At 41.6% G+C, this 144,179-nt stretch overlaps 2 protein-coding genes and 1 long non-coding RNA gene across 10 annotated transcripts in view; 1 reads left to right on the top strand and 2 right to left on the bottom strand.

Moving 5' to 3' along the window:
* Positions 1 to 2,308: 2,308 nt before the first annotated feature.
* Positions 2,309 to 68,273, bottom strand: LOC140728368 (inositol polyphosphate 1-phosphatase-like). Of its 6 annotated transcripts, none has more exons than XM_073046983.1 (6): positions 68,033 to 68,273; positions 49,984 to 50,220; positions 38,526 to 38,586; positions 32,689 to 32,889; positions 10,352 to 10,526; positions 2,309 to 3,210 (listed from the first exon to the last, which is right to left on the bottom strand). In XM_073046983.1, exons 2-6 carry the CDS (start codon positions 50,185 to 50,187, stop codon positions 2,664 to 2,666), a joined length of 1,188 nt encoding a protein of 395 aa, XP_072903084.1. In that variant the 5' UTR covers positions 50,188 to 50,220; positions 68,033 to 68,273; the 3' UTR covers positions 2,309 to 2,663. The 6 variants fall into 6 exon arrangements, with proteins under 6 accessions (XP_072903084.1, XP_072903088.1, XP_072903085.1 ...); XM_073046987.1 differs by lacking the exon at positions 68,033 to 68,273 and adding an exon at positions 67,193 to 67,373; XM_073046984.1 differs by lacking the exon at positions 68,033 to 68,273 and adding an exon at positions 67,122 to 67,373.
* A 12,904-nt stretch (positions 68,274 to 81,177) lies between these two features.
* Positions 81,178 to 144,179, top strand: part of hibch (3-hydroxyisobutyryl-CoA hydrolase) — a 125,037-nt gene continuing 62,035 nt past the window's right edge. Inside the window, exons 1-7 of one of the 2 annotated variants that reach the window (XM_073046990.1) lie at positions 81,178 to 81,316; positions 84,376 to 84,418; positions 91,375 to 91,416; positions 94,685 to 94,822; positions 100,804 to 100,888; positions 101,619 to 101,699; positions 104,663 to 104,715. In XM_073046990.1, the coding sequence (XP_072903091.1) occupies positions 81,285 to 81,316; positions 84,376 to 84,418; positions 91,375 to 91,416; positions 94,685 to 94,822; positions 100,804 to 100,888; positions 101,619 to 101,699; positions 104,663 to 104,715 (474 nt within the window). In that variant the 5' untranslated portion in view covers positions 81,178 to 81,284. The remainder of the gene's footprint in view (positions 81,317 to 84,375; positions 84,419 to 91,374; positions 91,417 to 94,684; positions 94,823 to 100,803; positions 100,889 to 101,618; positions 101,700 to 104,662; positions 104,716 to 144,179) is intronic. The other variant, XM_073046991.1, reaches the window with a different exon arrangement.
* The window catches only part of LOC140728372 (uncharacterized), a 106,154-nt gene continuing 96,000 nt past the window's right edge, over positions 134,026 to 144,179 (bottom strand). For both annotated transcript variants that reach the window (XR_012099057.1, XR_012099058.1), the window contains exon 4: positions 134,026 to 137,767. This is a non-coding gene — a long non-coding RNA (uncharacterized lncRNA). The remainder of the gene's footprint in view (positions 137,768 to 144,179) is intronic.

A 144,179-nucleotide genomic window follows, 5' to 3' on the forward strand; every position in this document is an offset into this window, starting at 1 on the left:
CAAACTGATGGCATGAATATTGATTTCTCTTTCTGGTATGTTCTCTCCTTAATTTCCTTTTCCATTCATCCATCTCCACTCATTTCCTCCTGGGACTTATCCCTGCAAGCAGTCAAAGTACTACACCTGCCCATTCACAACCTCCCTCATCTACATTCAGGGCCCCAAACAGTCCTTCTAGGTAAGACCATAATTCACCTGCAAAGCTGCTGGGGTTGGCTATTGTGTCTAGTGATCCTGATGTGGTTTCCTCTACATTGGTGAGACCCGTTATAAACTGCAGGACTGCTTCGTCAAGCACCTCCGCGCCATCTGCCAAAAGCGGAACTTGCCAGTGGCCAAACATTTTAATTCCAATTTCCATTCCTCTTCCGACATGTTGGTCTGTGACCTCCTCTTCTGCCACAATAAGGCCACCATCAGGGTGGATGAGCAACACTTTATGTTTCATCTAGGTTGACTCCAACCTGATCACATGAATATTGATTTCTCCATGCAATAACATTTTTCCCTCCCTGTCTTCTCTTCTTTTATTCCCCTCTCTGGCTTTTTACCTTTCTCACATCCCTATCACCTCCTCCTAATGCTCTTCTTCCTTCTCTTTCCCCTACGGTCCATTCTCCTGTCCTATCAGGTTACATTCTCTCCGGCCCTCTACCTTTCCTACCCACTTGGCTTCACCTATGATCTTCTAGATATCCTCCTTCCCCTCCCACTTTTTTAATATTCTCGCATCTTTCCCCTTCTTTTCCAGTCTTGCAAAAGGGACTCAGCCTGAAACAGCGACTGGTTGTTCATTTCTATGGATGCTGCCTGACCTGCTGAGTTCCTCCAGCATCTTGTGTGTGCTGCTGCGGATTTCCCGCATCTGCAGAATTTCTCGTGTTTATAATTATTCACCTTGCAACTTTGCAGATGTGTGCAGTGAGATTAGTGCTGCTGACAAGCATTAACCATTATCACAAGGAAACAGCAGAGTTCATGTCGTGTCTGCACTGCAGTCAGGGCAGGCATGTTATTTTTGTGTTGCAGTCTCGTGCTTGTCTTCAGAGCTATCGCCTGTAGAATTAATAGCTGACTTGTACTCCATGAATATGAACTTACAGTCACATGTAGAAGCAAAAATTGTTCAAGGGTCAATCATAACAAAGAAGAAATATTTTAATACTTTTTATTTCATACTGAATCCCTTTGAAGACAGTTGATAGTCTGATCAGTAAATAGAAAAAAAAATTCCTCTTGTGGAGGAGTTAGTAGAATCTTTTTATTTGATTTAATTGCAAGCATTCATCCTTATTTGCTACTCTTTTAGTGGAGAACATGGTGGAATAGCGAATAGTTTCCAGATGTCCTCATGAGATGGAGTCTGAACTCTGAATTCAAGCTGGATTTATAGATATGACTAGATACCAGTGGACCCTCTCAACATATCAATTTTGTCAATGCATGGAAACTTCTTAACTGCAAAGAACTAAACCACCATATTGTCTGGTATAAAGATGGTCACATTGTGATCTACCTTTGAGTCAGCATGTAAATCCTTTCACAGCATCACACTATTGTTCATGGGAAGTTTGGAAATAGCAATTTGAAATTTGCACCTGAGATCATATCTTGAGTCTATAGGGTTGTCCTAGTTATCCTGCATCATCTGGATATGAGTATTGCAAATCAAAAACGTGGGAGTTAAAAGGTCCTTAGTTTCAGCTTAGGGGACATGTATGTTGCGATTCGAAATAATGCTTCCAAGTTCAATCCCTGATGTGTGCTCTGTTTCCTAATCTTTTCCATTTAGTTATGGGGCACTGCAATTAGTTAGTACTTCAGATTCATGTGGAATTAAACAAAAGAAGTTGGCATTCCCTTTGTGGGACCAGTATTTGAAATTGCACAGCAGGGGTCTTGCAACAAGGTGGATCTTGTTTGCCAAAATACCTCAACAGTTCAAACGTAATTCTTCATCTATCATCTAATAGATAAATAATGTAAGATTCCATTTAACTACAAGTATTATTATTTTATGATTGAGTTCATCAATTAAATAGTTGTATGTTTCTAATCTGAGCCAGAATCTCCACATAGCACAAAGCTTACATTAAGAGTTATAGTTTTTAATGCATGTCCCAAGGTGTCCTAGATTGGACTCAGAATGAATCTGAGATGGACAGCTTCTAATAGACATTGGGGCATTTTAAACTGAGATACTTAGTTGTGACTTTTAAATTCATTTTAAAATCTGAACTTCTAGCTACAGTTTTTGTGTAACTCAACATGAGCACCCTGACCTGACCATTAACTGAAAATCAAATTGTGAACAGTGCAAGTTTATTATAAAAACAGTGAATTGATGCAAGGTTCTCTATATTGCCAAGTTTCTGGCTTGGAATTCTTGTCATCAAAAATATATTCACTTAAACACCTGAAATACAGCTTTTATAGTGTTAAGGGATACATCAGCTTGGAATTTTGTTTCCATCCTGCCACATTTTACTTGTGTTTAAACAAACATTAAGAGCCTGGCTGTGACGTGATACTTTGGTTTTGTTTTATTGCTGAGTCATGTGAAGTCCAAACTTGGAACACAAGCCATGGATTGAGTACATATTAACAACTTAGGTATGCTTTCTTCAAATGGAATGCCAGTTACAAGGTGGCCACCGAGATCAGGGGCGCACACTCGAAATGATGTTCATAATGGTGTCCAAATGCTTGCGACATCTATAAGCTACCAAGCCTCCCTTATTGGCCCATCTGTCTGACCCTGTAGCCCCATCCACTGGCGTGTTATACACCAGCTCAGGAAGTTCATCTAGATTGCCATCTTTTCTTCTTTTCAAGTATTCTCGAAAGTCTACCATGCCTCCTCCCAGGGACTTCAGTATAGCATGCGGTGCACAGCAGTCCCATTTGAAAGTGGTATCCTCCGACAAAAGGTAGACACTGACAAAACCTTGCACAGCACAGAGGCTCTTGTAGCCAGCACCTGCAGCGTAGTACAGCCGTAGCTTCGATAATGCTGACTTAATGCTCTGGCTTTCACTTGTGCTAATGACAGCCGACAGATCATTGTCTCTGTCTGGCATCTTCTCCTTCTGCCTTGGGACTTCACCCTGATCGTCACCTGCTTGAGAAGCTGTGTTCACACCGACTTGTAGTGAACATATATTGATGCCTTGATATGAAAGGCCCCAGAAATACTGTCCACTCCACCTAGGAAGAAATAACAACATCAAATGGAATTTAAAAATTTTGATTTAGTTAAACAGGAAAAACATACATCAGAAAGGAAGGCCAAGTTTTCATTTTCTTGGCAACACACGCAAAATGCTGGGGGAGCTCAGCAGGTCAGGTAGCATCTATGGAAAACAGTACAGTCGGTGTTTCAGGCTGAAACCGAGTATTGACCTCTTCATCCTGTCTGAGGAGCATTGCATCGATAGTAACCTGTCGCTGAAACTGCTTCTCTGTCTCTGGATGGTGCTATGTAGAGGATGTTCAGAGTTATCCATAATTGACCGTAGCCTACACAGCGCCCTTCGCTCAGCTACCGATGTTAAACTCTCCAATACTTTGCCCACGACAGAGCCCGCCTTCCTTACCAGCTTATTAAGACGTGAGGCGTCCCTCTTCTTAATGCTTCCTCCCCAACACGCCACCACAAAGAAGAGGGCGCTCTCCACAACTGACCTATAGAACATCTTCAACATCTCACTACAGACATTGAATGACGCCAACCTTCTTAGGAAGTACAGTCGACTCTGTGCCTTCCTGCACAAGGCATCTGTGTTGGCAGTCCAGTCTAGCTTCTCGTCTAACTGTACTCCCAGATACTTGTAGGTCTTAACCTGCTCCACACATTCTCCATTAATGATCACTGGCTCCATATGAGGCCTAGATCTCCTAAAGTCCACCACCAACTCCTTGGTCTTGGTGATATTGAGACGCAGGTAGTTTGAGTTGCACCATATCACAAAGTCCTGTATCAGTTTCCTATACTCCTCCTCCTGTCCATTCCTGACACACCCCACTATGGCCATGTCATCAGCGAACTTCTGCACATGGCAGGACTCCGAGTTATATTGGAAGTCTGATGTGTACAGGGTGAACAGGACCGGAGAGAGTACGGTTCCCTGTGGCGCCCCTGTGCTGCTGACCACCGTGTCAGACCTACAGTCTCCCAACCGCACATACTGAGGTCTATCTGTCAAGTAGTCCACTATCCAATCCACCATGTGAGAGTCTACTCTCATCTCCGTTAGTTTGTGCCTTAAGATCTTGGGCTGGATGGTGTTAAAGGCACTGGAGAAGTCAAGGAATGTAATCCTCACAGCACAACTGACCCCCTCTAGGTGAGAGAGTGATTTGTGCAGCAAATACGTGATAGCATCCTCCACTCCCACCTTCTCCTTATACGCAAACTGAAGAGGATCCTGGGCGTGCCTGGTTTGTGGCCTCAGATTCTGTATTATCAGCCGCTCCATGGTCTTCATCACGTGCGACGTCAAGGCAACAGGTCTGAAGTCATTCAACTCCTTTGGTTGTGGTTTCTTCGGTACCACCAGAGGGAGGCAATGGGCCGACAAGGAGATAGGGTGAGAGGGAGAAAAGGGGATGGGGAATGGAAAAGTGTGTGGGGGGTGCACGACCAGAAGTTTGGGAGATCGATGTTCATGCCATCAGGTTGGAGGCTACTCAGACGGAATATAAGGTGTTGTTCCTCCAGCCTGAATGTGGCCTCATCACGACAGTGGAGGAGGCCATGGACTGACATATCAGAATGGGAATGAGAAGTGGAATTAAAATGGGTGGCCACTGGGACATCCCGCTTCTTCTGGCAGACGGAGTGTAGGTGCTCTGCGAAACGGTCTCCCAATCTATGCCAGGTCTCACCGATATACAGAAGGCCACACTGGGAGCACTGGACACAGTAAATGACCCCAATATTCTCACAGGTGAAGTGTGGCCTCACCTGGAAGGACTGTTTGGGGCCCTGAATGGTGGTGAGGGAGGAAGTGTAAGGGGCTGGTGTAGCACTTGTCCACTTGCAAGGAGAAGTGCCAGGAGGGACTCTCTTTGACTTTCATTTTCTTGAGCCTGTTCCATAAGAACATTGAAAATGAGAGCAGGATTAGGCCATATGAGCCTTTAAAATTCTCTACCATTCGGTAAGATCACAGCTGATTTCATCATTCGTCTCACCTCTTCTTTCCAGCCTGTTTCCCTGGATCCTTTATTTTTCTGCAGTTCAAAAAGGGAATAACTTCTGCCCAACAATTCACCACAGCTGATCGGTAGTTTAAATCTATTTGCCCTCCTTGATCCCCTACCCCTTACTAACATTGCCTAACAACAAAAGTAAACAAAATTGACCAAAAACAACAGTTTGTTTTGAAATTATTAATGTTCTTCACATTTATTTTTTCAACACCATGAGTGTATTTAGATGCATTTTGCAAATGATTTCTAGTCTGTTAAGAACATTAACCTTTCTGTGGCAAAAGAGACCAGGCATCCATTATTTCCACTGTAACAATATACAGCATTGATTTTACACCATATACTGACGCTGCTTGCATAAATACATCAATTCATAGTATTTGACAAGCATAAAAAGGTACTTAGCATTTTTCTTTGGGTGATATTTCCCATTAATAAATTTACTAAAAAACAATTTGCATATAACTTGTAACAAAATGGCTCTCTTTGCTTTTCTTCCATGGTCCACTCTCCTCTCCAATCAGACTCTTTCTGCTTCGGCATTACCTCTTCCAGCTATCACCTCCCAGCTTCTCACTTCATCCCCGTCCCCCACCCCCCCACCTTCCCCCTCACCAGTTTTCACCTATCTCTTGCCAACGTAGTTCTTCCCCTTCTTATTCTGAGTTCTTCCCCCTTCCTCTCCCCTCCTGATAAAGGGTCTCGGCCCGAAACATCTAATGTTTATTCCTCTCCATAGATGCTGCCTGATATGCTGAGTTTTTCCAGCATTTTGTGTCTCTTACTTGCAGATATGCTGTACTTTTGGATGACATCCCAATTTGTTTCACAGAGACATATTCAGAAAGAAAAGCAAAATCTGGAAGAATACCCAAAATATTGGTTCAACAATTAGGTTTTAAAGGTATTAAAGGGGGAGAAATGGTTTGGATGAGAAATTTCACAACATGAGATCCATCCAGATGAAGGCCCTGTCTCTCCAAGTAGTCATAATGAGTGAAGATGAGTGGAGTGGCATATTATCTATGATGAAGTGTGGTTCACTTTGATAGTATCCTTTCTCAATCTCTCTTTTATGTTTTTGTCCGTAGATGTATTATATAAAAGATATTAAAAACAATAGACATTCAGTGGCCAATACCTCCTGCTACTGAGTGTGTGTTCATGGTCTTCTCTTGTTGTCGACCATCCACTTCAAGATTAGATTTATATGCATTCAGGGATGCTCTTCTGCACATCACTACTGTAACATGAGGTTATTTGAGTTACCGTCTCCTTCCCGTCAGCTTGAACCAGTCTGGCCATTCTCCTGATGACTGTTGTTAACAAGCCATTTCCACCCACAGAACTACTCCTCACTGGATTGTTTAACTTTTGTTGTTTTATACCATTCTCTGTAAATCTACAGACTGTTGTGCATGAAAATCCCAAGAGATCAGCAGTTTCTGAGATACCCAACCAACAACCATTCCTTGGTCAAAGTCACTTAGATCATATTTCTCTCCATTCTGATGTTCGATCCGAACAACAACTGAACCCCTTGACTATATCTGTATGCTTTCATGCATTGAGTTACTGCCACATGACTGGTTGATTAGATATTTGCACTAACGAGCAGGTGTATAGATATACCTAATGAAGTGTCCACTGAGTGTATTTGCATGTTGTTTAAAATCCACCATGTGTTGTAATTGTTCCAAATGCATTGGGATGATCCCAGTTGATCATGCCATCAAATAGATGAGTAGGGAGGAAGGACGAATTTGAGCATCTTTATGTGGGTACTATGATTATGTTTTGGCAATAAAAAACAGGTTTCAGTAAGCACATTGCTTCTTCAAAATACAGCAGTCATTTCAATGACTGTTGTTCTTTTTTGTAAGGATTTAATGTTTGCTGGTAAACATGTTTAAACATGTTTAAACATTTAATGTTTAATGGAATAAAACAGCTCCTTATAACAGCAATGGAATTGAAAGTAGCAATGGTAAATTCAAATTACAAACATTTTTTCAAGAACAGGGATTTTTTAAAAAAAATGCAAAGTTGTATTTAGGATTTTGTAGTATGGTCTACACACTTAAAAACAGGTTTGCAGTACATTTATTTCAACTTGTCCTGGAGTTTTGTTAGCAAGAGATCATCTAACATACATTGGCTTTATCTTGAGTGGTAGACGTACAGATGCTCACTAATTCTCCTGGCAATGATGAATTCTCACCCTGCCTCCCTCCAGAGATACTTTTGGAATCCAGTGATAGGCAGAGTATCTAAGGAAAGGACTGATGTCTTCCCTCATGTTATAACTGGCGTGATGATTATACAGTGACATTACCAGAGCGCAGTACTCCCTCGAGTGAGGTTAGATGTAGTGATAGAGTCTAATGTCCACCTTTCTAAAAATGAGAAGGAAATGTATCTTGTCCTGCCTTCCCTGTGTCAGTGTCATTGTTGGTGCTGGCAGTTATTATGAATGCTCAGTTCTCATTTAAAGACTAAACAGTAGATAAACTCTAATGATATTACAAGAGCACCATCTACTGTCCTTACGACAGGCTAGCATTGTGTATTTGGACTTATTCTTTTATTTTCAATGTTTAGGTATTAATACATTTCACAGAGTTCTTAACCTTTCTTGCAAGACTTTCACTCTTGCCATAGCGTTCTTTGATTCTATTTTCAATGGAGGTGTTGTCTGAACCAGCAGAGGGTAAGGCCAAGGGAGGCAAAGATTCTCCAATGAGTATTGCGGGAAAGGGAAGGAAAGATGCACTAAAGGGTTGGAGGATAGTCAGGCAACAAAGGTGAGCCAACTAGACTAATAAATTTCACCTTCTTGTAGTGTTGGAAATAACATATTGGAACCAAAATAGGTCATATGGCACATTGAGAAATAAGAGTGAGGTGGACAACAGAAAGGAGCTCCAGAAGGTACAAATCCTCTGCCACCATCCCTGGCAGTGTGTTTCATGCACCAAAGAATATACAAATCTTGCTCTCATGTAACTAGTATGAGGTACTATAGCATATACCAGACATGTGAATGACTTGAGCCTTGAACACTGAGGAAGATGAAGCCTACAACTTTGAGGGATGAGATAACATTGATTAACAGGCTTTGCCCATCTTGGCTCCAGCCAAAGAATCTGAGATGATCATATTCTTCAAGGTCTGTGATTTCAAGTTTTCATGTGTTAGTGATTGACATTAACTGCACTGCCCCACACCCTGATGATTTCCTCAGACCTCATCTTTCAAGCATCACTTGATCATCTGCCCAGGTCTTCCCAGTCTCTCCTTAACCCACCTTGCCAGTGTAAACAATCTAATCAAACAACTAGCCCACATATCCTCAACCACTCTCCATATCTTTCCCATCTCACCAATCATTTCCACAGCTGACACCCCCCCCACCCCATGCCTTTCCACTCATCACCCACAAACAGATTGTCTCCTCCACCCTGGTGATCCCACCATATTTCTGCCACAATCCACCCCTCCCATTCCACACGCTCCCTCTCAATCATTCCTTTTCCACTCGCATCCTCTGCTGATCAACATTTGCATGCAACCTCCAGTTTCCACAAGGGTGGATAACTGCAGTAGAAAAGCTTTTTGACTATGTCTGCCAAAGGCCTTGCAAATGGTAGAGTATTGGGATGAGTGGTTTTTATAATGAACTGGTTTAGGCTCCTTCTGCAACGCCAGTATAGTATGTACATAGCACTTCCTCAACCAATTGATTTTGATTACCTTCCAGGGATGATATTCATTTTAACTTTGGGAAGAGAAACATAATAACAATTGAGACAGTAAACCTTGATCTAACAGGAAGGAGAAAGATTGGTTGAGCACAATGAAACATAGCAATATGGAAGTTATTAAGTAATGGCCCTTCATTTAGTCTGCTCTGCCATTCAATACAATTATGACTTATTTACCCTTTCAATTCCATTTTCCTGCTCTCCCTTGTTGGCTTTTGTGTCCAGAAAATTGTCAATATCCTTCTTAAATATTTTCAGTGACTTGACTGCCACTCCCTCTCTAAGGGAGAATTCCAGGGGTTCATCAGCTTTGAGGGAAGAAATTTCTCCCCAACTCAGACCTACCTAGGTGCATCAGGTTAATGCACCTTCAGACTTCAATGGAGTAATGCTAATTCAACTGTTTCCATAAGGGATTATCGTAATTTGATCTGCCACCTTCTGCGTCTGCTCAAACCTACAGATCCCTTACCACCCTCCTGTTATCGTCAATGGTATGAAATGGCTGGCTAATCACTTCCCTGTTGGGAACTAAGTTGAAATTACTCTAATATCTCAAATCAACTTAGTGAGAAATTGAGAAAACCACAGACAATCTTTCTTCCTCTCATCTGTTCATAATCAGTTTGCTGTAAGTTTGAACCCACATATATATGTCATAATTGTTGAAAAATCTGTGGAAACAGTGCTGAGGATCAGCCGTGATATGTCAGTGCAATGCATTACAAAGCAGAACTCATGGAGTCATACACACAGAAATAGATCCTTCAGCCCACTTGGTTTATGTTGAACAAGAAAAGCCCAGCAGGCTCTCAGTGTTTGGCCCACAACTTTGTAAATTTTTACTATCCATCTGCATGTCAACTGCTTTTTAAAAGCTATTGTTGCACCTGCCTCAGCCATTTCATCTGGCAGCTCATTTCACATACATACCACCCTCAAAAGAAGTTGACCTTCAAGCTCCTATTAAATCTTTCCCCTCTTACTCTAAACCTACGCCTTCTAGTTCTTGACTCTCCAGCCTTGAGGAAAAAATTGAGCACATTCACCCTGTTTACCTCCCTCATAATTTTATGCACCTTGAGACAATCACCTCTCAACCTCCAAAGAATAAAGTCCTAACTTGTCCAAACGCACTCATAAATCAGTCCCTCACATCCTGGCAACAGAACTATAAACCTTTTCTGCACTGTTTCTAAGTTTAATAACACAATTTTTTTATAGCAAGGTGACTAAACTGTACACAATATTCCAAGTGTGGCCTTACCCGCATCTTATACAACAACACAATGACTTCCAAACTTTTATACTCATGCTCTGACTGATGAAGGCCAGCTTGTCAAAAGCCTTCTTCACCACTGACTGCTTACCTGAGACTGTCTGGGTCACGGGTTACAAACGGCTGGTTGATGACACCCATTATTGGCAGCCCAGAACTTCGGTTGTACACTCCAATTAGAATAGTTACACACTGAAGGCCTTTGGAGTATATTCCATCTTTTGACTTCTCGTCAGCATATCCTTTTATGTACTGAAATGTTGAGTCTGAAGAGACAAGAACATTTTTGCAAACAAAAAAATTGATTTATCTTCACACACCTCAAAGAACTGCTGAAGCCTAAAATCGGAATTAAAAATAGAAACTGCTAGAGATACACAGCGGATCAGGCTTACAAAGAGAAACACAATTTTTGAAAGACGGTTGGACTAGTTACATGGATAAGAAACATTTAGAGGGATCTGAACCAGAAGCTATCAAATGGGATTAGCTTGGATGAGCATCTTAAGGGCTTGCTTCCATGCTGTATTACTTTATGCCAATAATATTTTTGGCTGAGCAACTTCATCAGAACCTTCATATTGGAAGGTAAGACTGACATTGACAGCTGCCCTCCTGGGCATGTCCTAATGTCTTATTAGTGGCAAAACATAAAGAAATTTATTTTGATCTTAACTTCCACATTAGGTAATCCAGTCCCATTTTATCAGAGAAATTCCCTTTGTTCCACTCATTCCCATTCCCAACCTTCACCCCAAACTAATCTGTTTCTTTCTGGTTGCTTTGCAGGGTTCTGGACCAAAAGTTTTAGTTGTTTCTCTCTCCACAGATGCAACCTGATCTGCTGAGCATTTCCAGCATTTTCTGTTTTAATGAGTAAAGAGTGGCTTGTTGTATCAGGATATTGTCAGAGGTATAATTTAACAACCAATGAATAGTTCTTAAAATTTGCTCATGGAATTTTTCTTTGGGTACGATAACAAAGGCAGATCATACTTGGAGAAGCTGGTTCATAAAGGTGATTTTTTTTGGGACAATAAGACAGCAGCCAGGGCTGAAAAAATAAGGATGGTGGAGGTCAGAAGTTTGTTGACTCATACCTTTAAATGTGTTGTCTACCACAGTCTCACGGAGAAACAAGTCAGAAATAAATGGCTAAATTTATGCATATTGTATTTGATTCATATGATCAATCTGCTGTAGCCTTCAGGGAGTGTGCTGTATCCTTTGGATTTTATTGAGAATATTTATACCAATTAAAGATTTATCTCTACTCAGTGGTCATTGCTATATCAGACGAAGACATATTAGCTTTATTGCCACATGTACATCGAAACATCAAAACATGCAGTGAAATGTGTCATTTAACTTCCGAGGATGTTCTTGGGGCAGCCTGAATGTGTCACAATGCTTCTGGCGCCAATATAGCATTACATTGTATATGCAGAGTTTTTATATATCTGTATAGGTCGCTGGCATTGAATTCTCCTCCCCACAGCATGACAATTCTCTCATGCTGTGAGTAAGTTCATTGACCACTCTGATAAATAGATGCAAAATTTCCTACTAGGGATGACATTCAAATGTTTAAAAAGCCTGGAAGTAGTCTATCCATTAACCACTTGCACTGCAATTTTGTTTAAGTCATTTTTTATTATAAATTATGCTCTCCTAAATATGAAGCTCATAGAAACATATAAATTTATAGGGTCAATATTAATGAATGTAATCAGTATGTGCACTCCACACGGAGGACTCAGTGGTGCAAATCTACACCTGGGTTTGAACAAACTACAGTCCAGAAAATATATCTCAATTTGCATCTGATGACATTCATGGTGCCTTTCAGTTACAATATTTAACAACTGTGAGACATACCAATAAAATACCCTTGCAAATAAATCTGAACATCAAAGAACTGCAGATTTTGGAAGAACCTGATGTGAAACATTAACTCTGTTTTGCTTTCCGCAGATGCTGTGAGCCTGCCGAGCATTTTTAGCTTCTTCTGTTTTTATTTTAAATAAATCCGACACACTGAGGGTGGAGGAAGCCATTACCAATGTTTTTACAGTCATTACATGAAATAGGATTACGTGATTATTACAGCCATTGTACCCATTGAGTCCAATAGAGCAATCTCATTCATATTCTACATGGAGGTCAGTGACCAGCGGTGTTCCGTAGGGATCTGTTCTGGGACCCCTCCTCTTTGTGGTTTTTATAAATTACCTGGATGAAGAAGTGGGGGGGGGCGGGGTTGCTGATGACACAAAGGTTGGGGGTGTTGTGGATAGTCTAGCAGGTTGTCAGAGGTTACAGAGGGACATCGATAGGATGCAGATCTGGGCTGAGAAGTGGCAGATGGACTTCAACCCTGATAAGTGTGAAGTGGTTCATTTTGGTAGGTCAAATTTGAAGACAGAATATATTATTAATGGTAAGACTCTTGGCAGTGTGGAGGATCTGAGAGATCTTGGTGTCTGTGTCCATAGGACACTCAAAGCTGCTGCACGGGGTGACAGTGTTATTAAGAGGGCGAATGGTGTGTTGGTATTCATCAGCTGTGGGATTGAGTTCGAGAGCTGTGAGGTAACGTTACAACTATGCAAGACTTTAGTCAGACCCCACTTGGAGTACTGTGTTCTATTCTTGTCACTCACTACAGGAAGGATGTGGATACTATAGAGAGAGTGCAGAGGAGATTTTCAAGGATGTTGACTGGATTGGAGAGCGTGTCTTATGAGAATAGATTGAGTGAATTTAGCCTTTTCTCCTTGGAACAATGGAGGATGAGAGGTGACCTGATAGAGGTGTATAAGATGATGAGAGGCATTGATCATGTGCATAGCCAGAAGCTTTTTCTCCCAGGGCTGAAATGGCTAACACAAGGGAACATAGTTTTAAAGTGTTTGGAAACAAGTACCGAGGGGATGTCAGGTGTAAGTTTTTCACTCAGAGACTGGTGGGTGCATGGAATATGCTGCCAGAAGCAGTGGTAGAAGCAGATTTAATAGGGTCTTTTAAGAACCTCTTAGATAGGTCTAGAAAAATAGAGGGCTTTACGCTAGGGAAATTCTAGGCAGTTTCTAGAGTAGGTTACATGGTCAGCACAACATTGTGGGCTGAAGGGTCTGTAATGTGCTGTAGATTTCTGTGTTCTATATGCTCATCATTCTCTGATTTTTTTCTCCCAGTCTCATTATTTTTGTTTTTTTAATCTTTAACTGCCCCTTGAAAGTAAAACTAATCATTATCTAGGGCACCAGGAGTCCACTAAGGGCATCACCAGGATGTGCCAGAAGAAACTTTGCTTCTTTTGTTTCTTTTAATTTGCACAATGTATCATTTAACAGAGTTCTATAAAATAGATTCACTACACCCGTTAAATTTTATATTTTCAAAAACTTCATTGATCATGGCTTCTTGCATTCAATACCTTGTTCTCAGACAAGGCCAATGCCAACCATCACTCACCACCAGGAATTCCTAATCCTTTTTTAAGATCCTATTCTTTCTTCAAAGTTCAAAGTAAATTTATTATCAGATTACATGTACACTGTATGTCATATATACAACCCTGAAAATCATTTTCTTGCGGGCATACTCAGCAAATCCAACAATCTTAATAGAATCATCGAAAGACCGCAACAGGTTGGACAAACAACCTGTGAAAAAGATAACAAACAGTGTGAATACAAGAGAGAAATTAATTAATAGGCAAATAAATAATAAATAAATATCTCTGCACCTTCTCAGCAACATGAAACATGTTTTCCAATTTTCTCTAGACCTAATTACAAGTTATTGACCTGAAACATTAATTTGATTTCTCTCTTCACAGAGTTGTACTGCTGAGTATTTCCAGCATTTTTCATTTCAGAGTTCTGACTAAGCTTAGTAATCTGTACAAAGTGTTATGGCATTCTGAAATTATATTTCCTTGGGAATCAATAAAACTACTCAGAGAAGTAATTACAGAATTCTTGGCACTTTCCAAAGCAGGACATACAAATCACATTTATTTACAAAACTATGCTGTCATTCTGAATTGTCATAACTCTGTCGCTATGGAATGCTTTGGAATGTCCCAAGAATTTTCTCATTATTACTCTGAGTTAATATTTTGGACCTGATATTACACCCAGAATCCCATAATGCACCTTAATAAGCTATCCCTATCCATTTAGGTAACTGATAGTCTGAGCACATTCCAGGGATGAGTACCTAGACACGTGTTACAAGCCGTAGGACTGAAATGTGTCTAAAGTCATATGCTTTTTTGCTGGTGGGGGAGGGGGATCATTGCTTTGCTGCTGCTTATGTGAAGGAGAAAGGAGCTGGGGGGCAGCTTTGGGTTTCTAACATTTAACTGTCATTTGTTCTTTGGGAAGCTCCTCTGTTTTTGTGTATGTTTGCTAAGAAAAAGAATTTCAGGATGCATATCGAATACATTTCTCTGACATTAAATGAACCTTTCTATTGAAGTCCAGCGCTCTTTGTCCCAGAGACTAAGTTCCTTCCACCGAGTCACAGACACAAAGGACAGTAAAAGATGCAAGCTTGCTAGTAGAAAATTATTATTGTGACCTAGCATGGTCTCCTTATGCTAGGCCCTGTGTCCATTTGCTACATACCTTCAAGGGAGGTTCCATCGGAAAAGAGAACAGTGCCTTTTGTAAAAACTGATTGTATAATGTATAATTTCAAGATATTGAAAGCCCTGTATTGGCAATGAAGAGATTTCAGACTTCGACATTTATATGGAATGTTCTTGTAAAGGGGATTGTCCACTGTACTCGAGATTAGAGTCAGAGCTTTTACCAAGTCTCTGCAGTTTCAAAAGATGTGTGGGACTGAGGTGATTGAGTTAGATGTGCATAGCAGCACCATTAGTCAGAGGATCAGTTTCTTTTCAGTCTTCTGTCAATAATCTGTTGATGTCTGAAATTTCTCTAGTCAGGCACAGGTGGGGGTATAAGGCAATTTCTAGTGTGCTGGAATGGAACAGCTGAGGTGACATATTCAGGAACAGTGGATTAAAATTCCTCACTCACAAGTCATTTCAGCAAGTGAGGTGTCCATAGTATTTAAATACGCTTCCTGGACATAGCAGCAAGGTCTTCAGCGCAGCTCATTTCCACTACAGTTGTTAAATAATTTCTCTGTGCTGAGTGACAGTATCAAGCCTATATGTTATTATTTTGTAACTAAATAATTTGGATTTGGTCCATATTGACCAGAACCAAAATCTAATCTGCATTCCAGAATTCTGACCTGTTTTTGTCAGCATCATGGAGAAGGGAGAAGGAAATACATCATGGGATTCTTTATAACATTCTAATTACTTGTTTTTGGCAATTTTAGACTTTGTCAGTCCTATCAAATATTGCAGAGATATTAACTAAGATACAACTAAGATCTGAGGGTAGGACTTGACAGAACATGACAAATTAGATTCTGGCACTTTTATAACGTGAAGTTTTACTGTCATCTGGAGTTCAATATCCATCATCGGACCACCGTGCTTACATCAAAATTATGAAGTTTATTCAAGTGAGGCCTGGAATTTCACAGCTCGACAAAAAAGTTTGCAAATTCTCTGCTTACCTTAAAAAAGGTCAGTAACAAGATTATCATCAACATCCCAATGTGAATTGCAGCTCATTTCTGTTGAGTCTGAGCACAACTACATAACTACATATCGATTAAATAAAAGCATGCACATGGGAGAAGGCTTTAACTGATGTATTCACATGAGAGAGAGAGAGGGAGAATGGCACCTCTGGACTTGTGTGGACTGGCATCAGGTTTGGCAGGTGACTTGTCTGAGACAACATTCTCAGTTTCCAGTGTCACGCTGCTGTCAGTGACGTCATCACTGAGAGGTGATTTCCCTACCTTGTTTGGATCCAGTCAACTCAAGTGTGTTCTTTGGTTGAGCATCCAGTGTCTGGTCCACATGATGTCCCCATGTCTGATCTCCAACACCGACTGTGTACGTCAGTGGTCCAATACTCATGGCTATCCTACCGGGTGTCCACTTGTTTTCTCAGTAATCACGCACTAGGACTTCCTATCCAAGCTCGAAGCTCCTTGCTGCTTCACTTGGCAATTCTGTACTTCTCTCTGGAGCTCTGGTTTCAGAAGGTCTATGCAAAGTCTCAAATTCCTGCTCATGAACTGCATTGCATGTGTTTGATTTGTTGTCGCATGAGCAGAGTTCCAAAATGCAAAAGGGAAGTTGTCCACCTTGTGCTGTAGAGAAATATCCTCCTTGTCCATCACTTTAAAGGACTATTTGAAGGTTTGGATAAACCTTTCAGCTAACTAACAGAGGGCAGTGCTTAGGACGATGGCACCTAATGGCAACTCCTTTGCTTGCATCTTCGGAAACAGCTCTATTTCTATCTTTAATATCTCCTTTTTTCCCTTTCAAGTTTCTTTTGAAGACCCTGACTTGGAGTTACATGCTGACTTTGGCTCTTTGTGGGAATGGAACTCGCTCTTGGGGTGTCATGACTGGCTGCTTTTCGATTTACCAAGGATGTGGCCTGAAGACTAGCGTGCCTTCAGGGAGCCGGATTTTCATGGCTCTGGAGGTGGGTGGATTCAAGGTCGATCCTGCCACCTGGAGTGTCATGGGAGTACACGGAAGATTGAAAGCAGTGAGCTGGCTGCTAGTTGTGTGCCCAGAGACCCGAGTTCTTTGGGCACAGAGCTCAGAAAAAGCGACAGAACAGATTTTAACATCATATATTGGCAAGTTGTTTGCTATGTCTCCCCCCTTGCTGTGAATGGGGACACCTCTTTTTCCCTTATTAGGGAGAGAGAGAGCCTGTGCTACATCAAATTACCGGGTGAACAAGTAGTCTTTTGGGTACTGCAAGTCTGTGTCTTTATTGATGTTTTGCTGCATGTTTGAGAGCTCAGTGGAGAATGCAGATGCTTTTTTGCTGGTGGGGGAGGGGGGCCATTGCTTTGCTGTTGTTTATGCATGGGAGGGAGGAACTGGGGAACTTTGGGGTTCTGACATTTAACTGTCATTCATTCTTTAGGGCACTCCTCTGTTTTCATGGATGCTTGCAAAGAAAAAGAATTTCAGGATGTATATTGTATACATTTCTCTGACATTAAATGTACCTATTGAAACCTATTGACTTTAAGGGTGCATTTTGAACTTTGTGGCATCCTGAACAGCTTTTGGCCAAGTTTTCAATCTCCTCATCTATTACCAGCCAACACACTGTACCCAGGTGTCCTTCATGAAGATTTTCTAACACTCTGGTGTGCAGGTTAGAGGAAACCACAACACGAAATTGACACATTAGCATTTTTTGACAGACCAACAGTGGGTCTTGTCTTGGTGAGAACTCTGGAAACATAGGGTTACCATGAGCTGGCCATCCTTGTATGGTGATTTCATAGACTTTTGACAATGTTGGATCATTCCTTGTTTAAAAGTTTAGTTAAAGTCTGTCCCGAGCCTTATAGGCTCATCAGGTCGGGGCTTATTCCGGTTTCCGTGGTGTGAAGCAACTGAGAGTACAAGACTCCCCCCCAGATAGGACACCAGTCTATCGCGAGGTTAACTCCCAGCATTTTGCCGGTACCCATTTTCAGCTGGGTGGACTGGAGCAGTGTGTGGTTAAGTGCCTTGCTCAAGGACACTACACGCTGCCTTGGCTGGGGCTCGAACTCATGACCTTCAGCAACTGGTCCACCAATGCGGTGTGCAATACTTCTGCTGGGTTGCAGTATGAAGACTTTTCTTCTTCAGTTACCAGTAGTGGAAGATGTGACAAGCCATTAGTGTTGCTGTGTTGTTTGGTATCCTTGAACTCTTAAGTTATATGAGTGGGATCCAAGGAATAGCGTCCAATGTTGTAACCAGGTAGCAGGTATCACTGGGATTCCCTTCCTGGGATTGAAAATGGACACAAGGGGCTGGTGATCTGTCAGTAGAGTAACTATTTGCAGTGGAACTTCTTTATTCCCCATACTAAACTAAGGGCCTCTCGGTCGATCTGTACATAGTTGCATTCCACGCTCTTCAGTGATCTTGAAGCAAATGCAATTGGGTGTTCAGATCCATATCTCATATTGTGTGACAAAACAGCTCCAATCCCATAAGGGGACACATCACTTGTTGATTTGATGGGCAGGGATGGGTCTAATGGGTGAGCAGTTCATTGGATATTATTAGTCTCTTTATTTCCTTGAATGTTCTTTCACATCTTTCTGACCATTCCTACTTTGCTCTTGTCTGTACTAGTGCAATCAGTGGATGCAGCACTGTAGCAATGTTTGGGAGAAACTGGTAGTAGTAGTTTACAAGGCCCAAGTATAAACTGAGTTGTGGCACATTTTCTGGTTTGGAAAATCTTCCATCTTTTCTTGTGACATCTGTAAGCCAGGCTTGTCAATGACGTGTCCACAATATGAGATTTCAATCTCGAAAAACTCATAATTCTCTCTCTTTGCGTGCAGACCATACTCATTCAGTCTGGGAAGCACTTCTCTCCATTGAGGACATTTATAGCAGCAGGTGCAGAAAGAAGATCAAGGGGGACTCCAGTCACCCCAATCATAAACTGGTTCAGCTGCTTCCACCTGGCAAGTGGCACCACAGCATTAAAGCCAGGACCAATAGGCTCTGGGACAGCTTCTCTCTACAAGCCGTTAGATTTATAAATTCACCTGTCTGTACATTGCAACGGAGTCATAATGCAAAGATTTTTACTCCCTCATGTAGTGGGATGGATGTAAGATTTAAATAAATTCTAATTCTTTAACAAGATTCTGGAAGTGTTCTTCATCATTCTTACCAGTCATGATGATGTCATCAACGTTGTGTTCCTGAGATATCTTGGAGCAGTTGGTCCATTCCTCTTTGCCAAATTGCTGAGCTGATGTGACGCCAAAGACGAGACGATTATCCTGGAACAGTCCCTTGTGAGTGTTGATTGTGAGGAATCCTGCCTTCCCTTTCTTGATCATCTGGACAATGGGCATGGCCCAATCAGTCCACTCAACCTTGGAGAAAATTCCAGTTGCTTCCAAGCTCTGCAGTTTAGCATTCACATTAGAACATAGTGTGTAAGGCACTGGATGTGCTTTATGGAATCTTGGTGTTGCTGTTTCATCCAGTTCAATTCAGGCCTTCATGCCCTTGAGTTTACTAATCTTCTTCTCAAACACCTTCTCATCAGCATTAAGCAGCTGTGCCAGTCTCTGGTTAGTGCTGCCATTTGGGCTGCTGTTGCCTGTTGATGTCACACTGAGAGCTTTGATTGAGTGCCAGTCTAGTTGGATTTTTCTCAACCATTCACATCCAAAAAGTGTTGGTCCTCGAGTTTTCAATACATAAAGCTCTAACTGTTGTTTTTAAACAGCAAACATGAGGAAATCTGCAGATGCTGTAAGTTCAAACAACACACACAAAATGCCAGTGGACCAGAGCAGGCCAGGTAGCATCTATAAGGAGAAGCACAGTCGACGTTTCGGGCCGAGACCCTTCATCAGGACTAACCGAAAGGAAAGAGAGTAAGAGATTTGAAAGTTTTCAAATTTGAAATTTGAGATTTGAAAGATTTCAAATCTCTTACTACCTTTCCTTTCAGTTAGTCCTGACTAAGGGTCTCAGCCTGAAACGTCGACTGTGCTTCTCCTTATAGATGCTGCCTGGCCTGCTGTGTTCCACCGGCATTTTGTGTGTGTTGTTCTAACTCTTGTGTTTGGCCTCCATATGTCACCTTCACTTTCCATTTGCCTTTGGAGGACACTTTTTCACTTGTGTAAGTCTTCTCTCTTTTAATCTTTTTATTAGTATTAAAAATATTATGAACAAAATACAATTAAAATATTAATAATGGATTACAAACATATAAACTCCCATTACACATGAAGGAATACATAAACAATGAATACAGTATAAGTAAGCTTTCCCAAACATAAACCATATAGTGTATATATGAACAAGGTAAGTCTAGATATTCCATAATATATAATATAAAAAAAGAGAAAAAAAATAAATCTATATATGAAAGTTAACTAATCTACTAATCTAATATCTAAGAAAAAAAAACAAAAAAGGAAGAAAAAACTAAAAAAAAACTAAAAGAAAAAAGAGAAGAAAAAAAAAGGGCTGTTCATAGTATCTCACAAGCATACATAAACATCAATGTCGTCAACTCCGATCCTCTCAACATACATACGATTAAAGCTGAAAAAACCAATAAGCCTGGCACAGGGCCATTACATCATATGAAAATATTGAATAAATGGTCTCCATATCTTTTCAAATTTAATAGAAGTATCAAATACAGCACTTCTAATTTTTTCTAAATTTAGACATAACATAGTTTGAGAAAGCCAATGAAATACCGTGGGAGGATTAATTTCCTTCCAATTCAGCAAAATAGATCTTCTAGCCATCAAAGTGAGAAAAGCAATCATTCGACAGGTGGAAGGAGATAAGTGAAGTGAGCCCATCATCGGTAAACCAAAAATTGCGGTAATAGGATGGGGTTGTAAATCAATGTTCAGTACCGCCGAAATAATATCAAAAATATCTTTCCAATATTTTTCCAAAATCGGACATGACCAAAACATATGAGTTAAAGACACGATTTCTGATTGACATCTGTCACAAATAGGGTTTATATGAGAATAAAAATGAGCTAATTTATCCTTGGACATATGGGCCCTATGCACAACCTTAAATTGTATTAATGAATGTTTGGCACATATAGATGATGTATTAACTAATTGAAGAATTCTATCCCAATTCTCAATAGGAATAATACAATTAAGCTCTCTTTCCCAATCATTTTTGGTCTTATCAAAGGGCACTGAACGTATCTTCATAATTATATTATAAAGTTTTGATATAAGCCCTTTTTGAAAAGGGTTTAATTCAAACAAACTCTCCAAAATATCTGAAGACACAATATTTGGGAATGAAGGAAGTACCGTACTTAAAAAATGCCTAACCTGTAAGTATCTAAAAAAATGAAATCTAGGCAAATTATATTTATTTGCTAATTGCTCAAAAGACATAAAACAGTTGTCCAAAAATAAGTCAGAAAATCTTAATAATCCCTTAGTTTTCCAAGCCAAAAAAGCTTGATCTATAATTGAGGGGTGGAAAAAATAATTAGATACAATAGGACTATTTAACACGAATTGAGTCAACCCGAAAAATTTCCGAAATTGAAACCATATACGTAAGGTATATTTAACTATCAGGTTGTCGATTCGATTCGGCAATTTAGAAAGAGCAAAAGGGAGAGATGTCCCTAAAATAGAACCCAGAGCATAAGCAGATACTGATTTAGTTTCCAAACTCACCCAATGGGGGCCAAAAGGACCATCCCATTCTTTCAACCAACATATCAAATATCTAATATTAACTGCCCAATAGTAAAATCTGAAATTGGGTAATGCCAACCCACCATCCTTCCTTGTCTTCTGTAAGTATATTTTACCTAACCTGGGATTTTTATTCTGCCATATATATGAGGAAATTTTTGAATCAACATTAGTAAAAAAGGATTTCGGAATAAAAATTGGTACCGCTTTTAAAAATATATAAAAATTTAGGTAAAATGACCATCTTAATAGCATTAATCCTACCTATCAGAGACAAAGATAATGGTGACCACTTAGTAAACAAGCCTTTAATCTGATCAATTAAGGGTAGAAAATTAAACCTAAATAATTCTTTATGGTTTTTTGTAATTTTAATCCCTAAGTAAGTAAAAGAGTCTTTAACTAATTTAAACGGTAAAATACCATAGTTTGGGACCTGTCTATTCAAAGGAAACAATTCACTCTTATTAAGATTTAACTTATACCCAGAAAACTCACTAAATTGAGCCAACAATGATAAGACTGCTGGAATAGATTTCTCAGGGTTAGAGATGAATAATAATAAATCATCTGCGTATAAAGATACCTTATGAATATCTGTTCCACGATTAATACCCAAAATATCCTGTGATTCTCTGATGGCAATTGCCAAAGGTTCTAAAGCGATGTTAAATAGTAATGGACTAAGAGGACAACCTTGTCTAGTGCCCCGAAATAAACGAAAAAATGGAGATCTTTGATTATTAGTAAACACCGAGTGTGTAAGTCTTTAACGGTCTTCTCTAATGGTATCTTAGAAAACAATCTGTTGTAGTCAGCCTGTAGAAATATCCAGCTCCATTTTCAGTTTTATACCAGACTCATCTATTGTCATCCAGACGATTTTGTGATCTGCTTCAATTATACTATGCAGTTCTAGGCATGACAGTTCACCTATGTCTGACTCTGTGTTGTCTGATTCTGTTGTACATTCAGTCACTCTGTGCCTTTGCTTAGTTTTGTGTTTGAGACTTTTCACTGGGTTGTGCTTTTTTGTCTGCCTTGCACACTCTCTCTGTGTGACCTTGTCTCTGACACTTTCTGCAGGCTTTCTCTTTGAACCAACAGTCATTTGCATCATGGGAAATTTGCCACAGTGATGACATTTTTGGATTTTTGCAGCATTCAAGGACATTTTGTGCTTATCATATTCTAACTTCTTTTCTGTAGTTCTGCTGCATCCTTTGCTGTGGTCTCTAACGATGTTGCAATGGGTCAATGCCTGTTGTAAGGTTAAGCCTCTTTCAGCTAATAGCCGCTTTTGAGTGCTTTGACTGTGCATGCCACATACAAGCCTGTCCTTTAATGCATCAGAAAGTCCATCTCTAAAGTCACAGTACTGGTAAAGTTTGCAGTTCTGCAATGTATTCAGAGATGTTTTCATCTTTTGACTGGTTCCTTTTGTAAAATCTAAAGCTATTATTAGCAGTTTAGGGCTCAAGTGATTTTGTAAAATTGTAACAATTTCTTTGAATCTCTTGCTTGCTGGCTTTGCTGGGGTTACTAGGTTGCATAAGAGACTCTATGTTCTTGGGTCCATTAAGCTAAGAAGTGCAGGAGCTTTCTTTTGCTCCTCCACATCGCTCTCGTTACAATACAGTTCAACCCTCTTGATGTACAACTTCCAGCCTTAATTAGCACAAATTCGTCAGCTTTCCCGACTGAAGCCATCACTACGTTATTTTCACTTTGAATTCAGCGCGACTTTCACTGTTACTATGCACTGTACTCACACATTTGTTAGTGTCTGTGATGGCCTTCTACTTCTGTTTAACTCTCGCTGTTTTGTCCCGTAATTGTGCCATAACTGTTGGTGCAGCTCACGATATTTTCTGACATTCGGGTTCGTACTTGTTGCCAATTTGTTGTGTCCGTGCACAACTACGTATCAATTAAATAAAAGCACACATGTGGGAGATGCTTTAATTGGTGTATTCATGTTGCGGCGAGAGAGAGAGAGAGCAAAGCACATGCATAGACAACAGTGCATGTGTGGACAACAGATCAATACATAGGGCTAAGGAGGTGGGTCAAAAAGAAATAGATCCATACGTTACAATTTCCCAGATAAATCAAAGTAAAAAGGCCACTGTGAATAACTGTAGACTGGCTCTCACACAGCAGTCTGTATTTTTCTTCTGCTCCCCCCCCCCCCCCACCACCACCCCACTTCCTCCAGGTAAAATGCGGGGTGATTCCTCTGGAGACCATGCTGTCAGTTTAAATTATACCTATTTTATTGATATATTCTTGATGTAAAAGCATTAGATCCTAATGTAAAATAAGATTTTAGCATTTGCCATGCTTGCCTTCATAGGTTGAGGCATGGAATATAAGAGTTGGGATGTTGTGTTGCAGATATGGAAAGCATTTGTACGACCACATCAAGTATTGTGCACATTTCTGGGTGACACACTGCAGAATGGATGTGGTAGCAATTGAGAATGCACAAAATAAATCTGCCTGGATGTTGCTTGGAATGGAGGGCTGTGCTAATTAGGAGACTCGGAAGGCCTGGGATTATTCTCACTTGAGTGTAGATGGCTGAGGGGCGGCCTTAAGAGTGAACATCACAAAAAGCCTGTCCCGGTCTAACTATGTAAACACCATGGTCAAGAAAGTTCACCAATGCCTCTACTTCCTCAGGAAATTAAAGAAATTTGTCATGTTCCCCCTGACCCTTTCAAATCCTCACAGAAACATCCCTATCTGCTTGGTATGGTAACTGCTCTTCCCATGCTTACAGGAAATTGCTGAAAGTTGTGAACACGGCTCAGCACATTACAGCAACCAACTTCCCCGCAATGAACTCTATACTTCTCACTGTCTCTGTAATGCAATCAATATAATCAAAGATCCTACCCATTCTGGACATTTTCTCTTCTCCCCTCTTTCATCGGACAAAGTATACGAAAACCTGAAAGCATGTACCATCAGGTTTAAGGATAACTTTTACACCACTTTTATAAGACTATCGAATGGTTCCCTAGGATGATTACATGCACGCTTGACCATTGCATTGACGTTACAGGGACTTGAGGACCTGATTTATAGGGAAAGGTTGAATAGGTTAGGTCTTTATTCCCTAGATAATAGAAGATTGAGGGTGAGATTTGATAGCGGTAGGGGTAGAGATAGGGTAAATGCAAGCAGACTTTTTCCACTGAGGTCATGGGTTTAAGAGTGAAAAGTGAAATGTTTAAGAAAAACATGAAGGGGAACTTCTTCACTCAGAGGCTGGTGTGAGTGCAGAACAAGCTGCCAGTGTAAGAGGTGGATGTGTGTTCGATTTCAACACTTAGGAGAAATTTGGATAGATACATGATGGGAGCAGTACAAGAGTTTTATGGTCTGGGTGCAGGTTGATGGAATTAGGCAGATTAATGGTTCAGCATAGACCAAATGGGCCAAAAGGCAAATTTTTGTGCAGAGGTGTTCCATGACTCAATGACTCTGACTCAAAATCAACCTAGTTATGATCTTGTGACTTTATTATGTAGTGTTATTGTTTTATCTATGCCATCTCAACACATTGTGTAATGATTTGATCTGCATGAACAGTGTGCAAGGCAAGCTTTTCACTGTATCTTGGTATATGTGACAATAATGAAACAATAGTTAAAATAATAATAATAATTTTTTTATTATTATAAAATTATGATGGGTATAGATAGCATAAATGGTCAGAGTCTTTTTCCCAGGGCAGGGCAATCTCGACCAAGAAAGCATGGATGAGCAAAGAGGGGAGAAATTTAAGAGATGAGAAGGGTAAGTTTTTCACGAATAGAGTGGTCGTTATCCGGAATGAGCTGTAGGAGGAGAGGGTGGAGACAGCTGTGAAATTTCAATTGTAATTGCAAGATTTTAAAGACATTTAGATAGATACATGGATCGAAAAGGTGTGGCGGGATACAGCCCGAACTGTCAGCAAGTGGGATGATTGTAGATAAACACTATGGTAGGTGTGGACAAGGTGGGATGACAAGCCCACCCCGTGCTGTAATGCCCTCTGTGCTACAACTTCAATGCTGATTTTCATTGTCTGAATGGAAGGTGGAGGTGTAATGCTTTGCACATGACTGTTTCTTATCATTTCTCAATGAAAGATGCAATTTGCCGTTATTGCTTCATCATTATTACGAAACAGCTAATAGTTAAAAAAGATTAAATTGTCTCTATATATTCTGGATGTTTTCAGCATTTTAACTACTTTCTAACAGTTGTTAAAGTATACCAGTATAATTTAACAGTGTATTGTTCTTGTATAATAAGTTACATTTATATAGCACTTTAACAACAAAATATATTGTGGCATTGCACAGGAATACTGTCAAACAAAATGTGATTCTGAGTACTATGAGGAGATATTAGAGTTAAATTAAGATTTAACAGTCCTGGATTGTGATGATGATTTTAAATGTTTTGAACTTTGCTGCCAAGAAATTACAATATCTAAACAGAGTACAGACAGTGAAAGCTGTTCCTGCCATATACATAAATCTACAGTACATAACACATATACTTGGGTTCTAAATTTGAACTGTGTCTTTCTGAAGCATATTGTACCTTCTATTTTCAATGCAACATTCTAGGACAATGGAGCAGCTGTGCCTTCTGCTGATTATTGATGACACAGTCACGCAATCTACACTAAAGCTATCACAGTTTAAATCATGTGAGGGGACCAGGTTTCAGCTCCTCCCTCGTACTGACTAAAAAACAGAGGAAAAGAACTAAAAATTTGCATTAAATTTAGAAACGTACATAAAACTTGAATTCTTGAGCTTAACATATATCATTTTTTCCCCAGGATGTTACAAATAACTTCAAAAAATGTGGTATAATGGATGACGTACCACTTTAAAATGTGTATTTATAGGTGCTTACAGAGAAATATATCACCAACTAAAATAAGAACTTTGAAATTTTAAACAACAGAATTACCAAAATTGCCTAATTGCTTACATGATCAAAGTTCAAGTCATTTAAATTTATGTGAGTAGATTTTTTGATAAATTCATAGCCAGATGTCATAGTAAAACTGATCTTATTTTGAAGGAAGTGCTGGGTTAGCTGGTTTAGACGGTATTGACATTCACAGAAAGCTCACAGGAAGAGGTTTTCACATGCTGTTTTTTTAAAACATAGTACCTTGGCCTGAGATAAAATAGAATGAAAACTTATCATAACAGTAGTCAAACAATATTTGCTTGTGATGTATGCTTTACCTCAGTGCTGTTTCTGTGGCCTCAGGTTAAACATGATGGTGTTTCAATAAGTTGATAAAAATCTCAAGCTTTCAAAATATTAAGTAAATTCTAATACTTATCAAAGTATGAGTTTTTCATTAATTTATCAGTGCTTGCATAATACATAATAATGCCACAGAATATCCACAGGAATTACACAGGAACATTGTCTAACAAATCCTGACTCTGAAGTTCCATGAGCAGACATTAGAGAAGATGACCAAGTAAATGGTTAAAACTATTCAATTCCCAGCTTCTAAAGAGACCAAAATTATAGTTACACAGTCACTCCAGAGGCATATAGGGCTGGAGAGATGCAGAGGCAGGGAGAGCATGTAGAGGACTGCATACCAGTCAGTCTCAGTGTCCCTTAACTGGAAACCATTGAGGAAGCAGAAAATCTGCTCCACACTAACATCCAGGTCTGAGACCTTCAAGTCTGATGATCCTAAGCTATACAGGAAATTTAGGTACAATCTTCAAAAAACCATCAAGAATGCCAAGACCCAATGGCAGACCAAGCCACCAACTGTGGCAAGCTTTGTGTTCCATAACACACTACTAAATGAAAGTAGGCAGTATTGCTGGCAGCAACGCATCCTTCTGCAATGAACTCAATGTATTCTATGCACATTTTGAACAGAAATATCAGTGAAATGTCACCAGTTACCCCAACAGCCTATGATGCATCTATACCCATAGTCACTATCACATGCATCAGATCAGCCTTCCAGGGAGTAAGCTCATGGAAAGCAAATGGCCCTGATTGAGTCTGGAGCTGTGTCCTCAGATCATGCATCTACCAGCTGATGCGGTATTCCTTACTCCAATGTGAGATTCCCAACTTCTTTAACAAAACGACTATCATTCCAGTGCCAAAAAAAAAGGTAACAGCAACATCATGTCTCAACTCCTATTGTCTGCGCCCTGACAGATGAGGACCAACATACCAGACATCATCTTCACTGCCACACGGTTTTAGTGAACTATGTATTTGTACTCTGAGTTCCCTCTGCTACACAACACTCCTTAATAGCTCAATCATTCCAGGTGAGGTGACACTTCACCTGTGAGTGTGTTGGAGTCACACAGTGTTCGGTGCTCTCGGTGTGGCCTCCTGTATATCGGTGAAACCCAGTGTAGATTGGGAGACTGTTTCACCAAGCACCTATGCCAGAAGATGCAGGATAATAGACAATAGACAATAAGTGCAGGAGTAGGCCATTCGGCCCTTTGAGCCTGCACCGCCATTCACTGTGATCATGGATGATCATCCACAATCAGTACCCCGTTCCTGCTTTCTCCCCATATCCTTTGACTCCGCTATCTTTAAGAGCTCTATCTAACTCTTTCTTGAAAGCATCCAGAGAATTGGCCTCCACTACCTTCTGCGGCGGAGCATTCCATAGATCCACAACTCCATGGGTGAAAAAGTTTTTCCTGAACTCCATTCTAAATGGCCTACCCCTTATTCTTAAACTGTGGCCTCTGGTTCTGGACTCCCCCAACATCGGAGACATGTTTCCTGCCTCTAGCATGCCCAAACCCTTAATAATCTTATAGGTTTCAATCAGATCCCCTCTCATCCTTCTAAATTCCAGTGTATACAAGCCCACTCGCTCCAATCTTTCAACATATGACAGTCATGCCATCCCGGGAATTAACCTTGTGAACCTACGCTACACTCCCTCAATAGCAAGAATTTCCTTCCTCAAATTTGGAGACCAAAACTGAACACAGTACTCCAGGTGTGGTCTCACCAGGGCCCTGTACAACTGCAGAAGGACCTCTTTGCTCCTATACTCAACTCCCCTTGTTATGAAGGCCAACATGCCATTACCTTTCTTCACTGCCTGCTGTACTTTCAGTGACTGATGTACAAGAACACCTAGATCTTGTAGTACTTCCCCTTTTCCTAACTTGACACCATTCAGATGGTAATGGTGGGATCTCCCACTGGCTACCCATTTTAATTCCATTTCCTATTCTATTCCCATTCCAATATGTCAGTCCATAGTTTCCTCTACTGTCGCAATGAGGCCACACTCATAATGGAGGAACAACACCTTATAATCCGTCTGGGTAGCCTCCACCTGATTTCTCGAACTTATGGTAATGTCTCCCCACCCCCTCTACTTCACCATTCCCCATCCCCTTTAACCCTCTCTAACCTTATCTCCTTGCCTGCCCATTGCCTCCCTCTGGTGCTCCTCTCCATTTTATTTCTTCCATGGCCTTCTGTTCCCTCCTATTGGACTCCCCCTTCTTCAGCCCTTTCAACAACCAGCTTCCCAGCTCTTTACTTCATCCCTCCCCCTCCTGGTTTCACCTATCACCTTGTGTTTCTCTCTCCTCCCCTGCATCTTTTAAATCTACTCACCTTTTATTCTCCAGTCCCGCTGAAGTGTCTTGGCCCGAAATATCGACTGCACTTTTCCCCATTGATGCTGCCTGGCCTGCTGAGCACAACTTATGGTAGTGTGTGTGGCTTGGGTTTCTGCAGATTTTCTCTTGTTTGATCATTCACTGTAAATGTTTTACCCTGGTTTAACTTCCAAAAATGCTACACTTCACACTTAACCAAATTGAAAGCTATTTATCAATTTTTGACCTACTATCTAGCTTGTCAAGCTCTCCCCTGTAATATTTGATAACCTTCTTTGCTATCTGCAATACCATCTATATTAATATCAGCCGCAAACTTACTGACCATGCCTTGTACGCTCACGTCCTAACTGTTTACATAAGTAATGAACCACAAAGATCCCAGCACTGACTCCTGTGGCACACCACTAGTGACAGGCCTCCAGTCCAAAAGCAACCTCTGCCTCCTACCATACCTTGCCCATATCCTAACACAACCCATGTTACTCCTGGACTTCTGATATCACACTTTTAAAAGCCCTTCATTTGTCAGTCATTCCCTCACCAACAAGCAGTCATACCCAGCTGATCTCGGCAAAATCCTGCCTGATGCCCCCATAAATAGCCCTGCCTCTGTATAGAACCTTAATCTGTAGACCTGTCCTAACTTTCTCTGTAATTATTTCTCTTTCAATATTTTTATTAATATTATATAAATTGCATGGATATAAATACAAAGTTCATAAGGATACAAGTAATACGAATTACATTACATTTAAATCACAGTAAGATGATCACGGTATCCCATATTCCTAATCAATCATGTAGAAAAAAGATCAAATTATGAAATTAAATGAAGCAGAATGATTGTATTTTATTTTAAAAATCTACCCCCACTACCAAATGAGCTGGTTGGTGAAAAAGAGAAAAAAATAATATAATATTATAATAATGCCATATAATATTATATTAATAATGGCTCAGATCCATACTTTAATAACAGTTCAAAGATTATGAAAATAACTCAGAAAGGGTCCCCATAGCATTAGAAAATCATGTCTAGAATCAGAAATTTAAAAATTAATTATTTAATTATTTTAAATATTTGTCCCTTGCATTTTATTTGACTACCTGCACTATATTTTCTCAGTAATTGTAACTCTCTATTCTTCCATTATTTTCCTTTTTACTACCCTGATGTACTAGTGTATGGAATGATCTGTAAGGATGGCATACAAACAAAAGCTATTTGCTCTATTTTAGTGATAAACCAAAGCAAATACCATGGAGCAATTATAAAATTGTGATGATATTTTTAATATCAAGGTTTTTTGTTCAACTGGGAGCCAAATTGGATCAAATGTAACAGACCCACAGTATTTGCTTTGAGCCTGGATGCATCCAGAGATGTTTGGATGACCTCAAGGTTATGGAAAGAAGAGGGAGGTCAGCCAGAACATCATTGGAAGTGTGAGACATGAAAGCAACAAGGCATGGGCCTGAGTTTCAGTCACTTTTAAAATTTGGCAGGAGGTTGGAAATTTGCAGTGTGTGTGGAAATTTGACACAGGTTGTGACCAGTTTTGCTGGATTCAGAATTTTCCCTTGTGAGGAGAAAAAACACAAGGGAAGTGCATTGTAATTAACAACATATTAATGAAATCAAAGAACCACACAACTCTGGGACATGAGCTAGAGATTAGAGTGTACAACCCAATATTTCAGCACTAAGTCTGTTATGAGAAGGAAATATATATATATATATCTGCCTCTGCCAAAGTACACACCTCATAGTCTTATGGTCTTAAAGGAGAGGGATAATAAATCAGCCATGATGGAATAGTGGAACAGACTCAATGGACCAGGTGGCTGAACTCTGTACATACTGTATGTCTTATGGTCTTATTGCCTCATATAGACATGTAAATAAAGTGGCTGACACCAAGAATGGCTTGGACAAGGCCAGCTAATCTGGTCACCCACCCCTTCCTCTGTGGCTTGACAGCTGCTACCCCAGTCACAATCGCTTGTCCTTCAATTGATCCAAAATGGCTTATAAGTTTACTGTTAAGAAAAGCAACAACTCCACCAATGACTCTGCTTTGTACAAGCCACAAGCCAAACCAATAGGTGAACTTGTCATATTAAAAACTCAAACAGTAGCCACATCACGCTGCTGCTCCACTATATTAATGGAAGGGCAAGTTGAATTTAAACAACTCCTTAGATGTTGAAGAATATCTAATGTTGTTTCAGAGAGAAGTAAACAGAAATAAATGCTGAAATAAAAAAAATAAGGTGGATGGACTAAATGATTACTTGGAAGATACATGATTTCTTTAAAAGGTCCAGTGGAAGGACAAATTTCAGTAAGATGATTTCCAAATCAAGCTTGGTGTAAATACAAGTTCTACCAAACTGCTAATGTTTGACATTTACTTGTGGCGTAGGTTCCTGTTGTGGTTACAGAGGCGTGGATGCTGTTATTAAAGAGTTCTTTTTTTGTAAGTTGTCCAAATTAAAACTAACTTCATCAACTGCATCAATTGATGTGCATTAATAATTTTTCAGTAAGTAACCTAGACTTAACTTTTCAGAACATTTGAATGTAATTATTATGCCCTTCTTTTTAGTGATCTAATGGTTCAGCGTGTGCATTTCTTACTTTCACCTTTGCAAACTTTTAAGTTTTTTTGGACTTTAGCTTTTGTAACTTACAAATGAACTTAGAAATACATTCTATTTGGCATTTTGGCACACCATTGCAAAAGTAACCAGATTTCAAAGGCATATCATTGACTGTAAAGCACTCTAAGGTAGAAGAAAGACATCAAATAAACTCAAGGCACGTGTTCTTTGTGGAGAGCCTCTGTTATGATTCCATCTTGAGATATAGTTACTTTAAGGTTTAAAGTTGAACTCACAATTTTAGTGAAGCAGCATGACTGTTAGATCTTCGAAACTGTAAATCTGAGTAAATTATTCTTCATATAATTTGGATTCTTGACCGATTAGTGAGTACAGTCGAAAGTAGACTCATAGAATATTGAACCCAGAAGGATTCAAAACATATAGGGATCAGGCATATTCTTACAGAATGTCACAATAGGCTCTGGGGCATTGACCCGCTTTTTATTTATATTCTTTCATTCTTTTTGTACACAGAGCAAACTTGTTCAGGATAGGGAGTAAAAAGATAGTTAGTTAGGTTATGTTTATTTTGGTTCTGAGTGTTATGCATAAATTTAACAATTTCATTGGTTGGTCCCTTGGCCAACTGGAGTTCAGTTTTATGTGCCCTGATAACAATGCAATCATACATTGATTCAAATTGTTAAAAGAAAACAAAATCTATATTAATTTACCAAAGGCACTTCTATTTTAGTGCTATTTGCCGACGTACCTATAGGATCTACCCAAAGGGCCATGGTATCCTGGGGGATTTCTGCTGCCAACTTTTCCAGTGCTGGATCTTCAATGGAGACATCGTGATGTATAATTGAAGCCAGTAGTTCAGCTGCTGCTATGTTACCATTTAGCACTTTGCTCAGCAACTCTGCTGTATCTTCCTCTGTTGCACACACTCCAACTTTAATCTTTTCTCCTAAAGAGGGGAAAAAAACTGCCACAGTTGGTAATTGGTACAGCGAGGATCTTCAGCTAATTATCTTTCCCTTCTATTTTTAGTTCAACTTGTGCTAATTGATGCTATATATAGGTGGGAACAGCACCAAGGCAAAGAACCTTTCATCAAATCCCTGTAACAGAAGACAAATTAAAAGTTGCATAGGCCATCATTTACTTGGGAGACAGGCACCGAGTCTATAGAAGTGAGGCAAAACGGCATCAACTTTATGGATTCTATACTGATTACAGAGGAGCAGCTGGTTGCTGTCTTGCACTAAATTAGGGTGGATAAATCCCCAGGATCTGACCAGCGCAAGTGGGGCGTGCAAGCATGACTTCAATGCTTAAGAAAAGTTTGGATAGATACATGGATGGTAGGGGTTTGGAAGGCTATGGTTCCAGTGCAGGTCGATTGGAGTAGGCAACTTAAATGGTTCAGCACAGACTGAAGGACCTGTTTCTATGCTGTATTTTTCAAAGATTCTATGACTCTCTGACTATTAATTGAGGGTGGATGGGAGAAATAATGAGTTTATTGACTGGGAATCTAGTTAAATAAAAAGGAACAGTACACTGGAGCTTAACAGCAGACAGGAAGCAAGTTAATGGCTTTTGCTTAATTTAGTAGTTGCAACTGAGCAGCAAGTCAACATGGCAGTGAAGATCTTGGGAGGATGGAGTGTCTCTAATGTGAACTGGTAAACATATGTTCTTTTGGCTGAACACTCTTCTGCCAAAGCTGGAGAAACTTAAAATGCATATTTATGGCACTGACATTTATATCATATGTGTAACATCAGATTTAACAAAAACAAAAAAAAACATATATTGGAAATATAAAACAAGTAGGAACTGATGGAGATACTAGATGAGAGTGCACAGGCTGGGGGGGGGGGTGGTGGCGCAGTTTATGTTCCGATGAAATGTCACTGACTTGAAATGTGAACTTTGTTTCCCTCTCCACAGATGCTGCCTAACCTGCTGAGTATTTTCCGAGTTTTCTACTTTTATTTCAGATCTGATAGTACAAGCAAGACATTGGATTCAAGCACCAAAGAATGACTTGGGCGTGACTAGCAGTGCGACAAAGTATGAACGTTGGGACTTATTTAGATGGATGGAAAAGAACATCTCAACCTTTGCAATGCATGTAAATCCAACTCTGCCAAAATCCATGAAGTGTAATAATTTGCCTGGTTTATGAGGAAAGGTATGTTTTCTGAGGAAAGATTGAGCAAACTAGGTCTTTTCTCTCTGGAGCAAATGTGGACAAGGAGTGACTTGACAGGTATAAGATGATAAGGGGCATCAATAGAGTGGACAGCCAGTGCCTTTTTCCCCAAAGGTTAAAAGTTCAAACCTCATAGTATATTTATTATCAAAGTATGTACTGTATACCATACCTTGAGATTCGTCCTCTTGCAGGCAGCAATAGAACACACATAGTAGAACCCACTAAAAAAAACTCAAAGACCGTCAAGCACCCAATGTCCAAAAAAAAGAACAAATTGAGCAATCAATAAGAAAGTAAAGAAATGCTGCACAGAACATGAGCTGCAGAGTCCCTGAAAGTGAATGCACAGCCATGGAGCCAGTTCACCACAGCAGACAGTCCAAGAACCCATTGGCTACAGGCCACAGCCATGGAGCCAGTTCACCACAGCAGACAGTCCAAGAACCCATTGGCTACAGGCCACAGCCATGGAGCCAGTTCAGTGCTGAGCCAGTCCAAGGACCCATTGGCTGTAAGCCACATCCATGAAGCCAATTCAACACTGGAGCGGATCCAAGAACCCACTGGCTGCAGGCCACAGCCATGGAGCCAGTTCAATACTGGAGCAGGTCCAAGAACTCATTGGCTGCAGGCCACAGCCATGATGCCAGTTCAATACTGGAGTGGGTCCAAAAAACCAATGGCTGCAGGCCACAGCCACAGAGCCAGTTCAACACTGGAGCAGGTAAAGGCTCTTGGAGTAGTGAGCTGAACACCAGTTTGTCCTTCGCGCTCGGCCTTGATCTTTGTAATCTGGCTTGGAGCTAACATCAGCTAAACATTGATTCCTTTTCCATTCTTGGCCCTGGGCCCTGCTACCTCGACTTGGCCCAAAGTTTTAATCTGGCCCCAAGTCCGCTCCAGCAATGGCCACTGCAGTCACGCCTGCATTCTTGAGAGTCCAGTTTGTTGAATCCTTCAGGACACCGCAAAAAAACGAGGTTCTACAGATGGTTCAAATGTGCTACTTCCAAGGGAAATTGGCTGTGGATTGCCATGACCGTAGTCCAGAAAAGAGTAAAATTGGTAGAATAGTTAGTGGTTTGTTTGCTGCCACAAAATGGCGCTGTGTCTCGACAGCACCATCTTGCCATTGTTCCCAGGGTGGAAGTGGCCATTACAGGAGGGCATGTTTCAAGGTGATTGGAGAAACGTATGGGGGGTGGGGGGGATGTCAGAAGTAGGTGAGTCTACACAGAGTGAATGGACTGCATTGCCAGAGCTAGTGGTTGAGGCAGATACAGTACATTAGGGGCATTTAAGAAAATGGATGAAAGAAAAGTGGAAGGCGGGATTAGATTGACCTTAGAAGAGTTCAAAACCAGCATAACATTGTGGGCCGAATGCCCGACACTGGGCTGTATGGTTCTGTGTATTTCTTACATGCCTCTTGTGGGACTTTTCTGTGTGTAAACTGCCTGCTAAACTGACGTCTGTTAAACAGCTGTGCACTTTAAGAACAATAAGCAGTTTAGTGCTTTTGAGTCCACAAAAAGAATAATATGAAAACGTGTTTTCATAACTTTGTTTTCCTAAATCAGATCATCCTTGTTTTGCAACAGAGTTAATAATACATCGAAGTATTGACGAAATTGTGACACATATATTATCCTAAAATTAAAACACAATCCAAAAGCAATATAGCTGTCAAAAGATCTTTTAAATAACTAAAAAAGCATACACAAAGAAAAGCAGATACATATAAAAAGTTCAATGCTTCAGCAATTCTTACCTCACAATTTGCCTATATTCTAATAAAAAGAAAACCACAACAGCAGTCTATTGAAAAAATACTTACCAGCAGTACTTCATAATGAAAATATTGGTGAAAGGCATTAAAGACGGAGACTTCCAGATTGACAGTCTAAAAGAGGTCCAAGGGCCACTCATGACCAAGGATGTTTTAAAATCAATGATAGATCCTTACCACTATGTGTCCAATGTAAGACTCATGCAGATGTATTGTTCTGCAGTTGACAGTGAACCAGCTGTAGGCTAGGCCCAGACAAGATTCACCAACTGTGTCCAATTGAATGGAGAGAAATGGCTCCAAGGAGGCTGATAAGTTTCAAGTAATTTGCAGAATTTTGAATAAATTTTAGGAACATAATTCGGAATAAATCATGACTTTCATAACATTTAATTTCAAATATGAGATCTTTCCCGTCATTTCCTGCTGATTATGTCCAGTTATAAAATGTGGCTTTTACTGATGGATGCATAATGTTTGTCATATGTAGCATCGGTAGTGAGACTACAGCATATCAAGGATTGTACTATATGACCATCTTACAACCTCTTTGTCTTAAAACAAAGTTTAAAGTAGAATTCACAGAAACTTGCCATTTTAAACTTTTGTTCCATATAACACCTGAATTGATACTTTGCATGACTCGTCAGACCCCACTTGGAGTACTGTGCTCATTCTGGTCGCCTCACTACAGGAAGGATGTGGAAACCATAGAAAGAGTGCAGAGGAAAAACATAGAAAACCTACAGCATAATACAGGCCCTTCGGCCCACAATGCTATGCCGAACATGTACTCACTTTAGAAGTTACCTAGGGTTACCCATAGGCCTCTATTTTTCTAATCTCCATGTACCTATCCAAGAGTCTCTTAAAAGACCCTATTGTATCCATCTCCACCACCGTCACTGGCAGCCCATTTCACACACTCATCACTCTCTGCGTAAAAAACATCCCTGACATCTCCTCTGTACCTACTTCCGAGCACCTTTAAACTGGGCCCTCTTGTGTTAGCTGGAAAAAGCCTCTGACTATCCACACGATCAATGCCTCTCATCATTTTATACACCTCTGTCAGGTCACCTCTCATCCTCTGTCGCTCCAAGGAGAAAAGGCCAAGTTCACTCAACCTATTCTCATAAGGCATGCTCCCCAATCCAGGCAACATCCTTGTAAGTCTCCTCTGCACCCTTTCTATAGCTTCCACATTCTTCCTGTAGTGAGGCGACCAGAACTGAACACAATACTTCAAGTGGGGTCTGACCAGGGTCCTATATAACTGTAACTTTACTTCTCGGCTTTTGAACTCAATCCCACGGTTGATGACAGCCAATACACCATATGCCTTCTTAACTACAGTCAACCTGTGCAGCAGCTTTGTGTGTCCTATGGACTCGGACCCCAAGATCCCTCTGATCCTCCACACTGCCAAGAGTCTTAATATTTATACTATATTCTGCCATCATATTTGACCTTCCAAAGTGAACCACCTCACACTTATCTGGGTTGAACTCCATCTAATTAATATGAGGAAATTCATTCTTCAGCTCTGTAAACTTAATAAAGTGTTTATTATAGTCATCAATATGTTCTGTACATACAATGATACACGAAACAATCAATAACAAAGAACATTCATCACCTTGGATAACCATCACCACTGTAAGTCTAGATCCATGAATAAGGACAAGGTCACACATTTCACAACCATCCCTTGTTTGCATAGATAATTATTGGGATTAATCGAAAATGTTACAAGAAAGTTCTGGATCTTATAGTTGCAGTAAAGAAGTGTATCGTGTTGAATAATTTTGGGAAGACATTTTAAGTTAGGATATATTGATCACATTAATTGCTGTAAGTGTTATTTATTCCAAAATTTGTAAGCATTTACATTGGACTACAAGTCAATCTTAAGTAGGTAACTATGCTATAAATTACTGGGGTTGACCAGAAAGCTGATGTGTCTTTAATGAAACAGGCCTTCCAGCCCATCAAGTCTACTGACCACCAGTCACCCATTTACACTGGTCCTACATTAATTCCGTATTTTATTCTCTCTACATTCTTGTCAACTCCCCCAAACTTTTTACACTGACTAACACATGAGGGGCAGTATACAGTGGCCAATTAACCTTCCAATCTGCACATCTTTGGGCAGTGGGAGGAAACTGGAACATACTGAGGAAAGTTGTACAGTCCCAGGGAGAACATCCAAACTCTGTAAAGACAGAACCGTAAGTTAGGATTGAACCCGGATCTCTGTCACTATGAGGTAACAGCTCCTCTAGCTGCCTCTTCTGTTATAAGGCATCCCTCAGTCACCATGAAAGAATATACATCAACAGGGGACGGTGAGATCTTTTTAAAAAGATTTTTAAGGATTCTTCTTTGCAGTTTTAAATGGTAAGAAGTCTAAAACTCTTGATGAATAAGCATTAGGGTCATATTAATCAAACTGTGCACAAACAAATTCATCAAGATAGCACATGCACCATACCTAGATATTGTTATTGAACTGCAAAGTGCTCACAGTAGCAAGATGTTGCTAATTGGTTCGTTGGAAAGGATTTTGAATGAAGTTTTTACTTACCCAAGCTGTTAGTGAATTCATTTGATTCTTCACCAAATATGTGATCTTCCAGTCCTGGAAACTGAATATTGAAATATCAAGTGTTATACTCTGGTTCTATGCACATTGATTTATTAATTTCTACTAGAGAAAAAATATATCAAATATATAAATACTGTTCTTGATATAAACATATTGGGATATATCCTCTACAAGCACCAGTGCCCCACAAGGCTGTGTACTCAGCCCCCTGCTGTACTCACTGTACACCCATGATTGTGTAGCCAAGTTTCCAGCAAACTCAATATATAAGTTTGCTGATGACACCAAAATTGTAGGCCGTATCTTGGGTAATGATGAGTCTGAGTACAGAGAGGAAGTTAAGAACCTGGTGGCATGATGCAACCTATCCCTCAATGTCAGCAAGACGAAGGAATTGGTTGTTGACTTCAGAAGGAGTAGCGGACCGCACAACCCCATCTACATTGGTGGTGCGCAGGTGGAACAGGTCAAAAGCTTTCAGTTCCTCAGGGTGAATATCACAAATGACCTGACTTGGTCTAACCAAGCAGAGTCCACTGCCAAGAAGGCCCACCAGCTCCTTTACTTCCTGAGAAAGCTGAAGAAATTTGGCCTGTCCCCTAAAACCCTCACTAATTTTTATAGATGCACCATAGAAAGCATTCTTCTAGGGTGCATCACAACCTGGTATGGAAGTTGTCCTGTCCAAGACCGGAAGAAGCTGCAGAAGATTGTGAACATAGCCCAGCACATCACACAAACCAATCTTCCATCCTTGGACTCACTTTACACCGCATGCTGTCGGAGCAGTGCTGCCAGGGTAATCAAGGACACGACCCACCCAGCCAACACACTTTTTGTCCCTCTTCCCTCCGGGTGAAGGTTCAGGAGCTCGAAGACTCGTACGGCCAGATTTGGGAACAGCTTCTTTCCAACTGTGATAAGACTGCTGAACGGATCCTGACCTGGATCTGGGCCGTACCTTCCAAATATCCAGACCTGACTTGCACTACCTTACTTTCCCTTTCCTATTTTCTAATTATGATTGATAATTTAAATTTTTATAATATTTACTTCAATTTGTACTTCAGGGAGTGCGAAGCGCAGAATCAAATATCGCTGTGATGATTGTACGCTCTAGTATCAATTGTTTGGTGACAATAAAAAAGTAAACCGTTTTTCATCACATTTTTGACATCATAGTTGAAAGTGTCAAGAACATGCAAAAAGGAGAATATGGTCACCAGCACCATCTTGCTGTCCCTAAGCTTAAACATAGGGGAAGGAGGATGCGTGCCTTCAATGTGGTCAATACTTCCCAATAAGGCTTGCCGAACTGCAAGAGGTGGGTGCTCTTGGGTGAGAGTGGTTCCACGCCACGGACAGGCTTAGGCTGATCAGTCTGGCAGAAAACACAGCTAAGGTCTCTGCTCTGCATTATGCAGAAGGGCCACAAAATAGTTTGTGTCATTCAGCACAACAAAAATGAGTCTGGCAGAGAGAAGTGCCAGAGAACATTTAATTCATGTTTATTTGTTAGCTCTGCTATGGTACTTTCCCTGGTGATCAGATTGATAAATGCAGTTCTTCACTTTCTATTAGTAGATTTGTAAAAGGATAGGACACACAGATTCTGCCACAAAACGTGTATCTGTTGCTGAACAAACATCAGGCATTTTAAAGTTGATCTTGCCTGGAATTCCCCAAGCCTTTTTTCTGATAGTCGTTAATCAACTGGTTGATGACGACCTGTGTAATCTAATGCGCACAGAAGACCTTTATGTAGGATTTTCACATCAAATCCGTGAACAAATGAGTCCAGTTTTTAGGCACTATTCTTGGCTTTCATAACATGTCTCAGAAATATATATATATATATCTCTCAGAATATTTTGCCACTAAATATGACAGAAAATCAGTTCTTGTGCTTGTGAGGAATAACAAATCACAAAATGACCAATTTCATGGGCTGTGTGTTGGACTCAAAGGTCATCAGACATATATTGAATGTCTATATTGAGCTTGGACTCTTTTCAGGCATTCTGAACATCTCACAGAACAGATAATACCTTGACCTGAAATGCTATCTCTGTATTTCTCTCCAGAGATGCTGTCTTAGTATTTCCAGCACATCCTGTTTTATTTTGGATTTCCGGCCTTAGTAATACGGAGAAGGGCATTAAGCCATCTGTGTAGCTGACGAGGATACCAACTCCCATTTAAAAACCTCTTAACGAAACCTGTCTACTATAAGCACCATACAAGTCCCAATGGGACTAATGCATTCTGATTAGCAGCTGTTGTTAGAAACAGGTTCTTATAGACAATAGACAATAGACAGTAGGTGCAGGAGTAGGCCATTCGGCCTTTCTAGCCAGCACCGCCATTCACTGTGATCATGGCTGATCATACACAATCAGTACCCCGTTCCTGACCTCTCCCCATATCCCTTGACCCCGCTATCTATAAGAGCTCTATCTAACTCTCTCTTGAATGCATCTAGAGACTTGGCCTCCACTGCCTTCTGGGGCAGAGCATTCCACATATCCATCACTCTCTGGGTGAAAAAGTATTTCCGCATCTCTGTTCTAAATGGCCTACCCCTTAATCTTAAACTTTGGCCTCTAGTTCTGGACTCACCCATCAGCGGGAACATGCTTCCTGCCTCCATTGTGTCCAATCCCTTAATAATCTTATATGTTTCAATCAGATCCCCTCTCATCCTTCTAAATTCCAGTGTATACAAGCCCAGTCACTCCAATCTTTCAACATATGACAGTCCCGCCATTCCGGGAATTAACCTTGTGAACCTACACTGCACTCCCTCAATAGCAAGAATATCCTTCCTCAAATTTGGAGACCAAAACTGCACACAATACTCCAGGTGGGGTCTCACCAGGGCCCTGTACAGCTGCAGAAGGACCTCTTTACTCCTATACTCAATTCCTCTTGTTATAAAGGTCAGCATGCCATTAGCTTTCTTCACTGCCTGCTGTACCTGCATGCTTGCTTTCATTGACTGATGTACAAGAACACCTAGATCTCGTTATATACATTTTTTCATTTATTTAGAGACACAGCAGGCCCTTTCAGTCCAATGAGCCTGTGCTGCCCGATTACACGCATGTGACCAATTAACCTACAAAGCCATATGTCTTTGGAATGTGGGAGGAGATCAGAGCACCAGGAGGACAACCAGGCAGTCATGAGGAGTGGTGTGGGATCACTCTCACCCAAGAATACACACCTCTTGCAGTTGGGCAAGCATTGTTGGGAGGTGTTGGCCACACACATTGAAGGCATGTGTCCTACTTCCCAGATGATTAAGCTCGGGGACAGCAGGATGGTGCCGGTGATGTCTTGCAGACAGCTCACGAAGCCACCAGATCCTCTAGTAGATATCCTCCTTCTGAACAGCAATCACTGCAGTTTCCAGCCTGCAATTTTATATTTTATGGTGCACGTTTGAGTTGACTAAATGACCTGGTGCTTTTGCAGTCTCCTGGTGAATTCAGCGAACTAGACTCTCGAGAGTGCAGTTACAGCTGGGCAGCCATCACCGGGTGTGGACACTGTGTCGAGGCCTGATACCGGAGAATGAACCCATGGTTGGCTCTCCATTACTCCATGCCAATTAAAGGGTCGAGCAAGATTAAAATCTTCTAGGACAAGAGCGGCAAATGAACGTGTTCAGTGACGTCTGCCTGTGTTTGATCAGTCTTCCTCTCTTCTTGCTGCTGATCTCAGCCGGGAGGTGAGGAGTCTCGGGTCCTGGGCCACGACGTTCAGGAGCAGTTTTTGGCCTGTGGCCATCGGGCACCCGGACAGGCTGATGCACCATCAATAACTCACGCCGAGACTTAGGAAGTGAGATATCGGCTTTTATTGACTGAAGAACAACACTACATCCTGGGGAAAATGAGGGAGAGCAGCAGGCCACAGTCGCCTTTATACAGGGGTCTGTGGGAGGAGCCACAGGGGCAGTCAGCAAGGTCTTGGGAGGAGCCACAGGAGCAGTCAGACAGGTATATCTAGTTCACCACACAGGCATCACTTGCCTGAGCGCTGAACACGCTCCACAGTTGTGGACTCACTTTCAGGGACTCTGCGGTTCACATTCCATGTGATTTTGTTCACTTTGTTTTTACTATTTACACGATTTGACCTCTTTGGATATGGGTGCTTTTAAGTAAATTTTATTGTGTTTCTTCATTTTGTGAGTGCCTGCAAAAAGATGAATCTCAATGTTGTATAGGATATACATACGTTTTTAATAAATTTGAACATTGAACTTTGATTCCACCGCCATTTTCCTGCTGTTGCTCCATCATTCTTTGTTTCATAGTGGCGAAGGTGTGACAATTGTGATGTCTGCTATTAGAGTCTGTGTATATATGCTTTTAAGAATCAGGCTGGGAACAAAGAATTCAGGTCACCCAGCTACCACTGCGTAGACACAAAAAAAACTGATGCTGACCTTAAGTGCAGAAGTATGTTCTTCCTATATGCTAACCCACTCAAGAAAACACACCTCTTGCAGTTGGACAAGCATTGCTGGGAGGTGTTGGCCACACACATTGAAGGCATGTCCCCTACTTCCCCGATGATTAAGCTCGGGGACAGCAGGATCTTCTCAGCTGACCTCACTATCCGCTGCAGGGTCTTGCGATCCGAGATGGTGCAATTTCCAAACCAGGCAGTGATGCAGCTGCTCAGGATGCTCTCAATACAACCCCTGTAGAATGTGATGAGGATGGGGGGGTGGGACACCAAGAAATTTTGTGCTCTTAACGATCTCTACTGAGGAACTGTTGATTTTCAGCAGAGAATAGTCACTTGGTGCCCTCTGAGATGCTGCCTCCGATCCGGACTGACTGAGGTCTCCCAGTCAGGAAGTCTAGGATCCAGTTGCAGAGGGAGGTGTTCAGGCCCAGTAGGCTCAGCTTTCCAATCAGTTTCTGAGGAATGATTGTGTTGAATGCTGAACTGAAGTCTATGAACAGCATTCAAACATACGTGTCTTTTTTGACCAGATGGGTTAGGGCTGGTTGGAGGGTAATGGTAATGGCATCCTCTGTTGAACGGTTGGGACGGTACACGAACTGCAGGGGGTCCAGTGGGGGGGGGGGGGGGGGGAGCAGCAGGGTCTGATGTGCCTCATGACGAGCCTCTTGAAACACTTCATGATAATGGATGTGAGTGCAACGGGATGGTAGTCATTTAGGCAGGACACTGAAGATTTCTTTGGCACGGGGGACGATGGTGACGGCCTTGAAGCACGTTGGAACGATGGCGCTGCTCAGGGAGATGTTGAAGGTGTCAGTGAGAACATCTGCTAGCTGATCTGCACATCCTCTGAGCACTCTACCAGGATTATTGTCCAGTCCAGCAGCCTTCCGTGGGTTGACCCTGCACAGAGTTCTCCTCACATCAGCCACGGTGAGACACAGCACCTGGTCATTGGGAGGAGGGGTGGATTTCCTCACCACCACGTCATTTTCCACCTCAAAATGAGCGTAGAAGTTGTTCAGCGCATCAGGGAGGGAGGCATCACCCGCACAGTAAGGTGATGTTGTCCTGTAGTTGGTGATGTCCTAGATGTCCTTCTACATGCGCCGCGTGTTGACGCTGTCCTGGAAGTGGCTGTGGATTCGCTGGGCATGTGCACGCTTTGCCTCTTTGATGGCCCGGGACAGTTTGGCCCTCGCTGTTGTTAGGGCTGCCTTGTTGCCTGCTCTGAAGGCACAGTCATGGGTCCTCAGCAGCGCAGACACCTCTGCGGTCATCCATGGCTTCTGGTTAACATGTGTAGTGATGGTTTTGGACATAGTAACATCATTGTTACCACAGATGGCGAAGTTTGGGTGATTGTAAGGAAAGAGTTAAAAGGGGTTTCCCCTTGGTATATACTACAATAAAATAGAAGTCTGAAAGAAAAATTGGTGTCAGCTTGGAATGTGGTAATGACCTGCATTCCTTCTTATTGACCAATACCTTGTTTATATTTTGAACGTACATCGTTAAGATTAGATACCAGTGAAGAACTTGTACTAGTGTCTCTAGTTTTGAGTTTCTGTGTATACCTAGGCTGAAGGTTGTGAGAGATAAAAATTGGACTTAAAGGGTATAAAAAGGGGCAATTTCTTCATGCGAGAGGCTAATCTTCTCAGGTGGGCTCACGACAACTGCTGGTGCTATGAGCTGGAGATAGGGACAAAGATGTTGGGAGGGTGAGAGAGGAGAGAAAGCATCTTGAAAGTTTGTTGGATCTGTGGCTCCCTTCTGGCGCTGTGCTAATTAAGTGGATGACAAGCATTATCTTGTTTTCCATACTACTACTTCAGCAATCGTTTTTTTTTGTCTTTCCTTCTCTATTGTATGGCGTAAATGACTCTAATAAGGTGATTTCTCGTGGCCTTCAACACGTGTGTAGTTCCTTCTTTTTGCGAATACCTTGCTCTGCTGAATCAGAAAATAACACTGAATGAATTTTGAAACATTTTCATTACAGCGATGTTAGGTACAGCTGCCTATCATATCCACATGTGACAAACCAAGATTGGGACTGCTGGATCAGGACGTTGTCGCCATTTCCTCTCATTGAGGGTGCAGATCAGGCAAAGTCACTAAATGTCAGTTGTGACCAGGTTCCTCTGAATTGCTCCATCTCTCATCTGACAAACTCTACAAGACTACCATGTCTGGACTTTCGTTAGGGAATTTGATTAAAATGACTTCCCTTAACCTCATATCCTCTCAGAAGCAGAATTCACTGTTGTCGTAACCAGGACCAACTAGGAACAATCAATCCACCCCACCACACTCTATAAAAGAGTACCTTCCTGATGCAGTAGGTGTATCACTATTGTACATCCTGTTGCCTTCATCACAATCATAGAAATGGAAGGTCAGTTCCAATTCTTTCTATCTCATGAGCTTCAGATCCTTTCTAGTGATTGTGATTTGCCAGTATTGCACAGCTTAGCTGCATCCTATGCCCTCAATGCTTTATAATTAAATCAGTAAAATTCAGCAGATAACACAAACATCCACAAACTTTAATTAAAAAAGACAAAGAACAGAAACATGACCCAACAAGTTTTATATTTCTCTTCCAATTCTACTAATGGAACCAGATTTAATGGATGAGGAAAAAAATTTCAAGTACAGCAACATCCTGAAGAATAGCAAGTACTTTGAGTATCCCATTCCTGTCGTCCAAAAGGGCATGAAAAAGGATTGATCCCAAAGTCCTGCAGGTAATCTTTAAAGCTTAGAGGGACCAAGTGAAAGTATTTCAAAACTTTGTGGGACTTAATATCCTGCAGTAATTGAGAAATACACACACACACACACACACACACACACACACACACACACACACACACACACACACACACACACACACACACACACACACACACACACACACACACACACACACTGATAATTAGGTCATCGGTTAATTGGGCAGCCGCTTATTTGGGACAACTCCTAAAGAACAAAAACTAATTGAGAAAATAGGTGGGATTCCCTTCGTTTATTTGGGACACTATGCCACTTAATTGGGGCAGGAGACTCTTGCACTTGCATCGCCTTTAGACACTACACCATGCTAAGAGCAAACATTAGTTGCATGTGCTTGTGTTCAAAAAGCAGCGATTTTTGTCAAGGATAGCTGGTGAGAAATAAGCAGTAAGACGATTCAGAACCATTTTGCTCACTGCAGTTTCAAGCATTCAGGCTTGGAGATGCCAGAAATGGTTGGGAGTGAAAGTGAAACGATTTTCATAAAACCATCTGACAATGGAGCAGAACTAGGCCATCTGGCCCATTGAGTCCTCTCTGCCATTCAATCATGGCTGATCATTTTGTCTATCTCCTCCTCAACCTCAACCCCAGTTCCCGGCCTTCTCCCTGTAACTTTCGATGCCATGTTCAATCAAGAACCTATCTGTCTCTGCCTTAAGTACACCCAACGGCCTGGCCTCCACAGCTGCCTGTGGTAACAAGTTCCACAAATTCATCACTCTTTGGCTGAAGAAATTTCTCCACATCTCTGTTTTGAAAGGGTGCCCCTCTATCCTGAGGCTATGCCCTGTTGTCCTAGACTCTCCCACCATGGGAAACATCTTTTTCACATCTACTCTGTCTAGGCCTTTCAATATTCGAAAGGTTTCAATGAGATGCCCCCTCATCCTGAATTCCAGTGAGTACAGAACCAAAGCCATCAAATTATTCCTCATATGATAACCCTTTCATTCCTGGAATCATCCTTGTGAACCTCCTCTGGCCCTTCTCCAATGCCAGCATATCTTTTCTAAGATGAGGAGCCCAAAACTGTTCACAATACTCAAGGTGAGGCCAAACCAGTGCCTTATAAAGCCTCAGCATCACATCCTTGCTCTTGTATTCTAGACCTCTTAAAAATGAATGCTAACATTGCATTTGCCTTCCTCACCACCAACTACCTGCAAGTTAACATTCAGGGTGTTTCGCACTAGAACTCCCAAGTCCCTCTGCATCTCAAATTCCTGGATTTTCTCCCCATTTACAAAATAGTCTGCACATTTATTTCTACTAACAAAGTGCATAAACAATGCATTTTCCAACACTGTATTTCATTTGCCACTTTCTTGCCCATTCTCCTAATTGGTCTAAGTCCTTGTGCATCCTACCTATTTCCTCAACACTACCTGCCCCTCCACCAATCTTCGTATCATCTGCAAACTTGGCAACAAAGCCATCTATTTCATCATCTAAATCATTTATATACAGCATAAAAAGAAGTGGTCCCAACACCGACCCTTGCAGAACACTACTTGTCACTGGAAGCCAACCAGAAAAGGATCCTTTTATTCCCACTCGCTGCCTCCAACCAATCAGCCAATGCTCTAACTATGTTAGTAACTTTCCTATAATACCGTGGGCTCTTAACATGGTAAGCAGCCTCATGTGTGGCACCTTGTCAAAGGCCTTCTGAAAGTCCAAATATACAACATTCACTGCATCCCCTTTATCTATCCTACATGTAATCTCTTCAAGGAGTTCCAACAGGTTCATCAGGCAGGATTTTCTCTAAAGGAAGCCATGCTGACTTTATTCTATCTTGTCCTGTGTCACAAAGCACTCCATCACCTCGCCCTTAACAGTTGACTTGAACATCTTCCCAACCACTGAGGTCAGGCTAACTGGTCTATAATTTCCTTTCTGCTGCCTTCCTCCTTTCTCAAAGAGTGGAGTGACATTTGCAATTTTCCAGTCCTCTGGCACCATGCCAGAGTCCAATGATTTTATAAGATCATTTCTAATGCCGTCACAATCTCTAACGCTACCACTTGCAGAACCCTAAGGTGCAGTTCCTCTGGTCCAGGAGACTTAGGTACCGTTAGGTCTTTCAGATTCCTGAGTACCTTCTCTCTTGTAATAGTAACTGCACCCACTTCTCTTCCTTCACACACTACAACATCGGGCACATCGCTAGTGTCTTCCACAGTGAAGACTGATGCAAAATACTCATTTAGTTCCTCAGCCATCTCCTTGTCCCCTGTTATTATTTCTCCTGCCTCATTTTCTAGCAGTCCTATATCCATATAACCATATAACAATTACAGCATGGAAACAGGCCATCTCGGCCCTTCTAGTCCATGCTGAACACTTACTCTCACCTAGTCCCACCTACCTGCACTCAGCCCATAACTCAGCTCCATTCCTTTCCTGTCCATATACCTATCCAATTTTTTTTAAAATGACAAAATCGAACCTGCCTCTACCACTTCTACCGGAAGCTCATTCCACACAGCTACCACTTTCTGAGTAAAGAAGTTTCCCCTCGTGTTACCCCTAAACTTTTGCCCCTTAACTCTCAACTCATGTCCTCTTGTTTGAATCTCACTCACTCTCAATGGAAAGAGCCTATCCACGTCAACTCTATCTATCCTCCTCATAATTTTAAATACCCCTATCAAGTCCCCCTACTCTCATTTCTTTTATTTTTAACATACTTGAAACAAGCTCTTACTATCCACTTTGATATTATTTGCTAGCTTGCTTTCATATTTCATCTTTTCCCTTCTAATGATTTTTTTTAGTTGCTCTCTGTAGGTTTTTAAAAACTTCCCAATCCTCTGTCTTCACACTAATTTCTGCTTTGTTGTATGCCCTTTCTTTTGCTTTCACAATAGCTTTGACTTCCCTTGTCAGCTATTGTACTATTTTACCATTTAAGTATTTCTTCATTTTCGGAGTACACATGTCCTGTACCTTCCTAATTTTTCCCAGAAATGCATGCCATTGCTGCTCTGCTGACATCCCTGCCAGAGGCCCCTTCCAATTTACTTTGGCCAACTCCTCTCTCATACAGGTGTAATTTCTCTTACTCCACTGAAATACTGCCACATCAGACTTTACTTTCTCCCTATCAAATTTCAAGCTGTACACAATCATATTGTGATTACGGGTTCCTAAGGGTTCTTTTACCTTAAGATCCCCAACCGCCTCCATTTCAATACAACTTAGAAACTATGAAGAGCTTAAACATATCAACAATCGCCTTGCTACAATGAAAATGAAGATTTGGCAGATGCAATTGTCAAAAATTGTATGAAGGCAGTCCATTATCTACACTAGATGTCTGTGCTGATTTAGTTCATTTACAGTAAACCAAAAGAACATGGCAGCTTAATTCCTCAAATTGGTAACTATAGGGAACTAATACGCAGTTTTAGAGTGTTCAAATTTGTTCTGTATGTTTCATTTAAACACATTTTTACTTAGTTAAATGGTAGTTGGTCTTTTTTATGCAGTGCCTTTTCAATTATTTCCATGAAACTTCACCTAATTGGGACAGCTGCTTAATTGGGCCAAAATGTACTGGTCCTGATGTGTTCCAATTAACTGGAATCCACTGTATAAACATATGCAGGTGTTGGAAATCTCAAATAAAAACTGAAAATACTGGAAATACTCAGTAGGTCAGGCAGCACCTATAGAAAGAAAAATTGAGTTAAAGATTCAGGTGCAAGTTGAAATGTTAACTTTGTTATATTTTTAATATTTAATATTTAATTTTTTTGGCACGAATGCATATTTGTTTGCTCTCTAGAATGTGTGGTGTGCTTTGTGCTATGTGGTGTTGTGTATCTTTCGTACCTTGGTCCTAGAGGAACAGTGTTTCATTCAGCTGTGTTCATGTATGGTTTAATGATAAGTAAACTTGAACTTGCTTTTGCCCTTCACAGGTCAGCCTGATTTGCAGAGTACTTCCAAGAAATACATACAACAATTGATGTCCACATATGAAAAAAAAATTCGACACAAGATATACACTCCTACAGCACATACCAGAATGACTACTATATCATAATAAATCGGGTTCAAGCTAAGTGTTTCCAGGCACTGAGAAAGCTACATAAATATTTCCTTTAATTAACTGCTGTTGTTATTTCCCAGTACTTACTTTTTTTCCCATGTCATGCTTGATTGACTCCTGAACCAACACGTCTGCCAGTGTTTTGAAATCGCTAACAAATTTCTTATTTTTCTCACTGCCTTTTTTCTCCTGCACCAAAAGCTGGAAGAGCGCCTCCTCCTGTTTGCAAGCACGAGCAATGTTTGCAGATTTTTCTGAGGCATGGACTAGTGCCCTCAAAACTTCTGACATTTTGAGAGCTAGGTGTCTGTGTGGGCAGTTCTCCTGAAAGAAAGAAAAAGAGATCCGTTATAACATGTAAAAAGGCTACTTGCCTCTGACCATCTGTTTGTTGCTATGAAATCATGCAGAGTTATACTTGTTAATCAGTATGTCTATAATTTCTGCATTTTGAATCAGGTCCATTGGTTGAAGGAGATGTTTGCAATGCTGGGCATATTCTTGAGAGACAATTACATATTTTTGTGTAAATTATCAAACTTCTAATGACTTTCTTGATGAATAGCATTGATATTATTTACACCTCCTTTAACATGGCACATGTACATGCCAATGTTTAATCCAAAGCACTTTGTGCTTTTACAAGGGTTATTGCATTACTATAGATGTGGGGAATCCCCTGCAATCTGCAATACGACTGGAAAAGACAAATATCAAAAGAGCTTTGCTCAGCAACCAGTAAGATAATGTCGTACAAAACAAAAAAATCTGGAAATCATACTGAGTTTTTCCCTACTGTGCAATGCCAAGTGCAATTGGTGTTTGTCTTCAGATGTTGTTTTACGTAAATCTTTGACAAAGATTAAAAATGCACCTTGGAAATTCTAGACTGCTTCAGAAAAAAAAGCCCTGTAAAATACATGATGCCTGTTCGGAGAGGTGATAATTATTGCTTACTTTAAATTCTGGCGAGTACTTGCAATCAGTGTTGTTAAAATTAATTATACCCTGAGCTCCAAGGGAAATGAAGGGTTCCATAAACGTGACTCCTCCTGTAACAAACGGTGTGCTTGTACATGGTACTGAATGAACTAGCTAAACCTTCCCTGGTTGTTGGATCTTGGTGAAGAATGAGTTTGCTTATAGTGATGAAGTCCTACCAGATTAGTTATTATACAAACGGAGACCAGAGTCCTTTTGATTTACAGTGTGCATCATCTAAAAATGGTATTAGAACAAGAAATGGTGGAATACTCTGCAAATCAGGCAGCACTCAAGGAAGCAGGCGTAATGTTTCAGGTTAATAACATTTTACTTTCGTTAACTGTCACAAGCTCCTACTTACATACACGGTAATCTGCAGAAAAAGAACATATTTTGAGTGTGTTCATTGCTTTTAATGTGGAATATGCTTGCAGAAATTTTATATACAGAAATCATTGGTGCTCTGCTCAGTTTGGCAACAATTCAGGGTGATTTTTTATTTTGTCCAACCTAATGTTAATCTTCAAATAGAGTTTAATTTCCCTTAAGTGTTTGTTCTTTGATGTCTGTCAAATCAACATGCTTTAATTGAACTTAACATCCAAAAGTTGAAATAATTTTTAATCGTCCATATGCTAGAGATACTTCCCAATACACAACAGATCATATTATTCAAAGCAAAGAGAGGCATTCCAAGAAATGCCTTTACCTCTCTCAGTAATTTTTAGGTTGAATCTCATACCTGCACATAGAACAATAAATTAATTCATGAACTCATAACTCATGTGTTGTGAATCGGAATTTCAAAATGTGACAGAAACTCTCTCCCAGAAGACAAACTATTTCATTATAGCATGAACTCAAGACAGTAGAGGCAAAGGGAGTTTACCCCCTTTCCCATGATCAGCTGCAGCTATGGGGTTGATCCCACACTTCCTTACAATGCAGAACTATGAATCAGAAAAGCTTGCCACCTCTAAATGTGAAGAGGCTTGCCAGCTGCATGTCAATGAGCACCAGCCAAGGATGAGGTATGTCTCATTCATTTCAAGGCAGTACAAACGACGAGGTCATTTGGTGATGAAAATCACACCTAAGGCTACGTCCACACCAGACCAGGTAAATCCATAACGGAAGCTTTTTCTCTTCATTTTTACCTTCCATCCACACTAAAACGGAGTTTTCGTCCCCCGAAAACGGAGCTTTTCTAAAACGCCCTCCGGAGTGTGTAATTTTGAAAACGCCGGATAGGCCAGAGCAGTGTGGACGGGGTAACTGGAGAAATCTAAAAATGCTGTCATGATGTGCCGGAACAGATGGTGACGGCAGCGCGCCATTTCATTGTTTTCTTGAACGCAACCTAACAATTTCAGAACAGACGGCAACGAGACTGAAGCCAGAAGAGTTAGAAATGTACTCACCAAATACTTCGACCCATAACTTACTGAATAAATAAGTATACTCACTTTGCCCTGTTTTCTGTCCTTGCTCGCATGAAGGTGGTTTACCTATTTATGCAAGTACTTCTCTGACAACAGATGTGTAACAGCCGAATGTAACATTGTATGGAAATACAAGATGACACTGATGCAGACAAGTTTTATACATTTAACAAGGCGCTTTATTAATGCAACAGAGTTAGTCAGTTTTTCAATGTTCGTCGTCAGCCAGATCATACTGTCCGTGAACTCTCTGTCGGTTGCCTCTATACGCTCCAGCATTTGTTTTTTAATTTTTAAGTCCTCCTGCGCGAGAGCCAACAGCTGTCCGTCGTTTAAGTTTTTCTAGTCTGTAACTGGACAAACGCACACCAAGTCTTTCACGGTGAGATTCAACACCAAACACGTCGCTTGTTTTTGGTAGATGTGTCCTGCGCATGTGCAGTAGGAGGAGATTTGCCGAAATATCCATTTTAATGTGGACAGAAGTATTTTCAAAAATGCTTAGTGTGGACGCCTATCATTTTTATGCGAAAGCAGTGTTTTCAAAATTATCCGGTCTAGTCTGGATGTAGTCTAAGATGTCTTCCTGAGAGGCAAGTGATCTGCACCATAACTCCCCTCTCATTTAACCCCTCAATCTTCAGGAAACACACCATTAGGGGAAGCTGGTGTCCAGCATCCACTACAAATTCAGTACGAAGCTGGAAGAAGTCCTTTACCACCGGCTTTCAAGATCCTTTCCAAGATTTGACAGCTGAAGGCTTGAAGCAGTGTTCAATACTGTAGTCAGATGTCAGACTCCCTATTTTCAAGTTCAGGTGTCTTCAGGCATCAAGACTTCACTAAGAGGGTGGCCACAGCTCCTCTGAGCTGCTGCATTGGAAGCCAGGGCTCCCATTTTACGGCAATTACTGTTCTTACACCGCCAACAATTCTTCTTGCAAAAACTTGAGAAAATCACAGTTAACTAACATTGATGAAACAAAATGATTATTAGAAATAGTACTGCTCAGGGTAGATAACCATGACCCAGGGGAACTCTGTAAAATCATCCGGATAATGGAACATTCATTCTCTCAATATAAAGTAAACATTTGATGAGTTCATCAGCAGACAACAAGACAACTAAAACTCAAGAATTCATAAATCCTCAACCTTGTCAAAATGGTCATTGAGAATAAAGTATCACAATGATTGCATTGTTTATAGAACACAGTAATGAAATCTTGAAGCTCTTTACTTTGAGGTTCATCAGAACCAGACTGCTGTGTTGCTAGACTAAAGTCCTCAGTGACCTTTAAAAAAAATTCAACAATCTGATCATTACTTTCTTGTCATGCTGTCCCAAGAGGTACAAATTCCAGAATTTGCATTTCTTCTCTAATACATAAGGAAGAAGTTACACCCACAAACAGATTAGATTGGTATCTATGATAAAGTTAAAAGCATACTAATCAGTTTGAACAACTACATAAGAATGCAGAAAAATCCAATGCAGTGACAGGCCCTCAGGAGTACCATGTCTGTATTGACCAAAGTGTCAATCTAACTAATCTTCCCTCAAACAAAGCCGTGCTAGCTTTCCCTATTTAGTCTATGCTTTTCCAAGTGCAAGTAAATCCTGTCCCTAAGAATCTTCTCCAGTAATGTCCCTACCACTGGCTTATAATTTCCAGGTTGGTTCCTGTTGGCCTTCTGAAACAAAGGGACAACAGTGGCTATTTACTAATCTTCTGAGGCTTGACCTTGGCTATTGAGATGCAAAGATCTCTGTCAAGGCCCTAGCAATGTCCTTCCTTGCCTCTCTTAGAATTGTGGAACAGCTTCCATCAGGCTTTTAGGGACTTATCCAAATTGACGTTTCTCAATGCACACAACGCTCACTTCTTTTTCATTTTGGTATGACCTAGAATATCAACCCAACTCTTCCATCTTTATCTTTCATCCTCGCATGGCACGTGCTGGCCTTCAAAAATGAGAAAATCTGCAGATGCTGGAAATCAAGGTAACACACACAAAGTGCTGGAGGAACTCCGCAGGCCAGGCAGCATCTATGGAAACAGTCAACATTTCGGCCAAGATACTTCATCAGCACTGAGTAAAAGAGACGCGAAGTCAGAGTAAGAGGGTGGGGAGGAGAGGTGGAGAAAGAAGTACAAGGTAGTAGGAGACAGGTGAAACCAAGAGGGGGGAGATGTGAAGGAAGGAGCTGGCAAGTCAACCGGTGAAAGAGATAAAGGGCCGGAGAAGGGGGAAATCTGATAGGAGAGGACAGAAGGCCTTGGAAGAAAGAGAAGGGGGAGGAGCACCAGAGGGAGGCGATGGGCAGGTAAGGAGACACGGAGAGAGAGGGAAATACGAATGGGGAATGGAAAGGGGGTGGGGGGTCAATTGCTGAAAGTTCAAGAAATCAATGTTCATGCCGTCAGGTTGGAGGCTACTCAGACAGAATATAAGGTGTTGCTCCTCCAACCTGAGTGTGGCCTCATTACGGCAGTAGGAGTACCCATGGACTGGTATGTCGGAATGGGAATGGGAAGTAGAATTGAAATGGGTGAAGTGGCCTTTAATAGACTCCCACATGTCAGATGTAGATTTAGCAATCTACTTCCACCAGCTCCTGCTTAACACTGTTCTTAGCCTTCACCACATCATATCTTGCCATAAATAAAGGAAACCCAGTTTCCACCTCACAAGTTGAAAGCTCCTCACTTAATTTTAAGCAAACTGAAATTTCACATATTCTTTTTGACATGGGGCAGCAATTGTCTTAGTTATTTTGTGTTCTTTGTCTCAGAATCAGAATACCGCTGTTGTACATTGTGAAATTTGTTGCTTTGCACAACATAAACATTACTGTAAGTTACAAAATAAATAGCGCGAAAGATTAATAATGAGGCAGTGTTCATGGACCACCTCAATATCTATATGTCAGATGGGAAGAAGCTGTTCTTAAAATATTGAGAGTGGACCTTCAGTCTCCAGATTGATATGAACAAATACATGACTGAGTTCACCATCAGCACATACAGTAATCATTCCCTACCTCAGCCCTGCATTGATTAATGAACTATATACCTGAATACCAACTGCAATGCCTAAGCCAGAACAAAGTCCATTTTAATTTTCATTTCTAATATTCATCCTCCATTGAATATCTTCTACAGCAAACATGAATACTTCATTATAAATGAGTGCTAATACATGGAACTTGCCAAAAAAATAATTTTTGATATGCATCTTCCATTTCAAGGAAAAAACATGTCATTGGAGTCACAATATCATTTGAAAGTCATGGGATAGCTTACATGTTAATAAAGATATGGAAAAAAGCTTCACAAACATTTTGAAAATAAAGGCAATTTCCCTTTAACGTAGAGCTATGCAGAATAATGGCACCAAAATTGCTTCAATTTAATATTCAATTTACCCCAGCATGGTCAGGATACAATTAAAAAGGGTATATTGCAGATGACATTTCAGCAGTGCTTTGCACTGATATCTATCAATCTACCATGTTCAGTCTGCAGAAAGTGACTGCCCAGCAAGAAGAACTTTTGGTATTAAGAACAGTATTTAACGGAAATGCTTTGCCACACTTCGGTATTTGATCTCTCTGAGATCTAAATTCACTGTACACTCAAGTAAGCGAATCTCAGGGTAATCTTAAATGACACTGGTCCAAAGGACACTGTCTAATTATTCCAGCTTTACTGATTTGCCTGGCTCCATTTAAAAATGTCACCGAGCTTTGAATGTCAATGCAGAGCTATCACAACAATGAGCAGACACTTAATCCACATCTCCACTGAAAATGTCAGCGATGAAAGGCAATTAATAAACGCTAGCAACATGTACATACCTAATCTCTCAAAGGCGATCTTTAAGAATTGTAATTAGCACCATTAGTCTACTGCTTACTGTTCCACTTCTTTCTCATTGATGTTACCTCCAGCAATGCGATAATCAAGAAAATGCATCTTTGCACCTTTTGAGTACAATGTTACTCTGCTGTTTAGTCATCAGGAGGTATATTTACAATATTGCCTGAAGTGATAACCAATTGAAATTTACCTTGTAATCATTGGTTTAAGTAACTGCACGTGACCTCTACTACATGCATTCTGCGGTGTGTTCTCAACTGTTGAGACAAGTGCATCTAAGTTTCCATCACTAGAGATTTGCAAGGGTGCTCTAAGCCATTCTGACATTGCAATGAAACTGAAATTGAGATCTGAAATTTTCTACAACACCAAAAGCCACTTGCCTTCGCCATTTTCACAAGAAGCCTTTGATTTATTTGTACCTGAAGTTTTATTTCACATTGTGTGTAAAAATGTGCAATGAAATTATAAATCAGTGATTGACTATATCACATCCTTGTGTTTTCTTAAATGTTCCTGTTACTTTTACAGTACAAAATATACAGAAAGTAATGTTGTCAACTTAACATATAATTCAATAACTAACTGGAGCATCAAATAACCTTGGTTTCAAAATGTCAGTTGTGAAAACATTTAAGTGCAAAACAAATAAAGAGTGTGAGAAAGAGAAAGAGCTTAACACAATGGGAGAAGTCAGATTGTATTAACAAATTTCTGTAGTTCTGTTGCAAATTTGTCTAGAATTCTTGGCAATGTTCAAAGTTTCTAGGCTAATGGAATGTTCTCTTTTTACCTCAACAGGCACTTGCCTGCTGTTTTCTTTCAGCTCATGCCAACTTTCTTAAAATTTATTTTCAGCACATTGATGTTGTTTCCAAGACCAGTTTACATAGATCGTTCCCAGCTGCCCTTGAGAAGGTAAAAGTGAGCACTCTGAAACTTCCACAGTTCAAAGTACCTCCAACTAACTATTGATTATCTAACTAAATATCATACAGACACTTCACAGAACGGTTACAGCAAAGAAAGTGGCTGTTAGATCCTTCAAAACAATACCAGCTCAATACAAGAACAATGCCGCCAGTTCCATTCTTCAACTCACCCCACCTTCACCCCAGTTCCTAAAATGCATAGCTGTAGCATAGCAGTTAAGGCAATCGCTTTACATCTTACAGTGCCAGCTGTAAGATCAGGGTTTCATTGCTGCTATCTGTGAGGAGTTTGTACGCTCTCCTTGTGACTGGTCTTCCCTCCAGTTGCTCCAATTTTCTCCCGCATTCTAAACGTGTACAGTTAGTGTTAGTGAGTTGTGGGCATGCTATGTTGGTGCTGAAATCGTGGTGACACCTGTGAGCTGCCCGTGCAATCCTCTCTGATTTGATTAATGCAAAGAACACATTTCACTGTATGTTTCAATGTAGATGTAGCTTCTGGCAACAATGTAATTATTAAAGGCATTTATAGCAGAGGGAATGATACAGAATTTTGCATTAAAACATCAGAATGTAATGTCCTGGAGACTATAAACAAAGAGTGGGAAGTCAAACTAAAATGCCCAGCACCTTTGAAAGTGGATAAATCACCATGCCTGGATTAAATGTAGCCCAGGTTCTTAAAAAAGGCAGGGGGAGGAAATAACATAAGCTCTGACTATCACTTTCCAATCCTCTGGTTTCAGGATGAGTGCCAGTAAGCAAATGTGGGACCAATGATTTCATAAGCAGAAAGAACAAAATGACTACGAGTCTGTCGATCCCTTTAGTGTTGCATAGGTTATTAGATAAAAAATTAAGAGAATACATTAGTCAACATATGGAGAGGTACACAACAGTAATCATGAATTTGTTAAGGTAATGTCTCACTTAAATTCTCTGAGGACTTTGCAGTGGTAATGTGGAAGATTAATGAGAATAGCACGTAGGATGTCATCTGCATGGATTTCAGTGAGGCATTTACAAAGACCTGCAAGGTCACAAAAGCAAAAGGCTATGGGATCCACAGGATAGTAGATCAAATACAGACAGTGTAAAAGAAAGCAAAATGTACTGATCTATGGGAACTTTAATGACTCCATGTTCCACGGGAACCTGTTTCAGATCTTTTGGTCTCTGCAAAACATGCAATGATTTGAACTCAAACCTAGCCATGATTTGAAAAGCTGTCAATAATGCCACAATTGGTGGAATGGCTAACGGTAACGGTGATAGTTCCCAACTAGAGAAAAATATGTAGACACAAAACAACAAGAATGATCAGGGACTGGGTAGCATTTGTGAAGATACTAAGACTTGTAGAAAAACAAAGGGAACTGTAGACTGCCATGTGGGACAGATAGATAAGATGTTTAAGAAGTCTTAATTGGATACTTGCCTTTATCAGCTGAGACATTGACTTCATCAACATGTAAATTAAATTACAGCTGGAAGATTTGAGACATTCAGGAAGGATATGATCATTTTACAGGAAGGATGTAACAGAACAAATAGAGGCTACAGAGGAGATTTATAAGGATGTTGACAGGAGAGACAGACACAGCTGGGTTCATTTTCCTTGAAAGAAGAGAGATTATGGTGGAATTTATGTGAGGCGTCAAATTATAGTGATGGGGACGGGCATAGCGGGAGCAATAACATTTGGGGAAATTATTTCCCTTTTCAGAGTGAGCTATGAATTTGTTAATTGGCACAGACAGGAGAGTCAAAGAAAAGTATTACATTCATAAATTACTTGTGACTCAGAACCGAAAATGATGGTGGAGGCAAAAACTCACATTTATTTATTAAGTATTTGAATGAGGACCTGAGGAGCCATCACCTACAAGGCTGTGGTCTGCAAGTTGGAAGCTGGATTTAAATAAATGGTTGAATTTTTTATGATCATGCTATAATGGGCAAATGGCCTCCTTACATTACGTATGTTTATATGATTCGTGATTCACTCAAAAGACACCGTTAGCCCCAAAAATAAATCACAGAATTTTGAGCCCTAATTATGTCTAATAAATAATTTGTCCATGTTTTTTGTTATTTAGACATACAGCATGGAATACACCCTTCCGGTCTTTCAAGCTGTACTACCCAGAAAACCGCTAGTTTAATCTTAGACTAATCACGGGACAATCTACCTACTGACCAGTATGATTTTAGACTGTGGGAGGAAACTGAAGAACCTGGAGGAAACCCACCTGCACACAGGAAGGAACGTACAAACTTACTTACAGAGGTAATTGAACTCCAAACTCCGATACCCCGAGCTGTAATAGTGTCACGCTCACCACTATGCTACTGTGGCACCCCACTTTTTTTGTACTAGCTTTAGTAGCAGTGCTAGACGCTAACCTGACAGTAAATTTCATCCTCAGCCCCACACCAAGATCAAATTAGTCATGATAGTGAGTTTCTATTAATTGGGTTACTTTTCAAGTTTTTCAGAAGCGTGTTAACATATCTTTTTCAGAAGCAATGTCACCAACAGGTAAGATTAACTTTTAAAAAATCGATCTTTAACTCACAATGAAATTGACATTTACAAATTAACTAACAACTAGCAACTAACATCTGAGGAGGCAACTAGCAACTGAGAGAAAAAGATAGGGTAAACGTCTGCAGGCATTATCCCCTCATATTGGGTGAGATTAGAATGAGAGGTCATAGTTGGGGTGAAATGTGAAACATTTAAGGGCAATCTAAAGTGTACTACTTCACTCAAAGAGTGGTGCGAGTGTGGAATGAGGTGTAATTGTAACACTTAGGAAAAGTTTGGATAGGTACATGGATGAGAGAGGTATGGAGGGCAATGGTTCAGGTGCAGGTAGAAAACCAGGCTGGCACAGACTAGATAGGCCGAAGGGCCTCTTTCTGTGCTGTAATGCTCAATGATTCCATGACTCTATAACTTTAAAAACAATTTTCTGCAACTTAATACAAGGTTACCAGAGTTGATGGACTATGCATCAATTAAAAACGCCTAATTTTTGAAAGCTTTGTAGTTAGATGTTTGAATTAAGGTGCACATATTACCACTATAAAACATATGAAGAAGTATAAAGTAACACCTTTTAAAATAAGTAGAATCTAAAATGCTGCTCATTGGGTCTCATTTTACACATGGCTGTATGCAGATGCACTTGAACAGAAAAATGCAAAAACAAGAACACTTCTCTTAAACTAGTGCAACTTCCACTGAGAATGAAAGCACAAGGTCATTTTCATTCACATAAACTTAAGCCGTGACTTAGTCATTACCTGATCAGGAGCAGGAAGACCAAGAATAGATTCCTCGATGAGTGTTTTATAATCCTTCCTGTTAGTGGTGTTGGATCAGATGCAGAATTGTTATTTTTCTTGTAGTTTAACTTCCTTAAGTTTGCTGGTATTGTTACATAACCACTTATATACATGTCCTGTAATTTTTCAGTGAGTTTCCCAGTGGTTATAGCTGCCTCTATTTTTCTGGAAACTTTTTGCTTTCAGTTGGCAGGTGTCATGTTATTTGAATCTGGCTATTTTATTGGTTACCTGTTATCAATGGAATTTATGATGGAATTTCGATTATCAGTAGTCTGGTATGGGAAGACCACACAACTAGACCTGAAGAAGGGTCTTGCCCCAAACATTGACTATCTACTCATTTCTATAGATGCTGCTTGCCATAGTTCCTCCTGCATTTTGTCTGTGTACTGCTTTTAATTTTCTCTATTTTTCCCTTTGTCCCTCACCATGCTTGTTCTTCCTTTCTATTTGTTTTTGTAACACTTAATAAAACAATCATAAACAGAAGAGATTCTACAAATGCTGGAAATCCAGAGCAACACAAACAAAATACTGGAGGAAATCAACAGGTCAGGCAGCATCTATGGCAATGAATAAACAGTTGACATTTTAGGCCGAGATCCTTCTTTGGGACTGGAAAAGAAGGGGGAAGATGCCAGAATAAAAAGGTGGGTGGAGGGGAAAGAGGATTCAGAGAGCCACACAAAACACAAAGGGGCTGCCTTGAGAGACGGTCTCACTGAACTCCAGTTGAGGAGAAGATTCAAACTTCTGCAGGGGAGGCATCCCTCGAAGGAACTTCGCAATGGAGCAGCAAATCATAAACACAAGAGATTCTGCAGATGCTGGAAATCCGGAGCAAAACGCATGCAAAATGCTGGAGGAATTCAGCAGGTCAGGCTGAATGTAAAAGAATAAACTGTTGATGTTTCATGCTGAGATCCTCCTTCATGGCTGGAAAGGAAGGGGGAAATGCCAAAATAAAATGTATTAGAAAGGAAGGGGGAAGACATGCAACGGGTTTTAAGCCTCATTCTTGACTCCTGAAGAACCTTTGGATCACAAAACATTGCTGATGAGAAACTAAAGCCAACATACTCCATCTGACACTTGTAAGTTAGAAAGCCAGGTTTAAAAAAATAAACGTCCTTAAACCTCCAATAAATTACATTCTGAAATGGAGATTGGAAAAAAATGGTTGCTCTACCAATGGATATAATTTCCACAGCAGGCAACAACTTATAAAAATGAAAACTGGTTCAGCAGGCCCATTATTTTGTATAAAAATAGAAATCATCTTAAATGTGAATGAGTCAATGAGTCAATGATTACTGTTGCACAAATGCTAAGAATCCGTGATTATGCCCAAGGTGACTTGGAATGTACATTTGGTTTGCTGTGAGTTCAGATCCTTGATGATTCATTGCAATTGACTTCTCTAGAACAACTTGTGTATACAGTTTATATCAAGTAATTAAAAATAGCACTAATGCCACGGACTATCAATGCATCATGTAGTCATTTAGCTTTATGCAAATATATCAAGCAAATGTTTATTTACTCTCCAATAACATGTCAATGTTTATTTTTAATTCATTCTTGGGATGCAGAGCTCACAGATAAACTTGAATCTTTTTGCCTTTGAACTGTAATGACTGTTGAGAAGGAGGTAGTGAGCAGGGGCATCTTCATCTTGAACCAACATAAACTGTCTGCTGGAGGTGCTCATAAAGTAATAGTAAACTGATGTTTTAAGCTGTGGATGACTAACAGTGAAATGTCATGATACGTTTATGACATGAAAGTGTGTCCTGAAGGGGAACATAGAGGTCTGTAGCATCTGATGAAGGTCGCTGGTGTGGGAAGTATTGGCAAAGGAACACTACAATACAACTCTATTTGCACAGTGGGTGATCATTGTAAGACAGTGTAGAGGTTATCAACAATCTGCATTATTTAGACTGCTGAGAACATCTTTAAATCGGTTATTCACGTGTATTGATTCCCCAACCGTTTCAATAATGCAGCTTTGACCTTCAGGACTCATCCCGTTTGGATGGCTTTACAAGTAACATAAATGAAGCAGACAGAGGTTTTCCATGCTGTGCTTTCTGCAAGTGGACTTGCCCTGAGCCCTGTGCACCTGTACTTGATCATTGTTGTCTTATCTAGAGTCGTTAAGCCCTTGTGCCTTCTGTTTCATCTTGGCGCATTTATTTTGACTGGCATGGTCTTCACACATACTGTGATTATTTAAATGGAACTCCCAATTAGAGCTTATCACAGGGTCCATCTGCTTCGAGAATGATTCATCTCACAGTGTCGCTCAGTCAAGCCAAAAGTATTCTGTTGGAATTCCTATATATAAAATTTTGTTTCCTTCTCTCTATATGGCAGTCTGTCATTCTTCCTGGGTTCAGTTGTTGCCAGCACACACCATGACAGGGATCCAATACAGAAGGATACCATTTCATCAGCTGAGAAAGGCATCGGGAAAAGACTTTAGCCCCGTGTTGGTCCAAACTTATGTCAATGCTATGAACCATTATAATAATCTCTTTGACAATAAACCCATCCCTACTAATGGGGCAAACCAAAGCCAGGGAAAGTAAAGTTCAAGTTCATAGCCAGTCCTCATTTAATTCCAGCTCACATTCTCTGGATAAGTAATGTGGATCTCTGGGCTAGGAGTCAATTATATTTAAAATTATTCTGTTGTACTCCATAAAATAGCATTAAAATATGACAATGTAACAAATAGTAAAGTGATAATTATAGCATAAAAGACTGTGAAATGATAGTTCTGTGGTAAATTTAGCCAGTGTGTGGCTGAGCATCAGAAAGCAGGAGGAACTCGAGTTCACTGCTGCGGAATGGAAAAGCTGGCTGAAGTGTTCGCTTGCAAACAGTAAATGCCACAATCCAAGAAATGTACTTCCTGTTGAACTCGTTGGGATGTGGAAGCCACTGTTCAAGAACAATCAGAAAGCTTTGGGTTCAAGTTCTGTTTCAGAGTTCTGTGTGTAGACATCTCAGAAAATACCACGTCCCATTGTGCTGCACAACAACTCCAGATCAGATATAAAATTGTGGGCTGCCTGTGGACCCAGATGCAGCTAAAAGAAGTTAGAGCGGGGTTTTGAAGGAGATTAAACAAGCACGTTCCAATTCTGGGCTGCAGGGACAGGTACAATGGGTGTTGTGGACTGGGATCTCCATCAGCTACAGCAGTTGCTTACCAGTTATCTTGCTCACAGTTCAAGAAACCATTCCATTCCCCATCCCCCTGCAGCCCATATCACTTGTAGGCCCATCCATCCATCCCCTGAAACCCATACCACCCGCAGGCCCATCTATCTCCTGCCTGAAGCCTATACCACTTGTAGGCCCATCCATCCATCCCCCTTAACTCATACCACCTACAGGCCCATCAATCCCATAACAAACAGGAGCAGGAGTAGGCCATCTGGCCCATCGAGCTTGCTCTGCCATTCAATAACATCATGGACAATCTGACCCCTACTATGCAAACATTTACCCAATCTTTATCCAATATATCTTCTAAGGTAGCCTCCACTGCTTTATTGGGCAGAGAATTCCACAGATTCACCACTCTCTGGGAAAAGCAGTTCCTCCTCATCTCTGCCCTAAATCTACTCTCCCGAATCTTGAGGCTATGTCCTCTCGTTCTAGTCTCACCTAGCAGTGGGAACAACTTTCCTGCCTCTATCTTATCTATCCCTTTCATAATTTTATGTGTTTCTATAAGAAGAAGAGGAAGAATAGCCCTTAACTCAGCAGTGGAGTTATCAGGGCACTGTCATGACAGTGTTTCCGTAGCAAGCTATTCTTGTTTTTACGAGGCCAAGTTGTTAGCTTGACACTCAACCTGACTTGGATTCAAACTTGGGAACCTTCCCTCCGGAGTCCGGCACTGATATGATTGCACCACCAAGCGGGACATTTTTCTATAAGATCTCCTCTTATTCTTCTGAATTCCACTGAGTACAGTCCCAGGTAACTCAATCTCTCCTCATCTCCTCAACCTAACCCCCTCATCTCTGGAATCAGCCTTGTGTACCTCCTCTGCACCGCCTTCAAAGCCAGTATATCCTTCCTCAAGTAAGGAGACCAGAACTGCACACAGTACACTGGGTGCGGCCTCACCATTACCCTGTACAGTTGCACCATAATCTCCATGCTCCTAAATTCAATCCTCCTAGCAATGAAGGCCAGCATCCTATTTGCCTTTCTGATAGCCCGGTGCACCTGCAAACCAACCTTTTGTGATTAATGCACACGCACTCCCAAGTCCTTCAGCAGAGCAGCATGCTGTCATTTTTATCATTTAAATAATAATCTGCTTTTACATTTTTCCTTCCAAAGTGGATGACCTCACATTTACCAAAATTGTATTCCATTTGCAAGAACCTTGCCCACTCACTTAACCTACATATATCTCTCTGTGGACTCTCCATATCTTCTGCACAATTTATTTTTCCACTCAATTTAATATTATCAGCAAACTTAGATACACTACACTCGGTCCCCTCTTTCAGATCATTACTGCATATTGTGAACAGTTGCGGGCCCAGCAACGACCCCTGTGGCATACCACTCACCACTGATTGCCAACCAGAATAACACCCATGTATCCCAACTCTCTGCTTCTATTAGTTAACCGATCCTCTATGCTAATGTAACCTTATCTTACGGATAAGACTTTTATGTGGCACCTTCTGGAAATCCAAGTAAATAACATCCATCTGTTCCCCTCTATTCCCTGTGCTCGTTATATCCTCAAAGTCATCCAGTAACTTTGTCAAAAAGGACCTGCCTTTGCTGAATCCATGTTACATCTGCCTGATGGATCCACTTCTTTCCAAATGCCTCGCTATTTCTTCTTTAATCATAGCTTCAAGCATTTTCCCAGCTACAGATGTTAAACTAAGTGGCCTATAGTTACCTGCCTTTTTGCCTACATCCTTTATTGAACAGTTGTGTGACATTCACATCTATCTCCGATCCCCCTGAACCTCTTACCACATGTAAGCCCATCCATACCCCCACCCCCGAAGCTCATCCACCCATCAACCTCCCCCACCCCTGAAGACCATACCACCTGCAGGCTAGAACTCTATGTGTTTTAGTCCCCAATCCCTCACCCCAGGCAGATCTGCCACATATCCCCTAAAACCTTTCTATCAATGCCAATTCCCCCCTTCTAACTACCGCATTCCTGGAATCAGTACCAATTTACTAAATCTTCCAAGTCCACCATCAGTCTGCACCCAGTATCCTGGATCTCCCACCTCATCTACCTATGCCAACATCCTTCACATTTCATCTTCACCAACATTCCCATATCTCCATTTTCACCATCTAACTGTAATTTCCCTGATCTTCCACCTCAACTCTCAATATATCTTGGTATTGCTGATCTCCCAGCTCCACTGTTTACCTGTGCTTGCATTCCCAGTCTGCACCATTTTACTTGTATCAGTAATCTCGGACTCCCAGCTCCACTATCATCCACACTCAGCACAACCACTGACTACACTGATCTGGTATGGCCTGCACTGCTGGCCATCCTCAATGTCTTCTCAAACTGTATTGGGACCAGTGCATGCTTTCAGCAGAGGGCCATGCACTGAAAAGACCTTGGACACCAAACTGCCCATCTGGTCCAACCATGATAGTCCCAATAAAGGGTCTTCGACCTAAAATGGTAATCGTTTCTACATCACCAGAAGCTACCTGACCTACTGTTTCCAGCAGTTTCTGGCTTTAATCCCATTTTTCAGGTATTCAGAGTTTCTTTTTGATTGTCGCCCATGACAATTGTTCCCAGGATCGCGTGATGTAAATTCCGCTTCACAGTTCGATGCCGAAAACAGCGCAGTCAATGAGATCAAATTACCAGCCCCTGACATAGAAATGATGTCAAGACCACACGACTCATGCACATCTGATGTACCCATAAAAGTTTTTTAGAAGAATTAACAGAGAATAGCATAGCACATAAACAGATCCTTCAGCTCGCCATACCGCTGCCGATCTACTGTCTGCATAAACTCGTTATCCCTTTGCCCCCAACCTGTCTGTCTAATTGCGTCTATTACTGATTTCACCTACTTCCACTTCCTCCCCTCGCACACTCAAGCCACCTGCCGCCACTCCCTGTATTAAAAAAAAACTTGCCTCGCACTTTTAAACTTTCCGGCTCTCGCCGTACCGTCTCGTATCTGACATTGCGGCTCAATGTCAGTGAATGACCTCAGTGACCTGGAGATGCCAGTAATCTTATTCACACTGGGAAAAACAAGTCTTTCAAAGAATAATACAGTAAAATTTAACTGTCTATTTTTCTTTCTCTCTTATTTTTCTAGCTTTCTCTCTGATGATATTGACCCCACGCGGTAGAATTGAGTAACCCTTTCCAGGGCTTAGTGGTTTTTTTCCCTTGAATTCTTTTTTCCTGCCCTGCCTCCTATGTGGAAACATTTTCTGCTGTGTCCGGTCTTTCAAGTATATTCCTGATCATGAAAATCCCCGTTTCGCAACTTGTTTTGACTTTTTTCTTAACATAATCCGCATTGTTTAAAAGGCAGGCCAGGCACTGTAACAGGGGTTTCATTTGTTACCTGTTTTCGTAAGGAGATCTATAGCCCCGGAACACCACAGGAGAAGAACGCAAAAAAGGGTTTCTTCTAACCTGTTGCTTCCCTGATAGGATCCTGGTATTTCAATAACAGTGTTGGAGGTACTAGCCAGCGTTCGCTGTTTACAATCACAGGTAACTTCTGCTTTGGATGTGCTTATCAACTGACACTTGGAGCTGAATAACTTGTTAACGCCAATGACAAAGGACAGAGCAGTGCCGCAAGGATTCCGCACCCGCAGCAAAGCAGCACAGTGGAGAGAAAGGCTGTGGAAATAACGCGACTGGTGTGCCCATGTAGAGCACTATTCTTGCAAAAATAAAATAAAACGTCATTTCTGGCAGTTCTCCCGCAATGAGCGTTTAACATGTGCATCAAATAAAACCATGTTGTGAATGCACAGTTGCAGTCTAACCGCAGCGTGTGAACGGCGAGGTGTTCTTTCTGTCCTCGTTTTACCGAGCTCTTGTTGCCGCTCTGCACTGCAGCAGGGTATTTGTACTGGGGGAAGAAGGTCAGCCGAGAATAACCATGGGGAGCACTCGCCAGCTCTAGTGAAAACGTCTGCTCCCCGAGGGAGTGGGGGCATTTATCTCATCTCGGATGTGACCGAAGCTTTTGCCTCCAATGCAGACCCCACCTACAGCAATCACTAACACGGCAGAACACCCAAGCTTTTCAATAGAGAGGGGAAAGATAGTATTTAGTTTAAACAAGGTCGTTGCTTTCTGCATGAGATCGCCTTATACAATTGGATTTTGCCATTGAGTCAGAAGCTCTGAAATACTCACTCTAGCATAAGAGGGCAACGCAACCATACCTTCCCCCTGGGATCTCTGCTCTCCCTTGCGAATAACAGGGGCCCTTCATGCTCGCGTGCGGATCACATTTACCTTGAGTGGCTCGTCCGCACTACTCCACAGCTTTGGAGTGCCCCGCTGAGCTCCGGCCCGGGTCTGCCTGCGCTGTCAGCGGGAGCATGCGAAAGGCCAGCGACCTAAATCCCGGGCTCTGCGGAAGGTGGGTGAAGACAGACGGCAGATCTCACTGACAAGCGCACTTATTACTCACGCCTTTGGTTTGCGATGGATGGGATCTGGAGCTGGGCAAATGCTGCAGGGTTGCTCGGGGGCAAGGAACTAGCACTGCAAAGCTGTCACCTAGAGGCCGATGGTTGAATATCACCCTCACTTACAGAGCGCAGTAAACGACCAATTAACCCCCCCAGAAAAATAGCATCTTTCAGTTTTCAAGAGCAATAGTTACTTTAGAAATGTATTCTAAATTGGTAATAACATACATAAAATAGAGTGTGATATAGATTTATAACTTCATTTCTTCTCCATCCATTGAATGTCCTGTACCCGTCCCTCAGTGAGATAAGTTCCACAAGGACTTTGACCTACAACGATATTTGCCCCAGTTAGATAGTTGTGAGTGTAGAAGGAAAGGTCCTCAGGCACCAGAGGCATTGCAACCTACCAGAGGTTTCTGATTTCCGCTACAGACGCCTAAGCAAGACGCTGCAATGCATCTTTCACAGATGCTGGCCGACCTGTCATTTAACTGTAGACAGATAAGCTACTCAAGAAAATGCTTGTCTTTTTTTGGCCGAGGTGCAGAGTGGAAGAACGCTGTGCTGAAATCACATTAGACATTTAGAGAGAGCCCTGAGATATACAGTACAACTCCGTTCACGTCACAGGAAGGATGTAAAAACTTTAGTGGTTTCGGTGCAGTTTTGATAATGTCAAAGTGAGCGAGCTTTAGTTGTCAGGACAGACTGGCCGAGCTGGGTTTGTTTTCTTTGAAACTAGGGGTATCGAGATGTAATTGAGTTAACTAAAACAAAGCGTGTTCTTTTCATGTTTAACAGAAAGGAGATGTTTCTTGCATCGGAGTGCTTAATAACTACGGGTAACAGTTTAAAAGTAATAGGAGCTTCAGAAGGTGGTTGAGGAAATACATTTTCACCTCAATGAATTGTGAGATTTCAATCCCACGGAAGAGAAAAGGTAGAATACAGCACATAAAATGGCGGGCTAGGCTTGAAGAACCCAATGACCTATTCCTGCTCCTATTTTCTTGTGTTCATCACATGTAGCAAGTTCCATGAAGTGCACTTGGTCACGTCACCTAGGCGTTAAGGACAGAGAGGGGTTTCAGTACGCGCGATTAAACTAAACGGCTCTTTTCTTGACTGACATGGACACAATAGATCAACCCCTCCTCCCCCAGATGATGTAAATTGTGAGCTTCATGAGTGCTTGAACCTAAATCACATTTGGCGCAAAGCTGAGGAAGTTATGAACATTAGTTTGTTGTCCAACATTAACTCTAAATCCCAAATTCCTTTAATATGCCAAAGAGAAGCCTCTGTCACCCCCTTCTGAATGAGAACATATGTGTATGGATTCGTTTAAATCTGTATCATGGTTAGCATTGATATTGTGGAGCAAAGGGAAAAGGGCCTATTCCTGTGCTGGTATAGTTCGGTAACACACCAGTCACGCTGTGACCCCACAGGCAAATCAATACAGGCAAATCAATGGATCAATCAATACCTATTTTATGATCCAAGGCAGGTAAAAATCCATTTTCTCTCCAGCAAGTCCACAAGCAATCACTTCTGAATGCAATTACAGCTATGGCCAAAATCAAAGTTCACGGTTTGGACTGAGATCCGAGTAAAAGTGCCTGACATTTATGTGGCATCAGGTGCATGTCCAATGATGTTGTGCGTTTGGTATCTCACCTTTTACTTCCTACTGATTGTAACTCTATCTCACACATTGTGAGAATGATGATCATATCACAGTCACTGAAAAACAAGGAACAAAACCCACTGAAGATTTCCAACAAGGTTTTCTCTGGAGTGGTGGAGGCTGAGAGGATCATGAGAGGCATGGGTAGAGAAAATCACTCGTATCTTTATCCCATGGTTGAAATGTCTAAAATAGAAACTAGAGGGCATGTATTTAAGGTGAGAGGAGGAATGTTCAAAGGGGATGGGCTCCTTCTCATTGCTACTATCTTGGAGGAGGTACAGGAGCGTGAAGGCACACACTAAACAATTAAGGAACAGCTTTTTCCCTTCTGCCATCTCTGAATGGACATTGAACCCATGAACACTACCTCACTCACAAAATGCTGGTGGAACACAGCAGGCCAGGCAGCATCTATAGGGAGAAGCGCTGTCGACGTTTCGGGCCAAGACCCTTCGTCAGGACTAACTGAAAGGAAAGATACTAAGAGATTTGAAAGTAGGAGGGGGAGGGGGAAATGTGAAATGATAGGAGAAGACCGGAGGGGGTGGGATGAAGCTGAGAGCCGGAAAGGTGATTGGCAAAAGGGATACAGAGCTGGAGAAGGGAAAGGATCATGGGACGGGAGGCCTCAGGAGAAAGAAAGGGGGAGGGGAGCACCTCACTTATTTTTTTGCACTGCTTATTTAATTTAACTATTATGTATATTTATATGCATACCTCTTACTGTAATTCATAGTTTTTACTATTATCTATTGCAATGTACTGTTGCCACATACCAACAAATTTCACAACATATGCTAATGATATTAAATCTGATTCTGATTCTGACAAGTTTTTTGCGCAAAGATTAGCGGGCATCTGTAATGCACTGCCAGGGGTGGTAGAGGAGGTAGTAATGACACAAGACTCTCGGATAGACACACAAATATGCAGAGAATGGAGGGATGTGGATTATATGCAGGTAGAAGGGATTAGATATCATTAGCTTAATGAGTTCTACACAACCCAGTAGTGTAGCAGTTCGTGCAATACTATAACTGGTTGGGGCATCAGAGTTCAGAGTTCAGTCCTGGTGGCCTCTATAAGGAGTTTATACGTCCTCCCGTGGAACATGTGGGTTTTCTCCAATCACTCCAGTTTTCTCCCACAGTCCAAAGACAAAATGGTTAGTAGGTTAATTGGTCTTTGTAAATTGTCCCATGATTAGCCAGGGGTTAAATCAAGGGTTGCTGGTGGCATTGCTTAAATGACCAGAAGGGCTTATTTTGCGCTGTTATCTCTAAATAACTAACATCATCGTGGGCCAAAGGGTCTGTTTCTGTGCTGTACTGTTCTATGATCTATGAGACATGAAATAGAGTTTCCATTTGACATTGATTTATTGTACAGAGCATCAGACAACCTCATTTTTCAATGCAAACCCATTCCTCTTCACTCTGTTGGCAGATACACCTTTTCATTTTACATACCATGGTGGACCATGTTGCATTTTCTGCCTTCGTTCATCTCAAACATGGCATAGAACTTCATCAGGGCACACAAGTGGATTGACTACACAAGCAGACATACACACATGCACTAGCAAACACATGAGTGCACATGCACACTAACACATATGGACCCTAGTTACTCATACCTCCAACAACAACCCTTTATGTAGCTGGTTTGTGGCTCTCTAGATTCCTCCAGCACATCCTTGGGTGTGTTGATTGTTAACACAAATGACATATTTCACTCACAAAACGCTGGTGGAACACAGCAGGCCAGGCAGCATCTATAGGGAGAAGCGCTGTCGACGTTTCAGGCCAAGACCCTTCGTCAGGACTAACTGAAAGGAGAGATACTAAGAGATTTGAAAGTAGTGGGGTGAAGGGGAAATGTGAAATGATAGGAGAAGACCGGAGGGGGTGGGATGAAGCTAAGAGCTGGAAAGGTGATTGGCGAAAGTGATACAGAGCTGGAGAAGGGAAAGGATCATGGGACGGGAGGCCTCAGGAGAAAGAAAGGAGGGGGGGAGCACCAGAGGGAGATGGAAAACAGGCAAACAACTAATTATGTCAGGGATGGGGTAAGAAGGGGAGGAGGGGCATTAACGGAAGTTAGAGAAGTCAATGTTCAAACAATCTTTCGGAATTTCGGGTCTCGGCCCGAAACGTCGACAGCGCTTCTCCCTATAGATGCTGCCTGGCCTGCTGTGTTCCACCAGCATTTTGTGTGTGTTGTTGTTTGAATTTCCAGCATCTGCAGATTTCCTCGTGTTTGCTCTTGACATATTTCACTGTATGTTTCCATGTACATGTGATAAATAAAACTGAATCTGAATCTCATAGGTGAGATGCTTTAAGGTCTGAAGAACCATCTAAGAGATCATTGGTGTGGTAGCACTAGGTGCAAGCTCTTCTTGCATCTTTCCTAAAAAAAATTGTTACTCTTGTGATATTGCTGGCAATACAAGCTGTTATTATCCATTGCCCCCGAACTGAGGAATCAGCCGAGAATTGATCAAGTTTGTAGGGTCACAAATTGGATAGTGCAGGGAAGGATGACAGAGTTTTTTCTCAGAAGGACATGTGTGATTTGGATGCATTTTAAGCTAAACTGGTGGTTTCATTAATACCATTACTATATATTTTTTTAACTTCAGATTTTATTTAAAATTAAATTTCCCAGCTACCATGATGGGATTCAAACTCAAACTTGTGTCATGTAACCTTCCTGCTGTGGTGTTCTAACCCATCCCAAATGACCAGCTCGAAACTTATCATTTTGTTCATTGTAAAGGGTACCATAGAATAGTTTTAAAGTATTTCTCACTCAATTTAGTAATCTTTTAGGAGGAATCCAAATCGAATTTTGCATTAAACGTGACAATATTTTATCTGAATGTGCAAATGGTATTTCTAAGAATGGATTGTTTATAAAATGCTCGTGAAAATCTGTAATACTAGATTATTCAACTGCTGGATTTAAACATAATAATGCATTTTAGCTTTTATTCTTAATCACTCAAATGCAGGGTCCCATTGTCATTGAGAATGGTGGTTCTGGAGCCTGTGTTCAGTTGTGAACCAGAGTGAAAGGGAATGTAAAATGTATGAAATATTAATAACTAATATAACATGACTGACCAGTAATTTGGTCAATCAAAACTTATAAAAGATTGTTGGCACTGTGTAGATTGTGAGTATTCAGAATAAATAAGAATGAAGAAACCCATTACATGACTTTGCCTTTAAGTCAACAGGCTGGCCTTGAACTCTTGACATCACACTTTCAAGGGTCTCCCACTAGGCAGGTGTTCCTCTCCCTGCTGATGTTGATCCCTTGAAGCAAATGAAATCAATCAGACATTTTGTTCTGGGCCCAGTTTGAGATGCACCACATGGTGGGGTGATTTTAATATGTGAGCACTGGTGTGCATCTCTGCAGTCCTAGCTCCTGTGCTTCTTGCTGGCACTACTGCATGTTCTCCTATATTAAGTCTCTGTGCAATATATTTATACCTCCTATAGTGACAAAACTAATCCAAAACGAAACAATTGCCGCTAGCCTGCGACTGCCACAGGGTTGTTTTTGCTTGCAATGCGCACCCTCAGCTCCAATGAAATGATTGTTCCAAAGAGTCAAATCCTTTATTTGGTCCTTTATTAGTAATTAGCAAACATACAGTCTTGAAGCAGTATTAAGTGTTATGTCAGCAGTCAGCAAAGATATGACCTCTGCCAGCCCCAAGCTACAAACTGCTATGAAATAAGGAAGAATATGCAGTTTATTCTGTTTGCTTTTACCACACCCCCACTAATATAACATAGTAAACATGCAATACTGAATACATTGCTCCTACACCATTCATACAGAAGAAACCTTCTCAACAATTGCAACATCAGCAATCATTGATACTGCTACATCTGTCAGTACCACCATCAGGAACTCTGCATTAGCATCAAGTAGATATATAAAGGATCCACTTCTTGAAACAACATACTCAGTAATAGGTACATCTTGCTTCACATTCTCAACGTTTTACATCAGTCCATGACTATTGTGTTGATGTAGGGAATTTCTTAATGCGTGGAAATTCCAGAGCCCCTGTGTGATGAACTACATATACCTGTCTGGACACGCCCCCCCCCCCCCCCCCCACTGACTGCTCCTGTGGCTCCTCCCACAGACCCCTGTATAAAGGCGATTGAGGCCTGAGCCCTGCCCTCACTCTCCAGGATGTAGCATGGTGGTCAATTGCTGCTTGTTCTTTCTTCCAGTCAATAAAAGCCGATATCTCGCCTCACGTCTCAGAGAGTTATTGATGGTGCATCAATTTTATTGACTGGAAGAAAGAACAAGCAGCAATTGACCACCATGCTACATCCTGGAGACTGAGGGCCGGTCTCAGGCCTCAATCGCCTTTATACCGGGGTCTGTGGAGGGAGCCACGGTCAGTGGGAGGAGCCACAGGAGCAGTCAGTGGGGGGGCGTGTCCAGATAGGTATATGTAGTTCACCACATTCACCCCCCTTTGTTTTAAAAGAGAGTCCCCATGGGGCGAAGTTTCTTACAAGTATATTTACAGGTTAAGTCTATCAGGTGGTCGAATCTGTCGCTGCGATCTAGCAGTTCCCCTTTGCCATCCCCTGCCCCGACACCACTGCCACGTCCGTCATAAAAGCCCTGCACCAGCTCTTCACTCTGTTCGGATATCCCTGCTATATCCACTGTGATAGAGGGTCCTCCTTTATGAGTGACGAGCTGCGCCAGTACCTGCTGGCTAGGGGCATTGCTACTAGTAGGACCATGAGTTATAATCCCCGGGGAAATGGACAGGTGAAGAGGGAGAATGCCACAGTGTGGAAGGCCACACTTTTAGCCCTTAAGTCAAAAGGGTCGCCGGTCTCTCGATGGCAGGAGGTCCTCCCCGAGGCACTCCACTCCATCCGCTCCCTGTTATGTACGTCCACCAATGCCACCCCTCACGAACGCCTATTTTCTTTTCCCAGGAAGTCTGCCACTGGGACCACCCTACCAGCTTGGCTGACGTCCCCAGGGCCAGTGCTGCTCCGGAAACATGTGAGGAGCAATAAATACTCCCCGCTGGTCGAGAGGGTTCACCTTCTACATGCGAACCCCCAGTATGCTTACGTGGTCTTACCTGATGGGCAGGAGGACACGGTCTCCGTCCACGACCTGGCGCCCGCAGGAGCAGCAGACCACTACCCCGAACACTCCCCGGTAACTATGAACCCTGTACCCGAGGTGACACCATGCACACCGAGCCCTACACAGACTCCTCACGACACTCCTATACCGGGTGTCTCGCATGTGCATATACCAGGCACCTCGCACACGCATGAGGGATCACTGACGCCTAGTGGACTGACACCTCCAGTTAGGCCGGAACCAGCACAACCACTGTCTCCGGTGCAATCACCACCGGCATCTGTGCAATCACAGCCGGTGCTACGTAGATCGCAGCGACAGATTCGACCACCTGATAGACTTAACCTGTAAATATACTTGTAAGAAACTTCACCCCATGGGGACTCTCTTTTAAAACAAAGGGGGGGTGAATGTGGTGAACTACATATACCTGTCTGGACACGCCCCTCCTGCTGACTGCTCCTGTGGCTCCTCCCACTGACCATGGCTCCGCCCACAGACCCCGGTATAAAGGCGATTGAGGCCTGAGCCCTGCCCTCAGTCTCCAGGATGTAGCATGGTGGTCAATTGCTGCTTGTTCTTTCTTCCAGTCAATAAAAGCCGATATCTCGCCTCACGTCTCAGAGAGTTATTAATGGTGCATCACCCTGTCAGCAGCTTTAGTGGGTCATTGGCTGGACCAAACTTCAGTGGAAGCTCAGAGCCAAAATGCCTCATCACCCCTTTTCTCCAAGGTTTAGTTCAGGATCTTAACTAAACAAGTTTATTGCATGCCTGGTCATTGTGGAAGAGACCAGGGAGATATATGCTGGGACACTGCAGTTGGGAGTGGGGGCAACTAGGGGTAGCAGATGAATGATCAGAGTTTTACTGTTTACTTATTTATGGTATATTTCAATATCAACTTAGTCCAAAATGTTGTAGTCAACAGTTACATTTGCAAACACTGGCATTCGATGGCATAATGTCCAACACAAGCTTGGACTTGCACAGCCCTGCTCTAGGAGGAAAAGGAAATGTCTATGTCTATGCGGAGTCTAGTGATTGAGAAGAGTCCTGTTGGGGCTCCCAGCAAGAGTCCAGTGCAATGTGCCCCATTTGTTTGCAGCATTAAATGGAACCTATTAAAACATCAACAACATTGAAAACGATTGGCAGACCAACCCAGGTACCACCCAACCAGCTCTGGAAATACTTCCAGTATGTTGTGTTTTGATAATTAGATTTCTAGCCTCTGCAGTATCTTGCTTCGCATGAATCCTTTCAAGTTATGCCATTGTTTGCAGCTGTTTGTCCCGTGTGTTTTTCTCACTACAACATCTTTTTCAACAGAACGAACAAGACATGGAAGGTAGCCTTTTTTAAAACTGGGATCACAATTTTACTCCCTAACAACTGTTTCTACTGTCCAAGACACAGAGGGTTATCATTTTCATCTTAGAAATGTTGTGTAAGAGAGTCCTATGCAGGTGCTGACGGTGAAGATGTTGCTCTAAGATCGTTGACTTATTTGTTAATGTTCAAAATTAATGAATACGAAATAGTAGGTGTCATTATGAGTTTTCTTATAAAAAGTATCAAGAAAATATTAAATTATCAGAAAGAAGAATTAACTGCCAGAAATTCATTTGCTGCAAACATGCTCTCCCAACACTGTTCAGCTCTCAGCCCTGCTTGCACTCACGCTCATAGAGAGGAGAAAATAAAATAGAATAAACACTCAACCAATCCCCTGACTCATCATCATGAGTACCCTGACAGTTCCTAACCCAGTCTCCATGCGTATCTTCACATCTTTCATATTGATGCACCATCAATAACTCTCGGAGACTGAGGGAGGAGCAGTGCCTCCAATCACCTTTATACAAGGGTCTGTGGGAGGAGCCACAGGAGCAGTCAGCAGAGGGGCATGTCCAGACAGGTATACACATAGTTTACCACACATATGAAAGAAACTGATGTCTCAGTTGATCAGCTCAGAGCCCAAATGAAAATGCAAAAGCAGAAATTCTGATGCTCAGCAAAACGAAACACACAACAATGCTCTCAAAGAACTGTGTGTGTAGAAACACAAACAGAAGAGATTTTGCAGATGCTGAAAATCCAGACCAATGCGCAGAAACTGCTGCAGGAAATCAACCGGTCAGGCAGCATCTGTAGAAATGATTAAACAATTGATATTTCAGGCTGAGACACTTCATCTGGACTGGAAAGGAAGGGGGAAGAAGCCAGAGTAAGAAGGTGGGGGGAAGGGAAGGAGGACAACTAGAAGGAAGTAGGTGAAGCCAGGTGGATGGGATAGGGGGTATGAAGTAAGAAGCTTGGAGGTGATAGGTGGCAAGGGTAAAGGGCTGGAGAAGAAGGGGAGGAGAGTGGACCATGGGAAAAAGGGAAGGATGAGGGGCACTGGGGGAGGTAATAGTCAGGTGAGGCGAAAAGAAGAGTTAAGAGGACAGCTAGAGTGGGGAATTGAAGATGATGGAAGGGGGAAATATTACCGGAAGTTGGAGAAATCAACGTTCATGCCATCAGGTTGGAGGCTACCCAGACGGAATATAAGATGTTGCTCCTCCACCCTGAGAGTGGCCTCATTGTGACAGTAGAGAAGGCCATAGACTGACATGTTGGATAGGGAATGGGGATTGGAACTAAAATGGTTGGCCACTGGTAAATCCTGTTTTTTGTGGATGGAACGAAGGTGCTCAACAAAACGGTCTCCCAGTCTATGTTGGATCTCACCGATGTGGAGGAGACCTCATCAGGAGCACCAGATACTCTAGATGATCCCAACAGATTCGCAGGTGAAATGTTGCCTCATCTGAAAGGGCTGTTTGGGGCCCTTAACAGAGGTGAGTAAGGTGATGAAAGGGCGGGTGTAGATCTTCTTCCAATTCCACTTATAAGAGCCAGGAGGAGATTAGTGGGAAGGGACAAATGGACAAGGGAATCACAGATGGAGCGATCCCTGCTGAAAGTGGAGGGGGAGAGGTAAACATGTGTTTGGTGGAAGGATCTCATTAAATATGGCAGAATTTGCGTGGAAGGACATGCTGGGTGTGGAAGCACATGGGGTGGTAGGTGAGGACCAGAGGGTGAGAGCGGATGTTTTGGAAAAGGAGGACATGCGGGTGAGGGCAGCATCAATGGTGGTGGAAGGGAAAATCTGTTCTATGAAGAAGGAGGACATCTCCAATATCCCAGAAGTGAAAGCCTAGTCTTGGGAACAGATGTGGTGGAGACAAAGGAACTGAGAGAAGGGAATGGCATTTTTTCAGGAGACAGGATGGGAAAACATGTAGGACTGTGTAGAAACACAATGCATAATTCTGTTTTCCAGTGCAAAGCAATTTAAAGCTGATTATAGAGAGGAATATGCTAATGTCTGTGTCAATGCATGTCATTCTGACATTTGATTAGCCACTTTCAACCATTGTTTCATGATGTTGTGATGTTTTCTTATTTGGAAAACTCTGATGAACCATATGCAACTTATAAATGCATAAGTGAATGTATGTAGGTTTCCAGTCCTAGGATTGTCAAGTTCTTTATGGAAATTATTTATTTTATTTATTTAGTGATACATTCCTGTACAGGCCCTCTTGACCCAATGCTCCACACCACCCAGCAACCCACCTATTTAACACTAGCCCAATCACAGGACTATTCACCATGACCAATTCGCCTACTAATCGGCACATGCCTGGTTCACGGGAGGAAACCAGAGCATTCTGAGGAAACTCACACAGTTCATAGATAGAGCATATGAACGGTGCCGGAATTGAACTCTGAACTCTGAAACACTGTGGGCTGTAACAGCACTGGACTAACTACCACTCTTTCATGCACCCATTAAGTGAGCTCTTGACATTAGTTTTTGCCCATACAGTTGATACCACATCTTATCAGCCTTTGAATATGTGAGCCGTAAAAGTAAGCATGGTGGTTTCAAAGTGCCTTTTATGTGATCCCAAGGCAATCGTGCCAAATTATATCCCTCAATTGCTTCAGAACTGGCTAACTCCTAGCAGATTGTAGGGTCATATTAAATTCTGTCAGAAGCATGCTGCTCATCAAGGCCATCTTTTTCCCTTTCATATGCAGCCAATATTTTTGGAGTTTCTTAATAACATTCTTCAGTGCCTTCCAGGAACCATGGTATAAGAGTCAATAACAATTGATTTTGATAGTCAAATTGAAGTTTAAGTTTACCACAGCCAAATACACTTACCCAAAGTCCTTTCCTATCTACTACATATTTCATTCCTTGATGCAAATAAAATTGATCACTCTTCCTGCGTCATTCTTACTCCAAGACCATTTTGACATGCATCACATTATAGTGCGATTTCTTCCTCGGGATTTGAATAATTGAAAACTGTCGTGCACCACTGCATTTTTTAGCTCCTCTGTTTCTTCTCTAACCAATGGGTTTCCTGTTTTAAATCTCTGTGCAATTTATTTGTATCTCTCATACAGATGACATCTTCTCAGTAATTGTCGATAGATAGATAGATAGATAGATAGATAGATAGATAGATAGATACTTTATTCATCCCCATGGGGAAATTCAACTTTTTTTCCAATGTCCCATACACTTGTAGCAAAACTAATTACATACAATACTTAACTCAGTAAAAAATATGATATGCATCTAAATCACTATCTCAAAAAGCATTAATAATAGCTTTTAAAAAGTTCTTAAGTCCTGGTGGTAGAATTGTAAAGCCTAATGACATTGGGGAGTATTGACCTCTTCATCCTGTCTGAGGAGCATTGCATCGATAGTAACCTGTCGCTGAAACTGCTTCTCTGTCTCTGGATGGTGCTATGTAGAGGATGTTCAGAGTTTTCCATAATTGACCGTAGCCTACTCAGCGCCCTTCGCTCAGCTACCGATGTTAAACTCTCCAGTACTTTGCCCACGACAGAGCCCGCCTTCCTTACCAGCTTATTAAGACATGAGGCGTCTCTCTTCTTAATGCTTCCTCCCCAACACGCCACCACAAAGAAGAGGGCGCTCTCCACAACTGACCTTTAGAACATCTTCAGCATCTCACTACAGACATTGAATGACGCCAACCTTCTAAGTAAGTACAGTCGACTCTGTGCCTTCCTGCACAAGGCATCTGTGTTGGCAGTCCAGTCTAGCTTCTCGTCTAACTGTACTCCCAGATACTTGTAGGTCTTAACCTGCTCCACACATTCTCCATTAATGATCACTGGCTCCATATGAGGCCTAGATCTCCTAAAGTCCACCACCATCTCCTTGGTCTTGGTGATATTGAGACGCAGGTAGTTTGAGTTGCACCATATCACAAAGTCCTGTATCAGTTTCCTATACTCCTCCTCCTGTCCATTCCTGACACACCCCACTATGGCTGTGTCATCAGCGAACTTCTGCACATGGCAGGACTCCGAGTTATATTGGAAGTCTGATGTGTACAGGGTGAACAGGACCGGAGAGAGTACGGTTCCCTGCGGTGCTCCTGTGCTGCTGACCACCGTGTCAGACCTACAGTCTCCCAACCGCACATACTGAGGTCTATCTGTCAAGTAGTCCACTATCCAATCCACCATGTGAGAGTTTACTCCCATCTCCGTTAGTTGTGCCTTAAGATCTTGGGCTGGATGGTGTTAAAGGCACTAGAGAAGTCAAGGAATGTAATCCTCACAGCACAACTGACCCCATCTAGGTGATACTGCTAGGTCTTTCAGTGTCACCATCAAGAAGTATTTATTAACTTTGAGTCGATCTGTACTAGGTTCTTGAAACACCATATCCAGTAATAGGTGCATCTCGCCTCTCTTTCAATCCATGATTATGAATTTGACATAGTAAAGTTCTTAATGCCTGGAAATTCTAGAAAGGATGAGGAAACTTGGGTTGTTTTCTCTGGGGCGGCAGAGGCTGAGGGGAGATCTAATCGAGGTTTATAAGATTATGAGTGGCATAGATAGACTGTATCTTTTCAACCGCAGGGTTGAAATGTCTAAGACCAGAGGATATGCATTATTTCTTCCGTTTCAAAGTTTTCATCTTTGTGTCTTTGGTAAACATTCATCGTCATGCTAGTAGCTCATCCAGCGCCTAGGGGCCGCTGTTGCGGGCAGGATTCCGGAAACACAGACAGCTGGAAGGAATTGCGCAGCCGGCGAGCGTGACGTCGACAGCAGCGAGTGGAATCTCTGGGTAGAGTTTGAAACGTAGTGTAACAGATTCGGGATGAGTTTCTGGGGCTTTAGCTCTCGGCTCAGGTGGGTCACTGGTTGTCGAGGGGTATTTATTGCTGCAAGATCTATTCGGTGGTGGGAATGTTGCAAAAAAAAACCCGTGCATAGTCGTTATGGATTCCTGCAACTTGTCTCAAGTGCATTGCGGTCACATTTCAGGCAACACTGCTATTTAAACAATCCCTCTAAGGCTGTGCTGATTTTCAATATGATGATAAATTTATTGAGAAATAGATAATAATTTGGACGCGGTTTTGACATTTGCATACTTTTCAGCTCACACCATTTTTTACATGTAATCCTTTGTTCATTACATCCATTTTCTCTCGTAGTCCCATAGTCAAAACCTGTCTGCCTCTGGCATACACTACGAACCATTTCTGCAATTTCCAGTGTACTTCCGGAATTTTCTCTTGGATGCACGGACGCCCATATGCTCAAATTGCTACGCCTCTCTGAGCCTCTTGAATCACACCTTGAACTGCTGCGTTTCAGTGTTTTCGGACTATTTTCTTGATTAAGCCCAAAGCACGCCATTCTCTAATAATTCTTAACAGAATATTTTATAGTGCACCCGATAAAGAGATACAATGAACTTTTTCTTTGCTCGACCCAAAAATAATATTGTAGCTCACATGATACTGTATACATTAAGGGCTTTGATATTGTAGAGAGTTTACAACCCAAACAGCATCACTTTGTGTAGAAGTGTTACAGAACGAAAGAAGAACTATAATATTTCAGGTGTTTGATAATGTTTGCAACAAATTTCATGTATACTTAATAAGGACAAACGACCAGATTGACGGCTAAAACTCTTATGTTGTAATAAATTTCCCAAAATGCTTAACAGGGAAAAAAAACTGGAGCAAAGCAACTGACATTGAACAATGGTTGGAGAGGCGATCAAAATAGGTTAACAGAAATATTTAGAGATGATGGAAGAAATGGAGAGGCATTGCAGATTTAGGAGTAGCTCCATTCAACAGCAACACAGTGTGTGGAGGAGTGGAAGTGGAATTGAGGATGAAATTGATGGACACGGGACTGTTTGGGCAGCAGAGTTTAACTGAGAAGTTCACAGAAGATGAAGATCAGGAGAACAGCAAGAAGACATGAAGGAAATTGAAGGCGAAAGGGATTGAGGTTTTTTGTAGCATTGTATTTCATGTTGTATCAGAGGGATCAGTAAGGGACAATATCTGGGACCTTGAAGCTCAGATCTGTATCGAGCAGAATACTTCTGCTACTCAGCAGGTGCTAGTAGCTGGTGTATGTAATGACTTGGGTTTAGAAAGAGTGTGCTTTTGTGTTCTGGGACTTTTTGCAAGACAAAGACAAGGTCTGATGATCCTATATTTGGGAAATCCACATCTGGCAGTGTGTGGCCAAATTAATTGACTACCGTGTCTGTGCCTTTTGGATTTAAGTGAATGAAGTTGACAAGTGTTCAGCACAGCATGGCCAGGATGAGAAATGGAAGGAAAGGAGAACAGTGGATCAATTTTTAAAAAAGAGGTTCAAATCACTGAGGGCAAGAAACTTCTTGGTGCAGAAATTAAAGTGTGGGGAGGGGGATTAAGCAATTTTCAATGCACTTAGGTGCATTGTAAAAAATGAGCACTTTACCTGAGAGAAAGGAGATTCATAACACTGATGTTGGTTACCCAAAGGAGAAGGGAGAGTGCCAGAGGAGTGGGTGGACAGAGCCATTCTATGCATTGCAGTGGGTTGGGAGGCTGTGGTGGCAAATTGGTAGAAGATGCTGCCTGGCAGACCAGATGTAGGAGCAAGTTTTTGCTGAAAGATGTGGGGGGTCTTAAATGGATAAACATGAGAAAGTCTGCCGATTCTGGAAATCCAAAGCAACACACACAAAACGCTGGAGGAACTTAGCAGGCCAGGCAGCATCTATAGGGAGAAGCGCTGTCGACGTTTCGGGCCGAGACCGGAAACATCGACAGTGCTTCTTTCAATAGGTGCTGCCTGGCCTGCTGCGTTCCACCAGTGTTTTGTGTGTGTTGCTTGAATTTCCAGCATTTGCAGACTTCCTTGTGTTTGCAATTTTTTTTATCTTGTGCAAGGACAGATCTTTGGATTGTACCTTAGAAAAATATTTTTTCTTCAATAAATAAGTTATGAGCTTTCCTGATGGTACCATTAATAGCAATTGTGAAAGATGATTAAATAATCAGCTGGGAGATCAGGTAAAATAAGGTGGTATCTGTGAATGTTTGTGGAAAGTCCTTTGGCAACAATTATAAACATTACTGTGAAGTTTTCTGATCAAATTACAGGAAGGTTTTAGTATTTAGCAATACGCATATGGCACAGGCCCGTCCAACCCAATGAGCCTGTGATGCATTTTGTACCTTGAATTATGGTGTGAAATTCATGAGCACTGAGTCTGAAATTTATGGTTCCACTTTTGAGAGTTGATCCTCAAATTTGTACCAAGATCCATATAGTATTACAACTCTGTCAGAAGAGTGACCCTTTATACAACTTTGAATTTGAGGCCATGTCAGTTCTCATTTGGAGGTAAAAGTTTCTATGCGTTACTTTGAAGTGTAGCAGGATTGCTTACCGGATGCCCTGAGCAATCCTTATCTCCCTGACACGCAGATTATCCGTGTTTTCTTGCAATGCTTACGGACTTTTGCTATGCAAAGAATGGCTGTAGTGTGCTTTGACAACAGTGCCACTGTTGGAAAAATGTTAGTATCTGTGAGGTGCTTTGATTTCCTGGACATATGAGAAGTACTACATAAATGTGACTCACTTTTTCCTCTCCACTTACTTATCCATTTCTCAGAGAGGTTTTCAGACGATCAGAGAACGGGAAGCAAGTGAAGCCAGTGATAAAGTGACATCAATTATGTGTTAATGGACTAAAATGCTGATTAAATCTCCCAAACACAATCGGCATCATAGAAAAATGACCATTGGGCTGTGTATCTGATTTGAACCTTGGTCTTAACCCTTTGTTCTATATTCCCTGAAGTTTGTTCCCAATTGTCAACAATGATGCAAAAATTCTGGTTGAATTTCAGCTGTTAATTTTATTTTGTTCTTAATTTTAGGGTGAGAGCACTTTCCAGACTGCAGATTATACAGAAACATCTGGTAAGTATGCATTGATGTTTATAATTTTGCCTTTCTGAAACTGAGTATTTGAAATCTTAAAGTAATTGTGTAGGATCAATTTGGGTGGGGATGTAAGCTGACTATAAAACGAGTTCATAGTGATGACAGAACCTAAGTTGCTGTTGTTCCTTACCTCAGTAAGCAAGTACAAACAAATCTGTACCGTTTCACTTAGACAAGAGCAAAATACAAATATCCAAAACAAATACAAATACAAAAATTTTTTTAACACCAGTAAAGCAAGAAAAATAACGAAAATAACTCAACAAGGCAAGCAGTATAGGGAGAGAGTGAATTAGTTAATATTTCAGTGTACATTTGCATTACGAGTTAGTATTTTGCATTTTAGCACAGAGTTTAAAGCATTGATAAATGGAGAACTTTTGTCTCATCTTCATTTATCAATAAACTTTAAGTAGATACATAGAGCAAAGTACCAGTTTTTGTCTATACAGCTGTAATTTTTCTGAGGTGGTTTTGAGATGCCACGAAAGAACTGATTGCATTTGCGTAATACTACACCAGGTGGCGCTCTGCGCAAATGTTATTTCTTGCCCGAATTAATTTATTTCCCAGTCGATCTTTTAGTGTTAAAGAATTTTTATGCATACCATTCAGATTCTGAGAAATACCAGACTTTGAAATGCTAAATAGTGCCATTGCTGCAAGTTTCACCGGTGGGCCGGTTGCACCGGTACAAGTCTACTGTTCGGTAGAGCCACTTCCACTGCATTGTTTACATTGTACAAACTATGAATTTCCATTTTTAGTCCTGCTGTTGGTGGTATCACATTACAGCACATACACGTCTTCAGAACTGAAGCGGTCTTGCTGCCAAAAGTGAGAACTATAATAGCAACTAATTTTCACCACACATTTGGAGTTGTGATCGAATTCATAGATTCGCCATTAGTGGTGGGAGGGGGGGCAGATAGGTTGAACCTGATGCCACTCCAATACTGAGAGTTGAATATTGTTTTTAATTTAACTTGATAATTTTCCAAAGTAATTAAAATAATGAAATGAATTAACTGGAGTAGTTTGCAGCCTGACAATCAGTAAACCACAATGTTCAGTTTACAATTAATCTTTACATTTTTGCTGTTTTGGTACTCCTGTAATGTCTGTTAACAAACAGTACTGAAGCTTGAACTATGACTATTAAGCTGAGATTACATACACGATCATCCCAATTTTTTTAAAAGTGCATGTTGCCTTCACAAAAGATGCTTCAAATCTGAAGGGATTCTGTTTAATTTTTAACGAGCCATTTTCTCTTTGCCTTGCTGTACTTTGCGTTCAAGCCATAAGTTATGGAATTGCAAAAGGCACTGCACTTGAGTTAATGACAGACTCCAAGTTGAATTCCCAAATTTATGATCAACAGTTTCAATGGATCCAGGCTTTTGCTCCAGACTTTTCTTTTTAACTCCCATGCTGAATCAACAGTTACTGGACATTCTACATGCCTTTTTCCTAGTTTTTTTCCTCAGCTATGAACTAATAACATCCTGCTGAAATTGTGCAGGTTTTTGCTGAGACCCGGTTGGGGCACTGTGTGAAGATTAATTCTTTTTTACCTTTTAGCATAGATTCACAAAAACGTTTCTTGGAACTGACTGCAACTCACACAAAATGCTGGAGGAACTCAGCAGGCCAGGCAGCATCTATGGAAAAGAGTACAGTTGACCTTTCGGGCTGAGACCCTTCATCAGGACTGGGGAAGAGAAAGAAGGTTGGGGGGAGGGGTGGAAGAAGTACAAGGTGACAGGTGAAACAGAGAGGGGTGAAGTGAAGAGTTGGGAAGTTAATTGGTGAAAGAGATACAGGGCTGGAGAAGGGAGAATCTAACAAGAGAGACAAGGCATGGAAGAAAGAAAAAGGGGGGAGGAGCACTGGAGGGAGGCGATGAGCAGGCAAGGAGATAAGGTGAGGGAGGGAAAAGAGGATGGGGAATGGTGAAAGATGGGGGGCTTTACTGGAAATTCAAGGAGTGTTCATGCCAGGGTACCCAGAAATATAAGGTGTTGTTCCTCCAGCCTGAGTGTGGCCTCATTGCGACAGTAGAGGAGGCCATGGACTGACATGTCAGAAGGGTAATGGGAATGGGAAGTGGAACTAAAATGGGTGGCCACTGGGAGATCCCGCTGGTTCTGGCGGACGTAGTGCAGGTGCTCAGCAAAGTGATCTCCCAATCTGCGTTGGGTCTCACTGAATTATAGGAGGCCAGACCAGGAACACCGGACACAGTATATGACCCCAACAGACTCACAGGTGAAGTGTCGCCCACTTGGAAGGACTGTTGGGGGCCCTGAATGATAGTGAAGAAGGAGGTGTAGGGGCAGGTGTAGCACTTGTTCAGGAGGGAGGTCAGTGGGGGTGGGAACGAATGGACAAGGGAGTCACATAGGGCGTGATCCCTGTGGAAAGCAGAAAGTGGGTGGATGGAAAAGTGTGGTTGGTGGCGGGATCCCGTTGGAGATGGTGGAAGTTCCGGGGAGTTATGTGCTGGACGCAGAGGCTGGTGGGTTGGTAGGTGAGGACAAGAGGAACCCTATCCCTGCTGGGGTGGCAGGAGGATGGAGTAAGGGCAGACATGCAAGAAATGGAAGGGATGAGGTCGAGAGCGGCGTTGATGGTGGAGGAAGTGAAGCCCTTATTTGGAAGGAGGACATCTCTTTAGTTCTGGAATGAAAAGCCTCATCCTGAGAGCAGATGCAACCGTGACAGAGCTATTGAGGGAAGGGGGTGGCATTTTTACAAGTAAAAATCTCTCTCTTTCTCTTTGGAGACAGCTTAATCTTTTGTTGTCTATTATAAACCCACTGACCCTTAGGGCTGTGTGGAAGTTGTCTCTTCCTTGGAATTGATTGATGAACAAAAGACTGAATCAAATTGGCAATTTTTCACAGGAATTTGGAAACAGATGATTTTTGAAGCCAGCATTCTCTCAGACGGATTGGTGGGTAGGGGCTGAGAGCTGGAAGCTCTTTAGCAGGAGTTACAGAGTCATAGAATCATAGAAAAGTACAGCACAGAACTGGGCCCTTTGGGCCATCTAGTCCATGATGAAACTACTTAAACTGCCTACTCTTATCAACCTGTGACCAGGACCATAGCCCTCCATATCGTTACCATTCATGTACCTATCCAAACGTCACTTAAACGCTGAAATCGAGCTCACATGCACCACTTGTGTTGCATCTGTCCACACTCATATGACCCTCTGAGTAAAGAGGTTTCCCCTCAAGCTCCCCTTAAACTTTTCACCCTTAACCCCTGACCTCTGGTTGCAGTCCCACCCGAGCTCAGTGGAAAACAACTGTTTGCATTTACCCTCTCTATACTTCTCATAAATTTGTATACCTCTATCAAATCTCCTCCTAATCTTCTACATTCTAAGGAATAAAGACATGACCTATTCACCCTTCCTTTATAACTCAGGTCCTCCAGACCTGGCAACATCCTTGTACATTTTCTGTTCTCTTTCAACCTTCCTTACATCTTTCCTGTAGGTAGGTGACCAAAACTGCACTCAGTAGTCCAAATTAGGTGTCACCAATGCCTTTTACAACTTCAACATAACATCCCATCTCCTGTACTCAATACTTTGATTTATGAAAGCCAATGTGCCAAGAGGTTTCTTTATGACCCTATCTACCTGTGTCCCCACTTTCAATGAATTATGGACCTGTATTCCACAGATCCCTTTGTTCTACCTCACTTGTCAGTGCCCTAGCATTCACTGTGTAAGACCCATCCTGGTTGGTCCTAATGAAATGCAACACTTTGCACTTGTCTGCATTAAATTCCATCTGCCATTTTTCAGCCCATTTCCCCAGCTGATCCACTGCAAGCTCTTCCTTGCTGTCCACCACACCCCTAATCTTGGTGCCATCTGCAAATTTGCTGATCCAGTTACAAACAAGAGAAAATCTACAGATTCCGGAAATCCGAGCAACACACATAAAATGCTGGAGGAGCTCAGCAGGCCAGGCAGCGTCTATGGGAAAAAGTACAATGGTCTCGGCCTGAACCATTGACCACTTTTTCCCATAGATGTTTCCTGACCTGCTGAGTTTCTCCAGCATTTTGTGTTGTGTTGCTGATCCAGTTAACCACTTTATCATCCAGATCATTGATATAGATGACAAACAACAAAAGACTCAGTACCAATTCCTACAGGCCTCCAGTCAGAGAGGCAACCATCTACTACCACTCCCCCACATATCAAATATCTAATTCAATTTACTACCTCATTTTGAATGCCAAGTGACCAAACCTTCTTGACCAATCTCCCAAGCGGGACCTTGTCAAATGTCTTGCTATTCCAAGTGTATTTATTATCAAATGAAGTGTAAATTATAGCACCTTGAGATTTTTTGCTTACTGGCAGTCGCAAAGCAAAAGAATCTGAAAGAATCCAATTCCAGAAAAAAGACCAGCCCCCAGAGAAAGTGTGTGGGGGGGGGAAATCATGCAAACAATAGAAGCGAGCAACAACAAGAGGAGCCCCCAGTCTGGGCCGGCGTTTAAATTGACGAAGGAGCAGCGGATTGCACCTTGCACTAGGACCCGGACCCCGCCGTGGCTAATGGCTGCTGAAGAAGCCGTTCTTGACTTCTTCAGATTGGCTTGGCGCCCAGAGCGTTCCAACCTCGCCTGACTCTCAACCATGTAGACAACATCCACCGCCTTGCCTTCATCAACTTTCCTGGTAACTTCCTCAAAAAAACTCTGTAAGATTAGTTAGATATACCATGCACAAATCCATGTTGACTATCCATAATCAATGCATGTTAAATACTTACATATAAGGCCTCTTAGAATACCTTCCAATAACTTTCCCACAACTGATACTAGATTCAGCAGCCGATAATTTCCTTGTTTAGAGCATTCCTTAAACAGCTGAACAACATTGGCTGTTCTCCAGTCCTCTGGCACCTCTTCTGTTGCTAAGGATGATTTAAATATCTCTACTACAGCCCTAGTAATTTTTGCACACCTCCCATAGGATCCAAGGAAACACCTTGTAAGTCTTGGACATTTATTCACCATGATTTGCCTTAGTACAGCAAACACCACCTCCTCTGTAATCTGTATAGGCTCAATGAAGTTGATGCTGCTTTGCCTCACACCTTGTGACTCTGTGTCTGTCTCCTTAGTTAACAAAGATGCAAAAAAGTTGTTTAAGATCTCCCCTGACGAAGGGTCTCAGCCTGAAATGTTGACAGTGCTTCTCCCTATAGTTGCTGCCTGGCCTGCTGTGTTCCACCAGCATTTTGTGTGTGTTGTTTTAAGATCTCCCCCATCTCTTTTGGCTCCACACACGGATTACTATTCTGATCTTCTAGAGGACCAATTTTGTCCCTTCCCAATCCTTTTGCTCTTAATATATCTGTAGAATCCTTTAGGATTCTCCTTCACCTTGTCTGTTAGAGTAACTTCATGCCGTCTTTTAGTCTTCCTGATTTCTTTCTTAAGTGCTGTCTGCATTTCTTGTACTCCATCAGTACCTCATTTGTTCCTACTTGCCTAGACCTGGAATATGCCTCCATTTTTTTTCTTAACCAGGGAGGGCCTCAATATCTTTTGAAAACCAAGGTTGCCCACACCTGTTATTTTTATCTTTTATTCTGACAGGCATATGCAAGCTTTGTACTTTGAAAAATTCACTTTTGAAGGCCTCCCACTTACCAAGTACACATTTGCCAGAAAACAGCCTGTTCCAATCCACACTTGCCAGATTATTTCTGATATTATCAAAATTGGCTCTTCTCCAAATTAGAATCTGAACCAGTGAACCAGACCTATCTTTTTGTATATTTGCTTTGAAACTAATGGCATTGTGATTATTAAATACTAAGTGTCCCCATATACAAACGTCTGTTACCTGCCTTGTTCTATTCCCTAATAGCAGATCCAGTATTGCACACTCTGTCTTTGGGACTTCTACATACTGATGAAGGAAACTTCTCTGAACACATTTGACAAACACTATTCCATTTAGTCCTTTTACATTATGGGATCCCCAGTCAATATGTGGAAAGTTAAAATCACCTGCTGTAACAGCCATATGTTTCTTGCAACAGTCTGTGATCTTTCTAGAAATTTTTTACTTTAAATCCCTCAGATTGTTGGATGATCTGTAAAATAGGTCTATTAACATAGTCATGTCTTTCTTATTCTTCAGTTCGACTCATAACACCTCACTACACGCGTTCCTCAGTCCGTCCTGATGGAGCACTGCTGTGACATTTTCCCTAACTAGTAACGCCATCACTTCCCCTTTAATCCCTTCTGTTCTGTTGCGTCTAAAACAATAGAACCCCAGAATACTGAGTGGTCAGTCCTGCCCCTCCTGCAACCAAGTCTCAATAATGGCCACAATATCATAATTCCAGATGTTGACCCAGGCCCTGAGCTCATCTGCCTTTCGTACGATACTTCTTGCATTGAAATATAGGCAGTTCTGAACACTAGTCGCATCATGCTCAACCTTTTACTTCTTGAATTTGTCTGAGGTCTTGCCAACATCTGTCTCCACAACCTCTCCACTAACTGTTCTGGCACTCTGGTCCCCATCCCCCTGCAACTCTAGTTTAAACTCCACCGTGTAGCACCACCAAACCTTCCCGCTAGGTTCCCGGTCTTTTTTTATGTCATCAACCAATGCCACTAAGCGAAGGGTCCGTGGACCCCAGGTTGAGAACCTCTCCTCTAGAGTGAGGGTTTATTCTCATAGGAGAAGGAATTAACCACTTAGAACTGAAATGAGGGAAATTCCTTCTGCAGAGGATTGTAAATTTAGGATTTAGGTTAAGACAGATTTCTGAACACTAATTGAATTATAAAATAGGGGGATTGGGTGGGAAATGTCTGAGAAGTTTGTGTACATTTGGCATGCCATTTGAAACTATGATAAACTTCTGTAGATGCACATTGGAGAGGATCCTGACTGGTTGCATCATGGCCTGGTATGGAAACACCAATGTCCATGAATGGAGAAGCCTACATAAAGTAGTGGATACAGCCCAGTCGATCAGAGGCGAAGTCCTCCCCATCGTGGAGTACAGCTGCAAGGAGCAGTGCCACAGGAATCATCGGGGGACACAACCATCCGAGCCATGCTCTTCTCTCATTGCTGCCTCTGGGGGGGGAAAAGTACAGGAACTTTGGGTTCCACACGAGTAGGCTCAGGAATAGTTATTACCCTTCAACCATCAGGTTTGAAGTGTTGTGCATGACTTCTCTGACCTCAAATCTGAACTGATTCCACCACTCGTGGACTTGTCTTCAAGGACTCTACAACTCGTATGTTCAGAATTACCTGTTTATTCGTTTTATCTGTACAGTTTATCTTGCTTTGCACATTGGTTGTTTGTCAGTCTTTCTTTGTGTGCAGTTTTCATAAATTCTACTGTATTTCTTCATTTTGCTTTAAGTGCTTGCAAGAAAATGAATGTATATTGTGATGTATAGGTACTTTGATAATACCTTGACTTTGACATTGACAAGATATCTGAGTGGACTTGGTTCCATTTCAAAATTCCGTCTTCTTGTGTCCTTAGTTCAGTTACAGACAAGAAATAAAGTTTTTTTAACCTGGCAATTTTTTAAAGCTGAAGTAACGTGTATTTCAAATTGAACAGGACAGATGTTTTTCATGCCTCTGAAACACGTTTCTGCTGGCTAGATTAACACGCACCAAACTACCCTCCTTGAGAACAAGCTGAATTGGTATAGTTTAGACAACTTGATTAGCTTGAAGTGTCTGAGCACACACAGGCCACGTCTTTTAAGTCATGGCGAGAAAATAAAGATGTAAAGACAAGCAAAGTTTTCCTGAATGTAAATTAATGTAGCGGAACTCAGCATCCACTGTTTGCTTGTTATTTTAAGGAATGTGCCTGCGACTATTTAGCGATGCTTGTGGTGTGGACCTGCCTTTGCCAGTCTTGGTTATTGTCAGCTGTTAGTACAGTGAATGTGATGTCATCAATCTGCACACAGCCAATCACATTGAACCTTTCTTTCACACTGCAAGCCTAGAAGGAAAGAGGTGATTATTTCTAGATAATGTTTAATTTATGGAGTACAAAATATTGATTGGAAAAATACATTTAAGATCTAGGTAATAATAGAATAATTATTATAAATAATATCATCTTAGGATTTTATTTAAAAACTTTCATTTTTACATGTTTGACTATAATCTGCAAATTAATATTCTTACTGTCAAAAAGTTTGCATAGTATTAATCTGGCTTGGTGGTCCACAAGAAATGTCCTTGTACTTCATGCAATAAATTGTATCACCTCTAGGGTATTTATCAGTGAGACTCATTTGTAAAGTTGAAAGTAAGTTTATTATCAAAGTACATATATGCCACCATATACAATTCATTTTCTTGTGGGCATGTACAGTAAATCCAAGAAACACAATACCACACCCAGCAGGACGGACAAACAACCAATGTGCAAAAGATCAAATTATGCAGATACAGAAGAAAAAAACGTAAGTGATAACTATCGAGAGCATGAGATGAAGAGCCCTTGAAAGTGACTTCATGGAATGTGGAAACAGTTCAGTGATGGGGTGAGTGAAGTTATCCCCTCTGGTTCCAGACCCTGATGGTTCAGGTGTAATAACTATTCCTGAACCTGGTGGTGGGAGGCTTTTGTACCACCTTTCTGATGGCAGCAGCAAGAAGAGAGCATGGTCTGGGTGGTGGGTGTCCTTGATAATGGATGCTGCCACATCCTGTCTGAGCATGACTAATTGCACTTTAGGACAGGCCATCTGAAATGATAACGCTGGGGAATTTGAAGTTCCTGACCCTCTCCACCTCTGATACCATGATGAGGATTAGCTCTAGTTTCCTGCGCAATAATCAGCTCTTTTGTCTTGCTGACACTGAGTGAGAGGTTGTTGTTGTGGCACCACTCAGCCAGATTTTCAGTCTTTCTCCTATATGCTGATTCATCACCACTTTTGATTTGGCAAAGGACAGTGGTGTCGTCAGTGAACTTAAAAATGGCATTGGGTCTGTGCTTAGCCTCACAGTCGTAAGTGCAAAACGTCCACTCATTTCCCTTGGTTATAACAGAAAAAGCTGCAACACTTTGTGTGTTATGGATGAACTGCTGCTGGGAACTTTGAAATTTCCAATTTAAATTAAGTAAACATAGAGACCTTAAAGGAACTGCCAGTTTCATGATGCATTATAAAAACTTCTTTTTTTGTGTTTGTTGCATTTGCAAAATCTTGGTCAGCATTTAATCAACTGTCAGACGATTCACCGTCGTTGAAATGGCTACCCTGTAACTTCATTTTGAACCTGATCCTGATCTTTTTTTCATTCTTGCTATCTCATCCATGCATTGCAGGTTAGATGCTCTGCAGGTCACTGTTGAAGTCCTGGAGTCATTAGTATAGCCAAATTGCGAATGAATCTGTTTCAAGTCAAGTCAAATCAACTTTTATTGTTGTTTTGACCATAACTGCTGGTACAAAGAATAGTAAAAATGAGACAACGTTTTTCAGGACCATGGTGTTACATGACACAGTACAAAAAAACTAGACTAAACTACGTAATAAAAAAAACCACCAAGAAAGCTACACTAGACTACAGACCTACACTGGACTGCATAAAGTGCACAAAAACAGTGCAGGTATTTACAATAAATAATAAACAGGACAGTAGGGCAAAGTGTCAGTCCGGGATTCAGGTATTGAGGAGTCTGATAGCTTGGGGGAAGAAATTGTTACATAGTCTGGTCGTGAGAGCCCAAATGCTTCGGAGCCCTTTCCCAGATGGCAGGAGGGAGAACAGATTGTATGAGGGCTGCATGGGGTCCTTCATAATGCTGTTTCCTTTGCGGATGCAGCGTGTAGTGTAGTTTGTTGCATGGTATAAGTTAACGGAAAAATATTGGCACGAATTCTGGCTGAAAGCTGTCTGTGATGACAAAGATGTAGCCAGCCGTGGTGGAGATGATTGGTTAGTTCTTATGTCAGACTGGCTGACCTATTGCATGACTTAGATTGGTTCTAGACATTATTTATATGTCACTATCCTTCACTCACTGCACTTTCCCCCAGCAATTTACCCTGCCTTTACAGGAGATATTGTTGTTTACTTCCTCTGCATAAATTACTGCTCATTGCTGTATAATTGTACTGTGTCATGTTCCCTGCACTGCCTCCGAATCATTGACTGATGCTTTGCTCTGATACACTTAGATGTCTGCAAGTACCAGTTCGGACAAGGAAGTGCTCTTAACAAGGTCTGGATGTGCTGGAATAATCACACTCAATCGGCCAAAGGCCCTTAATGCTCTGAACCTCCCCATGATCAGGCAGATCTACCCCCAGCTAAAGGTACGTGCCATTGTTTTGGAAACTGTTGCTATGTGACCTTAAAATAAAGGATGTAAATTGTTAGGGCTGTTAACTGACAGATTTTGAAATATGGTACCTTGATTGGAATTGAGTGAAGTAACAATGCATTCACCTGTATGGTGATCTATTTATTTTAAAAATACATCGAATGCATCTGTTTTTGCTTCAGGCTGAAGCAGACAGTCGAAAGAGACAATGAGAAGTTGCTGATTTATTTTCCTCTCTGCAAGCCCTGCTGCTTCAAACAGCTGTCTTGGATTATTAGATGAACAAATTTTCCAATGCTCTTGAAACAAATGATGCTGTTCTAATTGTTTGAGCAGTAGGGTTGAGTGGGTTTTTATCTCAACCAACTTCTCTGAAAACAGAAAGCAAATATGAAAAATGATGTATTGGTAGCGGTTCTATTCATTCTTGATGTACAAGTTGAGAGAGACTTTTAAGTGAAGACTGTTCCCCTCTGAATATGCAGGACACACTTCCTGCGATGACGTCACAGAAGAATGTCAACTGCTGTCTGATAAATGTAGAGATGTTGGATTTATGTGGTCTGATCCTGTGGCCTTTCCAGAATTCCCTGTGTGTTCTCACGCTACTTGCAACTCTGTGGCAGTCCTTGTTTCCATGTATCAGCAGCAGTCTGATACAACACTATTTGCCTCTTTTGCACTTACACAGTAATGTGCAGAAGTATTAGGTACTTATGTACAACTAGGGTGCATAAGGCTTTTGCACAGTACTGTATTTGTCAACATAGAGCGGAGAGCAAGTTTGTACATCTGGCAGGAATAACGGATGTTGAGAACGGCGAGGGGTAAACACCATGAGAAGGGTGTGGGAGCTTTGGTGTAAAGGAGTGCCAGGGGTGGTGGGGGGAGGTAGCATGGGTGTAGACACCAGGCAAGGTCATTTGATTACAAACAATCAATTCATTGATCAATACAGAATGTCTCTTTGGTGCTTCCCTCTCTCTTTCCCTTTTCCCAACCATGATTCTGCTCTCCCTGTCTCCTTCCCTTTCTCCGTCCACAATAGTGACCCACATCAAGAATCAGGGTTATCACTCACATTAAGTCATGAAGTTTTTTTTTGACACAGCTATGCAGTGCAATGCATAAAATTACTGCAGTACTGTACGAAAGTACAGGGCACCATATGCATATACACAGTGGAGGGGTTTTGGGATGGTGGGCAAAAACCTATCTTGGCATTTAGCACTGCAGTGTGTCTTCTCCACACCATTCTACGAGTAGTGGACTTGGAGAGAATCTGCATTTCCCCAGCTCAGATACAATAAAAAAAAATTATAGTCCCCTACCTTGTGTTGCTTTCACTTCAGACCAGTTTTTAGCTTCAGTAATACTCTTCTGTCCTTCAGAGGGATTATTTGAAACCCAGTGTTGAGATTTTCATCTTGCTGTGTTAATGTTGAGAAAGCTCTTTGAAAGACTAAAAGGGAATAATTTTACTTTTTTTAAATTTTAAAATAAGAAAGATGCTTTATGGAGTATCTGAGCATAAATCTCCTGGCATTAGATAACAGTGTGCAATAGGAATTGATTTGGAACCAAGGAAGGAAAATATATATTATTGGGTATTAAAAGATCAGCTGAAACTGGTGCAAATATGGACTTTGTAAAACCCATAAATGTGATCCACTTCTGAATTGTCATACCATAAATGTAGGTGGAAGTAATTAAGTGATAATAGAAATGTAATACCTGGCTTCTGTGGTGTGCTGTAATAGCTTTAGATAGTGTGCTGATATGATTCAGTTATAATGTAATGAGTTTTTGCTACAACAAATGTATGGGACATTGGAAAAAAAAATGTTGAATTTCCCCATGGGGATGAATAAAGTATCTATCTATCTATCTATCTATCTATCTATCTATCTAATACCCATCCATATGAAAGAAATGAAGATTGTCAGAAACACCCTTCTAATTCCCATGATTTTAACTCAAATTAATCAGTTTTAGTGTCTTATTTTCAGCAGTGTGTAACAATTTGGCACTCTGAGGTGATGTAAATTGTAGCTATCAAATATGGATTCAGAATCCGAGTCAGATTTAATATCACTGGCATAAGTCATGAAATATGTTGTTGTGTGGCAGCTGTACATTGTAATTAAAACAAGCTGTAAATTAAAATAAGTGCAAAAAGGGAGGAAAAATACTGAGGTAATGTTCATGGGTTCACTGTCATTCAGAAAACTGTTGGCAGAGGGGAAGAAGCAGTTTCTGAAATGCTGAGTCTGTCTCTTCAGACTCCTGTACTACCTCCAACAAGAGGGCATATCCTGACTGGGCGTCTTTAACGATGGGTGCCTTTTTGAGGCACTGCCTTTTGAAGGAGTGCTTGATGCTGGGGGGACTTGTGTCTGTGATGGAGCTGGCTGGGTTTCCAATTTCTGCAGCCTTTTCTGATTCTGTGCATTGGCCCTTCCAATTCCATCTCTAATCTCAATTGGAATTGTTTACTCTTCTTAAAATAGCCTTCTGTAGGTCTTATGTGGATGACTTGTATAGTTCTGGATCACTGGTCTTGCCACAGATCTAGCCCTCAGCAGATTACGAATCTCCAGCTTTTGGCTCGTGTGCATCCAGTATGTTCTCAAAGGCACACGTTTGTCCACGCAGGTCTTGATGAAGTTGATAAAATCTGTGGTGTATTTGTTCAGGTTTGAAACTGAATCCCTGAATATTGTCCCATCTTACTCAAAGCAGACCTGCACGCGCCTCTCCAACACCCTTGTCCGTACCTTCTTGGTCCTCACCGTTGGTGCTGCAGTCTTTGGTCTCTGTCTATACGTTGGGAGTAGAAGTACAACCAGTTGATTGGACTTTCCGAAGATGGGTGTGGGGTGGCACGTTAAGCGCTGTTTATGGTGGTATAACAGTGTTGGCCCCTCTGGTGATATGTTGTCAGTAGTTGTGCAGAGACTTCTTCAAGCTGGCCTGGTTGAAATCCACTGCAATGATAGGAAAGGCATTAGGTTGTACTGGTTTGTGACTGCTGATTATCGATCTTAGCTCATTGGCCTGAGGTGGAATATACACTGCTATCAGGATGATGGTGGAAAACTCCCTCGGCAGGTAAAGTGGATGATATTGACTATTACAATTTCCAGCTCCGATGAGCAGGACTGAGACCGAACTTGCACATCCGTGCACCGTGATAGGTTAATCATAAAGCATACTCCACCTCTTCTGCCTTTAAAAGACTGAGCTGTACTTTGTCCTGTCTTTATGGAGAATGGTGAAAGCCATCAAACTGCAATGCTGTGTCTGAGATGGTGGGGATAGCCATGTTTCTGTGAGACAAAGTACGGAGCAGTGCCTGATGTCTTTCTGGTGCAGCAACCATGCTCTGAGGTCTTCAGTTATCCAAAGACTGTACGTTCGCCAGTAGGATAGTCAGGAGTAGAGTGTAAAGCTCCTGCATTTCAATCGCGCTTTTAGATTGGCTTCCGTGTTTTTGTTTTCTTAAAGAGGAACTGCACTCGTGACCTGAATCTACAGTCTGGGATCTGTATATTTTTGAGTATTGATAGACTTTTTTTTAAAAGAAATCTTTAAAATGATGTTGGTTACTGAAGTACCCATGGTGATAATTGTGGATTTCAGCTGTGGTAGTCCTGAACGGGAGTATTTGATGATTCCCATCGGAGCTGCACAGATTTGCCCCTTATCAGCACCATCTTATGATAGAGCTAAAGGTTATATTTCCTTGATGATTTTCTGAGGAGTATTGTCGGAGAAGTTGAAAGGATGGGATACTAACATAAAGTGGTACTTTCAGGCTTGTATGCATTGTGATTTGTAAATTAAATCCTACTGTGACCATTTTCCGGATTGTCCCTTGGACTCTCTGCTCATTTGATTGCATTCCTACTGATCACTTACTTTCCCAGAGTCTGTCTCAGTTGGCAATATCCACACTTCCCTCTCTGGGATTCTGACCTCCCTGTCATAACTGTCATGATCACTTCTTGCTCAGGAAGCTTGTAGGATTTTCTCTCCATTGGCAATATCCTTCTTTAAAGTGTTTGGCATTGTAGTCTCCTCCCAGTCTGTGACTGGGAACTACTTGTTTCCAGTCTTGCTGCTCAATTCTATTCTTGTCCTTTGTCCTTACCTCTGGTGTCTCTATTCCTGTTTTTGTTTGTGTGGTGTGTCTCATGGTGACATCATTAGGAGGCTTCCACACCTTTGCCCCCCTCAGAGGAGACCATTTCATCTCCTTCCTGAGTCCACTAACTGCTCGCTCCCTTATGGTTTGTGGAGATCTGCATTTGGTATCTTAGCCTGTACCAGATTCCATGCTGTTATCCCCAACCTTGCTGGACCCTACAACTGTGAGTGTATTCAATCTAAAATTCTTGTTTTGTCTCTTTTAGAATCTTGCCCCATCCCCACATATCTATAGCCATGCAGTCTCTCCCCATTTTGGGTACTTTGTTCCCACAAATCTGGACTTCTGAGCTTCAGTAACTAAGAAATGGAATTCCTTCCCTAATCACTGGAGTTGTGCATCTCTAACCTCTCCCCGAGATCCTTCTTAAAACTCGCCTCTTTGACTAACTTTTGAATCATCACCTTCCCTTGGTCTCTTTTGGTTACAGGTCTGTCATTTGAGGACAAGTACTTATGGGGTGTTACTTTGCATGAAAAATACATTATAAATGTCATTGCTACTTCCCATCTTCCAGATAGGTTGTACCTTGCTTTCCTATGATTATAGGGGTAATTTACAGTGGCCAGTTAGTCAATGATAACCTCTTAAAGCCACGGAAAGAAATCGGACCACCAGTTACAGGATAGTCGGAGTTGAACCAGAGTCTGGGAGTGGTAATGTAGCAGCTCTGTGCTGCATTAGTAGGCTGCCCAGAGAGGTAGTGTGAAATAGGACAAGGCTCTTTCCTTGTTATTCTGCACCAGATTTCCATCTGAATACTCTTGAAATCATGCTTCCTCTTAATTAAAGAGTATTGCCGGTAACCTGTTCATCAAGTTCGTGTTTATTGTACAGGTATACAACCAATTGAAGCATGAACCTCTGGACCATGGTGCACCCACAATACATATATTACACATTTAGAAATTACCACAGATAAGTTAATAAACTATAATTTAAAATGCATGTGCAGTGCACGGCACAGGTGAACAGTACAGTAACACAGCCCTGGGGGCACCAGTGCTCAATGTGATGGAGCTTGAAATGTTGCTGCCAACTGAGACTGGCTGGGGTTTTTCTGTTAAGAAGTCAGAGATCTAGTAATGGATAAGAGCCAGCAAGGTCTGTTTCCTGGGACCAGTCCCTGGACATTGTTTTCTAGGTGGGATGGTGGGGAGAGGCTGTGACCTCTTCAGTGAGACTGGGTTGAGTAGCAGGTGAACTGGAAAGGGACAAATGTAACTGGAAGGTGGGATCGGGGAGAGGGGGCTTTCCTCAGTGTCACATCATTGGTGCATCAGGTAGGGCTTGGACAATGTGCTTGTTAGGTCAGATGCTACCATTCTATGGGGCATCCTCACTCTCCCCACCCTCTTGTAACCCATTAACGGAAGCACCTGGGCTCAGAAAGTATGGCACAGAAAACTGTGTGCAGAGTTATGGGAGAGCTGTGCCTTCTTGCTGACTTTAACAAGACGCACCTTTTTAAAGGTAGCTGGCTCCATCAATAGCTATGGCTCAAATGAACAGGGATTGCTAGTAAATGTGTGTCTGGACAGCATTGATTTTAGTGTCATTTATAGCTGATTCACTCGTGGGATGGCAGGCAGACTCTGCATAATAAAATCAATGATTTGCATGGAAGATCGAGTTTGCATTAATGACTGTGGACCAAGCAATCAAACTCACAGTGGACTGGTCCCTGGGCACTTTGTTTAATGGATTGAATTAATGTTCCACCTTTCCTTAATTCAGCCTGAATCTGTTTTTATATGTGACAGGAATGGGAGCAGGACAGTGAAACTTCGTTAGTCATTATTAAAGGTGCAGGGGAAAAGGCTTTCTGTGCCGGAGGTGACATTAGGGGTAAGTATCAGTCTGCATTTAGTTTGCACTTTGTTTAGCACATCATTATAAACTGCATGCAAGCATTATACAGCTACTCTATTTGTAGAGAGGTAGTTCATGTTAACTGCAAATCCCTATCACCTAGTTTGACTTTCATTGTATCAGTCCTCATTTTCATCTGTTTATGAAATAATGCTGAGGCACAAGCTTATTGCTATTGCTTTTTTTTAACCAGCTTCAAGAAATGATTCCTTGTTATAGTAATGCTTGCATTTCATCTCTACTGCCGAAAGCATATTTTTAGTGCTCATCCTGAATTTCGTGAAGTTTGCAGTAAATTTTATTATCGAAGTACATGTACGTCACCACATACAACCCTGAGATTCGTTTCCCTGCGGGCATACTCAGGAAATCTATAGAATAGTAACTACAACGGGATCAGTGAAAGAGCAATCAGAATGAAGAAGACAACAAACTGTGCAAATGCAAATATAAATGAATAGCAACAAATGTTGATTCTTGTTCCCTGAAACAGGGCTTCTGCCATTAGTGGGAGTGCAGAGCTTCACAAAAATGAAATTTGACCCAACAATCAGTGGCTTTGCATTTTAGCTCCAGCTGCTGGAGATTAGCGATCGGCCCTAATCCATGTTGTTCGGGAGAAGGACCAGAACGCTTGACTGTGTACTTAGTCATCAACCGTTCTCTATAGTGACTCCTGTTGATTTTTTTCCTGTTTTCCTTTTAGCTGTTACTGAGGCAGGGAAGGTTGGAGACAGACTGGCAGAAGATTTCTTCAGAGAGGAATACATTCTAAACAATGCAATCGGTATGTAAGATATAAATACTGGAATCTAATTGCTGTTCAGGAATCCATAAGCTGCTGATGATTATGGATGTTTCCCATTGCCATTGACCTGATTATCAATTTAACCCTCTGTGTGCTATTTTTCTCTACTTGAGAGAAGTGTCCTTTCTCTTAGCATTATCACGGTTCTCAGAGTTTGTATTTCTTTTGAGTTGCCCTCCCACTTTTCTCCCTAGATAGGGTCCAGTTTCTGTGTGTGCACCCATGCTATTGTGGATAGGGAAAGTGTTGGGGGAGATGGCGCCATTCTGTACCGGGATTAGGTCTGTTCTGGACCCATTGGTTAGAACCAACGCTTGCCTGTCCTCCTGAAGCAGATGTTCAATAAAGGCAAATTACTGAGGATGGCCAAATTTGAGACAGATTTGCCATGATCTCTTTCGACTGTTGGAACTGAGCGTTGTTGGAGACCAAAAAGGCTATGCATAATGGCGGATGGTTCTCCTTGCCTTTCTCTGGGAGTTGATGTGCCTTAAGATTTATGTTCATTTGTCCCTACTGAGTGGATAGAGCTTCCACGATGGTTCAAGGAGATGATTGAGGATTTTTCTTGCTGCACTGCTGTACCTCACTCCAACAATTGTTCAGTTTATGTCAAGAACCAAGGTTACTCCATCCTCTGTAAAGCTCTGCTAATCCACTACACTCAGTATTTTGGTGTTGCTGGACTAGCAGATTTTCTGGACTATTGGATAAATATGCCAACAGACATTTAATTCACATTTTTTTAATGACAAGTGTTCCAGTGAACCTGGTAAGTTTAAAAGGAGTGTGGGAAGCAGCCGGGTGAGTGGGAATAGAGCAAACGCAGATATTGATGATTAAATTTGCCATAACGTCCATGTGCCAGCACAACATTTGGCCGTCTGAGGAAATGAGCTTTGAAGATTGAGGCCTCACCCCTCAAATCTACTGGGCAGCAGTGAAACCTTGCTCTCCTATAAACATCTTCAACTTGGACTAGTTACATGGTTGAGGAACAGTCACAGTGCTTCCTCTATAAAATCCTCCAGATTTATTTGGCAATACTGTACAAGTGAACCCATGTCAGCATGGAGGCTGTAATTGCACTCAGCACCATTGCATTGCTCAAATGCCAACACTAGATTATTAGATTACCCGAAACAGACACATAACTAGCAGCACACACAAAATGCTGGTGAAATGTAGCAGGCCAGGCAGCATCTATAGGAACGAAATGTCGTCTGTACTTCTTCCTATAGATGCTGCCTGGCCTGCTGTGTTCCACCAGCATTTTGTGTGTGTTGCTTGAATTTCCAGCATCTGCAGATTTCCTCGTGTTTACACAACTAGCAGGTGGGCAGAGGAAAGGATTCAACGATGTGCTCAGAGCCTTCCTGAAAAGTTGCAACATTCACACTGACTTGAGAATTCCTGGCTCACAACCACACAAAAAAAGGTGATGGACCATTTGGAATGCATTGAGAGCCTCAAACCCCCATGTTGGGAACCCGTAAAGGCCCTGTAAAATTCCAGGAAAGAAACCAGCATGAATAGAAGATTGGCTGGCTGGTAGGAGGCAACAAGTGGGAATAAAGCAGCATTTTATGATTGGCTGCTGGTGACTAATGGTGTGCCGCAGGGGTTGGTGTTGGGACTGCTTCTTTTCGCATATTATGATTTGGATTACAGAATTGATGGGTTTGTGGCCAAATTTGCGAATGATATGAAGATAGATGGAGGGGCTGGTAATGTTAAGGAAGCAGAGAGTTTGTAGAAGAACTTAGATTGGCAGAATTGGTAAACAAGTGGCAGATGGAATATAATGTAGGGAAGTTTATGGTCAAGTGGTAGAAGGAATAAAGATGTAGACTATTTTATAAACAGAGGAAAATTTAAAAAAATCAGAAATGCAATATGACTTGGGAGAAGATTGTGCAGATTCCCTAGAGGTTGATCTGCAGGTAAGAAAGGCAAATGCAATGTTAGCATTAATTTCAAGCGGACTGGAATATAAAAGCAAGGATGTAATGCTGTTGCTTTATAAGACCCTATCTGGAGTATTATGAGCAGTTTTGGGTCCCTTAGCAAAGAAAATATGTGCTGGCATTGGAGAGGGTCCAAAGAAGTTTCAGGAGAAAGATTCTGGAAATGAAACAGATAACTTATGAGGGGCGTTTGATAGCTCTGCGCCTGACTTGCTAGAGTTTAGAAGATTGAAACCTACTGAATATTGAAAATCCTAGATATAGTGAAAGTGGAGGGGATGTTTTCTTTAGTGGGTGAGTCTACGATCAGAGGGCATAGCCTCAGAGTAGAGGTTACTGGCAGAAGGCAGATGAATGGGGTTGAGAGGATATTAAATCAGCCATGATGGAATGGCAGAGAAGACTTGATGGGCCCAAATCTGCTTGGTTGTGTTACGGTCTTGTGGCTGCAACATCCATCTGAGAAACACAAGGGGAAGCTAGTCACCCTTGACCACCTTTGTAGAAAAGAAAGAGGGAGGCAGCATGATCATTGCTGAATCGTCCTTTAGTCAAGTTCATGAGCCCAAACTCCGCCAATGAAATTTTCACAGCTTTAACATAAGCATCCAAACTTGAATGTTGTCCTGTAACCTTTGTTTAAAAAAAAAAATTGCACCTGCTGTTTCTAAACTATCACCCTCTCCCCTCCACCACCAATCCTGCCTCTGTTTACTTGTTCTATCTTGTTTGAAGGTTGGTAACAATTCCTTTCAAGCGGCATATAATTGCATTTATTCATTTCCATAGATGCTGCCTGGTCTGAGTTCCTCCAGCATTTTGTGTGTGTTGCTTTGGATTTCCAGCATCTGTGGAATCTCTTCTGTATGAGTTATTTTTTTTAATTTTGCCTTGATTATGAATCCTTAACAATGTGATGCATTAGCTATTTATTACACATTAATAGATAATTCAAATCTTCAATATTTTACTCAGGAAGCTGCAAGATACCATACATTGCACTTATTGATGGAATAGTGATGGGAGGGGTAAGTTTTTTTAAAATCTTTGTTGACTTAATGGTAATTTTGTGATTGAGAATTGTAAATGTAAGTGTGTGATCAGGTATCTAAGTACGTAGAAGTTAATCACATGGGAATAAGATAGATAAATCAGACTAATCAATTGTGGTGTTTAACTTCAATTTGCGAACAATCCTAATCATAGATATTCATCTTATTTCAAATGCTGCCATATAATAGATTTATATATGTGGTTTAAGACATGTTACTGTTATTTACGATTTTCCCCCACTCTTTTCATCCAAGTATCTTTATTTTCTAGTTCAAGGTTTTATAGCTAAAATGGATGTCAATATTTTGTCAGTTGGTAATAAAACATAGTTATAAAACAGTTAACCTGAAATTTAAGTAAAATTATGTAGAGAATGTTTTGGTTTGGCTATTATTGCAATGTAAAAACGCTATTGTGATATGTCTGAATAACCACCAGACGGAGACATTGAGCGATTTTGGTGGATGTTTCCTCGAGTAAAGTGGGCACCATGGAAGTGTACTGTAGCATTAGATGAGTTTGGTGGTCTGGTGCTATCAAGTGAAGAAAGTTTACCAGTAGCATTGTTTCATGCATTTTATAGATCAAGAAAGTTGTGGAAACTATAGCACAATTCAAAAATAGAACACTTCACAATAAAACAAAATTGAAACCAATTTGAAAGTTTTTTTTAACTATGTATATTCTTGTATACTACAAAACAAGAATATTGCAACTTTAACTAAAGTTAAAGGCAATATTAATTAAAGGTGAGAAACTGATAACATTGAGCTGAAATGTTCAACAGAACGGAGTTGTCTAGTGATCATGCATGTTACAACTAGGTTATGCTTTGCATAATATGAATTGTATTTACTGGATGCAAAGGACGGAAGAGTTAAATTTCCTTACAACTTATGCCAAATTTTAAAGATGGGGCAAGGACTGCTTTTTCTGAGAATCTTAGGCACCCTAAAATTGTTGTTTCCCCACAAGTCATCACAAACAACCCTTTCATTTTCTTTGTCCTGTAAAACTGTTTCAACATAATGAAGGCAAATTTGTTTTCTCGGTGTTTAAGAATGTGTTCAAAACCTCAGAACTAAGCTAAGAGCTTCACGATTTCCTGTTCAATTTTATTTTCTTCACTGATAGAGTGAAGTAAGGATAATATTTAACAGCCTCCTGAGACTGACTCTCTTTCTGACATTGTGTGCTGCCGTTGATTATTTTCTTATCAGTGTCATGTTCCTTGTACTTAGCTCTACTAATGTGAATTTATAGATAATAGGTGCAGGAGTAGGCCATTCGGCCCTTCAAGCCAGCACCGCCATTCAATGTGATCATGGCTGATCATCACAATCCCCGTTCCTGCCTTCTCCCCATATCCCTTGACTCCCCATATCTTTAAGAGCTCTATCTAACTCTTTCTTGAAAGCATCCAGAGAATTGGCCTCCACTGCCTTCTGAGGTAGAGCGTTCCATAGATCCACAACTCTCTTGGTGAAAAAGTTTTTCCTGAACTCCATTCTAAAAGGCCTACTCATTCTTAAATTGTGGCCTCGGGTTCTGGACTCCCCCAATTTGTGTGAACTCTGCAAAGTTACTTTGTCTGTGCCTGTCAAACTATTTTCATTCCAAAGCCAACCTTTCTCACTGTCTATCTGAGCAATGTTATCAGTTTGTATCGTCTGATTTGAGGAATCAATGAGTAGAATCTAGACTCTTTTTGAACTTGAGCTCTCTGGCTTGCATGCTCTTTGATCTGAATTCTATCTAAAGGCAGGATCTGGGGCGGAAAAGGCAACTTCCAAATACGTCAAACTACACGTGCCCGTATACATTCTTCATACCTGAAAGTTAGCTCACCATAGGTATCAGGTAGAAACTTTCAAAGTGAGACCAGTCCTTGCCTGACACCAAAGAAGACTTCTGAGCATCGGAAACCTATAGAGATTTTATAGAGAGTGAATATAGGGAGCTACGAAGAAGTTAAAAAGCAGGAACCGGGGGGCAGTAATATCTTGCTTACTTCTGTGCCACGTTTTAGTGAGGCTAAGAATGAGAGGATTTGGCAAATGAGTGTGCAGCTGAAAAAAAAATTGGGGCAGAGAGATTCTTAAACCATTGGGATCTCTTCAGGAACAGAGGTGATCTGTACAAATGGGATGGGTTACACCTAAACTGGAGGGGGACCAGTATCCTGACATGCACATTTGCTTTTTTTCTAGGGTGGGTTTAAATTAGATTGGCAGGGGTATAGGTGTAAGATCCCAAGCATTAGAGAGACACGAGAGGCTAGAAAGTGATGCAGACGTCTGTGACAGCAAGCTCAGTTGGCATACAGGCAGGATAATGGCCAGGAGCAAGGAAAGTCTATTGGATTAATTTGCATTAATTTCAATGCAAAAGGTCTGAGAGGTAAGCTGGATGTACTTAGGGCTTGGATGGCTACGTAGGACTAGGATATTATAGCTATTGTGGAAAGAGGGTGAAGGGAGGGTTTGGACTGGCAGGCCAATGTTCCATGGTATAGGTGCTTTAGTTGGGATAGAGGTGGAGGAGAGAGGGATGTGGGAGTTGTATTTTTGATTAAGGGGAGTGTCACAGCAGTAGTTAGAAAATTACTGAAGGATCATCCAGCAAAGTTTTATGAGTGGAGCTGAAGAAATAATAAAGGAAGTATCACATTGCTGAGATGGTGCTATAGATCCTGAAGTTGTCAAAGGAGATTAGAAGAGTCAGTAACAAGTGAGTTATTTTTGCAGAGCTTTGAGAATAACAGGGTTCTTGTGGTAGGGGGTTTTAACTTCCTGTGAACATAGACTGAGACTGCCTAACTCCTAATGGGATTAGATGGGGTAGAATTTGTTAATTAAGTACCATCAGTTTTAAAATAGTTATGGAAAGCCCAGAACTGGTTGACATGTTCAAGTTCTAATTTGGGGCAAAGTAAATTTTGATAGTATGAACAGGAACATGCAAAGATTGATTGGACTAGGTTGTTTGTGGGCAAGCAGACAACAGGCAAGTGGGAGGCTTTTAAAGGTAACTCTGTCTTCGTATTCCTGTTAGGATGAAAAGCTACATTGGTAGGAATAGGCAACCCTGGATGATGAGGGATATTGAGGTCCTGCTCAGGAAAAAGGAGGCATGGGCCATGTAAAGGCAGATGGGATCAAATGAATCCCTAGATACCCAAGTGTGCAGAGGAAGGAAATCAGGAGAACAAAAAAGGGATGTGAGATAATTTTAGCAAAGAATGTTTTAAAAAATCCAAAGTAATTGTATAAGTATATTAAGGGAAAAAAGAGTAAATAGAGAGAGAAAATACCCCCCCCCCCCCCGCCGCCAGACCAAAGGGGGCACCTTTCTGTGGAGCAAGACATGATGACTTTCGGACTAGGAAAGATAAACTAAGTGTTCTTTGGGTAGACCACATTACAAAAGAGAAGGTTCTGTATGTGATAAAAGATATAACAGTAGACAAAGCTCGAGGGCGTGACCAGGTTAATCCAAGAAGACTGTGGGAGGCTAGCGAAAAAAGAAAAGATGCAGCAGCCCTGACTGAGATATTTATAATCATCTTTACCTATGGGTGAGGTGCCCATATACCGGAGGGTAGGAAATACCATGCCTTTATTAAAGAAGAGTGGCAAAGAAAAACTTGGGAACTATAAGCCAGATATCTTAGTTAAGTTACTAGAGATGATTCTGAGGGATAAATATACCTATATCTGATAAGACAGGTTGATTAGGGGTATTCAGCACAGCTCTGTGCTTGGGAGATCATGTCTTACAAACTTGATTGACCCAGACACTGACAAGTGGCTGGGCTCCTTGTCGACATGGTCCAATGGGGCTGAAGAACCTGTTTCGATGCTGTATGACTCTATCTAATCTGTGGTCCACTTGTTGCAAAAGAACTAAAGCGCTTGACACCCAAATACTGACGTTGATGTGGCAATTTTAACATAGCTATATTTCCAAAGGCAATTTCAGAGAATTGATATCAAATAAAATTTAATACCAAAGCACATGGAACATTCAAACAGCTGTCAAATTGAACAACAAGATTCTAGAAGTATGTGTAAAGAAAAAAAAAATTGATGAAGGCAAAACCAAGTTTTTCATTCAGAAACGGCAAACCTTTCAATGAAGATTAAAGAAATGTCAGAACCACGGAATTTGTTCGCTTTGTCTGCATGGAGAGTATAGAAATAAGTTCCCAGAATTGATAAGAGGAAATCCAATAAAAACGAGAAAATAAAAGTAATTCTTATCAGCTAAACATGTGCTGGAGAAATTTGTGGCACTCTAAAGCCAATAAATTTGCAGCAGTACATTATCCATATCCCAGGCTACTGAAGGAAATAGTCTTGAAAACTGGATACATTGGTTACCAACATCCAAAATGACATTGGTGATGGAACATCTCCTGTCCTGCTGATTGGGAGGGGGGAATTCTGTAAGCCTGAGGAAAGCAGGCTACTTCAGACTGGCATTGTCAACGTCAGCGGAAAAGAAAATGCTGGAAGCTTTTATAGAGGATGTGATAACAGAGCACTTGGGGAAATTGCAGCAAGATTAGCTTAAGTCAACATGGATTTATGAAAAGGAAATCTGTTTGCCATGTGGGTGCCAAATTGTAAAGTGGTTAGAGTAGTGCTATTACAGCTCCGCACCAGGTTCAATTCTGCCGCTGTCTGTAAGCAGTTTGTATGTTTTCCCTGTGGGTTTCCTCTGGTTGCTGCATTTTCCTCCCACATTCCAAAGACGTGTGGATTAGACCATAAGACATAGGATCAAAGTAGGCCATTCAGCCTATTGAGTCCACTCCACCATTTCATCGTGGATTCCATTCAATCCCATACACCTGCCCTCTCACCATATCCCTTGATGCCCCAACCAATCAGGAATCTGCCGGCTTCCACTTTGAATATACCCACAGACTTGGCCTCCACTGCAGTCTGGCAGAGCATTCACAGATTCACCACTCTTTGGCTAAAACAATTCCTCCTTATTTCTGTTCTAAAAGGTCACCCCTCAGTTTTGAGGCTGTGCCCTCTAGTTCTGGATACCCCCACCAGAGGAAACGTTGTCTCCAAATCCACCTTATCTAGTCTGAGACCCCTGTGCACTTTTCTGAATTCCAGTGAGTACAGGCCCAAAGTTGCCAAATGCTCCTCATATATTAACCGCATGATTCGTGGAATCATCCTCGTGAACCTGCTCCGGACTCTCTCCAATAAAAATGCATGCTTTCTGCGATAAGAGGCCCGAAACTTGATAATACTCCAAGTGCAGCCTGCCTAGTGTCTATTAAAGCTTCAGTATTGTCTCCTTGTTTTTACATTCTGTTCCTCTTGAAATAAATGCTAACATTGCATTTGCATTTTTTACTGCAGGGTCAATCTGTGAATTAAGCTTCTGGAAGTCTTGCATAAGGACTCCTAAGTCCCTTTGCACCTCTGCTCTTTGAATTTTCCCCCCATTTAGATAATATTCTGCACTATTGTCCCTTTTAGATAGATAGATAGATAGATAGATAGATACTTTATTCATCCCCATGGGGAAATTCAACTTTTTTCCAATGTCCCATACACTTGTTGTAGCAAAACTAATTACATACAATACTTAACTCAGTAAAAAATATGATATGCATCTAAATCACTATCTCAAAAAGCATTAATAATAGCTTTTTAAAAGTTCTTAAGTCCTGGCGGTTGAATTGTAAAGCCTAATGGCATTGGGGAGTATTGACCTCTTCATCCTGTCTGAGGAGCATTGCATCGATAGTAACCTGTCGCTGAAACTGCTTCTCTAGCTTAGTCTGTAATTTGGCTGTAATTGGCCAGTGTGAGCTGATTGTGTCAGTAGGGCCTGTTACCATGCTGTATCTCTGAATCCAAATCTAAACCTACCCATGTATTTTGAGGATGCAGCTGGTAGAATATATATGGAAGAACAGTAGAGAAACTCTAGCAAAATGCATTATCATACATTTCCCAACACTGTATTCCACCTGCCACTTTTTTGCCCATTCTTTCAATTTGTCATGTCCAGCTGCAATCGCATTACGTCCTCAGCACTACCTACCCCTCCACCTGTCTTTGTATCAACTGCAAGCATTGCCACAAAGCCATTTATTCCATTATCTAAGTCATTGACTTGTGAGGCACCTTATCAAATGCCTTCTGGAAATCCAAGTAAATGACATCCATTGCCTTTGTTCACACTGCTGGTTACTTCCTCAAAGATCTCTAACAGATTTGTCCGGCAAGATTTCCCTTCACAGAAAGCATGCTGACTTTGACTTATTTTATCATTAGTCTTTAAGTACCTAGAAACCTCACTCTTAATAATGGACTCCAACATTTTCTCAACCACTGACGTTAAGTTAACTGGCCTACAATTTCCTTTCTTTTGTCTTCCTCCCTTCTTAAAGAGTGGAGTGACATTTGCAATTTTCCAGTCCTCCGGGACCATGCCAGAATCAAATGAGTCTTGAAAGATCATGACCAATGCATCTGTTATCACTTCATTAACTTCTTTCAGGACTCTGGCATATAGTCCATGTGGTCCAGGTGACTTATCCACTCGTAAGATCTCTCAGTTTGCCTAGCACTTTTTTAAACACAAAGTGCTGTGGTCAAATCAAGACATACAAAAAAGCTGGATGAACTCAGCAGGTCAGGCTGCCCGACCTGCTGAGTTCATCCAGCTTTTTTGTACTTCTAGCACTTTTTTCCTTTGCAACGGCACTCACTCCTGCTCCCTAATACTCACAGACCTCTGGCAATCAGCTAGTGCTTTCCAGAGTAAAAGCTGAAGCAAAGTACATATTAGGATCATCTGCCGTTTCTTTGTCCTCCATCACTACCTCACCAGCATTATTTTCCAGTGATCCAATATCAACTCTCACCTTTTTATTCTTTATATAACTGAAAAAAAAATTCTAGTATCCTGTTTTATATTATTGGCTAGTTTGCTCTCATGTTTCACCTTTTCCCTTCTTATAGCTTTTTTTAGTCGCCTTCTGTTGGATTTTAAAAGCTTCTCAATCATCCAACTTCCCACTCACTTTTGATACCTTGTATGCCCTTTCCTTGGTTTTTATGCAGGCCTTAACTTCCCTTGTCAGCCACAGTTGCCTAGCTCTGCCATTTAAGAACTACTACTTCCGTGGGACAGGTCTATCCTGTGCTAATTAGTAGGTTAATTAGTCATATGGCTGTAATTGGCCAGTGTGAGCTGATTGTGTCAGTAGGGCCTGTTACCGTGCTGTATCTCTGAATCCAAATCTAAACCTACCCATGTATTTTGAGGATGCAGCTGGTAGAATATATATGGAAGAACAGTAGATTTAGTTCATTTGGTTTTTTCAGAAGGTCTTGATAAGGTCCCACACCTGATGTTATTAAACACAATAAAAGCAGTGTGATTTGGGGTCAATATATTGATGTGGATTTAGAAACACTTGATGGGTAGGAAATGAGAGAGAGAGAATAAATAGGACTATAGCTGTGTGGCAAGTGATGACCTTTGGGCACTGAGGGTACAAGCAACTCACAGTGTACATTGATGAAGTGGATGAGGAGATTGAATGCAATATTTCTAAACTTGCAATATCAGAAAACTAGATGTGATTCTGTGTCATCAGGAAACTTCAATATAGCATTCTAGCTGTGCTAAGTCATGCAATCATAAGCATAAGGTGAGCAGAGCAGGGAGTTAAACACACAGCCTTGTGGTGCACCTGTGCTGATGGAGATTGTGGAGGAGATGTTGTTGCCAATCCGAACTGGCTGGGGTCTCCAAGAGAGGAAATCGAGGATCAAACTGCACAAGTAGGTATTGAGGCCAAATCTTGAAACTTATTAATTAGTTTTGAGGGTATAATAGTACTGGATTCCTAGCTGTAGTGGATAAAGAGCATCCTGATATATGTAACTTTACTGTCTAGATGTTCCAGGGTTGAGTAAAGAGCCAGTGAGTTGGTGTCTGCCATGGGCCTGTTGTGCTGGTAGGCAAATTGGAGCAAATCCAGTTAGTTTCTCAGACCGGAGTTGATGTATTTTCATCAACAACATTTCATCACTCTAAATGTAAGTGCTATTTCTCAATAGTTATTGAGGCAGGTTGCCATGTTCTTAGGCACCGGTATAATTGAAGCTACACACGCAAAACATCTTGCATTTTATGTCTCAATGCAGTCATGTGTTTCCTCAGATCAGCATTCTATGACTTTCTGTACTGGAGCACTCCCTGAACTGATTTACCAAAGTGTTGAGTCAGTAGGCATCATTAATCTTTGCATAGCAATGGTTAAGTGTGTTTGGGGCCCCTGAGGAGACTGGAGCTGTGCTGGTAATACTTTGGTTATTTACTCTGAAGTCTGCCTGGTTGAATGCACTAATTATGATGAACAGGACCTTGGTATACTGTTTCAAGATTATTCCTCATGGAGTATAGTTCCTTCAGTACAAGCTTTGTGACTAATTAATGTGGGATGTAGACTGCAGTCAGAATTGCTGAAGTGAATGCCAGGGGCAGGTAGTATGAACAACACTTCACTGTCAGATATTCCAAGTTTGATAAGTGGGAACTCATCAGGATCATCACATCTGAGCTCCAAGAAGAGTTCAGAGTTCATGGTCAAAGTATATTCATTATCAAAGTATTCATTTTACAACCTTGAGATTCATCTCCTTACAGGCAGCCACAAAACAAACTTCAACAGACCTATTTAAAAAGTTCAACCAATGTGCAGAGAGAGAAAAAAAAAATCATGCAAACAATTAAAGTAAACAAACAGTTTTAGAACTGAAACTTTATGAAAGCCATGAGGCCACGGCCTCAGTTCATCACAACGCCGTGTAAGCAGGCAGAACTGGCCCTTGCCGCACCTCCGGTCCTGACACCCTGACCTTGTCAGTCTGGCTCAGTGACCAGACATCAGATTGTTCCTCAGCCTCTGGGGCCTGGACCCCACCGCCACAATTAGGCCGGTACCTGGCCTTTCCAAATTGACCCGGTGTTTAAATTGATCAGACTAAGGGACTGTCCTCGGCCTTGGGGATGCCACGACTCCGCATTGAGTTTGCTTCGATCCTGCGTCTGCCTCTGCCTCCACTCGTCTCACCTCTCCACTGTTAGCATTGGTTGCCATTAATAAAGTGTTATTAATAAGGTATTCAGTAATTTTTTGCCACCGATAAGTAGTCACTGAGCATCACCGGCGCCAGCGTAATCCTAAAGCTGACAAGGAAGCAGATGCCTCCACCTCTTTCTTTGGTGAAGGACACTGTGCAGTCATTGATTTGAATTGAGAAGCTCTAGGATTGTATTATAGAGTCAGGTGAAGCAGATGTGAGCTCCAGTTTGATAAGACAGTGCAGTTTTTCACTTCTCTTCTGATTGGTTGGTTTACATTATTTTTAACAGGCTGTAAATCAGGTCACAAGCTGCATTGGCATTCTAGTCAATTGAAAGACATCAGAATTGCATTTCAAATAAAAATCACTTCTCTTAGATCTAGCATAAAGAGTTGAGTGTGGGGTGTTTATTGTTGGCTCTGTGGAAGGGCTAGGTAAGTAAATGTCTTGCAGCCTGCTGCTTCTTTCAAACCAGTGTCCAGTCTCTCTGCTTTTTTTTCTCTCCTCATAATCTTCCCAAGTTCCAATTAAAATCAAGCAATCTGAGGAATCAGGCTAATCACTACCCATTTCGAAGACCACAATCGTCACTACTGGGGAAAAAATCTAAATTAAATGCAGCACTTTCTAGTTTAGACTCCACATGACTTCATGCTTCCTCATCTGAACATTTTCTTTTGTAAAAGGCCTTCATGAACACATTATCAATGAACACGCACAAAATGCTGGAGGAACTCAGCAGGCCAGGCAGCATCTATGGAAAACAGCAGAGTCGACGTTTTGGGCAGAAATCCTTCAGTGGGACTGGAGGGAAAAAGATGAGTAGATTTAAAAGGTGGGTGGAGGGGAGAGAGAAACACAAGATGAAAGGTGAAATTGGGAGGGGGAGGGGTGAAGTAAAGAGCTGGGAGGTTGATTGGTGAAAGAGACACAGGGCTGGAGAAAGGGGAATCTAATAGGAGAGGACAGAAGGCCATGGGAGAAAGAAATGGGGGTGAGGAGGGAGGTGATAGGCAGGCAAGGAGATGAGGTGAGTGAGGAAAAAGGGGATGGGGAGTGGTGAAGTTGGGGGCATTACCAGAAGTTTGAGAAATCAATGTTCATGCCATCAGGTTGGAGGCTACCCAGACAGAATACAAGGTGTTGTTCCTCCAACCTCATTGTGGCCTCATTGTGACAGTCGAGGAGGCCATGGATTGACATTGGTATGGGAAGTGGAATTAAAATGGTTGGCCATTGGGTGATCCCATTTCTTCTGCTGGGTGGAGCAGTCTCCCAGTCTACGTCAGGTCTCAGCAGAGCAGAATATGACCAATAGACTCTTCACCTGGAAGGACTGTTCTGCGGCCCTGAATGGTAGTGAGGGAGTAGGTGTCGCGGCAGGTGTTCCGCTTGCAAGGTTAAGTGCCAGGAGGGAGATCAGTGGGAAGGGATGAATGGACAGGAGTGTTGCGTAGGGAGTGATTCCTGTGGAAAGCAGAAAGTTGGGATGAGGGAAAGATGTGCTTGGTGGAGGGATCCCGTTGGAGATGGCAGCAGTTGTGGAGAAATCTGTGCTGGACGTGAGGTTGGTAAGTAGGACAAGAGGAACCTTATCCCTGGTGGGGTAAGAGCAGATGTCCTTTTTCAAAGAAAGGGGCTTCCCTTCCTCCACCAACAATACTGCTCTCAGCTGCATCTCTTCCATTTCACGCACGTCTGCCCCCAGCGTGTTCTCGCAACCATCTAAAAGACATGTTTCCTGTGAAAACATCTCACTGTTTTTGGGTTGTAAAAAGAAACATTTTGACAGTATAATTAATTATTATGTATCTTTTTTTATTATGTGTGGGGCTTAAAGAATCAAGGGTCAGTATGTGCCAACAAAATGTTTGCATGTGCCATGTTAGGCATGTATGTCTAAGATTTGCCACCCCTGCTTATAGGCCATACTGTATGTTATGCATGTTAGCACTATATATAACAGTCAGACGACAACATTATAAAGCAATACACACAAAATGCTGGAGGATCCCAGCAGACCAGGCAGCATCTATGGAAAAGAGTAAACAGTCAACATTTCGGGCCGTGACCCTTCATCAGGACTTCAGGCATCATTATAATGTTGACATTCCTCTGATCATGGGTTTATTTTGATGAGCTTTGATACAGTCCCACAATGCAGGCGTGTGGGAAGGGGTTAACGCAGTTTGTTTATATATAACCAGCAGGGCTTTTTCATTCGATTTTTAGAGAGTGGCTGAGGTGCATGTGCAAGTAAGGTCACAGGATTGATCTCTGGTTGCCTTAGCTTGAGGCAAAGCTGAGAACAGCTGTGATTTTTATCTTTATTTTCATTTCCCTTTGTCCTAGTTCTCTCGAATCCATCCCTCTCTGCAGCTAAATGGGTTGCTGTTGCTCACTGTCAAAACACTCTGCTAAGTGATGGCAATAAGGGAAGGTGTTGGAGAGTACTTGGTCCTCTCAGAGTTATAGATGCCTTAAGGTGAGAAGGAGAGGAATGAAACTGGAAAGAGAAAATATATAACATGACATTTCCGTAAACTGTTGCATCCAGGTGCATGTTTCAGGACATGATGTTTTGAGGCTGGACAACAGTATTGAAGTCAAATAACGATTAATCAGGGTGGCTAGAAAGGTGAAGGGTCACTGACTTGTTTATAGAAATACCTGTCGAGAAAGTTAATATGACTGGATTGTCAGAATGATGGATTATGATAGCAGAAGTTGTTTGCAGTTTTAGAAATTCAGCACTTTTTTCATTGTACAAATAGGCAGTATTTTGTTTTCCATTTCACTTCATCTGTCATTTTAAAAGCAAAATGCTGAGCCACTAGAAATGTAAATATATTTTTAAAAATCAGGGGAGAAGCAGAGGAGTGAAGTTTTGGACCAGGAATTGCCCCCACGTGCCAGGTTACGGATTTCCTGTCCCCTGCCTGCCTGCTGATCACACTCTGCCTGATCAGCAAGGTGGCAGTCAGCCAATGAGAGATCAGAGGTGGAGGTAGGGGCAGAGGGAAGTGGTGATCGGATTAGAAAAGAAAAGATTGGGGGTGCCGGTTTTGGGGAAAACAGAAGATGATGATGGGTGGGGTGAGAGAGATTGGTTATGGGTCCTACAGGGACGGGTTGGTTTTGGGTTTTGGGTCTGAGGAGATGATGGTTGCTTGGGGAGAGGTAGGGTCAGAGGTGGATTTTGGGCCTGGGGTGGTCAGGTATGGGAGAGGAAATCAGCAGTGATTTCAAGTAAAGAGAGTGTTTGGGATTGGGCATTGGGAAGAGAGGTCTGGAGTGTAGTGATCAGGCGGTGAAGGGGATTTGGGGTGGGAGAGCACATATTTGGAGGATGGCGGTCGAATGGAGAAGGGGGCTAGAAGTGGGGCTTTGGCAAAGAAGGTGTGGCATATTCTGGTTGTTCAGGATGGCCCTTTAGGGCACTAAGGTGTGGAAGATGGCATTCAACACCACTTAAAACTCCTTTCATGGTGATGGGTTCCCCAGAAGCAAATGCTGCAGAGCTCATCCGTTACTGAAAGTGCGTGTATAAGATATGCTGTTTGCAAATCTTGTGAATGCTATGTAGCTTTCCTCATGATTTCATAATGCGTTTTGATGGCACTAGCCTTGACTGTACATTTGTACTTCATTTATTTTGAGAGCCTGTATTCAGTTCAGGAAAATTCTCTGAGATTACAATATACACCAGGTTGCCAAAAGGATTGGGTTTTTGATAAGATTTAGTCCCATAGCACAAAAGGATTTCTACATGATAAAATATCTAGGCTAAAATGCTTCTGTTCCATTTTTTTTGCCGTAAATCTTTTGAATTAACAGCATATATCTTGTTAACCCGTGACTCATTGTGAGACTTAATAAAATCATTTAATAATTAAACAATCCAGGAATCTCGTACTGTTAATTTATTAGTAAATGTTTTTATATAATAAAATCCTAAGTACCAATGTTTCAAACCAGTGTAGGATTAGTAATAACATCTTAAGAGCCTAACTGGTATTCAAGCCCCACATTTCAGCCTTCATGGGATTTGGGAAAGTGATTTGAGTAATTGTAGTGGTTGCTTTTAATTTTCAAAAGAGTAGTGCAGGATTGAGCAGAGAGGTAAAGCTCTGTTGCTAATAAATAAGGAGCTAGTCAGAATTCAACCAAGGAAATTAAAATCTTTCTATCTCTATTTAGTTTTGATTTTTTTTTTAAGCATTTTGGGTGTAAATAGCAATTGTGTTTCTCAACCAATAGCATCTTAAAACTGCTTTGTTCTTGTAATTGGCCAGATTATATGTGTGTTATTCTGTTCTTGTTTATTTGTAGCAGTGAAGAGCATCTTGTCCAATACCTTCATCACATCCATAGCTGCAATTTATAGGGCGAGTAACTATTTGCATAAAAATAGACGAGAAATAAATTGTAGCATTTGGATCAACTTAGGCTACGACCACACTAGACCAGATAAGTCCGTAACCGAAGCTTTTTCTCTTCGTTTTGACCCTCTGTCCACAATGTAACGGTGTTTTCCTCCCCCGAAAACAGAGCTTTTCTATAACACTCACCAGACTGTGTAAATGTGAAAACGCCGGTTGGGCGGTGTAGTGTGTACGGGGTAACCAGAGCTTTTTAAAAACGCTGTCATGACATGCTGGAACAGATGCAGCGGATACCAACCCACTTGTGTCCCATTTGACCTTTCCCTGCTTCAGCAAAGCTCAAGGAACAGCATCGCCTCTTCTATGAGTATTCTACAGCCATCACTGAATTGAACAATATTAGATAATTAGACTTCACAATTTTCAAATAATAACAATGTTGTCATCTTGAAATGTTAACTCAGTTTTCCTGCTCATAAATACTGCCCAACTTGTTACGGTTTTTCATTACTCCCTTTCTTTGTATTACTCGAAGACATTGTTGAAAACTTTCTTTCGCTGTTGTTGTAGGTACTCTAGTTTTTGACCAATGGAAATAGCACAACGCTGCCGCGGAAATGGAAATAGTATACCATTTCCTCTTTGCTTGTTTTCTGTAGGTGAGTCCTTCGCATGCCCAGTAGGAGGAGATTCGCCCAAATACCCGTCTTAATGTGGATGGAGGTATTTTCAAAAACGCCTGGTGTGGACACCTATTGTTTTTATGCGAAACCGGCATTTTCAAGATTATCCGGTCTAGTGTGGACGTAGCCTTAGTTGGAGGAATAAATATTCTGGTCAATGAGAAGGTTGGATGAGCTGCTCTTAGGCCCGTTTCATGATCGTTTGCATCCACTTGCATTAAATTGGGCACATTTTTCCACTGAAGTGAGTGAAGAGTGTTATGTGAAGGGGGAAACGCAAAGTATAAGCAGGCAACATTCTTTTAGCTGTGTCTGAGTTTTATTAACTTACAAGCAGGTTAAGTAAGGCTGATTTGAGATCAAGATAGTAAATGGAAAAAATGCAGTGAGGAAGGCTGGTGGATCTGCTTATGTTCCTAGTTTAATTGATCATGACTTTAATTCTATATAATGATGCATGACTAGAAAATACGTAATCGTTATCCGTAATCAAGCCTCTGTTTTGAGCATTTGCGGAATTGGTACCCAGCAGATCCATCTGTGTTTTCACAGATGACATAGTCTCAGACACTAATCCCTCCTCTTATTTTATCCTTCTGGCCTGAATCCTACCCTTTTGCTTCATTTTGTTGCCCCTCTTGAATAATTATTGGGAGTAATTCAGTAAATCTCACCTCAATAGGTTTTTGATCCAGTGATTTTCTGAAATAACCTGTGTATGATTTATCGTCAAATTGACTGTGTGGATTTAAACTCTGTCACAAAACAGAAGTTAATGAATGGAAATAATGATTCCACAATGACCCATCTGTTCGAATAACAGTCACAACTGTTGGAGAGTCATAAAGAATTCTCAGATTCTGATCAAAGCAAGCTACAGCAATTGAGTACTCTTGATCTACAAGGGAATGAAAATGTGTGTGCCAGCATTGTGGAGAGCTAGCCTGAACGGTTCAGTACTAACCATCGATGCCTTTTAATCATGAGTGCCATATACAAGGTTCAATGTTCATTTTATTGTCAAAGTATGCATGTACAAGACAACTGATATTTGTCTTCTCCAGATAGCCAAGAAATACACATGTAAAAGTAAAAGGAACAAAACTCGCAGACCCTAGAATCCCCCACCCCCCGAAGAAAAAGAACAGTGACGATAACAATCCCTGACCCCCTTGCACGCAGAAAAGGGCAGCAACAATAACAATTCCCGACCACCTCTCCACAGAGAAAACAGTAGCAACAATAACACTCCCCAAATCCCTACCCTGCAGAAATAAACAGCAACAGTCCAATCCTTGACCCTCTCCCGAGAGAAAAGAACAGCGACAGTTGCATTAATGAAAACCTTCCCCCCTCCCCCCACCCACACACAAAGAACTTATAGATCACTCAGCTGCCAATCGGCCATAAGAAAGAAAGTGCCGGAACTCTGAAGGAGAGCAACAGACCAATACAAAGTATAGCTCAATCACATAAATTTCAGAACATTGAACAGTCCTTCTGTGATTCAGAACACGCGCTCGGTCTGAATGGTGGCCTCCATTGGGAGCAGTCGCTGACCCTCTGGCCTCCGTTGGGAATGACCGCTGACCCTCTGGCCCCTTTGGGAGTGACCACTGACCCTCTGGCCCCTTTGGGAGGGGTCACTGACCCTCTGGCCTCCGTTGGAAGTGATGCTGACCCTCTGGCCCCATTGGGAGGGGTCGCTGACCCTCTGGCCCCATTGGGAGGGGTCACTGACCCTCTGGCCCCATTGGGAATGACTGCTGACCCTCTGGCCCCTTGGGAGCGACCGCTAACCCTCTGGTCCCTTTGGGAGCGACCACTGACCCTCTGGCCTCCATTAGGATCAATCGCTGACTGGGTCCAAAGCCTGTGACAATGGTGGTGGACCCAGGATGCGGCTCCGTCGGAAGCGCTCGCTGACCAGGTCCAAACACATTCACCTCGATGCTTCAATCTTCCTCACCACTTTGAGATTGAATCATTCATGGCCCCACGTCCTGTCTTTGGTTTTTTTCCAAGAGTCAGCTTGTGTTCCTGGTTCTTTTTGGGTTCTCTGAACTCCATGAGGAAGCTCTCCGGACATAGCAGAGTGCTGGATCCAAACTGTACATCACAGGGACCAACAGTTTCCATAGCACAAAACAATGCAAAAAGAACAAGCAGAAAAACTGATATAATTTAAAAGATTTGCTCTCTGGAAGATGTCACCGAAGGAATCGTTGTTCACTGGCAGCATCGATCCATATGGATTGATGTTGTGCCACAACACTTAGTTCTGAACTTGTTGCATTCCAAACTGATCCTCTTGTGCAGGTGATTGTTTGTTGAAATGGAATTTAAGGATTAGAAATTCCTGCAGGTCAAGAGCATGAGAAGGACACTCTGCTCAATTTTTTTTTCTTTCCCAATAACTACAGTAGAGTTTTCCTTCATAGATCAATATCTAATTAATGTTGATCTCAGTGAAGGAAAAGCGGGGAAGCAACTGACCTCCAGGCTGGTGTGGTCTCTCTTCTGAATAAGAAATACAGGATGTTTGGACAAGGTACGTGAAGCTTCCAGCAGAAGAAGTGTGATCCTCTTTCTGAAGCTGTTGAAGGCTGTTTTCCCAAAACACTTTGCCCTTCTGTAACCACCATTTGATGTTTAAGGAAGAGGCCTAGCAAATCTCTACTGCTTGATACATGGAAATCCTGTATTTGACAGGTGAATAATGTTGGAATGCCTAGGGTTCTTTTGATCGTAGAATTCTACAACATAGAAATAGACCCTGTTGATGCCCATGTCTGTTAATCCCATTTACACAGTTTGGGCCCATATTTGTCGGCTCCCATTTACCTGTTCAATTGTATTTTACTTCCTCCTCTGACAACATGTTCCATATAACCATCAACATCTGTGCAAAAAATTTATCCCAGAGATCTTCTTCAAGTTTCTCCCCTCTCACCTTAAAACTGTGCCCTCTATTTGTAGACAACCCTGCCCTGGGGTAAGAGATACTATCTATCCCATCTATGCCACTGGTAGGGCACCATTGTAGCGTAGCGGTTAGCTCTGTGTGTCAGAGTTCACTCCCAGTGTCCTCTATGAGGAGTCTCTGTATGTCCTCCCTGGAATGTGCATGTTTTCTCCTGGTGTTCCAGTTTCTTCCCACAGTCCAAAGATGTACGGGTAGGTTAATTAGTCATTGTAAATTGTCTTGTGATTAGCTTAGGGTTAAATCAGGGTTGTTGGAGTTCGCTGGACGGTGCTGCTCAAAGGGCCGACTCTGTGCTTTATCTCCAAATAAATAAATTACAGTTTTATAATCCTCTAACAGGGGTTCCCAAATTTTTTTATGCCATGGACCCTACCATTAACAGAGGGGTCTGTGGACCCAAGATTGGGAATCCTTGTTCTATAAGATCAACTCTCAGCCTCCTATGTTCCAGCGCGAATAAACCCATCCTACCCCATCTTTTCTGTGGAGTGGAAACCAGAATTGTACACAGCATTTCAAATGCTATGTAACTAATGTTTTATATAACCAATGTTTTGTACAGTGACATCATGACATCCTGATTCCTATACTCAGTGACTTAGCCTGTGAAGGCAAGCATGCAAAATGCCGCCTTCACCCGCATCTCCGTTTTCAGGAAGCTGTGGACTTGCAGCCAAGCTCCCTCATCAACACTTCTGAAGTCCCTGCTTCTTAGTTTATATGTCATGCAAGAATTTGATTTTCTAAAATGCATTACCTCACACAAGTCTGGATTAAATTCCAGTGTACACTGCTCTGCACAAATTTTCATCTGATGTAGCCTCCACTATTTTCTTAGGCAATATTCTTCACTACCTGTGATTCCAATAGTTTTCCTGTTGTCTGTCATTTATTAATTAGACAGCCTACATTATCATTCTAGTCATTTGCATATAACAGAAACCGTAGAGGTCCCAGTAGCAATTCCTGTGGTACACCACTTGTTACAGACTTTCTGTGAGAAAAACAGCCATCCAACACTCTTTCCACTTACCAGGTTGACTTTGGATCCAATTTTCCAACACTTCTTGTGCTTTAATCTTTTGGATCAGTCAGTACCAAGTCCAAAGCATCTTTTGTCTTCGTCAATTTTCTTTGTTATATTGCAAAAACTCAGTTGCGAGAAATGTTTTCTCCTGTACAATACCACGCTGACTCCTAATTGGTTCCTTCCTTTCCAAGTGAACATCAAACCTGTCCCTCAGAATTTTCTCCAGCAACTTCCCTACCACTGATGGAAGTTCCACCCACCTGCTGTCCCCAGGCTTATCGTCTCTTCTTTATGAACAAGAGAACAATGTTAGCTGTCCTTCAGTCTTCCGCTTCCCCACTTGTTTCAATGAATATGCTTAAAATTTCCAAAGCAGCCCCAAGAATCCTGTGCTAGACCAAGTGAGGCCCTGGAGATTTGTTCTTCCTGATGTGCTGCCATATTTCCAGCAGTTCCTCCTTCTTGATAGAGATTATGGCAAGATCTGCACACCATCTCAGACTTCAAAGCTAAATGCAGTGATACTACGTTGATTGGCCTCATCTCAAATGATAACGAGGCAATCTACAGAGAAGAAGTCATCATCCTGACAGTGGTGTCAAGAAAATAATTTCTCCCTCAGTGTCACAAAAGCTAAGGAGCTGGTTGTGGATTACAGGAGGAATGGAGAGAGGCTAACCCATATTGACGTCAATGGATCTGGGGTTGAGAGAGTAAACAGCTTCAAGTCCCTTGGCATACACATCACAGAGGATCTCACTTGGTCTGTACATACTGGCTGTTTGGTGAAAAAAAGCACAGCAATGCCTCTTTCATCTCAGATGGTTGGAGAAGTCCCCAGATCCTAAGGACTTTCTACAGGGACACAATTGAGAGCATCCTGACTGGCTGCATCACTGCCTGTATGGGAATTGTACATCCCTCAATCGCAGGACTCTGCAGAGAGTGTTATGGACAGCCCAGCACATCTGTGGATGTGAACCCCACTATTCAGGACATTTACAAAGACAGGTGTGTTTAAAAAAGGATCATTGGGGACCCGACCTACAAACTGTTCCAGCTGCTACCATCCGGGAAACGGTACCGCAGCATAAAAGCCAGGACCAACAGGCTCCGGGACAGCTTCTTCCACCAGGCCATCAGACTGATTAATTCATGCTGACTCATGCTGACACAAATGTATTTCTGTTATATTGATGGTCCTGTTGTATATCTTACTGAACATGCTATTTATTGCAGATTACTATAATTTGCACATTGCACATTCAGATGGAGATTACTGCAAAGGATTTCACTCTTCATGTACAGTGGCATGCAAATGTTTGGGCACCCTGGTCAAAATTTCTGTTACTGTGACTAGCTAAGCAAGTAAAAGATGACCTGATTTCCAAAAGGCATGAAGTTAAAGATGACACATTTCTTTAATATCTTAAGCAAGATTACTTTTTTATTTCCATCTTTTACAGTTCCAAAATAACAAAAAAGGAAAAGGGCCTGAAGCAAAATTTTGGGCACCCTGCATGGTCAGTACTTAGTAACACCCCCTTTGGCAAGTATCACACCTTGTAAACACTTTCTGTAGCTAGCTAAGGGTCTTCTAATTCTTGTTTGGGGGACTTTCGCCCATTCTTCCTTGAAGAAGCCTTCTAGTTCTGTGAGATTCTTGGGCCGTCTTGTATGCACTGCTCTTTTGAGGTCTATCCACAAATTTTTGATGATGTTTAGCTTAGGGGACTGGAGGGCCATGGCAAAACCTTCAGCTTGCCCCTCTTGAGGTAGTCCATTGTGGATTTTGATGTGTGTTTGGGATCATTATCCTGTGTAGAAGCCACCCTCTTTTCATCTTCAGCTTTTTCACAGACGGTGTGATGCTTGCTTCCAGAATTTGCTGGTATTTAATTGAATTCATTCTACCCTCTACCAGTGAAATGTTCCCCGTGCCACTAGCTGCAACACAAGCCCAAAGATCCACCCCCATGCTTAACAGTTGGAGAGGTGTTCTTTTCGTGAAATTTTGCACCCTTTTTTCTCCAAGCATACCTTTGCTCATTGCGGCCAAAAAGTTCTATTTTAACTTCATCAGTCCACAGGACTGGTTTCCAAAATGCATCAGGCTTGTTTAGATGTCCCTTTGCACATTTCTGATGCTGAATTTTGTGGTGAGGACGCAGGAAAGGTTTTCTTCTGATGATTCTTCCATGAAGGTCATATTTGTTCAGGTGTCGCTGCACAGTAGAACAGTGCACCACCACACCAGAGTCTGCTAAATCTTCCTGAAGGTCTTTTGCAGTCAACCAGGGGTTTTGATTTCCCTTTCTAACAATCCTACGAGCAGTTCTTTCGGAAAGTTTTCTTGGTCTTCCAGACCTCAACTTGACCTCCACTGTTCCTGTTAAGTACCATTTCTTAATTAAGTTACAAACTGAGGAAACGGCTACCTGAAAACACTTTGCTATCTTCTTATAACCTTCTCCTGCTTTGTGGGCATCATTTATTTTAATTTTCAGAGTGCTAGGCAGTTGCTTAGAGGAACCCTTGGCGGTTGATTGTTGGGACAAGGTTTGAGGAGTCAGGGTATTTATAAAGCTTTGAAATTTGCATCACCTGGCCTTTCCTACGATGACTGTGAATAAACCATAGCCCTAACAAGCTAATGAAGATCTGAGATTTTGGTAAAAGTTATCTGAGAGCTCAAATCTCTTGGGGTGCCCAAACTTTTGCGTGGTGCTCCTTTCCTTTTTTTCACTCTAAAATTGTACAAAAGTAATACACTAATCTTGCTTAAAATGTTGAAAAGAATGTTTCATCTTTAACTTTATGACTTTTAGAGATCAGTTCATCTTCTACTCACTTAACTATTTACAGTCACAGAAATTTTGACCGGGGTGCCCAAACTTTTGCATGCCACTGTATGTGAAGGATGTAAGAAATAAAGTCAATTCAATTCAATGTGCTTATAGAATATCAGTGTACCCCTACCTTAATTCTCCGTCTTCTGCATCTTTCTGGGTGATTACAGTGAGAAGGATTCATTCAGGTCCCTGCTCACATCCTTTGGCTTCACACATAGAATCCCAGGTCAGTGGAAGATTTCAAGTCATGTTTATGCAGTAAGTTTGGGCAGCTTTGGAATCCTTGCATTAAACTGTTGGGAAATTTTACTCTTCTGCATACGTGATGTGTTTATGCTTTTAAAAGGGAAACTGCATGAGATCTATGATTCACCCTCCCTGCACTAACACTGCCCATCTCAGAACGTCGTCACTACCTCCTCCCATAGATGCTGTCTGGCCTGCTGAGTTCTGCCAGCAGTTTGTGTTTTTATCCATCTCAGAAGAGTCTGGTTCTATTATGCTATGGGTAAAATATATTTTCTTGAAATGGGCCTATGTTTTGGGTGATAGCAATCTAGTCTACTCTGATGAATGAAGGGCTGTTATGGATATCACAGGTTATTAATCTTTTGTTCAAAGAGTCAAATTAGCAGTTCATTGTGATCTGTGTTCTGTGATATATTGGATATTAATGTTAAGCTCCAATTTGGCAGTAAATCTGCAGCATGTGCTCATTGACATTGGGGTCTGCCTGTTCCACCTATTTCCTGTGGGAGTTAGTGTTTCTCATTAAAGTGCCTTAAATTAGCATATGGACCAAGCACATTATATGGCATGCACGTTAGTCACCAGTGTGCTATTATGTGTGTACATAATGAAGAACTTCAGTTCCTAGTGTGCAAGGCGGGTGGTTCACCCAGAACTGGAAGTGATGTTGGTGAGCTGGTTGTGCGCACTCAGGGTGAGCTGAAGCCATGAGCTGATCGTACGCGCTCTGGTTGGGCTAAAGCCATTACGGGGGTGTCCTTTAAATAAAGTATTTGCCAGCATTTTTACCCACGCTGTTTGTCTTTATTAAAAAACAAATCTAATAACTACCTTGTAACCTGTCCATGAAATGGCACTGAATTTGACATTCTTAGCTTTTATTCAATTAATATTAGTGCCCATGATGAAGAATTGGATTCATATTTTGCACAGGTGACGTGGTATGTAGGTTTCTGTTTTTCCATGAGGTTTTTGTAACAGCACAATTCATTACTTTTGTTTTCTCATGTAGTGGATTATCTATCGTAAAATACATTTGATTGGTTTGCCCATTTCATAGCATTTTAGAATGACACTGTGCAGAACTGTCCTGTTCGTCCAGTTTTGCTGATTTTTTCCCACTAAGGTTTTTTTTCTCCAATTTTCTTTTGACAAGTTCTTTACTATCTATTTTCAGAATGTGCATTTCAGATCACAACAATTTACAGCTTAAAAGTTTTCCCCTCAAGTCACCTCTGATTCATTTTGTCAATCATCTTTAATCTGTATCCTCTTGTTCTTTTTCTCCAGAAATATTTTCTTGTTGCTTGTAAAGGCCATTCATGATTTCAAACAAAACCTTTCAAGTCCTTCATTTGCCTTCCATAGTCAATATTGGATAAATGAAAGAAATTGATAAGCATGTGGCAGTAGAGTATTAGCATGTGTAGATGATCAAGATAAAGAAATTAATTTTGTAATCTTTAGTTTTTTATATGTTCATCCACGGGATGTGGATGCTACTGGTAAAGCCAGTGTTTGTTCTCTTACCGTAATTGCTCCCTGAACCGAGTGGTTTCCTGGGCTATTTCGCTTGTGGATTAACCACAATGGTAGGTCAGCAGTCAGCGAGAGCCCAGACCATGTAAGGAGGGCAGATTTACTTTCCTGATGGATGTTTGTGAACCAGCTGGGTTTAGATGTCATTTCAGTGGTTTTGTGGTCATTGATAGCAATACTAGTTTATTTTTACCAGTTTTTTTAAAAATAGTGAGTTACTAAAATGGTACAATTTCAGTATTAAAATAAAGAAGGGAACATGCGGAGAATTAAAAAAAAATGACGCAGAGAGGTAATAGTAGCTGAAAGAGTTTGTTTAATATAGCATGGGAATAGTTAATCTCTTGTTGTCTAAATGTACAATCAGTGGCCACTTTATTAGGTACACCTGCACTCCTACAGTCCAAAGACATACTGATTGGTAGGTTAATTGGTCATTGTAAATTATCCCATGATTAGGCTATGATTAACTCGGGTTGCTGGGCCATGCGGCTAAGAGAGCTGGAATGGTCTACTCCGCGTTGTATCACAATAAACCTACTTGTTAATGCAAATATCTAATCATTCAATCCCGTGGCAGCAACTGAGTGCATAAAGGCATGCAGACATCAAAATGGGGAAGAAATGTGTTCGGAGTGCTGATCTGCTGAAATGTTCACGCTCAACAGTTTCTGGAGTATACAGGGAATGGTGTGAAACACTAAAATAACAACCAGTGAGCTGATGTTCTGTGGGTAAAAATGCCTTGATTATGAAAAAGGTCAGAGGGGAATGATCATATTGGTTCAAACAAGCGACTGTAACCAGGTGATACAACAGTGGTGTATGGAAAGCCTCTCTGAATGCACAACATGTCAAAACTTGAAGTGGGTGGGTTACAGCAGCATAAGACCAGGAACATACACTCAGTGACTAGTTTTTGAGGTACAGGAGTTACCTAATTAAGTGGTCACTGGGTGTATGTGAGATTATTGGGTGCTGGATATATTGGTCTTCACAGTTTCAGTTATGTTAACAGTGGAGCTGAAGACACTGGTAAATGTAACAGATGGCCATTGCTCACGTATACAGTAATGCCAATGACCAAGGTGAGTTTATTTCCTAGTATTTCTACCAACATTTCACAGAAGTGAAGGAGTTAGATACAACACGTACAACATGCTGGAGGAACTCAGCAGGTCGGGCAGTGTCAGTGGAAATGAGCAGTCAACGTTTTGGGCCAAGACCCTTCGTCAGGACTGAAGAGGGAGGGGGCAGGGGCTCTATAAAGAAGGTGGCGGGAGGAGGGGTAGGAGAAGGCTGGTAGGTGCCAGGTGAAAAACCAGTAAGAGGAAAGTTCAAGGGGTGGGAGAGGGGAAGCAGGGAGGGGATAGGCAGGAAAGGTGAAGAAGGAATGTAAGAGGAAAGCACTATGTGTAGTAGAAGAAGGCAGAATCACGAGAGACGTGATGGGCAGCTGGAGGAGGAGGCAGAGTGAAACTGGGATGGGGACGGGAGAGGAAGGGAATTACCAGAAGTTGGAGAATTCAGTGTTCATACCAAGGGGCTGGAGACTATCCAGATGGTATATGGGGTGTTGCTCCTCCAACCTGAGTTTGGTGTCATCATGGCAGTAGAGGAGGCAATGTATGGACATATCCAAATGGGAATGTGAAGCAGAGTTGAAGTAGGTGGCAACCGGGAGATCCTGTCTGTTGTGGCGGATGGAGTAGAGGTGCTCGACGAAGCAGTCCCCCAATCTGCGTCGGGTCTCGCCGATGTAGAGGAGGCCACACCGGGAGCACCGGATGCAATAGATTACCCCAACAGACTCACAAGTGAAGTGTTGCCTCACCTGGAAGGACTTTTTGGGGCCCTAAATGGTGGTAAGAGGAGGTGTAGAAACAGGTGTAGCACTTACGCTTGGAGGAATAAGTGCCAGGTGGGAGATCTGTGGGGAGGGATGTGTGGACCAGGCAGTTGTGGAGATAGTGTTTTGTAAAAGTATTCAGCCCCCAATTCTCTGTTCACATAAATGAGTATTACAATCAGGCATTTTGATCAATTTAACTGAGAATTTTTATTTGTGAATCACATTTTTTTTCACAATAGAGCCCAAAAAACAGGGAAAAATATAAAGCTTGAAAAATAAAAATACAAACACAGAAATGACGGCAGTTTATAAGCATTCACCCCCCTTTGCTCAGTACTTAGTTGAGCTACATCTCGTAGCTATTACAGCTAGTAGTCTTTTTGGATAAGTCTCCAATATCTTTGCACAACGTGATGTAGCAAGATTGCTCAAGCTGTTGCAGGTTAGTTGGGGAGTGGTGGTGCCAGGGTTGGTCTTGCCAGGGATGCTCGATCAGGTTAAGGTCGGCACTCTGGACCATTCAAGGACATCAATTTTCTTCATTGGAAGCCATTCCATGGTTGCTGTGGTAGTGTACAGGTCGTTGTCCTGCTGAGAGATGAACTTCTTCCCCAGTTTAAGCTCTCTGGCAGAGGCTTGGAGGTTTTTATCTCAGGTCTCACTGTATTTAGCAGGATTAATCTTCCCATCAATGCTGACGAGATTTCCAGTCCCTCCTGCTGAAAAGCATCACCATAGCATGATGCTACCTTCACCATACTTCACAACAGGGTTTCAAAGGTACATTTAATGTCGGAGAAATGTATACAATACACATCCTGAAATGCTTTTTCTTTGCAACCATTCATGAAAACAGAGGATTGCCTCCAGAGAATGAATAACAGTTAAATGTTAGAACCCCAAAGCCCCCCCCAGCTCCCCTCCCTCCTGCGCATAAGTGGCAGCAAGCACCAATCCCCCTCCCCCGACCAGCAAAAAAAAGCATCGGCACCCACCACTGAGCGCTCAAGCATGCAGCAAGGCAACAGCAAAGACACAGACTTGCAGTACCCCGAAGACTACTCGTTCACCCAGTATTCGACATACCACAGGTTCTCCCTCTCCCTCTCCCCTCTCCCCCCCCTTCCTCCTCCCCCTCTCTCCCCCCCCCCCCCCCAATAAGGGAGAAAGAGGTGTCTCTGTTTCACACAAGAGGGGAGACTTAATGGCAGTTGCATACAGGCCTCCAAACAGCAGCCGGGATGTGGATTACAAGTTACAGCAGGAGATAGAAAAGGCATGTCAGAAGGGCAATGTCATGATACTCATTGGGGATTTCAACATGAAAGTGGATTGGGAAAACCAGGTCAGTACTGGACCTCAAGAGAGAGAATTTGTTGTATGTCTCAGGGATGGCTTTTTAGAACAACTTGTTGTTGAGCCCACTAGGGAATTGGCTGTGCTGGATTGGGTGTTGTGCAATGATCTGGAGGTGATAAGAGAGCTTAAGGTTAAGGAACCGTTAGGAACAGTGATCACGATATGATCGAGTTCACTTTGAAATTTGAGAGGGAAAAAATAAAATCTAATGTGTTGGTATTTCATTGGAATCAAGGAAATTACAATGGCATGGGAGGAAAACTGGCCAAAGTTGACTGGAAAGGGACATTTGCAAGAAGGACAGCAGAGTTGCAATGGCTGGAGTTTCTACGAAAAATGAGGGAGGTGCAAGACAGATATATTACAAGTAAGAAGAAATTTTCAAAGGGAAGGAGGACACTACCGTGGCTGACAAGTGAGGTCAGAGCCAAAGTAAAAGCAAAAGAGAGGGTATACAAGTAAGCCAGAGCTAGTGAGAAGTTAGAGGATTGGGGAGCTTTTAAAAACTTGCAGAAGGAAACTAAGAAGGTTATTCGGAAGGAAAAGATGAATTATGAAAGGAAGCTGGCAACTAATATCAAAGAAGGTACTGAAAGCATTTTTAAGTATCTAAAGGGTAAAAGAGAGTTTAGGGTAGATATTGGACCAACACAAAATGACACTGGAGATATTGTAATGAGAGATGCAGAGATGGCAGAGGAATGAATGCGTATTTTGCATCAGTCTTCATAGTGGAAGACGTATGCAGTATACTGGACATTCAAGAGTGTGAGGGAAGTGAAGTTTGTACGTTACGACTGAGAAGGTGCTCAGGAAGCTTAATGGTCTGAGGGTGGATAAATCTCCTGGACCTGATGGAATGCACCCTCGGGTTCTGAAGGAAGTAGCTGGAGAGACTGCAGAGGCATTAATGATGATCTTAAGAGAATTGATAGATTCTGGCATTGTACCGGATGACTGGAAAATTGCAAATGTTACTCCGCTATTTAAGAAGGGTGGGAGGCAGCAGAAAGGAAACTATAGACCTGTTAGTCTGACATCAGTGGTTGGGAAGTTGTTGGAATCGATTGTTAGGGATGAGAATACAGAGTACCTGGAAGCAAATGACAAGATAGGCCAAAGCCAGCGTGGTTTCCTGAAAGGAAAATCCTGCCTGACAGACCTACTGCAATTCTTTGAGGAAATTACAAGTAGGGTAGACAAAGGAGATGCAGTAGTCGTGGTGTACAGTACTTGGATTTTCAGAAAGCCTTTGACAAGGTGCTGCACATGAGGTTGCTTAGCAAGATAAGAACCCATGGAATTACAGGGAAGTTACTAGCATTGGTGAAGCTTTGGCTGGTCAGCAGAAAACAGAGAATGGGAGTAAAATGATCCTATTCTGGCTGGCTGCCGGTTACCAGTGGAATTCCACAGGGGTCGGTGTTGGGACCGCTGCTTTTTACGATGTATGTCAATGATTTGGACTACTGTGTTAATGGATTTGTGGCTAAATTTGCTGATGATACAAAGATAGGTGGAGGTTTGGGTAGTGTTGAGGATAGAGAGAGCCTACAGAGAGTCTTTGATGGTTTAGGGGAATGGGCAAAGAAGTGGTAAATGAAATACAGTGTTGGAAAGTGTATGGCCATGCACTTTGGTGGAAGAAATAAACGGGCAGACAATTATTTAGATGGAGAGAGAATTCAAAATGCAGAGATGCAAAGGGACTTGAGAGTCCTTGTGCAGGATACCCTGAAGGTTAACCTCCAGGTTGAGTTGGTGGTGAAGAAGGAGAATGCAATGTTGGCATTCATTTCTAGAGATATAGAATATAAGAGCAGGGATGTGATGTTGAGGCTGTAAAAGGCACTCGTGAGACCACACTTGGAGTATTGTGTGCAGTTTTGGGCTCCTTATTTTAGAAGGGATATACTGACATTGGAGAGGGTTCAGAGAAGATCTATGAGAATGATTCCAGGAATGAAAGGGTTACTGTATGAGGAACATCTGTCAGCTCCTGGGCTGTGTTCCCTGGAGTTCAGGAGAATGAGGGGGGATCTTATAGAAACATTCTAAATGTTAAAAGGCCTGAACAGATTAGATATGGCAAAGTTATTTCCCATGGTAGGCAATTCTGGTACAAGGAGGGCACAACTTCAGGATTTAAGGACGTCCATTTAGAACTGAAATGCAGAGAAATTACTTTAGTCAGAGGGTGGTAAATCTGTGGAATTTGTTGATATAAAACTTACCTGTAATTAACTTATAAGAACTGATATAAAACTTACCTGTAATTTCTGATGTTGACATAAAATTCAAGCTTCATGTCTCTTCTGTTGTTCAATGCGAAACACCATCAGAGTCATGAACAGGTTTGACCCTACAACCATCAAACTCCTGAACTGGTGTGGATAACTTCATTCACCACAACTCTGAACTGATTCTACGACCTACAGACTCACTTCCAGGGACTCTTTACAGCTCATGTTCTCCGTATTTTTTAATAGCACTGTTTATCTTATTTTGTACATTGACTGTTTATCAGTCTTTGTTGTTTATGTTTAGTTTTTCTGAAATTCTGTTCTCTATTTTTTCCTGTAAATGCCTGCAGGAAAATAATTTCAGTGTAGTATATGGTAAAGTATATGTACTTTGAAAATAAATTTAGTTCAGTCTTTAAATTTTGAGTTTGGTCTGATGGCATGATTAGAATGCTTTAGGGCATTCTATTATATTAAAGATGCTCAATTTCATTTTACTGACATTCCACGTTCTGGTGTGAATTTCTTTTCCAAATGCAAGATTGTTTAATTTTTCATCAGCTCATGGAATCTCTCTCTCTTGTGTAACAGTGGTGATCTATCTCTAAGGCATGCGAAGGAGGAAAAGTCACTCATTGTTTGTGGTTCATATTCTGAAAATTTTTTTTTGTGAAATAGCATGGTGTTTAGTTTTTGACATACCATAGAAATAGGATGAAGCAACATGAATTTTATATTTGGCCAGCACTAAAAATATTATTAGAGTTTATTAAATTAAATAATTCTCAGAATGTACTAAAGGCTGTTGAGGCTGGCAGTTTTAAGAGTGAAAGAGCCTTTACAAAAGGACTGTAACAAGAGTAAAGAAAACAGTTCTGTGATAGGGAAGAGCACAGGTGAAAAAGCTATGAGGCAATTTGATCTCAAACTTGAGAGATAATTGTGCATAAAAATCTACTCAACTCTGGTATCGTCAAGGGCAAAAGCTGTGGTTTTAACATTGATGCAGATAAAGTGTCAGTTATCGCTGCAACGCTTCTGGCCACTGATAATAGAAGCATAAGGCAGACATTTTTTCAAGGTGAATTTTATTTCCATGTTGCTAAACTATTCCAGATAATTGAAAAAGAACAGTTGTTTGTTTGTTTGTTTCAGCAAAGTGAAAGTAGTGATAGTCCAGCTATTTGCCCTCGAGTTCAACACCATTTTCAAAAACTGAACCAAAATAGTTCTCTCAAAGCAATTCCTTGACAGTTGTGGTGCATGTGTGTGATTGCTTGTGACATGGACTTTGTCAGATCATCTATGATATCTGCTTATAGTATTTTTACTCAGTGAATGAAATATGTAGCCTTTGGACATAAACTGGTTTTCTATAATAGGCCTGGAGAGTAATATTGAGGGTGTTGCTTTGAACATCATCACTATGTCTGCAAATAAACAAAAGGACTTGGGTCACTATTCGATTTGTCACGGTCCTCCAGCAGTTTCATTGAATTGCTTTCTCCCTGAGAGATTCAGCCTATAAGCATGTGATGGTACGAAGTTGGGATGTTTTCCACTAGCAAACCATTAGTTACTGATGAAACACTTAAGCAGAAGTTCAGATTTATGCATTCAAATTTATGTGAGCTTTTAATGATGTAATAAATCTTAATTGTATTCAACTGAAATTTAAGCTTACTTTAGATTTTTAATTATTATTAGTGCTTTAAAATATAAACAAAATACTTGTTTTTTGTATCCTATCTCTAATTTTATTCTGTTTATTACATCCCTTTGTTTTCTGGAGCTTAACTTTACATGAAATTAAATACTAAAGTTTATACCTCTTGTGGAATTTTAAAACAGGTGATGGAATGTGTATTTTTGGGATTGGGGAGTGAAGACATTGTCGGAGGAAAATGAAGGCTCTGTGAGAAATCTGTAGATTTTATGCTGCAGAAATAGCATGCTTGGGAGCCTTTTGAAAGCAGACCTGTTGCTGAATCGATCTGGCAATCGTGCAAGAGGATCTACCAATGTTCCTCTTGCATGTTGTACCAATGGCTGCAAAACCATCACTCCTCTCAACCTCTTTGTTTCCAGATTCTTGCATGACTTTGCAGGAGATATTTGTTTGCTTATCAGGTCAATAGTCCACAAATTGTTTCCTTTTTAGTGTGATCAGCAATTTTTGCCACCTTTACCTGCAGTGAAACTTTTTTTCACAACTGCCTGGTAAGTGGATGCAAAACCCCAGCTAACTTCCAAAAGGGGGAGGTTGTTGTTGACTGTAGATGTAACTGCTAAGGTTCCTGTAAGTCAACTTGTTAATCAACTACAGGAATTTCCACCCAATTGGTATAAGCTTGTCTGCAACCACAAATGATCTTTATTGGGAGGGCCTGGGATTCATGGGCAGCTGCTGTGGAGTATTCATCGTGTTGCAGTGCAGTCTGCTTGACTTCTGTGTACCTTGGAGCCATGCAACCAGCTATCTGCTTATGAAGAGAAATCTGGTGCTGCAAAGTGGCTACTGAAACCTACAAACTTAAATGGTAAGCAACTTGTAAACCTGATATCGAAGAAGTGATTGGCAAGCTGAAGATGTTTTTGAACACATCTGGAGATTGACTGGGTGGGGGGGGGGCTAATGGTAGGGGTGGGAGCAGGGCTGTTCTGACTATGTAGCCAACAGGGCTCCAGAATTGTCGTGCTGTGTTGCACAGTGTGACATCTGAATCCGCAAGGCAACAGGATGCAATGCACAGATGGCCTAGAGGCCTGAGAAGACGTAGCTCACTCAGATTCGCAGAATGAGTAGAAAAGGCAGCAACTTGTGGCATTTTGGAGCTTTGAGCAGCAGCCAATCAGCATTTGGGATTGATTGGCAAGAACAAATTAATGTAAGGCAGGGCAAGCAGAGTGACCATCATTGGAGTGCACAGAGTTAGAGTGGGGATCTTGAGACTATTGCTCTTCGAGGCTTCAGTGAGGAGAGGCTAGAGTGAGAGAAAGCAAAAAAAGCTGTAGGTAGAGCTTTTTCTTCTTCCTCCTTTATATTTGCTCAGTTAGAACAGTAGATGCCAGGCAGGATAGTGGAATGTTCCCTTTGCATGATGTGGAAAGGCGGGGAGAACTCCAGTGTCCCTGACGACCACACCTGCAAGAAGTGCATCCAGCTGCAGCTTCTAACTATCTACATTAAGGAGCTGGAGCTGGATAAACTCCGGATCAATTGGGAGGCTGAAGGGTGATAGGACATGTAGAGAAGTAATTGCATCTACGGTGTAGGACACTGAAAATTGTGTGACAGGAAGGGGTTAAACAGCCTGTGGAGAGTACCCCCATGGCCATCCCTCTCAACAACAGATGTACTAATTTGGGGGAGAGGGCAGACCTAGCAGAGGAAAGTCATGGAGGTCAGCTCTCTGGCACTGAATCTGATTCTGTCATTCAGAAGGGAAGGGGGAGAAGAAGCAAGTTGTGGTGATAGAGGATTTGTTAGTTAGGGGAACAGAAAGGAGGTTCTTTGGACGAGTATGAGGTCCTGGTTGGTATGTTGCCTCCTGAGTGCCAGGATCTGGGACATCTCCGATGGAGTCCTCAGCATTCTTAAGTGGAAGGGTGAATGACCAGAGGTCATGGTCCACGTAGGGTACCAATGGCTTAGATAGGAAGAGTGACAAGTTTCTGCAAAGTGAGTTCAGGGAGTTGGGTACTGAGATGGTGCAGGGCCTCCAGGGTTGTGATCGCAAGATTGCTGCTGTGCCATGTGCTAGTGAGGCCAGAAATAGGAAGATTATGCAGTTTAACATGTGGTTAAGGAGTTGGTGTAGGAGGGGGATTTTGGATCATTGGGCTTTCCTCCAGGGAAGGTGGGATCTGTAAAGAAGAGACGGTTTGTGCCTGAACTTTTAAGAGAAGTTTGGTGAGATACATGGATGGTAGGAGTGTGGAGGGCTATTCCTCTCTTGCTCTAGAGTATTCCCTACTTTCTCAAGCTAGGCAGATGGATAGTTCCTGTCCTGGTGTAGTTGAAGGCAGTTTTAATATTCGCCAACACGTTACAGTACTTCTCGGTGTTCCTATGAAAAGCAGATTCAAATATTGATTGTAATTCCTTTGACTTCTAATAGGTGCTTCTAACTACTGAATGAAATGTACAAACGATAAAATGGCTGACCTGATGACAAAAGCTAATTGTTTAACAATGTGATAATGAGCAATCAACAACAGCTGTGAGCCCACAAATAAGCAGTGAGATCTAGTAATTAGAAATAAAATGACAAACCTCATCATGAAAGACATAACACTCCTAATCTGGTATCTGTAAAAGGTGCCACTAGCTGAACTCATGGCTTTCACAAAAAAGATTAGAAATAAAGTCAATGCTCTTGATTATTTGAACAGCACAGTAAAACCTGAAGAATAATAAATATTAAAGAATAAAGAATGCAGGTTGATGGGAGTTGATAGGTTGAAGGTCCTGATACTGTGCTGTACTTTTCTACAACTCTTTGAATGTGAAGAGTCACTTTGGCATGGTGATTTGATCTCAACAGCTGGCAATAAATGAATATAATGCACAAGGATAATAACAGCCAGCCAATGGTGTAGTAGCATCCACATCAGACTTAAATGCGCGTGGTCCTGGGTTCGAATCCTGCTGGCTCCTTGCACACTTTCCACCTGTCCTGGTTTGAGCATCAAGCTAGCAGCTCGGCCTTCTAAAAAAACAGACAAAAATAACTAAACAAACGGCAAGGTTGTCACCTGATGTGCCACAAGGCATGGAAAGGAGCAACAGAAAACAATAAGGGTAATAAAACTTATATTTTTATTTAGAGATGCAACATGGTAACATACCCTTGTGGTCCATGAGCCCACACCACCCAAGTACACCCATGTGACCAATGAACCTACTAACCCGTGTGCCTTTGGGATGTGGGAGGAAGCCAGAGCACCCACTCCAATCCTGCACGGTCAGGGGGAGTACCTGGAAACTCAGACAGTGGCAGGAATTGAACGCAGGTTGCTGACACTGTAACAGTGACTAAACACTACACTACTGAATCACCCATGACGATGTGTATCTTTCACAGGGTTTCTCATGACCTGTAGTATATTGTGTTCAGATTACAGGCAAGGACAGCACTTCAGAGGTGACACTCCTCGTGAGAGAGCACATTTAAAAAATAACAAAGCAACATCTCAGGTACTTGCTTTTGGTGGGACAAGTTAGGTTAGATCTTTAGATCACCAACAATGTAATAAGCAAGAGGCAAGTATTATCACTAGCCACCAAGATTCAGCAAACCCTGAGACTGACATCAAAATGTTCCAAAGATGTAGCTTCAGTACGGATTAGCATTCAATGATGAGATGAAAAGATTGAGCAGGACTAACTTAGAAGGACCTGAGATAGCATGGGGGTGGGGTGGGTGGGGGTGCAAGTAGGGAATGGTGCCGAGTGAAGGGAAAGATGAGGCTATGGAGTTAGGTGGGGTTACACTCAAGGCAGATTTTTAAAAAATGATTTTAAATTAATTTATCTTTATGAACAGGAGCCTGATTCAACATGTATGAATTTCTGGGGTTAACTCCTCTGTTGAGTGATCTAATGTGCTGATCTAGTATTCAGCACAGCCAAGTATACACTGACGCAGCTGAATCTTTTCAAAGCATGACAAAGGATATGTCCTAATGAGCGCCAGATTTGCTAGAGCTATACAGCAGGGTTTAAACTAATTTGGCAGGGGGTTAGGAACCGGAGTGATAGTGCTGGGTTTGGAGCTGTTAGTTTACAAACAGAGGCAGTGTGTAGTGAGACTGCTGGCAAGGACAGGCTGATGATAGTGCAAAATTGCAGTCAACGGAATGAGTTGCCATGTAAAAGAGGTCAAAATTTATAAGGGTGATGAATACAGAAGGTGTTTGAGTGCACGCAGTATATGGAATGAGGTAGATGAACTTGTAGCACAGTTAGAGATTGGTAAGTATGATGTTGTGGACATCAAGTCATGGCTGAAAGAAAATTATAGCTGGGAGCTTAACATTCAAGGATACAATGCATCAAAAGTACAGGCAAGTAGGCAGAGGGGGAGGGGTAGTTCTGTTGGTAAAAAAATGAAATCAAATCCTTAGAAAGAGGTGGCATAGGTTCAGAAGACGTAGAATCCTTGTGGGTTGAGCCAAGAAACTACAAAGGTAAAAAGACCCTGTTGGGAGTTATATATAGGCCTTCAAACAGTAGCCAGGATGTGGGGTACCAGTTATGACAGGAGATGGAAAAGGCATGTAAAAAGAGCAATGTTGTGATAGTCATTGGGGATTTCAATATGCAGGTAGATTGGGAAAATCAGGCTGGTGCTGGATATTGGGGAATTTGTAGAATGCTCACAAGATAGCTTTTTTTTAACTGCTTGTGGTTGAGCCCACAAGGGCATCAGCTATTTTCTGAATTGGGTGATGTGCAATGAACAAGAATTGATTAGAGAGCTTAAGGTAAAGAAACCCTAGTGGCGTTGGGGGGGGGGGGGGGCCTCATAGATAATAATATGATAGAATTCACCCTGCAATTTGAGAGGGAGAAGCTAAAGTCAGATGTATCACCACTGCGGTAAAGTAAAGAGAATTATAGAGGCATGAGAGAGGAGTTGGCCAAAGTTGATTGGAAGGGGACACTAGCAGAGCAGCAATGGCTGGAATTTCTGGGAGCAATATGGAAGGCTCAGGATAGATAGATTCATCCTAAAGATGAAGTATTCTGAAGGCAGGATGATGCAACTGTGGCTGACAAGGGAAGTTAGACAATTGGGAAGCTTTTAAAAACCAACAGAAGGCAACTAGAAAAGCCATAAAGATGGAATATGAAGGTAAACTATCCAGAAGTATAAAAGAGGATATTGGAAGTTTTTTTCAGATATATAAAGAGTAAAAGAGAGGCGAGAGTAGATAATCAGAAAATGACACTGGAGAGGTAGTAATGGGAGACAAGGAAATGGTGGAGAACTGAGTAAGTATTTTGCATCAGTCTTCACTGTGAAAGACAATGGAAGTATGCTGGAAGTTTGTGATTGTTAAGGGGCAGAAGAGAGAGAAGTTACCATTACCAGGGAGAAGATGCTTGGGAAACTGTAAGGTCTGAAGGTACATAAATCACCTGGACTAGATGATCTACACCCCAGGGTTCTGAAAGAGATTGTAGAGGCATTAGTAATGACCTTTTAAGAACCAATAGATTTTGGTTCCAAAGGATGGAAAATTGCAAATGTCGCTCCACTCTTCAAGAAGGGAGAGAGGCAGAGGAAAGGAAATTATGGGCCAGTTAGTATGACCTTGGTATTTGGGAAGATTGTTAAGGATGTGGTTTCGGGGTAGACTGCTGTATTGAAGGGAGCTGAGAATCTGTTCCATTGTATGCTTGTTTGAAGCGTGGTTTTCTCCGGTCATATCAGATACAGCGGTGAAACCCGAAGGCTTCTTGAGTAACAGAATGGACTGAGCTGTTGAGTCGGGAAAGGCAAAAGGAGGAGGTGTGTGTTTTAGGAAAATGTTTCATTGGTTATCCGTTATGGCTGTTTTGTCGAACATGTGTTCCCCCAACCCTGAACATCTAATGGTCAAATGCCATCCGTTCTATTTACCTAAGGCAATCCTCTCTGGAATCCTCACCTCAGTTTGCTTACCAACACCAGCCGACTATAATCAAGCACTTGAGATACTGCATGATGCCATCTGCAAACAAGAAACAGTCCATTCCGAAGCATTTCAAATCATCGTCAGAGACTTCAACCAGGCTTGTTTGAAGAAAACCCTGCCCAATTAGCAACAGCATATAACTTTTAGCACCAGAGGTCACAACGTACTAGACCACTGTTATACTAAGATAAGGAATGCCTACAGTTCCTTGCCCAGACAGTATTTTGGTAAATCAGATCACTTGGCTATCCTTCTCCTATCTGTATCCAGGCAGAGGCTAAAGAGCAAAGCTCTGGAGATGAGGACATCAAAGAGAGGCAGAGGAGCGGCAGTGGGATTGTTTCAACTCAGTGGACTGGGTTGTGTTCAAGCACTTACCTAGGGATCTGAATGAATACACCTAGGTTGTTATGGACTTTATTAAAACAACTGTAGAGGAGTGTATCCCAGTGTAGCATTCAGAGTCTTCCCCAATCAGAAGCCCTGGATGAACCATGAGATCTGAAATCTGCTGAGAGCCAGATTAAAGGCATTCAAGTCTGTTGACTAAGAAAGAAATGGACCAAGAGGTCCATGTACAATCTCCAGAAAGCCATCTCACTGTTAGAGTGGCAATTCTGGACCAAACTTGAATCAATGAAGAATGTTTGACCACTGTGGAAGGGCTTGATCAGTATTAACTCTTCCAAAGTGAACTCAAGTGACGTACATAGATGACCACAGGGCTTTGCTTCCAGATGAGCTCATTGTCTTCAATGCTTGCTTTGACCATCAAACCATGCAGGAACCATCACAATCTCCCACAGCCCCCTGATGATCCTGTGATTTCAGTCTCTGAAGCTGACGTGCAAACTGCCTTCAGGAGGGTGAACCCATGAACAGCATCTGGCCTAGACCAGCTATCTGGCCAAGTACTAAAGACCGATGCTGATCAACTGGCCAGAGTGTCCTCAGATCTTTAACCTCCCACTTCGGAAGTGTATGGCACCCCACACCTCAAGCAGGCTTCTGTTATACCTGCGCCTAAGAAGAACGTGGTAACCTGCCTCAATGACTATCATCAAGTTGCACTGACATCCACAGTAAAAAAAAAATGTTTTGAGAGTCCAGTGATGAAACGTATCAACTCCTGCCCAAGAAGCAACTTGGATCTGCTCCAATTTGCCTTACCAATGCATCAGATCCACAGCAGCTGCCATCTCACTGACTCTTGACTCAACCCTGGAACACCTGGACAGCATAGATGCATACATCAGGATGCTCTTTACGAACTACAGCTTGCCGTTAAATACTGTCATCCCCACAAAACTAATCAATAAGCTTCAAGACCTTGGCCTCAATACCTCCTTGTGCAATTGGATCCTTGATTTCTTCACTTGCAGACCCCAGTCATTGTGGCTTGACAACAACATCTCCTCCATGATCAAAAAGTTTATATGCTTAGTCTCCTGCTCTACTCACTTTACACTTAATGACTGTGTGGCTAAGCACAGCTCCAGTGCCATATTCAAGTTTGCTGATGACATCACTGTCGTAGGCTGAATCAGTATATAGGAATGAGACTGAAAATCTAGTTGAGTGGTGTCATAACAACATCCTCTCACTCAATGTCAGTAAGACCAAGGAACTGATTATAGACTTCAGGAGAAGGAAACCAGCGTTCCATGAGCCAGTCATTGGAGGATCAGAGGTAGAGAAGGTCAGAAACTTCAAATTCCTGGGTGTTATTGTTTCAGAGGACCTACTCTGGGCCAGCATGCAAGTGCAGTTACGCAAAAAAACACAGCAGTACCTCTACTTCCTTAGGAGTTTGCAGAGATTCTGCATGCCATCTAAAGCTATGAGGAACTTCTATAGGTGTGTAGTGGAGAGGACATTGACTGGGTTGCGTCACAGCCTGGTATGGAAACACCAATGCTCTTGAATGGAAAATTTTACAAAACATAGTGGATATGGCACAGTCTATCACAGGTACAGCACTCCCCCCATTGAGCACGTCCATGTGGAACACTGTCGCAGGAAAGTGGCATCCATCATCAGGGACCTCCACCACCTAGGAGATGCTCCCTTCTTGCTGCAGCCATCAGGTAAAAATGTACAAAAGCCCTAGCACTCATGCCACCGGGTTTAGGAACAGTTACATCCCCTCTTGAACAAAGGGGATAACTTCACTCAACTTCACTTGCCCCATCATTGAAATGTTCCCACAGCCAATGGACTCACTTTCAAGGGCTCTTCATCTCACTTTCTGAATATTTATTGCTTATTTATTTATATTATTGTTTCTTCTTTTGGCATTTGCACAGTTTGTTGTGTTCTGCACTCTGAAAGCCCTAGTTTGGCGTTGTTCACTCATTCTATATTCCATTGAGTATGCCCACAAGAAAATGAATCTCAGGATTATATATGGAGACATATGTATTACAATAATAAAATTTGCTTTGAACTTTGAACTACAGTGTGGGAAGTGTATGGTCAGGCACTTTGGTCAAAGAAAAAAATTATAGATGATACTCTAAATGGAGAGAAAAAAATCAAAAATCCGAGATGCAAAAGGACTTTGGAGTCCTCGTGCAGGATTCTCTAAAGGTTAATTTGCAAATTGAGTATGTGGTCAGGAAGGCAAATGAAATGTTAGCATTCATTTTAAAAGAATATAATATAAAAGCAAGGATGTAATGTTGAGGTTATTATGAGCAGTGTTTGGCCTCTTATCTAAGAAAGGATGTGCTGACATTGGAGAGGATTCAGAGGAAGTTCACAAAAGTTATTCTGGAATTGAAAGGCTTATCAAATGAGGAAAGTTTGATGGCTCTGGGCCTGTACTCACTGGCATACTGGCATTCAGAAGAATGGGAGGGGAAGAGGGTGGAATCTCATTGAAACCTATCAAATATTGAAAGGTCTAGATAGAGTGTATGTGGAGAGGATATTTCCTATGTGGGGGTGTCAAAGACCAGAGAACACAGCCTCAGAATAGAGGGATAAACATTTAGAACAGAAATTAGGAGGAATTTCTTTAGCCAGAGAATAGTGAACCTGTGGAGCCTAAGTCATTGGGTATATTTAAGACAGAGGTCAATAGATTTTTGATTAGTCAGGGCATGGAGGGTTATGGGAAGAAGGTAAGTGATTGGGACAGGGAGGGAAATGGATCAGCCATAATGAAATGGCGGAGCAGACTCAGTGGGCCAGATGGCCTAATTCTGCCTTATTTGTTTTATGATATTTAGTACATTTAGTTGTGCTAATGGTCTCACCATATTTGTTCTAGCTGTGATTAGTGTAGTTAGCAAATGAACTGGAAAGGGTGCTTGCACTGACTATGATAATCCAGCTGATAAACTATTAAAGACCACCCAGTGTAGTGTTATGTTGTTCTTGTAATTTCTACACAATAGCCAAGTGCAGTGAACCATGAAATTAAAAGGAATGTTT

This window comes from Hemitrygon akajei, chromosome 5 (assembly GCF_048418815.1).
Source record: "Hemitrygon akajei chromosome 5, sHemAka1.3, whole genome shotgun sequence".
NCBI lineage: Eukaryota > Metazoa > Chordata > Chondrichthyes > Myliobatiformes > Dasyatidae > Hemitrygon > Hemitrygon akajei.

What these genes read in the sequence shown, in the direction of transcription:
- LOC140728368 (XM_073046983.1), bottom strand. Translation starts at nt 50,187, where the DNA reads ATGTCAGAAGTTTTGAGGGCACTAGTCCATGCCTCAGAAAAATCTGCA. An exon ending in TGAATTCACTAACAGCTTGG is followed by an intron (nt 32,890 to 38,525) that starts GTAAGTAAAAAC and finishes TCCCCTCTTTAG; the next exon opens with GAGAAAAGATTAAAGTTGGA. An exon ending in CCTTTGGGTAGATCCTATAG is followed by an intron (nt 10,527 to 32,688) that starts GTACGTCGGCAA and finishes TTGTCTCTTCAG; the next exon opens with ACTCAACATTTCAGTACATA.